Source organism: Apteryx mantelli, chromosome 5 (assembly GCF_036417845.1).
Source record: "Apteryx mantelli isolate bAptMan1 chromosome 5, bAptMan1.hap1, whole genome shotgun sequence".
Lineage (NCBI taxonomy): Eukaryota > Metazoa > Chordata > Aves > Apterygiformes > Apterygidae > Apteryx > Apteryx mantelli.
Genome location: NC_089982.1, coordinates 42,910,996 through 43,049,623, shown reverse-complemented (window position 1 = coordinate 43,049,623; position 138,628 = coordinate 42,910,996). Strand labels below are relative to the sequence as shown.

The 138,628-nt window shown below is 37.7% G+C and overlaps 1 protein-coding gene across 1 annotated transcript; it reads right to left on the bottom strand.

Annotated features, from left to right (window-relative positions):
• Positions 1–74,917: 74,917 nt before the first annotated feature.
• Positions 74,918–136,486, bottom strand: CPE (carboxypeptidase E). Its single transcript, XM_067297888.1, has 9 exons — positions 136,194–136,486; positions 94,445–94,641; positions 92,391–92,558; positions 91,341–91,458; positions 90,149–90,331; positions 84,013–84,152; positions 81,327–81,426; positions 78,804–78,922; positions 74,918–77,704 (listed from the first exon to the last, which is right to left on the bottom strand). The coding sequence occupies exons 1-9, from the start codon at positions 136,480–136,482 to the stop codon at positions 77,606–77,608; spliced, it is 1,413 nt and encodes a 470-aa protein (XP_067153989.1). The 5' UTR covers positions 136,483–136,486; the 3' UTR covers positions 74,918–77,605.
• Between the last annotated feature and the right edge of the window lie 2,142 nt (positions 136,487–138,628).

Here is a 138,628-nt window from a genome sequence, read left to right as displayed (position 1 = left end):
CCAACCATCTATAAGGATGGCAGCCAAACCCAGCAATAGCAATAGCCCTATATTTTCAGACAGAATGTTTTTCTAAACAAAAATGCCAGGTCCTTGAAAATGAACTGTTTCCCAGAATGTGTCAATTCCAACAAAATTCCTAAGAAAACCAGGCAGGTCCCATCAGAAATGTACCTGGTTTCTATCTAGCTTGCCAGATAAATTCCTCCACAATTCCTCTGGCAAATTGCTAGAGACTTGAAAGCCTGAAAACCAACTCCCAGCCTCGGGGCTTCAGAGCTGCTCAGCAAACGGACTTTCTAATGCTACAGCTGCTCGGAAGCCCCAGCTTCAGACCCTCCCTTTGCTGCTGCTGTTTTCCCAGAATTGTCAGGAGCCTGTAAAAGAACCAGAAAAAGTTACGATTTCTTTAGATGAAAATTTTGAAGCTTCTACGCCACATGAAATGCATCACTCTGTTTTAGAATGATTTTGTATATGTGGGGGTATAATTGTTAGTCTTCCAAAAAATTGGGATTCCCATTCTGATCTAACTTAGACTTCTAAAAAATTCTCAGAAGGATTGGAAATGCCTAAAATTTACCTCCATAAAGGGAAAAATCCCCAATTTCTACATTAAAAAATCTGAAATCTGTCAATTGCAGAAATCCTTGAGCCTGGAAGACTTCAGATGCAGGATCTCAGAGCACTAAAGGCCTCAGAGAGATATAAAAGTTGCATCCAAAATTTGGTCATGCTTCAATGCATTATAAATGTCTCTTGTTACTCAAAATAACAATGGAACAGAGTTTTTTGGCATAAATCCAGATTGAAGCTGCAATAAAAAGTCAATGTTTTTATAATACCCTGTCAATTCTTGATAAGCACATTACTCAGGGATTCTTGACAATGTGTAGGAACATAGAAATATGAGATTAATTCAATGCACATTTTATTTTTAATCACTGCCCAACTGTAAAGTTGTTTTATATATGCAGTATATCATAGCAGTTTTCTGTATAGACGATCCAGTCCCTTTTGCTTCAGGAAAGGTTACATAGTGCACTCTGTGGGATATAAATTGAATGTGCAGCAAGACAAAAATAAAAGGATCGATATTATCATTTCCCACAGATTTACGAGGATTTAAAAGTAACAGTTCTTTCAAAACTGGAACAGACTTTAATAGCTTAGAGCTAAATGCCTACAAGTTATTTGAAACCTTGCTGGTTTGTGAATATTGATCCAATATAATTTTTGCATGTGTTTTTATGAATAATGTATAAACGCCTTGAGCTGCAGTTAGGTGCTTCTGATCAAGACAAACAAATCTATGAAATACATTTAAAGCAGACAGGATGCTGAAGTACAAGGATAGCTCCAAGTGTGATCTAAGCTTGGGAATGTAATGCAAATGGAAAAAATTGACACAAAAACTGTTTGTTTTATATGTGATGTCTATAAAAAAGTGTTAGCAAAGCATCTAAAGATATTTAGATGAGCATTAGGGTTTTTGAATCCCATTACCTCTCTCTTTTGAGAGGTAAGGACAAAGCATTCAGATACTAGTGTTCTGAGAAACTCTCAGTGACACAGTCATGAGAACTCCATCCATGATGATGACCCCAATACCTGCCTTCAAAGAGTATGTTTATAAGAATTAAAATTTTCAATAAACCCCAGAAGACTTGTACCATTTTAAGCATTCCTGCACCTAGTCAAAATGCAGAATGACTAATCTACTAAGCATTAGAACTGGGAATGCCCTGCCCTGCCCTGAGTGTATCTGCACCACGCAATACAGTACTATGGGAGACCACCTGAGCCAGGTTGGTACCAGAAGTATATCTTGGTGTTCCTGTCTCACAGATGTTTCTTATGCAGGCTCATTACCTTTGGCTGCCCACCACATTAACATGGCTAGATTGTTGCATTATGTTGTGGGGCCAAATGCTTCGTGCCAAACTGGATGCTGTGGTATCTATTACATGTTTAAGACTAAATGGCAAGTGAAATTAAGTGAACTTAAATTTTCCCAGGCATGTGAAGCAAAAAAGGAACAAGGCAGAATCCCACAGCTGCTGTCCCAGAAACCATTGTTCGGCTGTTGCTTGGGCCTGTTGTTATCTAAATTCTGTAGTAGCTTTGGGGTACATATGCACTGTCCTATTAGTGTATCACATGCAATGGTCCTACTCCCACAGCCCGCCATACTACATATCAATTATTTGGCATCTGGACTCCACTTGAGGGCTCCCTCCCAACTGCATTCATTGTGTGCGCTGAGTGCCAGAGACCATAATTCTGCCCAACAGGTTTCCAGTGCTAGAACCAGTCCTGTACCTATAGGCTTGCTTGTAGGAGAATTTCTGAGCAGCAGATTGAGAAGATAGCAACAGAGTCGGCAGAGGCAAGCTAAATAATGCTGCATCAGGTCTAAAACTGAAAGCCATCTATTGGGGAATAGAGGGCAAGAGACCTATGCTACGAAGTGGTACATCTCAGTATTTCCAGGAAGTCCTTGTAGAGATGCAACTTCTGACTGTCCATGATCCTCTGTGCTGGGGCTAGAGCTCCACATGTCAATGCTAGAGCCCAAAAGCCAGGCCTCTCTCTGGGCATTTCACCCCTGAACCAGAGGAGATGTTTTTCCATGGGTAGAACTTCACGTCCCATCACCCTGCTCCCCCAAAACAGGTCCAAGGAAAACTGATGGCCAAGAGCATTGCCCCTCTCAAGTCTGGATCCTGTGGGTGTCTGGACATGAGGTAAGAGGGTGAGCAAGGAAAGGGAAGAGAGACAGAGACAGAGAACATGAGCATGCACATACGAATAAGAAATACTTACTGACCATAGAGTGAGTCAGGAGATGGACATAGTACCCCAGAGTGCAAAGAACCCCACCTTTAGAGAAAGGAAATTTCAGAAGCTCATAGGCAACAATTTTGTGCCATGTTTGTCTGCGATCAGCAGGCAGATGTAGCATAAAACTACGATAGGCTTGGCTGTGATGAGCAAATCATATAATGCACATTTGAAGCACTGAGCACTGTACACACACCTGAGCATGCAGGCTCACTCTTTTCACAATTTCCCCAGGATGGACAAGACGCCATGGCAACACTTTCAAAATACTGCCACACATGCTATGATTATGAACCCCTCTTCACACATTGTGTGAGCATCAGCAGTGTTGGTGAGGGGGTGACATGTCAGACATTTGGTTTTTTTTCCATTCGGTTAGACAGGCCTGCCCTTAGGACCACTTCTTTTCATTTGTTTCATTTTTAATATCAAAGTTGGCCCTTATTGCTTTTTAATAAATACAGATACAAGAAAGGAGAGATTTTGCTAGCTGAAGATTATTGGAGTCTGAAAATATGTACAGTGTCTTCAGGAAAATGAAACTTTGCTTATCCACTGGGAGAGGTCTCCTGCTCAACAAACCTAGCTGTAGGATCGGAAGATCAGCTTGTTGCCAGCCTAATCCTGGGGCAGGAGTCACTTCATGAGTGAAGTTTCCGTCATGAAATTTGGTCAATAGATTAAGCTGCCAACATTTTCTAGGGATAACGTTGCTAGCCCTCATGCTGTGTGGGTGCAGCTAACTTCCTAGGCTTGTCTTCCACCATGGAAGCCTGGCTCATGGCTGGCAAGGGATCCAGACAACACCACAGTTACCTGTAAGGCACCATCCTCCTCTGCTACTACCGATGTGGGGCTTTCAGGACTCCCTGGGCATGCCCACAGCCTTGCCCACCTCTGGAGGGCTCAGCAGGCCCTGGAGATACATACACCAAACACCTCCTTGAGCATTTGCTGTTCTGGTCAGCCAACTGAAGGGGAGGTCCAGCTGAGGTTCACCTAAGCACCCCAGTGGTTGCTGTAAGACTGTGGCATCAAGGGAAGAAAAGGATAGATTTCTTTCTTGCAATGAAAAAGGATACTGAATTTCACTGATGGCTGTGTCCTTTATGAGGGAAGAGACCTCAGCCAGAAACCTATTCCTCACGTACCTCTGCCATGATTTGACTAATATCCTTCTGTGACTGGTCTCCTCATACACTAATCCTTTGGAAACTGTATTTCTTGAGATTTCAAATTTCATTTTATTAGTTTTCATTCAGTTTGGGCAGATTCAACATTTGTGTGTTCCTTCAAAGGAAAAAAAAAAAAGCGGATGGGAAAATCATTGTCACTCTCTTTGCCAATTGAAGTGTTTTCAAATGAAATTTTAAATCAAAACTAAAACCTTTAGCTACAAGAGAATTCAGGTTATATAAATACAAATGCAACTTGAATCATGGAACATGCTATTTTAGGTCCTAAATCACAGGATTTTAATTACAAACAACACAAGACTCACATATGACAGATTTCACCCCAAAGGAACTACTAAAGACCAATTTTTAAACCTCTCTGAGAAAAATAATATGCAATAGCAATTCAGACAAGCCTCTAACTAGCCAATGAACTTTTTCTATATATTCTTTTGCAGCAGCACCCATTGGCCAGAATCACTATTGGCCACACTCTAACTGTCAAAATGATTATGTACTAGTGGAAGAATATGCCAATTATAATAGCTTGAGTAGGTCTAGAAACCATTAGTAAGCCCTATCTTATATCAAACACACACATGCTATTAAAAGAATGATCAAGTTAGGAAGTGGTAAATAACCATCTTCTGAAAGTGCAATACCACACACACCCAAGTGAACTTGAAATCTAGCTTTCGTTTCAGCAAGCTTTCCACTAAGGAGATGAAGTTTTGATGAGGTTAAGTTTTGTGAAAGTATATAGATAACCATATAGGCCTACCACATTTGTTTGTTTCTCCTAACGAGCTTATCTCTTCACACTGCAGAGACATCCTTTTCTGTGATTTATTGTTTGTTTTGTGTTCCAGAAAAATGCATCTACTCCCAACATGCTTGATTGCTAGCTTGTAAACTTCAGAACATTATATTTTATGAAATGTAGATATAGAGAAAAGAATTTTGAATTAACAACTGGGAAACCTACCAGGTATTTCTCATTAGCAGCTTTAGCAAAGAGGGAAATGGAAATATGGTTTCTGTTCCATATTTATTTCTTCATGAGAAACTTCTAATAAGAGTAGCCTCTACCATATATTTGCCCTGATACTCTTGCTAGAGAAAGAAGTATGTTTTAGGCTGTTTTGGTTTGAATGTATTGTTATATGATTTGTTGCATATTTTCAATTGATAAAGCAAGATAAAAGGATAGTGTTTCCACTTAAGACGTAAGATTAGACGGTTTGTGATTTTCTTCTTTCAGTTACAAGGAACTAACTGAAGAGTGATGTAGTGAAATATAGGCTGGCAGCTCACTGACTGGTCCATGTATTGACTGCATGTTTCACAACACAGATGATTGAAAAGGAATTATTTTTAGACTCACAGACAAGAGGTCTGGTGATGGAGGGGTCATGTTTTATCACCGTTCTTGTGTATGTCCCTCCAGAGAGATTTCCACCTGTCACCTGTACTGCTTGCTTGACCTCTGTGGACACAGTAGTGTCTTATCAACAGCAGCTGCTGCAGAGAAACCCTGGAGATGGAGAGTGGATTTTACTTACACCTTTTGCAAACCACTGTCTCCCTGTGAACTCTTTGCAGGCACTAGCATCCAGGTGGGACTGCTGCTCCAGCAGTGCTGATTTCACAGCTGTGCAGCAGCCAGTGAGGAAAGTAAGGCAGGACGCTCTAAATGTTGCCCTCTGCTTAGTGTTTGAGGTAGTTTTTTGCTGCCTTTGCTTTTCTCTACTGGAAATGTAGAGCACAACTTCAACAAGGCCTGAGGTGAGTGATTTTTTATTAGCCTACTTTTGTCCGCATTAAGAAAATTTTAAAAGCCATTTTGTGTTAAACCTAGGGAGGATGGTCTGTAATGGCAGGCTGACCAGTGCCGCTTGAATTTGGGGCTTTTAGCTTTAAAGACACTGTGCTTCAGGATTCGTGTTTTGAAGCATGACTATTTGCACAAGTGCTCCTAATAAAACTCTAGTTCCAAATTCATAATAGCAGCTAATAAATTCATAACATAACATTTACTTTATTTTTCGATGCTTTCTACAGAGCATTATTTCTATAAACCTACTTGTAAGCAGTTCTCACAGAGGCACATATGAGAAAGAAAACAGGCACATGTAATTATGGAGAAACACCTGAAAAAAATGCCAAATACTATCAATCACAGCCCAGCGGGCCTGTGTGTGGGTGAAGGTAGCAGAAAAAGAGGTGCTGCTGAAGCCATTTTGTTTCACTGAGACAGAACACACAGTTACTGGCTGCAAGACTGTGCAGATGGGATTCCTTAATGGGAAAACCTGCATTGACATCGTATTCAGGCACCAGAGTGCAGCAAATTTCTCAAAAAAAAAAAAAAAAAGTTTTAAAAAGGAGGTTCAATGCACCATTTTATTTAGATTTTAAAGTTTTGGGGTTTTAAGTAGAAGACAGGAAACTGTTGCACTTCCTATTATTTGCTTCTTCTAATCATGCACCATATCACTGTAGAAAAAGGATACAAAGATGCACTAAGGAATTTTTCACTTTTCTTTCCTTTTCTTTTTATTACGTCTCTAGTAAAATATGATATCAATCGTACAATAAGCTTCTCTCTCTCAGAAGTGCTATTAAATGTACTAGGGGTAGGAAACACACATCAGACACCCTCTGGTATTTCTACAGAAGTAAATGAATACTGAAGTAGTACCACAGAGCATTAGAAGGGATAAGCTAACAGTTTAAGCAAGCTTCTGAATGTTTTTTGGGTTTGGGTCTCTTTTCCTCACCTAATCTGTGTCAATGATACTAACTGAAAACAGATCCACAAATATTTACCATGTAAAGCAGAAACACATGCAAGATAGTTCAGAAAGCTCCATTCAGCAATCCAATATTTGTTTTATTCAGTTCAACACCGATACACTGGGATCAGTGCCAAGGTTCTGGAGGCTGTTGAATGAATCCCAAAGTGTCCTTTTCCGCTATGTTCTGAATCCCCATTAGTATAGTTCACTACAACAATAAACCTCACCTTCTTCTCACCCATCTTTCTCCCTGTGGAGCAATACACACTTTACTTAAGAACAGTCATCTACAGAGAAACATGTTGATAATACATTCCCAACAGAAAGCTATTATATTATAACAGGGACAAAATAATTAACCTTAGTCATCTGAGATGGAAACAACACTGCAAACATGTATAACAGACTGCAGATATATTTCAAAACAACAGCAAACCCATCGCTTCAGTAGGACTGTAGGACTGTTCCCAAGAGTAGAATTTCACACAATGACTATAATAGTAGAAAACCCAAGGCTGATGTGGTTTCCTGAGTTTCAGACAATATTTGTAAAACTGATGTCATTACTAGAACTGGACAGTTCTAGTAAAAATGGTTTTACAAGCAGATTTCATATGCACACAGAGGCTGATCTATTTTAGATAGGACAGAGGCAGATCTATTCTAGCTACTGGGCACAAAAGAAGCGATGAGCTGACAAGTAGCCTGCGGGCAGGGATTGCCCTCTCCCTGGTCTAGACATCCAGAAGGCATAAGGCTTCTCCGATGTTACCACTCCTGTAATAAGTTCAGAATTCCTGCTGAAATTTATATATTTGCATGCTACAAATAAGTACAGTTCATCCACCCCAGTATGTTATTTTGCTATCTTTACTCGTACTACTCAAACACTATTTGTAAAACTACTTGACCAGTAGATACAAACTGTCATAAATCAAACATTCCACAAAATCTGCATTCTTTATAATAAAGAGAAACTTCCCCCCACCCATTCCCCACTTTCATTTACAATTTTTTAGCTTCTTTCCTTTGAGAACATGTGAGCTCCGGTACTCTCATGCCCCTTGTGAGTTCACTATCCAATTACCTATCATCACCCAGCAGTGATTCACACCCTGAAGTTAGATTTAGTAGTTTGAAAATTGACTTCCAGCATAGTTCAAATGAAATAGGTCAAAGGGACACATCACTGGCAACTCTGAGAGCACAGATGTTTAACAGAGACAAGTTTAAATTTCATTCTGGCAGTAGTTTAGCCTTTGAACTCACAAAGAGCTTAGCATGTTTAGCAACAGAGTATCCACGACAAATTAATTTTCATCAGTTTGTTTGAGTCAGTAATACTTAAACCAAGAGCAGTGTTATTTTAAAGCAGCAAAAAATTACTTTAAAAAAGTAAAATAGGAAATTAGTATTTTAGTCTCTGTGGAATATTCCATAGAGCAAATCAAGTAAGGATGGAAGAAAGCACTTGTAGTGATTTCTATCTTTGGAATGCTTAATATTAAGATAATTCCATACCTCTCCTAGTACAGGATTTAAGTACCTGCTTACGTTTCTCAGATGAAGAAATTAGGCAGAAATATGCCTTTGTCAGGAAAGAAATTAATACAAAGTTGAAAATTAGAACATAGATCCAAACATAACTGTTAGCCACACTGAATATTTCTACTATGATAGTATCACAAATCCAAAGTATGGAAGATGCCACTAAATAAATACAGAAATTGCACTATGAGAACATAGAGCCTTCTACATCTTTTTGGATCCTAAAATTTTATAAACTCATTATAACACCTACCATCTTCCTTAATCTTATCCATTCCTTAATCTTGCGGCTAAGGAATAGGGCTGGAGTCTGAGAGACCTAGATCTTACTCCAGATGATCACACCAAGTTCTCTGGTGACTATGGCAGGTCACCTTGTACGTTTGTCACCCATAAATTGCTTATCTCATCAAACTGTTATAGAGCTAGATCAATTTATGTTTGTGAAGCATATTGAGTTTCTGTGTGGAAGCGTTATGAGCCAAAGCCTTCTAAGATGCAGTTTAGAGGACCAAGACAAGTTAATAAAAAAGGAGGGGAGCAAAAATGAGGGAAACAAAGTCTTCTCTCCAGAGGAGCTTTTAGCCTACTGTAACAGACTTCACAAATGTTGACCTCTTCAATAAACTCAAATAAAAAGCAAGGGATCTTTTTACACTTGTAAAAGTTCAAGGTAATATAAATTATTCTGTGTTTAAAAGGTCTGGTTTACATAATACAGGAAGGCTGCCATTACCTTACTTTCTCCAATTAAAAACATATTATAATGTAATTTACATGAGATCAAAAAGACTATAGCTTTGTTTGGAAAGATTTAAACAAAATTACAAAGGCTGTTGTTGTACATTATGGGAAAAGTAGAGGACTTACAGCTTGCTACATAGAAATTACTTTTGAATGGTTTTCATTTTGCTTTTAAACACCATTACATGAAAAATTATTATAGTTTCCAGTGGAAATCGCACATGTGTAAGAATATAAAAATAGGCTCTCAGCCTACTTATATTTTTTGCATAGTTCTTTTCTGAGGACAAAGAAAGGAAAATATTGAGTATATTTACTAAACATACCCAGACTTGGATGATCTATTTTAGATGATTATTATTTTGTGATGTACATACAGGAAAACACATTAATGTGATTAAAAGTGATTCACTTTCCGAAATTTTGGGGGGGAGGATGAAAGGCAAGAGAAAACTTCATTAGATAGCAACATCACCTGTACAATGTCCATCACTAATGCAAGTTTGAATTAAAGCTGTTGGAATAGTAATTTGGAAAGTAAGACACTTTCATAGAAAATACAGATCAAACTCTGACTCACTGAATAGTGGAGCAATTCTAATCGAAGAAACAGCAATGTTACATTAGTTTAAAATCCAAAAATTGTATTCAGATACCTACTCTGGCCTAACAAGCGGACAAGTTACAAGATACAAACATTTCTTATGCCTTATCTTGTGAAAGGCAAGTTCCCCTTTGATTGCAAGCAAAAAATTGAGGCATCAGCTTGACAAAAAGCAAAACTGTTTCAATATTTCCTATTTTGCTTTGATAGTCCTCCAAAACTCTCCTCCAAAAACTCACATATTTTCTAACATCCTGGAAGTGCATTATCTAGTTTGGGGGACTGGAGGAAGGGGAGGGGGAGGAGGAAGATTTGGCAAGTAAAGTTTGATCAGCTGTTGTGTAGGATGTACTATAAACATAAATATGTAGCCAGTAGCAAATACGCTAGTCAGTGAATTATGTGGCCTTGGAATAAAGTGTCCAAGCACAAACTAGACCCTGCTTCTCCATATGATGTCTCAATCTTCAGTTTCTTATCACCAGATACAGTGATACTGTATGAAGAAATCCGATGGGATGGACAGAAGGGTATTCGATTCAAAGTTTTCAAAGACGCAGTGTTTTTTGCTTTCACATGGAGCTTTTCAATGGGAGATTTTTTCATTCTGCTTTTAATTGCAATAAACAAAATATTCCTTTTCAATTTTTGTATTGAAATGGCACCAGATTTGCTGAAAGTGTTAAGCATTCTGTGTTCATAAGAAGAGGTGGAAGTTTGATATTTTCCTGAGTTTCTCCCCTTTTGTGGGTTAATTGCAATATGAAACACAGAGGCCTCGTGGTAGTAGTTAATTTCTGATCAGTATTAATTTAACATGTATCTTATTTCACAGGATGTTAATGTAAACCTCAGGGTGCAATTATATCATTTTAAACAGTTTTCTTAAAACCAGATACTATTTAAACAAAAGAATATTAAACATCAAAATTAAACTAAACAGAACAGTTAAAGAATATTAAGAAAAATTATATGGAGACCAACAGGGTTCTGATCCAGTTAAAACTAAATGCTGTGGCCTCCAACCAATAAAAACTCCTTGGACTGTATAATTTTAATGAGTACTCTGTATTCAGATTAACTCTGTTTTTTCCCTACAGCCCAAACTAATCATGGCACATCATTACCACTTTTCTTAACATGAGTGCTATGATGCCCCCAATATGAAAATCAAACTCTTGGAAGTAAAAACGCTCACAGAGTTCACATGTCATTGTCTCTTTAAGATGTGGTTTCAAATTCCATCATGCGAATGACAAAATTATAAATATTAAAATAAAACAATAAAGTATTTTCCTATCCCCCGTTATATACCTGGGAGGCAATGAAAAAGCTGAACTTCATCAGTGTCAAAGAAAATTTAGACCACACAGCACCACGTGTCCTTTGATTTCTACACACATAGTAGTCAAGTATACCATACCAAAAAGGCAACTGAAATAAGCTAAACATATCACAGTATCATTAAATATGTATAATGATAGACAAGAAGAAAAACAGTAAAACCAACCACTCTAAAGAAATACTTGTAGTCATGTGAATAAATTATCTACTCATTGACCTAGTTAGTTTCTAGTCAGGAAATTCACTCATATCCAAAGGGAAAAACACAAAAAATAGAACTTTGGAAATATACTCGGAACATTTTTCAGTCCCACAGCATCTTTCATCTCATGATCTTTTACTAACATTAATCATCCATGTAAATGCTATCATTCTCTTTTATATGGGAGAAAATAGGCACAAAGACACTACAGGCTAGGTTGTGAACAGTAAATACAGCCCCAAGTATCCAAACTCTGTGACTGAACTCTCTCAAACAGGAATAAAGCAAGAATTGTTTTCTCACAGTTAAAATGCGCTTGGGAGGGGGTCATTCTCTGAAGTTTCTACTGATACCTCTGTGGATAGTTGTCTCTTTTTAGTGAAGAATGGTTAGTGTAGCCACTTGCTACGCAACCAGTCCATTTTTGTGTTGTACTGGCTCAGTCCTAACTCCTCTCCCCAACTGGTTAGAGGGTGGCTTCTAACAGATATGCAGGTCCCTACACAAGTGCCACAGAAAACTGGGAGAGCAAATGTCCTTCTAGCAATTTAGAAGGGTTAAACTGCACAGATATGTGAGTAACTTGGGGGGTGGAGAGAGGATTCTTCTAACATGGTAAATATCTAAGGAGGCAGAAAGGGGGAAGCTAACATGTTTGACATCAAAATAAAACACATGAGAAGAAGAAACAGACAATAAGAATGAATATAGCTATTTGAAAATAGCTCTGTGTCACTTCAGTTGATGTACATTAGCTAAAAGTTTGACAAAGTGTAAATAATATCAGGTAAAATTACATTTAGAAACTTGAACTCCTCTGATTACTGTAAACTACATTTCTTTCCTTTTATAACATTGCCTCTCCCAAAATGATTGAATTAAGTGCTGTATTTCTGATTTTTGCAAACAAGATCAATGAGATAAGAAGGAGGACTTAAAATGTAAATATCTGAGTATAATATTTAATAATGTTGGCATGTTTATAAAATATCATTACTAGTTGAAAGCACTGATCAAAATGTAACTTGATTTTTCACAGAGATTTTGAGGAAAGAGAGAATTTGTTTGAAGTAGGCTACGGTTGGAAAACCTTGTAGCTTGAATCAAAAAATTATATAAAACAATTTGGGATCATTTAAAACTCCACTGTTGAAATATCCTTTGGAGGTAAGAAGCAGAGAGGGAAGTATGAGAAGAAAAGCAAAGTGTTAGAGAGGAGTTTGTTCAAGCTTAATCTATATGACAGACCCAAATCAGATGCCAACATAATAGATTAGAAAGAAAGCGGGCTGATTAGATAAATAGATCAGTAGATCATTTAAACTCAGAATGAGGTGAAATCTTCCCAATTTATGTTACTAAGAAAGAAAATCGTTTGCCTTGGCAAAAGCCTGACAGAAATTACTATAACAGCAATACAGATAAGCTAATATAACTCCACTTTCAAGAGAAAAGATAAGAGCAAATCTTGAGTCCTTTCAGTTGAAGGCAAAATTGTTATTAAATGGTATCACAGCTTCTCACCAAGGACATTAAATGAGAAGAAACACCAACATCTAGAGCAGATCTAATCTGGCATGCCGTTCACTTTCTGACTCATTTCACCTTTTTAAAACCCAGGCATTCAGAGCTGAGTAGGAGCTGGAGAAATTCTAGATGAGAGCTTCAATATCACTTGAGGATTTGTTTTTAATTTCCAGCTATTTGGCAGCCCTTGGAGTCCACAGCCCTTTGCCAGATGCCCAGGTTACTCATACAATGTTGGGGAGGAGTCAGATGTCTGAAAACGCTATAGGGCAATGCTCTGCTCAACCTGCTGTCTTGAAACTTGACAAAGTGCAAAGGAAAACAAAGTGTTTTAAATCTCGCTACCGACTTCGGGTTGGAAGAACGTGGAAGACATACTCCAAAAGAAAACTCCTTGATTACTATCATATTTGTGTGATTAAGTAGTAATTATCATGAATCAAGGGCTGAGCAAATGATAGGGTTTTATTAGTTCAGGCACTGAACTAGAAAATATCATGTGGCAAACGTGGTCACGTTGAAACCAAATCAATATTTTTGTTAAGCTCAACTTAAAAAATTAAGAAACAGAATTCATCTTCCATGAATTCAATACTACGTACAGACAGAAATATTTTTCAGATTTTAAATATCATTTTTCTTTGTTAGAATTTGAGTTCATTTCAAATAAAAAATGTCATTTCAAACCAAACATTTCAAAGACTGTAATCCAAAAAAGCGGAATTAAACATAAAGGCTTAACTAAAGGTTTTACAGAAACATAAAAGTTTACATAGTTACAAACACAAAAGTTTTACATAAACATAAAGGTTTTAGTGTCCTTATACATTATCTATGTTTTTTAATTTAGGGCTCACTGGCCTAAATTCACATATATTCTTGCATCTTGCAAGACATTCTCTCTTTTGCACAAATGGAGCACTTACCAAAACAAACAAAAATCATGCTACTCCAGTCAGGATATCAGCATCCCTCTATGGGACTCGCAATTTCAAGTTAGCTCTATTCAACATGTTATATTTGCATACATCAGGAGTTCAAGTCTAATTCTGACTCAACTTTCATCTACAACAAAATACCCATGGAATACCCATGGACTTCAGCAAGACCACAGCATCATCCTTTTACTTAGTGAATTATTTAAACATCTACATTTCCATCGTTTGTCTTGCTGTGTTGAGATAATGCAGCATTACACTGTAAAACCCTCTATCAATTTTAAATCCTTTGTAGCCTGAGTTCTCAAATGTACACATTGCTGCTAGTTTATGTTCAATAAACTAGCTCACAGAAAACATTAGCTACTATTTATACACAAATAATCAGAACAAAATTGCCATACTGTTTGGATAGCAGAAGTATATGAATTTTGACCAACCTTTTCTGGAACTATGCAAATGCAACACATCATTGATTATTTTTGAACACAATTTGTCCCTCAGTTCTGCGATTTATATCAGACCATGACCAGCAGTGTATCTCTTCACAATGCATTTGAAGTACTTGATTTGAATTAGAGCATTAAAATTGGGAGGGACTTTTATATTTAAAACCTGCTTAATTTATCAGTAATTACATTAAAAATTATGTCTGAAAATGACCCTGTATCACTGAAGGCAACTTCGGAAGCTCCCTGAATCCTTTACCTTACAGCCCCTGAAAAGCAATTTGAATATACAGTAACTAAACCTGAAAATAGTTTTATGGACCTATTCAGTTCTTTTTCAGGATGATTTTAGGTATCTAATACTTACGGTCTTTGTAACCAAAGTAACAAGAAGGTCCCTCAGGGACTTCCCAGTTGCAGTGCTATCTGGATAGGCTTTTACAAGGCGCTCGATTGATTGCTGAAAACACAGGTCCCCAGTACCATTTGAGATGCAATGGAGTATCCTGCCCAGCTCCTGGATGCTGGTTTGAAAGGGTCCCCTGGCCTCCCAGAGGTCCCGTGTCAATCTGCCAGTGCTGGTATGAATGTTTCAGATACATCAGAGCAGCCCAAATGGCACTAAACAGCTAAGTTTAGGCAAAATTGACTGAGCCCTAGGATTCTTGCAGACATGAAATAAGCATTTCAGCAGCCAGACAGCTGGAGAGCTTCCTAGATATTACAGCTAACAAGATGCTAGAAATAAGATACATGAATAGGGAATTTAGCTAGAAATTGAGAAAGATTTTACTGGAAATGCTAGCCAGATTTGTCAGTTTAAGACAGGCAGCTGTCTTTTAGAGTTGGGTTAGAGTGGAAATCGTAACCTCATTGAGATCAACAGCAAAACCCCTGTGACTTTAATAAGGCCAGAACATTACCTAGCTCCTTTAGCACAGGCTTCATTATACATGATTTCCTTTGACACTATCATTTCAATTTAATATCACTTTGGAAACGCTTTTCATAACAATTTATGGCAGAATACAAACTATAAATTAATGTAATCCAAGCCTTCACTATCTACAGTAAATTACTCAAGCCTTTCCCAAATCAGAGTTTTATCCCGAAAACAAATGTTAACTTCTGACCTTTATAATTTCAGTCTTTAAAACTCTGGTAGGACAAGGCATCCTTAAGAAAATATACTTCTTTCATCTCCATGTGGTGGTGTTACATAGCTTTTCCTGAACAAATTGGCAACTTCTGACTCACTCATATTTATGAGAAAGACTCTGAGGAGGCAACTTCTAACACTGGTTCTCAGCATTATATTTCCTTCGCTACTGAAAATAAGGAAGTATATTACGTAAGAAAACAACAAAAGATGAATAACTTATTGCCCTTTTGGGTAGTCTGGGATATTTACAAATCTGCATCCTTGCTGACGCAGTGAAAATACAAACTAGTAATCCCAGGAGACTTGCTGTCCCTAGGGCAGTATTGCTTTTAATTTTTTAATTATTATTATTTATCTAGTCATGGGAGAATTGCAGACTGGAAAAACTTGCTTTGGTTAATCTATCTTCCACCCAGACGGCAGCAGATAACATGTACAGTGAGACTTCTGAGATGTATGCCTCACTTTCTGGAGGCCTGTCAGCTGTTGTGTGTGCAGCAACATTAGTGAAAAGATTCAGACATCATTTTGTTTCCTGTGCCCTCCTCTGATATTACTCAGTATTTCTTTGCTAGGGGAGCATGTTCATTCCTGGCCATTGAAGGAGAGCTCCAGGCAGGGCTCTGGCACCAACTCCGGCTGCGAGCTGCTGAGTTTCCCTCCTTCTGCCGATGTTGCCTTCTCGTGATAGCGGTTAGTATTTTGCAGACAAACAAACAGAATTTGAGATTTTATTTAAAACAAAACAAAGCAAAAATAACTCATCCACTCCCTGCCAATCCTAGACTTCACAGTTAAAGAGAAAAATCCAAAAGTAATGAAATCCAGGGACAAAAAACAGGAGACAATAAAGAGACCAAAATATTTTTATAGTAAAGGTCGTCTGATTTTTAAGCAACTTAAATAGTTTTGGAATGAAACTGATGCATTGGGTTTAAACACTTGTGTTAACAATACAATCCTCTTTAATATTAGGCAGAACATTGTAGCCAACCCTTCTGCAGGAAAATCAGAAAAAAATCAGTTCATCTTCCTTATAAAGTGACAGGAAGAAACAAGTGGCACTGACTGCCCAAAATCATGTCTTTCTGTCCAGTTCTACCACAATTATCAAACAGTCTTTCTATATCTGAGTTTATTCACCTAAATAATGGTTATAATACCTGTGTGAGATGAAAAGGTTATTGAGAGTCATGCGTATGTTTTAAAGTGCTCTTAGAGTTTTATACACAATATTGTATAAATTTTTGCCTTATGATAGGTATTTCAGAAAGTCTGCAAAGGATAAAAAGCTGTGATAATGCTAGCAACAATAATTTCAGTTTTGTTCATTTCAATGACACAGTTTTCCGCTGAAGGACTGAATCTCCTGTGCATGTTTGCTTTTATAGACCTCAGATTAGAGTTTCATTTTAAACTTCACATCTGCAGGTTGCATAAATCGTTCATTTACTTTTCTACTAAGATAAAATTATAGTGAATCCTGGATAAAAGTACACAGGCCTTTTAGAACTGGCAGTTCCCAATTATTTTTTAACAAAATCAAATGCAGAGAAAAATGCCTGTCCAAATAACTGAATCTTACTGACTAGCTCTACGCCAAAGAAATTGCAATGACCTTTTCTATTTGGTACGCAGTAATAACCTGAAATTACCCAGAATAACTAGAATTGCTTATTATTCTTATCACATCACAGACAGGATTTTAATTTTTGTTACTTGTTTGCGTTCCACATATATGCAAGGCCTTTTTAACCAACAGCACAGCTCACTCCTATCCTGCTGTCTCAGAATTGATAAAGAAGCCTACCAAGCTATTTATTAAGCGCAAGGATTTTACTAAACCTTAAAGTGCTATTACGAAGAACTAGTGATAAGCCAAAACTTCAAATTCTGAGAATGGTTTTAATTTCCTTCAAAATTTGAAGTATTCAGGCCACTAAGGATATAATAGTTATTCACAAAGTTGGCTTTAGAGGAAAAGTAGAAACCATTAATATTGGAAATGTATTCAGATCTTCTGAAGAGTTATGTTTCAGAAACATCTCTGACAGCGCATCTTTTTTATAGAGTTACTGTGCATACTTCAAACAAGAGCTGATCCAGTCAGTGGAAAGAAAAAAAAAAAAGGAAAATAAAAGCCCTAAAATTGCTATTTCTGTCACTACCAAATGAACTGGGGATCCCATTTGACTGTGCTATATAGACTCTGTTCAAAACCTTCACTAAGCAAATTTCTCCTTAATAAAGGTACAATCTAAAAATAACAGATGACACACCTGAGAAATTCCATGCACCCAAATTAATCCATATTCCCAGTAATACCCACTAAGATATATTCAAACATATGCTGTAACCCACTTTTTATTCATATATTTAAAAGTAAATTTTAATATTTTCCTTATATTTCTCCTGTTTATGCAGCTACAATATTTTTGATGTCCAGCTTACAGGAGAAAGTGAACACTGCCAGAAGAAAAATCAAAAAGAACCTTAAATAATTTTGAAAAGTCAGGGTAGAAATATCATTTCTGAGCTTTTCTTTTCAAAATAGATGGAATATTAACATGTGGAACGATATTAACATGTAGAGTACACTGTTTGATATGAAATTTAATATTAATGAATGTTAATGATGTTTTTTCCACTGTCAAGAGACAAAAATACAGAAATAAAAAAATATTAATGCCTTTGGCTTTTATTTTCTTTCCCATTACTTTAACTGTTTCTTTCTAAAGTTGTTTCTATTCACACTTTACACAAATATTATTTGGATCTCATGCTCACTATTCTAGAATAAATAATGAACCTGCATATATCATCATTTTGATCAGACACAAACAGCATATGATCAAGGAGTACGGATCTATGAGATGGTTTCTATATACTACAGATTTTTCATAAGAATAAACCGAGGGTAGCCAAAAAGTTTTCTTATCTTCTTCAGAATGAGTGAGTATGAGGGAAGTCTTGGAAAGAATCAGATGATTAAATATTATAAATTAATGAATTCCTTGTAAAACCAGGCTCATAGAGAGGGATGGAAACTACCCTTACGACAAACCTGGCAACTTCTGACTACTGCAACTCACAGTGCTTCACTTTAGTACACATACAACAAAAAAAAAAGCATAGAAGAGTTTGGGATTTGGGGTCAGAACTTGTTATATCAAGTCAAAAATATGTTGAGCAATCAACACAAAAATGTGAATCAGGAAATGTTGACATGTAAATTGATCACAGTGAATAAATTGCCAAAATATGCAAAGTATGACAGATCAGTTCAGTTAATGCCCATCTAGTAGTTCCAACGATGTATGCAAAAGCCATCTCTAAAACTTCTAGTACTAGCATCAGACTGGTCAGAGGTCAACAATATTTCAGCACAAAATATAACTTCACTAGAAACTATAGTTACTAGCCCTCTGCTCAGTTGTTTTCAATTTCCTCATCGAAACAATGAAACTGAATACCTTAATGTTTCCATTGCTTCATTTTGGATGTCACTGCACAGTCTATTTCATTTATTCATTTACTATAACTTTTTAAAATATTACATTTCCCCTCAAATTTACTCACTGCTTTAAGTTACACTACTTTATTATTGCTAGAAAATATCACAATTCACTCATTTTGCAGAGGATTTGGGTTTCCCTTACACCTCGATGATTAGCACTTGTACAACATTACAGTATATAGTATTAATGTTTCTGCTATGGCATTCTTCTTGCAACTGTACTGATCTTACTTCCCTTATCTGCCATCTAGCCATGCCTTCAAATACCCTCATGTTTGACCATTCCTGTCACTTCTTAGGGCTTTTCTTTAGAGTTCTCCTGCTGTTTTGGTGTTCAGAACCAGATATATTCTCATACATATTATCACATCTAATTATACAGGAATGACTACCACCTTATTGTTGCAGCCAGATAAATCCTGTCTTTTCTCACCACATTAAAAGTTCAGATTTTATATGGACTTTAAGCTCTATGTTGTATCATGAGTTTTTCTTTGACCAGAAATATTTCCACCATTTTCATACTACCAACAAATTGTCAAATTTCCTAGATCTAATTGTATAACTTCCTAGTGCTCCAGGTTGTTTGCCAGTAAAATCATCTAATTCTCGTACTACCTCACTAAGAAAACTACTGCCCAGAACATTACTAATTTCACTGACTTCACAATAATAAACTTTCATTAGCATGATAGATTTATAAAGTGTGTTAGCCTGTAGATAGTGCCAATGAAGATCAACCACATGAGATTTCTAGTCTGTAAATCATTTCACTCTCTCTCTTGTTTCTGCTTTTTGTGATACTTGGAGAATTATGTGATGCTGTGCTGCATTGTTAGCATACTGACAATCAGTGATGCAATTACAAGTATTAAATTCGAATTAGCACAGTGAAAATATTTAGACTGCAAAATATACAGTCCCACTATCCAGCATACTGACTCCTACTATAACTAATGGGTTCCCCCCAGAAATGAAGGGAAACGCAAAGAAACTTTTTTGGAAAAGTTAGTGCTAGCTGGACAGGTGGCATTGAAATCAAACAATACCAAAAAATTCATTTCCAAAAAAAAAAAAAAAAAGTTTTGCTGCTACACGTATGAATCCATTTGGAGTAAGCTGGAAGGAGCTAGCTGGCGGGAGCGCAGCCACTGATGGGCTGAGCCCCTGTAAAGCCCATTCCCACTATGGAAGATTTAGAGGGAGGTGCCTGCTCCACTTTTGACAGAGTCACTTTGCTTTAGCAGAAACCTCTAGCAATCTAAAAAGATTTATTTAGTCTGGATGAAGGTGTATTTTGACATGGGCGTATTTTCTTTTTAGCTGACAGCCATAGGATTGTGGCTTGCAATGGAGCTTTCCGTATGGTGTGCTTATTTTAATCACATAAGAAACGTCAAGATTTATTTTGCAAAGTGTAGCTACTCTATCTTTCACCTTCATTGAATTTCACTCTGCTTCGGTATGATAACCGGGTGTCACCTTTCCAGTTGTATTTTCTGGTTGAAGCGTAGGTGGCCTCCTGGATTAGATAGCAGCTACTGATATCTCAGAGCACCAGCCCCTGCTGCATCAGGTGCACTTCACTCCCGAGGAGCACTGATGGGAGAGATAACACACAGCAATGCGCTCAACCAAATCAGCTCCGTGGGGCTTATTAGCCTGGTCCCCCTGGAAATGGCAAGGAGCCTGGCAGCGGGATAAAGTAGCAGCGGCAGAGGGAGGCCACCTCCACTGAGGGGACCACTAGCAAGTGGCCCTGAGGCCTGAGATATACTGGGGGAGCAACCAGTTGCTCATACAGGGTCCGTCTGGCTCCCAAATCTTCTGCCACCTTTTCTTCTGTTTTCTGCATTGCTGGTTCCAGAATCAAACAGGTAACATGATCTTAAAACTATTTTTGCAGGGTTAGACTTGATTGCCTGGAGAAAAATAAAACCAGCCCTCTCTTTCTCTGTTGGTTAAATTGCTACAAACCACTAAAACCAGTTTAAGCAAGCAGTTAGAAGTGACTAAAATCCCAATCTTGATCTTTTTCTTTGCCTCCCCCCTCCCCAAATATTCAGACCGTTCCTGTTTCTAATTTCCAGATGTGAACAACTGGATTAAATTCTATGGAGAGCTTTTAGAAAATCATAACAAGGCAGTAGGTCACGGTCTTCACAGCATAGAGGAAAAAATGCTACAGCCACGTTTCTGAGACCAAGCAACATGGCTGCAGCAGCTGCAAGGTCACAGAGCCTGAAACAGAACCATGAAAAGAAACCACGGCCACAAGAACAGCAGCAGCAATGACTCGTAATTTTTTTTTCCATCACAGCAACTGGAAAACAGCACTCCTTTCTGTAAGTAATGCTGTATTGTTATACCACCGCAACTGTTTGTTATACCACCAGTTTGGGAGTGAAAAGGCTTTCCCACCTCTTTAACAAATTTTTGGTCTTTGAACGAAAACCACTGAGGAGATTCAAGAGAGCAATTAATGCTGTCTGAAACTCATGAGGACTGTTTACTGTGATAGTCTGTTTTGCAAAAGAAAGTGTTGTGGCTGAATGAACAAAGTAAACAGAAAGTACTGGAAAAGTTACCAGAAACATCAAAACCTGTTTTCCCTCATCAGCTTAGATTCGTTCTGCCAGTTCCGCAAAAAGTAGTAAAATTGTAAGAGAAGAGTCAGCCTACACAATTGCTAGAGAAAGCCTGATCTTTCTCTCCCCACTTCTTTTCAAGAGGTTAGATAAAGCGTGACGGATGCAGAAAATTGTCTTTGGGCATCAGTAACCTTTTGAGGAAACATAGTTCTTCTCCAATTAAAGACAGAAAATAGCAGTTCACCTATTTAAGCTTTTTCCTTAGCGATTTTTCTTCCATTTAAAATGCTGGAGGTTTTCTTAGTATTTCTCTAGGAGTCAGAAATCCTCTGCTGAACTTTTAAATTCTTAAAATGTAATTCAAATGTAATGTTAGTTACCCACATTCCAGGTCAATACACAGATCACAAATCACCTCTGGCAGCCAGACTCACTAGTATCTTATGCCCCTATCATGATCTAAGGAGTCATTAATACTTTTTTAAAATTGGATTTCTAAAATATTTTATTCATTTTGCTATATGCTTAACCTCATTAGAACGCTCAGTGTTCAGAAATCTTAGATCATATAAAACTGACAAGAGTTTACTTGCTGAAAACCAATACCTCTGTTACTAAATGAAGATGATTCACTGTCCACAACATTTTCAGGAATGTTTGAACCTTGATTCACCAACTTGTTCCGACTGTGCATGACTCACGCTTCACCTTAAGATGATCAAGGTTTGCCAGGGTACAAGATCAGGAAAATTGTCATGTGGCAAAGTGATATGCTGAGCCTCAAGCAAGTGATGGAAATGAAGCAAAGCCTATGATTTATTTCCATTTTCATGGTAACAAATCAGAACTGCATGTATATGTTGGCAGGTAAATTAAATGGAAACCAATAGCTACGGGGCAAAACTGAGCATTCTGCTGCAAAGGGCTATGTACAGCTTTTCCAGCATTAGAGTTCAGTCTTTAACCTTTGCCTGATAAAGCTGGCTTATTTCTTAAATACTTAGGCAAGCAATATGACAATGAGATATAAAAGGAATCCCTTTTTAATTGTAAAAATTATTGTACAGTGTTACACTTTTCTGATTTACTACTCAAAATAAGAAGAAACCCTGAATATGATCTAAGGGCATCAATGCAAGAGCAGCAAGTTTAGTGCTTAGCTTAGTTCGCTGAAGCTGGAAGGGAAAGGCACCTATTAATTCTTTAGTTCTTAATGGAAATCAAACTGAGATTTAGGGAAATATAGCCCCATGCAGAGAAAATCTCAAGTGTCATCAAGAACATGAGAAAAAAGGAATACCTTTTTGGCAGAAAGCTCTCTTATAACACAAAGAATCACTACCCACAGAACCCTGTTTAGAGGTATTTAAACAATCAACATTGATTTAAAACTGTGTTTAAATGTGAATTATATACTAGATACATAGGTTATTGTTTTACCCTCTAGCAAAAATTTAAATTCTTGTAAGACTAGTGGTACCATTCAACCTGTAAATGTAATGGCTGCATTTATGTGTAAAGGTACCAGCCAGTCTTCTATCATCATCTTTGTCATTCTTTAACCTTTGGAAGGTGTATTCTGAGGATACAGCCATGATACTTCCCTGCCATTGTGATTTACTTCCTAAATTTGAGAAGTACTTTCCAAAGTATTTTCAGGAGTGCCTTTACAACCAGTATGACACTTGGGAGAGACTTCAGGGGTAGTAGTGGCATGCAGATACCACAGGCATCAGTTCAAGCTTAAGGTTAGTGTCAAATTTCTCTTTGATATGGATGTTAATCTTAAAATCAACCTCATGCAAAGCCACTAGGGGAGCATGAAAAAGTCTTTCAGTTGACCGCAAGATTAGTATCACTCTGGCCTTGCTTTCTTAGTAATGCACTGTTTCACTAACTGGTATGCTTTGATTCATACTAAGAAGCTTGTCCTCACACTTTTTCTTCTTGCATTAACTTTTCACCTGCTCTGCTTTCTGCACATGACAGTAGTTGAATAAGCAAAAATATTTTCTTCATTTTAGTATTTTTATTAGGCAAATGGAAGAATGTCATATGGAATTCTGAATGCTTGTGGTTAGGCTCTGGCAGATGTTTTGAGTTCTCAGACCAAAGAACTTATAGCAAGGTCATTAAAGGAACCGTAGATTTTAATGCAACTTGCTTCCACAGGTTTGATACATGGAAACTTTATAATAACATTAGAAAGTTAACCTTTCTTGGCTCTCTTTATTCTTAGAAAAAAAGTTTCAGCTGCAGATCAATGAAAATCAAACTTAAATGAAGCTGACCAGCAGCAAGGTATGCTTTGGATCAGTGACACAAAGAGAGGTTATTTTGATTTGCAGCTCTATGAAGAGTCAGCAGGAATCTTTCCTCTGACTCTCAATTGCTCTGTTTTATCAGGTATTGTTCTAATTCTCCAGCTGCAAAACTCCTTTAGAAATTTTCAGTGATAAGGAAGCCCTAATATATGTATCACACGCAAATTAATGAGACTCAAGCTAAATGTAAAACAAGTTGTTCTGTGCCCAGATTTCTATAATGTGGAACTGTCTGAAATTCAATAAGGTATAAATGTAAAAGCACTGTAATATTTGGTAGCTATATAGCTATGACAGTTATCAATTCTTGTGTGACTTGTATTTAATATTAGTGAAGCTATTTGCATATCTGAAGTACTAACTTGGAAGATTAGGACCTTACTTTCCATCCAAGTTTGTTTTATACTGGCAGACTTGGATGTTGTTAGCACTGCAGCCACAGTGCGCAGGCTACATCTGCATTAGCAGCCCTACAGGAGGTGCAGTCCAACAGGAGCACAGCTGTAGAGCAGAGTGGTTGGTGCTGAGGACCCTACGTTATATGTCTTTTGGGGTGGGGGACGGCACATCCATTTGCATTAGCTCTGTTCCAGTCTCCAGGTCTGAATACCCACTGGCAGTTTGAGCAGATTTCTAATTAGTTAGAGCAGTAGATTAGTTAGAGCAATAGATTTCTAATTTCTTTTCTCCGGAAGAGAATTCATTTTGTCTGTCCTGAGACCAATCTCCAATGCAAAACGGAGTACAGGAAGCGATGATGATCAGATTTGCCTCAATAGCACATGCATGCACTAAGCTAAATTACTAATGTGGATGCACCTTAGCTAAATCTCAAAGAACCTTTGTCATGAAAGTAGTCAATAAATGGTTTTAGTTTGAACCAACATTTCATTCTGTTTAAATCCACTCGACTTAGGCTGCACTTTTCAAGACATACATTAAAAAAAAAAATCTCCTGCATCAAATCTTTTTGTGTTCAATTACACCATTTTCAAAAACAGTAATGGAAAAAGTAACAATTACCCACCTAGAAAAGGAAAAATTAATCTTAACATTGATATATTACTGCATTGCTAGTGACAGGCCATTCAAAAACAGATAGTGAGAAATATCAGTTTCAGTTCAAACTGTTAAAAAATTTAGGAAAACAGGTTGTATTTTAGGTCCTGATTCCATGTATAGACTCAGCTCAAGCCACTTTAACATGATACCTTTGAGATCTGAAACATCTTCCCTTTTTCTCAGGCTAACTAAATAATGGAAAAGTACATGCTGCACAGATGCAGATCCTCATACTTTTTCTTTTTTTTTTTAATCACTTCCTGGATAGAAAACTACTAGGACCTACCAGCTACCTTGGAGCAAACCACAGTGTAATGTGAGCGAAAAAGAAAAAATAAAACTCTTAGCTACTGATACAACATTGGATATCAATATTAAATAGGAAGTTAAACAAATCTCATCACTTTATTCTTCCAGTTATCTACAGGATGGAAGCTGTGAGCACAAGTTGAATCAAGAAGATGATTAAACTGTATATTTTTGGCCATAAAAATAATTAACTTTGTATTTGCTCACCAGTTATTCTTTAATTTAAACCAATAAAAATGAGGATGATAATTAAACGCTACTTACCACTTTCCTGAAAAACTCTTCAAGACTAACAATACATTAAACCTTTAGGAAGTACTTAGCATACAGAAATTTACCAGCTGAAACAATATCAAGCCAGTATTTGGTCACCTCTTAATATTCTCTCCTAGATAAATTATTATTTTTACCTAGTATTTTTGTAGAATTTCTTACAGCTAAAACATAAGTGGCATTATCCTGATGTGCTGCAATCCAAGTTAGAGATCTGTAACTAATGAAAATACTGTGCTACTATTCAGTGCTTAAGCTGAAGCTGTGGTTCAAAGTCTGACCTCTAACAATAGGATCTTCAAGTTAAGCTTTCAGACTAGCTGATCAGAATCAAACATCAAATCTGCTTCAAGAGCATTAATCTTAAATTGTCTTTCTCCTTAGAATGAAACACCAGCATGTTTTAAGGGTGAAGAGATCTGATTGTAATCATCTTAACCCAAACCCTTCTTTCCTGGGGAAAGAAAAAAAAAAAAAAAACAGTGTCTAATAGCTGCTGTTACAGGCACACACATGCCTTAAAGCAGTGTCAAAAATGTCAGAAAAATGTTGAGTTTCCACTGGAGTGAATTTGTAAAAATAAATATACTGTCATGTTTACTTTGGATTTAGTCTCACACACTAACAATGTAACCACCACCAGTATACCCACGAATGCCAACTGGAATGAAAAGGCCTTTTAACAGCAGTGTTTTGGATAAGTCATTTTCTGCAGGAAGAGAGATTCTGCTCACTGTTAGCTTTCCAACAAGAGCAAAACGTCCTTCTTCCTTTAAACTTGGTCAGTCAGCTAGTCTCCCTGTACTCAGCAGACAGCTGGATTGCAATATTGAAGAAAGGTAGGAAAAGGATCCATTGGCAACTATTATTTATCAAAACAGTGAGACGAACGTGGATGAAATGGAACGTGGCCACCAGGTTAAAAAGTAAACCACCAACTAGATGTGCAGCTCCACTGCAGCACCAAGTACAGAGGGGATGGGTTTACCATTGAATTTCCTATCAGTGTTTAAACAAAAGAAATGAAGAAGGAAATAGGGTGGCAATCGTATCTCTAGCAAACACAATATGATCTCAGTCCTACAAAGTACCTGACTGAAAACATGAAACTGAGAGAATTTCACAGAAGTAAGAAAATTAGAGGTAAAGTTGCTTCTGTTCCAGTTTTTGCTGTATTTCTATTCCTTTCATCACTACCATTAAATGGCTTGATGGTCATGCAAGTATAGCTGGTCTTCCTCAGATGTCCATCTTTTTATTTTCATGCACCTTTACTAGAAACTACCAACACAAGAAAGTAATAAATGAATGTACTTGCCATCAGGGAGAATAAATAGAATTGTCTTGAATTGCAGAAATTACAAAGCAGAAGGGATATGTAAACAGCAAGCATTAAGTAAATATTTTGCGTACTTAATTTTTCATTGATGCTCTCTGTTCAGTTATGCTTGTGTAAATGAATTATATGAGAAGTTTCCTTCCTAGATATGCCTGTTAAAAAAAATAATTATTTTTACTTGTGGAAATTTTCAAACCAAACTAGAATTTCAGCTTGACCTTTTTTTTTTTTTGAAACTGACAAAAAAAAATCAAATTACATTTTTTTAATGTAGTTAAATTATTTTTTTAATTTTGTGATTTCTTTCAGATGTACGAAAGGCTTGATGTAATGATGTTTTTTCAGCAGGAATCCTTCTTACGCAAAAATATTTTGACCATTTCTAATAAGATGTTAAGCTTTATAAGCTATAAAAAATGAAATTAATGAATAATGCTGTGGGAGGCTACGGTATTATTTATTATTGAGCGCACTGGAACAGCTTTATATTCTTCATGTGAAAGTGTATACAAATACTCTTGGTGGGATTCATATATTCAAAGACTGGACAAAATTTAGATCCATACTTGAAAAATCTCAAATATGCTCATTTTAAACTTGATTCACTATAGAATTAAATTCTTCTGTTCTTGGGACCTCTATCCATCTACAACTCGTAATCTCCTGCCCCTGACACTTGGACACTTGCAGCTAACTCTCAGGAGGAGCCACCCCTTCCACGTGTGAGCAGGACCGAGCACCTTGGATTAGAGTCACTGCACTACGGACAGTAAATTCTGACACAGAGCCAGAGCTCTGGACTAATGTCCTGATTCTATTTATATGATAACAACATATAACAGCAAAGGAAATCATAGAAAAATATCTGACCATTTTCCATATTTCTTTTCTTCTTCCACCCCTAATATCATCCAGCCCAGTCATTTCTTCTTCATTCGATATCAATTACTTTCAGAGTTGGGTTTCAAAAGCGGGAAGGATTTTTTTGAACTAGATATATGCCAAAGCAATCAAAAACTCTCAAGACTATAGTGGGTGCCTTTTACCAAAGTACAAGAGAGACATGTTTTTCATACTTGACAGGAGGAAAATTATTAAACTTTCTCTCCGTCTGAGGTTTTAGATGTTCCAAATACTTGAAGTGTAGGAGGATAGCATATATTAGTACATAATATCATATAGGATAATATCTTTGAAATAAAATCAACTCATATGAGGTATTCAGCATTTCTGAAGCAGTTATAAAATTGGCGGTGCAACAAACCAGAATCTCACAAAACAGGGAGACACGCGCCTGGGATTTGCTGCAATTGAATGCTCTGATGTGGCTTCCCTTTTGATTAGCACACAAGAAACTTGTTCAGATTGGTTGTGAATCCAGAAACGGGCAGAGAACATCATCACCATAATACCAACATGCATACGGTAGCGCAGCCATCAAGACCATGCCCACATACTGAAATACATGACTTTACCATTACAGCTTGGACATCCTTGCAGCGAGGCAGGGGGAATACTCATACCACACAAAGGAAAAGGAAAGCAATATGTTTATCTACCGGGCTATATCCTGATTTCACTCTAAGGTTCATGTTGTTTCCCACCAATCTTTGGTACTAAACCACTGCCATTACCTATTTCTCCCATTCTCTCTCTTTCTTATTTCACTTTTAACCTTTTGCTAGAAGAAATTGGGTGTAATTACCCAGCTGAATTTTAATCTTGCCAGACATAGCTATGGTCAGATTGCAAAAAGAAAGCAATGGCAAATAACTGGAAATGAAATGTTTGCCACCAGTTAACTGATAAAGAATAATAGCTCATTGCCCATGAAAGTCAATCACCTGATTTACGGCCCATACAAATAATGTTGTTGGGGTTTTTTTCTTTTTTTTATATTTCCTTCTATTCTTTTACTCTCCCAATCTGTATGTCCATCTCTTGAGGACAAATGGTAAAATCTGGGAGCACAAAGCTTTAAGTAAAAAGACTTTTTTATGCCTATCCCGCCTGCCAAGAGCAATTAACAACATAAAACACAACATCTAGAAAAAATATTTTTCTTATTAAAAAGTATATTGAGTGGTCTCAGCTGAAAAATGACTAGAATAAACATTTGTTCCTTCAACTGTTTATGTCTCCTCTTCATAACATACAAGCAAAATAAAATTTTGAAAATACTTTCTTGGTTAATGGCATACAAATAATAAAATTAACCTCCTAATAAAAAAACCTGAAAAAAAATTGTAAATTTTGTTGGGAAAAGTTTCTGATTCTTAACAAGGAAAGATCCATTTTTATATTTTTGCAATAACTCCCTGGTGCATTTCACTCTGAAAGATCTTCTGAGGAGTTAGACTTTTTATGGAAGTTGCATCATAGTCAGCCTCAGCTTATTACCAAAAGCTCCAGGTGAATACTGCTATGCCCATTCAAATGGAGTCACTATACAATGAGGAAAAAATGGAAGAGAGAAAAATGAGACACAAGATCTCTTTTCCCTTTTTTGTGACAGGAACACATCACTTAGTACACGTATACATCATTCTAAGTCATAATAGCATCAATAGATGTACAAAATTAAAGTGAGACACATGCTTAAGAACCCTCTTGAAATAAACTCATAGTTAACACCTATGTTTAGAAACTGCAACATAATACTACACTCTTTTTTCTGAAAATACTTCCTAAGTAAATTATACAAGCATTTTCTGTTAAACGTTTTTATTTCTCAAAGAATCAATGCTTGATGCTGCTATATAAAAATTGCAATTCTTGCTTTAAGTGGGGCTTCTCTTAGAAAAGCGGGAGACAAAGCACGAATCAGAGTTTTTCAGTAATGAAGATAGATTCCTCCATTTTCTTTTTTCTGTGCTATAATGTATTATTAAACACTTCGAAGTATTGCTGATGGAACATACTATAATAATAGCGTGGTTGGAAAAGAGTTCTACTTCTTTTTCAGGATAATTTATTCCAGATTGGGCCAGCTGGAAAGCTTTTCAAAGACTGTCAGCACCATTAGCTCTTTTCTTTTGAGGCAAAAGCAAGGCTATTGGATGTGTATTGATTTGATGTCATTCCGAGACAGTACAACATTTGGAAGCTGGAGAGAATTGTATATGTGGGTGAACCAGAAAAAAAAAAAAAAAAAACAATACAGAAAATGTATCCAGGCTCTGAAAGCAATTTGGTCTGGGATTCCTTATCAGCACTTTTGATTTCATTCTTTTTTTCATTCAGGTCCACTGATACTCAACAAAACAAAATGAATGAGACCCTAATGTCATTTATATTATATTCATTTATTTTATTCATTTATTTGATATGTGGTCTCTTGTGTATTTAGAAGTATAAAATTTACATTACAGAAATAATCAGCTACAATTCACATGAAAAAAAATTATGCATTTATCTTCCAATCTAAATAAGAATTTACGTAAGGGCTCATTATGTTTTGGGGGTTTGGTTGTTGGTCACTACATACCCATTATCATCCTTAAGTGTGGAATTACTGATATGTCCAGGGTCAGCGAACAGCCTGTTGTGGCATGTCTGCATTAATCTCATCTAGATGTATATTGGTGGTATTTTTGATAGGCAATCAGTTACAAGTCTCAGAGGACTGAGACACATTGCACTGAAACATACACACTTTATAAAGAAAAATGTGGTTGAAAAATAATGCTTTGTGGGGTTTACTCTAGCTTGAATTATTTTGTGGATCCATTTTAAATCCCATCCACAAACAGCTGTAACCACAACTGAGATCCTTCTTTCCTTGAAGGAGAAGGTACCCTTACTCACTGACAGGAAGATGAAGCCTTTCATTAGGTCACAGAGTTGTTGGTAAGCTAGTCAAGTACGTAAGATGAAAACTGGTCTGCAAATTGACTTTTAAATCGCAAGGGCGGGGAGGTACTTTGTAATTTAAGTCACCTGTCCGAATAAAATATTGTTTAGGGATATCGCCCAGAATATGCCTTTTCTGCCACCACAGAAGCAGTACCATCCAGTTTGAGGCCAGGTTTTTCCAAGAGAGGAAATGGAGAAACACAACAAGTTGTAAGCTGTAAAGTTCTCTGTCATGGAAGAAGAGAGTGGCATGCCTAACTCCCCAAAATCTCAAGGGATTTCGTGACAAATCAGATCCCTGTTTAGAGAAATAAGTCTGATTCATGTGACCATTGATGCCATGTCAGGAAAGACAAATGGTTGTAATAAATATTCATCAGTGTTTCTATTATAATTTTGCCTTTAAAAAGTTACATCAGTGTCATCACAGGCATTTATTTGATCAGCAGAATGTGGCCTGTATGAGGAAGATGAACTCTCCTTATTCGCAGATGGATGAGCTGTCAGGACATTCTCAGTCCTATCATAAATGACAGCTTGATTTGTTCATCTTTAAAGTTAAGCAAGAAGTTCAGAGTTTTGGCAGATGAAAGACAGCATGATGGGCACTTTACATTAAGAATGCATGCAAAAGAGCCATATTAAAAATTCAGCCTGAAATAGGGACACAAATCTGACAAAAATACTCCTGGTACATTTTTCCCCAGAGGTTAGAGATATCAGATTTTGAAAACCAGTCAAAACTAGATGTTTATGATTGCTCTGACTGTTTATTTAACTTTCAAAAGTGCTTGCTAAATATACCCTAGAGTTGAATTTACTTCTTTACCTGCTTTCTTGGAGAGTCAGCTTTCTTATTTTAAATCAAATTTACCTTTCCTTTCCATTTTACAGTAAAAGGCCATGACTGCTGTCATGCATATCAATAAATTCATACACAGATTTTCAGATGGGCTTCAAAACTGGTACACAATATTGTGTGGCTTTAACTGATTTAAGCATTTTGCTGAACTTCTCAAAAAGGAAAGTTCTGCACCTTTTATGCCACTTCTGTGAAGGTTTTAGAAAGGTAAAGAAAGTTATCTTATGGCCTCTGTGGCTGAGAAATTCATAACTGGATAATAACCATGTAGGACCAAATTTTTCTGATCTGACTGCCCATTAGACCTACATATTCATCCATTTTGCATGTCTCAGCACCCATAGGCATGAAAAAGGGTGTGAGTCAAAGCCCATTGACCTCAATAGGTGTTTTCCATTGACTGAAATAGTTCAGGATAAGACTCAGAACAAGCACTTACTCATTCTTTTACCAATTTTGCAGGTGCAAAGGTAGAAAGCCAAATCAGATTGCCAGGTTCGAAAAGATGGTCCCTTAGGACTATAGTTTTAAGTTATGTTTTTTCATATACATATTTAATGAGCACCTATTTTGTACTTTAAGCTTACATTTCCATAGTTAGAGCACAGACCAATTTTTAAGCTTCAATAACACTTTATGAATTGTTTACTATTTATACAGTACCATACACCTCAAACAAATAGAAGGAAAATGGAGTATGACTTTATTGAAAAGCTGTGTCATTGATGTAAACAATTTCACTATGGTTTCTGCTCTTAATCTAAAGTTAGATCAGAAAGATAAGAATCAGAAAGTATGCCTTGGGAGGTAAGTGCTAAAGGAGAGAGAGACTATACTTTGGGCTGAAGGGTGGGCAATTTCCCAGAAAAACATCAAAGAAAGCCAGCAGCAGAAAATAATACTGGTTTAAATCACACTTAATATCACAGCAATTACAAAGTACAAATTAGCAAATATACAGCAATTTTTGCCATGAGTTATCTTAATCACTAAATTAACAGTTTACTCATTTTTCATATCCATGTAGTGAGATAGTATTACACTTTGGGATTGTAATCTTAAACAACCTGCTCTAATAACTATGATCTTTTGAAAATATAATCCATTTCTATTATTCATATAATTTTTAGTACTTAAACATGCTGAGGATTTTTTTTTTTAATCTATTGCCTCAGAATTTCAACTACACTCAATGGGAGCCATTTTATATATTAAATAATCTTTGATATGCTTTGACAGAGTCATACTGGATCATATATACCTTCTACCTCAATAAAAAAGAAGCATACTTAGATGAAGTCGATTATAGAAACTAGGTCAACATCAGCCAGTGGCATTGCAAAAACCAGAAACATGTGAGTACTTTGGTCTTCCAAATGGTTGTTCCCTAAAGCAAGCGGACTGAAATATAATTAATAAACTATTTGTTTCACCACACTGCCATTAATAATGTATTCCCATGAACAGAAATAAACTACTATAACTATGTTATAACATGTTCTGTCTTTTCATCCTAACTGGAGGATTATGCAAAAAATAAGAGAGAGAATGATTTAATAAAACAGCATTGCTTAAACTTTAGATAAATCCTCATGGGGAGTCAGGTAGATACTTGGCAGAGCTAAATATCAGTGAGGAAAAGAAAGAAAACTCCCTATGAGTGGGAAATTAGACAGACATCTATATTCATTCACGAGCTTGTAAGCTGTCTTGTACAACAAAACTAATTTCAAAAGTTCTCTTGGTAGTTCTGTAAATGATTAAACAGTAATTAGCTATTATTTTCTGGGAAAAAAAAACATAACATTTTTTAAAGTTAAAGATCACATGAATGAGCTAGTGCCCTTCTGACAGCAGATTATTAACCCTCAACAAAACCAGTTCCTGATATATGTTCAAAAGCAGTATCATCATATTTCTCTTGTAAACTTTGAAAAAAAATCCCAAACAAAGCAAAAAATAATTTTGTACTTGGGGAGGTGGGGGGGGAGGAGGAGTACTCACTTTTTCTGACCACTTATGGGCAAATGAGTTCATTATGCACATGTACAATCACATGTTTGGCACAAGAAATTACTAGAGTACAAATACTCATTTCATTAGCTTATCACATTGTGTAATTTGTTTTCCAATGCATGCTTCTGGTTATTATTAATACTAAATAAATCAAAAGTCCTGTTCTGTGAAAGTTTCACAGCTGGCCCTTCATAAATCTAAAACGTCAATAGCTATCAAGTATTGTAGATACGCCTTACAGAGAACATTCCAACTGTTTTGGTCATACTGTACTTTTTGTTTCAGAAATATGGTTTTAATAGGGTTCTGCTAGGGAAAACTTCAAGTGGTAAGGCTTTAATTTTAAACTCAGACCTTAAATTACAAAGCAAATGTGGGAAAATAGGTGGAATCTGTGCTGCTAAACACTCCCCATAAAATTCACACCCCTGAGAATATTTCTAGTACCACAAAAAACATTCTCACAAGCAAAATAATGTTTCTTTGTTCCACACTAATCAAAAGTCTCCAAGAGAGCAGATTTTATAGATGAAGGAAAAAAAAAAATCTTTGAAAGAGAAAAACATCAGCCAATCCATAAATCAAACAACACTGTGGCATTATGGATAGGAAGAGTCACCCTAATTGCTCACATACTACAAAAAAGGGGATAGAGGTCCTCTAAAGGTTACATGGGCCCAGCTTTAAACTTTGTTCTATCTTCTGTCAAACAAACTTCACATGTGCCTATTTTCAGAACATGGTTTTCAGCTTTTCGGAACACTCTTCATGTCCAAAATTTGAGTCAGTAGCAAGACTGCTATTTTTGCTCTGGAATCTTTTTTTTTTTTCCTGATCACAAAATTTTAAAAAACAAGGCTGGAAGGGAAATTAAAAGGTCGTTAAACCATCTGTCTTCACCAAGGCAAGATCAAACTGCATGTCTGTTCTTTCTGACAGATATTTCTGTAACTTCTCCATTCAAGCCCTTAGTAATGAAATATTTTCCTAATAATCTGTCCCAATGCTTATTTAACCTTGTATTTAGCAGACACATTTTGCTAAAATCTAACAGAAACCTTTCATGCTGCAGTTAAAGTTCACTTATTCTTGATTTATCCACAGTAGACAGCTTAAGGAGAAACATTTTACATATTTGAAAATTTAACCTGCTGCCTTCTTGTCTTCCCTAGACTAAACAAAGACTAAACTAGCCCAGTACTTTCCCAGTTTTCTGTGCTGGCTGCTTAGACCATCTCAAAAGAGCCTGTGCCTCCTGTAAATGCAGTGCCCCGAGGTTGACACAGCAAACCAGCTCTGAGGCTTTGGCACCTCTCGGCAGAAACTCTTACTTACCCTGTCACACCTACAGCATTCCCCTTGATAGGTTTCTATGCAATGCCGGTTGTTTTCACAAAATCATTGAACCAGGCTCCATTTGCGATCAATAAAAACCTAACTGAATTGCTGCCACGGACAGTGGTCCTCTGTCTCGTGTGTGATTTTTCCCACATAGGTGGAGAACTTTGTGCTTGTTGTAGAAGTGTGCCCTGGAGGAGAGAAGCAATCAAATGGTACCTCCAGCTCTAAAGCTTTTCCCAAATTCTAACCCACTCCTTGAAAGTGCTTGCAGGCTTTGCCTGGAGGATGTCGTCTACAAATATAAAAAGTGTGCTCTCTAACCTGTTATCCAACTTCCTAGTTAAAATAATTAATTGACAGTGGACCGTTGAAAGTTGCTGAGTATGGTCAATTCTGAATTCATCTTGCAATGGTTTCAGCTAGACTGTATTTCCTTTTTTAATGAAAATATCAATGGCTCTGCTAATGTCATAATATGGTATTTAATACCTTTTCTCTACTGACAATGGCCAGGCCTGAGTGGAAATTAAATAGACTTGATGTATTTTTTATAAATCAGTGTTGACTGAAACTTAGCTCCTTTTTTCTTTCTTTTGCAAGTACTTACAAATAGTTGGCTTGGTTTTTAGTTCCAGTATTTTTCCATGAATCAGAGCAAAGCTGACTCATCTAGAATAATGCCTTTTCAATTTCTTTAAAGATAGTCACCAGCTTCATCTTTTTGTACCCTTCTGGAGTAATATCCAATGTCCCTGTGTCAAAGAAACCTATTCAGTTTCTCTTCTGTAAGTACTAACAAACCCTCTGCTATGGAAATTAACCTAGCCCTGTTAGATCATGTCAAAAAAGAAATTATTATTTAACTTCTCACTTAAATCAAAATTAAATATATGGGTATGATTCTATACATTATAGATAGTTGCACATCCCATTAATAATTTATTTTAAAATCTGTAAGTAAGATAGAAGAAGAAAAAGGATAATAAGAAAAAAAGAACTAAAACTAAAAGAAGAAATCAAAGGGAAAATAAATGGATAGACTAAGAAATAAATTCTAAAATAACCCATTTAGACAACAGCCAACAAAAATAGCCTAAGTCACCTGATTGCAGAGGGGAAAAAAATCAGCATAACAAAAAAAAAAAAGAAAAGAAAAGACAGATGAGAGTAAGGAGAGCAAAAAGAGTAGGTATTATGAAATCTTGACTTAAAGTGGCTTTTAAGACATAACCATAATCAGGATTTATTCTTTAGGATAAAACTATTAATGCAAATGCTCAAAGTTGATTTAAAAATAATTTGAACAACTTCAAAAGTACTTAGTTTTTGGTATGTAGTTTAGGCTAGTATATTATTTCTCATTTGGATCAGAATAAGACAAATTCCTGAAATTCACGGAGTTTCATCAACACAGAGAAGAGAAAGAAAAAAACAGATTTAAGGATACCAAGGTCACTCTTCCTTATGTTCCTTGGCCACACACTGCTTCTGCATCCCTTACACCAGCATAGCTGGCAGAAATATTCTGCTTAGCTTCTCATTAAGCAAAAGACTACTATTGGTTTACAGATCCTTTTTCCGCTGGAGAAGCAAGCCCTATATTTGTTATTTGGGGGGGGGGGAGGTCCCCCTCTTTACTGCAGCCATATTTAAAAGAGAGGGAATTTTTACCTGGAATGAAGGAGTTTGTCTGATTTACACTTTTGTTTAACACATCATATGCAATAGAAAGTTGACACATGCATGTATATATAATTATGCATAGATATCCCTGACTTTTATGTATGTCAGGCACTGTATATGCCTTGTAGTGTCATCTTATGTTCTTCCACTCAAATGTTCTGTGTTCCCTATAGATCCACAAATCATTGCCATAACATTTGTCTTACAATCTGCTATTTTTCAGTGTTTTTTTCCACATGCCTCCCAGTGTTTCATGGAAATTTCCAGTAGTCCTGAAACAGTCTTTAGTATAGTCCCCTAATCATTGTACTTTGCAGACCTTTAATGACTTTGCTGCTGGTACTTTGAAGATGATCCAGTGACTTTTGCAGAGTATCTGAACAGTGGGATACAGGAACCCTTGGAGCGGTGGTAATAACCTTTGTGAAGATAGGACTGTACCATCCTCATTTCCTAATATAGCAGCACCAATCAGAGCATCAAACCCTCCCAGGTTTGTTTTATTTTCTCTGACAAATAAAAAAGAACAGATAGAATACAAAGGGTGTGGAAAGGGAACTCGTAAAGATCTGTTAAGGAAATAAAACAAAAAATTGGAAAATAGAGATCATAAGGACAAACTGAAGTTCTCAGCTTGTTAATACTACATGGTTCTATCTCTGACACCAACAAATATAAAAGTACTGTTTGCAGAGTACAATTAGTCTTCTATGGTGAGCAACCTGATCAGCAAGCACCCAGTAAAACTAACAAAAGTCAGGTTTTCAAGAAAGAAGTAAATAAGGCAATAGGGAGGATATGAACTTGCTGACACTGACATTCTGTGTCCAGCACTCCTTTTGGTTCAGCCAAAAGGCTATTTGAAGACAAATAGTAAATGCATAAAGCCAAGCAGTAAGTGTCATGTCACAGTGCTGTTATGTTGTTTTTTGTGTGAAACAAAATCCTTTGCAAATGCTCGTGACACTTCAGAAATCCTTTATGAAGAATTTGTTTTTAAACAACACTTAGAGATGGAGGAATTAAATCACACTGAACTGAAACAATATAAGGTCACAGAGCAAGTCAGTGAAGTGAGAAGTCAGCCAGTCAGCTCCCCGGCTCCTGTTTTATGCAATGGTTATCTAAGATACTTCAGAGTGATATGAATAAGAGTATCACATAGGAGTAAAGATTAAAAGGACACTTTCAATCCTCGCGTAATGCTCATTTCCCAGGTTCTTACATATTCACATTTGCCTTTTTCCAACTGTACTAGCTTCACTGTTTAGATCCAATACTGACAACCCAAGGTGCAGGAAGAAAGGGGGAGGGGGCGGAAAAAGGGCTTCAGGGCTATCTGTGGAAGCTTTTTAGGTGGGTGTTAACATACTCAATACTTGGGAAATTATTTGCAAAACTGAATGTAATGCAGATAAACCAAAAACCAAACAGTGAAATTACATTAATTCAACTCTGAAAAAGAAGCAATTACCTTTAAAAAGAGAAGCTGAATATAGCAACTTTCTTTTATCTTCCTACTCATTAAAAAAATGTATAATTTGACATGCTGAAAATGCTGGCTTTCTGATAAAATAGGAGAAGTATGACACTGGTCATTGCGGAAGCAGTTTCCATAGCAACAGTTACCATGCCAGTTGAACAACAAAGCACCAGCACAATTCGGGAAGAACGCACCATGTGCAATACAGGACGGTATCCCTCAAAGTTTGCAGTCTAATTAGTCCTCACTTGCAAAAATGAAGATGCTTGAAGTCAATTACATGTGCATCAGCCTACAAGGCTAAAACTCAAGTAATTTGAAGTGTAGAAAATTGCTCTAAGTTGCACGTTCAGTTATGTGGATACGTGATTCAATGTACATACAGGATAGGTAGATGCTGGCAAGGGGTGCAGAAGACCCATTTATGCTACACATGTTTCAGTCTCTTCACACTGGACTAGCAGCGGAGTCTGCCTCTTTGGATGGTACCCCCATGAGCAGTTTGAGAGCAGCTGGTGCACTCCAGAAGCAAACTTCTTCCTTTATTTTCACCCAAAAAGAATCTAATTCATGTGCCCCAGAAACTGAACCAAAGCACAGTGAAAGAAGCTGACCATCAGGAGATTCACTTTGGCAGGATTCCTTTGACCCAGACAGAAAGGGTAACGTAGACACACCACTAAAATCCTGTCGAGATGAAGATCAAACTGGAGTAAGGTCACCCGAAAGCCCCTTTAATAGAGTATTGGAAACACTGTGACAAAAATCTCAAAACTCTGTAGTGGCGACCCACAATCGATTTAAGGTGATAAAAACAGTGATGAATTTATGTGGTAAGCATACTGAAGCCAACAAATGCTAGAGGGCTGCCTGATGCACCTTCTACTCTATTTCTCCAATTTCAGACTCTCTTGAGCATTCAGCTTGGTGCCTAAGGGAGACAACTCATTTTGCTGCTATAAACTTTTGATGAAAGTTGGTTCCTGTACTCAGAATAAACTAACAGAATACAGAGACTGTGATTACAAGTCTTCTTAAGGGAATTATTCAGACCGCAATTTCTCAAAACTTATTAGCCCCGCAGTCTGTGTCAAAGAGTTGGATGAAAGCAAAACTTCTTTTCTGTGTTCCTTTAAACATAATTGCTTGTTTTTTTAAGGATCAGTGTAAACTCGGGTGTGTCTGAAAATTTAATTCTGAAGAATGGGGTCAAGACAGGAAGATAAGAATCAGATTTGCCTGTACACATTTTCTGCACTATACAATCTATGTCAGCTCCCCCATCAGAATAATTTCACTGCAGACAGACACTGTACAGCATTAGAAAACATCTAATTATGCCAGTTATGGAAAATCACTAGAAGCTAACCATCTTTTGGAGTAGGTGGGGCCTCCTACATCTGAACCACATTAAGTAGGATGAGACGGACTTTAGCAATCTGCTCTCCAAGTCTAGTCTTTGGAACTATCATCTATCCCCTTTTATGGGAGCTAAAAAATTGATGGGCCAATTTCCTCAGGGAGATAAGTGGGAAAATAGTTCTCTGCTTCCATCAAGCTTTAACAAAATGAACGTCTTTCCCACTTTAAAGGGGGAAAAAGAAACAACTAATCATCACATTTAGATTATAAAGCATTGTAATGAATGTTTATAGTTTATTAAACTGTTGTGAGGAAATAGCATGCTATTTATAAAGCACAAGATTTTTATAAATACAGAGATCTGGCAGTCATCATAAGCAATCATTTCCCTTTTCTTCCCATTTCTGGCCCTGACACTTCGAGGTGCCAAATGCTCTGGCATCTTGTGGAAAACTTGCACAACTTTCACAATTAGATCTTCAAGGATCAGACTGAATGGTAATTGGCAAGTAATCCTCCTCCTAAGCTACTGGGAAGCTGCAATGTTGTTCCACAGAGCCTATTTCATCTCAGCAGCAGCACACCAGATACTCCCTACCATCACTTACAGTGTACCTTCTGGCTTTGCCAGTGTCTCATGCGCTCCTGCACTCTTCACCCTGCTAATCTGAGAGTCTGGGGAACTGGGAAGCCACCTTGACGACCACAGACCTGGTGTTCTCTCCTTCCTCTCTGTACAGGAAAAAGAAAAAGGGTTTATTGCTCCAATGGATACCTCAGTAACTGCTGAGACAGGGCTCCAGATTCCTCTCCTTGGAGATAGGAGAGAAGATATTTAAACAGACATTTAAAACAACAACACCAACAACAACATTATCTGCTCTCTAATGCAATACAGAAGGCCTGCTAGTTCCTCTGGTTTCCTCAAAGCTTACATTTTAGTTCAAGAGAGGGAAGGGATTCCAGGCTTTGTTTTTCCCTGCGCCAGAAGCACAGGTGTGTGGAAATCAACTTTCCTGTTAGAAAAGAAGCAATCTGTGGGACAAAGCAGGCAAAGGAAAAAATATACTACACACAAAATATTTAATGTTTCTAGGAAACTGAAAGTGACAGTATCAATTCAGATAGCAACTTCTCTTTGTAAAGTAACACCCTTTAATAGCAAAGGAATAGGAGTATTGGCTTTACAATGCAGGGGAGGAAAGAAAAAAAGGCTTTACATATTCTGTTGTCCAAGGGAAAAATGTCATCTTGGTTTCTTCAAAGGTCATCCTTACAGAGCTTGTTATCAACAGACAGCTTTCTAAAAATAATGCAGCAAGGAGGATCACTATCAGAGACAGGTAGAAAATAACCCCGACATTAGTCTATCCTGCTCAGAAAGTCTAAGTGTGCTAAATTTATTGTGCCATTGGAAGTGGTGAGGGTTTTGTTTTTTTTAATTAAGCAATACCATATTGAGAATGTGATAAACCTGAATCTAAAAGGGGCTTGTATTTGCCAGTTTTCATTCTGTATGAATAATTGCTTCTATCTGCATAAGAGTCAAAATCTGTAATGATTAACTTGCTTGGCTTCACTATTAAGAATCCTTCTCTCCCTCTCACTGAGATTTTAAATAAAATCAAGTCCAGAAAACAAGGGAAAAAATATGAAGGGACTAGTAGTGCCCTTGCCTCTCAGGTGCTGATATTTTGATAACTACAATATGTTTACTGTTGACTGAAAATTTTCTATTGAAAAGTCTGATCTTTTGTAAGAAGCTACATACCTTCAGCTCCTGCCAATTTCGGTTGAATTTTATGATATGTGTACTAACAAATCCATAGTAGGCAAACAACAGCTACACAGACACAATTGTGAGAATGGTTGAAGAAGCCAGGCAGATAAGCTACTGAAACACAGATTAACTCCTGTTTATCTGGGCTATAGCTGATTCCAACAGCTGCTAGTCACAGACCTCTCATATACTGCCTTCACTGAAGTTATGTTTCTCAGCCTGCTTTCCATTAAAAACAAAAACAAACCAAAAAAAACCCACTTATTTAGTTGTAAATGGAAACCATTGTGACAACACACTATGGATTAATCCTAGGATTAATTTCAGAAGGTAAAAATCAATCTTTCAATTAAAAGGATTGAGAACTGCAAGGGTATTTTACCTGTTATACACAAAGGCAGCAAGTTAAAATCCAAATGCTAGGTAGCCTGACAGCTAAGAAAAGACTGTTGTAAAACTTCACATTTGTTGTTGCTCCAAGGCAAAAGATATCTGATTTTCAAATAAAAGAACTGTATTAAAAATGACATAGTCAATATAGTCTATAACCTCTGCAGGGATAATAACACTGTGTTCGAACTCACAGTGGAGGGAAAGACCCTTCTAGGTGTCACAAGCAAGCTTCTTCACACATAAAGCATATAGTTCATCTATCTAGAATGCAAAATTTTACACTTCTATTTTATCACCTCCTAAATACCATTCAGGCAGGCTCCTATTATGAATTCCAGTAAGTACAAAGCTGCTATCTTCTTAAAGAAGTATGTGTTGTATATACATAGGAATTGCATGCACAAAGGTACATTTTTAATATACGTAAGTCACTTCCTTGGTTTGTGTATTTTTGTGAAGTTAAGATTTTGTATGCCTTGTCTGGCGTTAAGTAAATAAAGCTCGTGGATAAATATTCTAGCAATGATACCATCTTTTTTTACAATATCAGTTACCAAGACGTGGATTACCTAGTCCACCTTTACACAAATACAGCTGAAAAAAATATCGGGCTTATTGTGCAAGTTTCCACTTCTACAAATTGTAGATCTGAATTAGATGGTAGCTTCCATACCTTTCTTGACAGAAAATTTTGAAATCTGAGTATTTTCATGTCAGTTTTGAGCAGTCTGTGTGATTAAAGATCTTTTCTAACTCCCAGTGAGATAGTGCAGTTTCTCAAACTTGATAGCTAGGTTGAATCTAAAGGGGAAGAAGCTCATAGGATGTTTCTAAGCATACTAATGAAATAATTTTTTGATGCAACTCCTGTTAGATTTTTGCTGCTTTTGTATCTTTTCTAGATCTTCAGATTCAGGGTTTGGGTGCTTTGGGGGGGAGGGGGGGATTTTCTTCCTCAAATTATTTCCTAGCAACCATCCTTTCTTTTGGAGATGTATCATAGCTTCTGGAGAAATATTTAACTGCAGCATTACTAACTTGCACCATTATTATCTGTGAGAATATCACAGACCACCAATATGCCCTAGGCTAAAACATGATTTGTTTTCCAGCATCAGGTTATAGTTGTCACAAACACAGCTTTAAAGGGTTCCCCTGAACACTTGCAGAATCTATGAGATTCTACTGAAAAAAAAAATCAAAGGAAATCTTCATTGTAATATCCAGTTCCTGCTGTGAAAGATCTGCAAAACATGCTGTGCAGAACTGACATAGATGAAATCTCTCTGAAGAAGCATTTACTAGTTCAGCCTTTGAGCCCTTCATGTCCCATGAGCTTCAAATAAATTAACTACAGCATTTTCCTTCACTATTTTTGATCTTTGGAGAGCTTTATCTCAGGAGCAGGCTGTGTCAAAGGAGCCAACTCTTGAAAATAGCCTATTTTGTATCAGCTCTTAGAGGATTAAGAGTTTGTTTGTTAACAAGATTTTTTTTAAAAACACACATGCACACTCAGAAATAACATTTGATTGGAAAAATAATTCAAATGCTGAAAGGCAAATTGCCCATAAATTCAAGTAGAAAAATAAACGAGGTCCTGAAGGTAGTTTCCATGGAATCAGTGAAAGATACTGATGTAGGAAATAAAACTCTGTTCTAAAAAGTAAAGTCATTTTACCCAAGGGCATTGTAGACTTAGCTGGTGCCAAAGAGTGTCAGGAGGTGATGACCACACCGTTCTAGGAAGTCCTGAGTAAGGACAAGGTATCAAGTGGTAAGACTCTTGGTGTGACAGAAATGTTTAAGACTGTATTGGCTCTTTATTCCCGTGAATCACAGAGTTGATTTGTTATCAGCATTAACAGCCTTTCTCCCTAAGAGAGGGGGAAGATACAGGAAGCATATGCTCCAGGCTATTTATGAAGATGTTGCCAGAAACGGGTGTAACATTCTGAACATGGTGACCTGCACCTTTAGATTATAATTGTACATGAAGTCATAACTAGACAGAAAGGACCTATAAGAGGTGCACTGAATGGAAACTCTTATTCCATCAGGAAGAGAATAACCCAGCATATTGCTGCTCTTGTACTCCACCTTTTAGTTCCTTTTGTCAGGAACAACTATACTCTGCTCAAACTTCTGTTTTATCTATTGTAATGACAAACATCTCATCTAGCAACACAGTTAATATTTACTCTAGAGATAGCTGCATATCTCTGAGAATGACGGATTTAAGAACTGCACTGCTAGTTTCTGTGTCAATGGCAGCTGCCCATACTTATTTTCAGACATTTATGGACTATTTACCCATTTATGACATGATTCAGAATAAACTATCAGCAAATTTGTACCAATTTCTTCATAACTTATTCTAGCTGAAATAAGCAAGCTGAGGTGAGGCTGCTGAAATGCAATAACATTTAAGATCCAGTTCACATTCTTCTGAGCTATATCAGACACACAAAACTCTTTCAATATAATATTCACTACCAGTTGCTTTTTTCTTTGCTCTTGATCTCCTCAGATCTGCTTCCTCCCTTCCCCCTAAGGTCACTAGAGCTGCAAGTATTTCATGCCTATGATTATGTTTTCTCTGGGTTTATTTTCTATATTATAGATATATATATATCTTCTATCTGTATCCTGTTCAGATAATAGAACTGACTATTTTACTAAATCAGGTTAATCTAGTGATGTTGATGCAGATTCATCTAATTATGAACTATGAATGGCTTTCAACAACCAAATGCTAACATTTAGGTTCTTATAAACATCCTCATTTTTTTCCTTAGCTTTCAGAACAAGACAAGAAAAAAGAGTGGATAGAAAACCTTAAAGGGTATAAAAGACTTACTAGAAACTAGAACTAGAAACATTTTAATAAATCTATAACAAATCTTTGATAAAACTACAAACATTTCTGGATGAATTTGTCACAATTTATATGCTTATTATACAGCTCTGGAATTCTCATTCATTTGATTTTCCATAGAAAACTCTTATCCTACAAAAATTATCTTGAGGTACCAGTCAAAATCCATGAGCTGTTACACATCAGAAGTGGCTGAGGTTTTTTGCCAGATTGGATGATCAGCTGGCACTGCTGTCTCATCATATGGACTTCTGCATAGGAAAGCAGTTTTTCTTTGCACAAAGACATTAAACAAGAGTTTCAGACATAAAACCACAAATAGCACTGATGTGCCATTTAGCAAGAAGGAGCTCTATGTTAAGTCCTTCATTCCAGTTACTTATTATGGAAGAAACAGATGGGATTTAATTTTTGCCTAACTGTTATGAACCATGAATAACTCCTTAGTAAATGCTGAGGGAGTACAAAGATATAACAAAACAGTCTGGAGACCAAAATATAAAATATGATTCAATGTGCAGAATAAATGGAACTGTCACCTGATTTATTGATTCCACCATCACTTCCTCACACATAATAGGCCACCAGATTGCAAAAATCTGGAACTTAGCTGCTTTACGTTTTCTGGCATGAACATTTCAATCCAATTAAAAGTCCTGATTCAAAGCCACTGAAATCAATCAGTACATCTCCTTTGATGTCAAAGGCTTCACTGGCCCTAAGAAATCTGATCTTCAGATCTTTGTATCTGAAAGACTATTCTTTCAGACAGTGCTTGCCTTTAACTTGGGTTTTCTTTCTTGCTTTTCATACTGTTCTGCCACATCTACCATTTCTTTCAAGGCTCTCCTCTAATTTAACATACGAACTTTCTGGTTTACTTCTAGTTGCTGAAACCCATCCTCCACAGTAACCATATTTTCTTTTGGGGATGTATCATAGCTTCTGGAGAAATATTTAATTGCAGCGTTATTGCATGCTTTCCATATTACCTGTGAGAACTAGTTGCATTAAATGTGGTTTATATTTTCAGTCATATAAAAGGGGGGTCGGGGGAATCCTAAGCTAAAAAATATGTTCATAGTCTGTTTTCTCCATGCTCAGCCCTTCTCTCTCTGAAGCCAGCTGGAGGTTTGCCACTGATTTAAACAGGAGATTGATAGGGCTTGAAATCAACTCTTTCGAGACATGCCCCCATTTTTTTTAAACAGTATCCTGATTATTTTCCATCATTTTCTTCTACCATTCTAGAGTACAATATAAATCAGAGAAATTTCTCTTTGTTGTTTGTCACATGTTTTCCTGGAAAATTCATAGTGGGGATTTAATGGAAGAACATCAGCAACACGTGTATACACGTTTTTCTTTTGAACTCACGTCTAAGGTGGTCTTCAGTACTCTATGATTTTTCCTGTTGTATGCAAAGTGACTCATTCGGGCTTTGGCACTGTTCACTATTTTCCTGCTGTTTGGAGAAAGAAAAAAAAAAAGCGAGTGTGAAGAGGCCTCTGCAGACTGGCTCCATCTGCACTTCCTCACCGACTCCTGAGCTGCCAGAATATCAAGGACAGCCAGCGCTCCCCGCTCTCCAGCATCGCTCCCGCATCAGGGGCCATTGTCTCCCTCCACACTATTCTTATTTCAGGTTGTCACTCAATGGAGACATTGCTTGTATGGTTGCTTCACGAGTGCTAGGTCGTTCTGCCCTCAGAAGCAGTGTTTATAGCTTCACCCCAACCTTTTGCAAAGGGTGGCTGGCTGACACTGCTGTTGGCTTCAGTTAAAGGATAATTTTTTTTTACAAGCTCTCCTTTTACGTAGTTACTGCTAGTTGTGGGGGGGGGGTTGGGGTTTTTTTTATTTTTTAATATCCCCTCATCACTCCGTGCTATGCTGTGAGGCTAACATAGCCACCTCCACCACTATAAAGGAGATCAGTTCCTTTATAAATTAAAAGATACATAACAGCTGAGGACTGAAGGAGCCAGGAGCGGAAGTTTCTGTTAAGCTACAAAAGGGCTTCTGTGGGTAGTAGGCAATCAGAGCAAAGGAGCTTGTAGCATTGCTGTATGGATCATTAGCTAATTATAGGTCTTAATCATTTGCATATTGCAGAAAATAGCCACGCTGCAAATCAGATCCACTTAGCCCTTTTACAGACTGGTACAAAACTGAGAAGTAATTGTAAGGGTGGTTTATAATTGTAATTGTCTCTTTAATCTTGTGGTACCACTGCATGTGATGATATTCTAAAAATAAATTTCATACTTGTGACAACTTTAATATTATGAGGGAAGACAAAATGCAGATGTTCCTGAAGTTAAGGAATTTATAAACAAATGTACAGAATATTAAAAAGAGAGATTAAAAAGAATTTAACCATCAGCAATAACCTACAAGAATAATAACCCTGACAACCTAAGCTGAATGTTTGAAATGCATTGGTACAATTTCAGAACTGCTATTACAAAAATAAATAAATAAATCTTTCTCAAACTATGCTACATCCATCAACCTCTCTCAGTATAAAAGGCTCACACTTGGCTCACAGGTGCCAGGCCATCGCACAGGCCAGCAGTTGGAGTCCTTCACCCAAGGACTTTCAGCTGCTGTGGAGCACTCATTATGCCTGATTTAGTTCCGACACTTACACATACTCATACAGTATATACTCATACACATGCACAAAGAAAAAAAATACACAAATTCATATGACATTAAATATAAAAAATAATCATAAAGAATGTAATTCAATTCCTATACCGAGAGATTCTCAGGAGACTCAGTTATGATGCTCTAAATGGGTTTTGGAGATCTGTCCATGAATGCCCTCATCCAACACCTAGCCGAGTCAGTGGGAATTCTTCCACTCATCTGAGAGGATTTTTGGAATGGGGATCAGATTAAGTCACTTGTGTGAAAATCTCACTCAGATCATTCTGAATTGCCTTCTCTTGATGTAATTTTTCCCCCTTTATTTTTGTTAAAGAAGTCATTTCTGCTCAGTAGAGTTTTGTACCTTATTCTCTATTTACCATGGAGACACGAGACGACTATTAAAATAATGCTAAAAATAGTTTGATCCCTACCACAGGGGTCTTTGTCACTACCGAGTATAAGAAAGGCAAGATAAAGCAGCAAGTATCCATGGATCAGTCAGAAAATCCTGCTGTGAACACCCACCTGACAGCAGGTCTGTATGACAGCAATTGTCTTCATGGTCACTAAGATGACGCCACATGTCCTTACAGCAATCAGAGCCTGCAGTGAACCCCCCCCACACACTTTTTTATGCAAAAGAACCATTGTGCAAAATAAAGTATGCTCCAGAGCTAAGGAATAAAAAAAAGGAAAAAAAAAGCATGGACACATTCAGTAGGTGCCTTTCCTTGAACCATGCGTCACAAATGCAAAGAGATGGGCGTGTGGTTCTGCAATATTTAAGACCACTTTGTTGAACACAAGTCCTATAAACAGAGGAAAGCGTACAGAATAATACAAAGGAGACAGACTGCTGATTTTCCAGAAGTGGGAAGTATTTTGCACTTAAAGCAACGTCCAGGACCCTGTAGTGTAAAGGGCCTGTGCCCAAAACCCCTCTGCTCTATGCTGCATGTATCAAGCTGAGCCAGATGATGTTTCCGTCTTTATAAAAGCTGTCAATTTGCTTTACTGAACCGTCCACTTCCATCTTCCCCCACTTTTACTGCAGCTAAAGAGGTAATCAAGGCATGCATTGGTTTGCATATACAAACCACCTAGGCTGTGCACTCAGTGCCTCTTGTATAGAGATTCTTTGCATTTCCTGACTGCCATATCCACTCATTTTTCATCATGTATTTACATGTTTAGTGTTTTGTGGCAGGAACCATCTGTTTGCTCTGTAGAATAGCTAATGAAATGGGTATCCCTTCCCTTACTGAGGCATCTGGTTGCTGCTTCACTATTAATAACAACAACAAAGGAGAAGAAATCTTACTTTTCATTTTTAAATAGAAAATAAATGGTTTTTGGGGGTTTTTTTGAAAAGATTCTAAGGAAAAAAATAACAAACCTTTGCAGAATGGTAATAGAAAGCTCACTGCAAAAAAAAAGCATTTTTACCTCCTCTATAAGCGTGTTTACATGCTCACATGATTGGACACTGCATATATAATATCCAGCAGGTGGCAAGGATCCAAGCTGAAGAATACCAAAAATTAAACTCTATATGGCCCCTTCCTTTCACATGAATATCTTTGTAACACGTGTCTTATGAATAATTTTCAGTAATAAAGAGGCACTGCATTCCTGAGGAAGACACGATTTTTTTTATGTTTAAAGTGACTAGTGGTCTGTAATAGGACAGATATTTGAATAGTATAACGTAGTTAGAGGACTGGGGAGTGGGGAGGAAAATGTGTTTATAAAAATAAGGAGTCTAGAGGCAACATTTCTGGTCCAAATAACTTGTCCCAGTGTATTTACAAAGTCTAGCTGATGCACTAGAATTAGATTAACACAACATTGCTCATTTCCAAGTGCAAAGGCTGCGTGCAGAAAATGCTTGATGACAATGCTAAGAGGGAACTTGCTGAAGCAGTAAGACACAGATGGCCAGAATTCAGGTCTGAAACACCACAGGAGTCGAGCTGTACTGGGGCTGAGATGAGATTTCCCTGCATGCTGATCTGCTCTGCAAAGGACAAAGAGTGATTGTGTCTACTCTGGAGAAAAAAGGAAATGTTAGAACAGCTATGTGCAGCAGATTTAGGGATGGAGATGTGCCAGAAGAAGGTTCAAAACTTGTTTCTCTTGCCAATAATGAGCAAGCAGATTGAACATTTTAACATATAGATATCATTCTAAATGTAGTTAAAAATAAATTAAAAAAAAATCTTGGAATACAATCAATAAATCATTTGGTGCTGCTGGAATTATACTATTAGAGCTTTGGGTATTCTTCCCAAAGTAATAGTATGTCTATATGAAGGTTAAAAAAAAAAAAAAGTTTTGCTCTCACTCGATATGAACAAGATTTGCAGATTGTTTTAAAATAGAGGAAATTGTGAAGCAAGGGTGCGGTTAAACACTAGGGAAATAGAAATTGTCTCGTTGGTTTTATTATTAAAAAATTGTATTATATTGAGGCAAGTCATTCAATTTTCTGTGGATTGGTTCTCTATCTACTTCATACTGAGATTAGAATATTATTTCCTCTCTTCTGCTTTTGGGATCATAATTCTAACAAGAGGCATGCTTATAAGCCTGTCATTGCTAGTAGATGAATTGGGTGGCAGGGGAGGGGGGTGGGGGGAGGAAAAAGTACTTTAGACAGAAAGAAGCGAGCCTAGCAATATATTGGGACTCGTTTTAACACATTGATACAAACAGTTATTACCATATGGACCCATCTATGGTATCTCTAAATATTGTACTGGATGTAGCTGTAACATGTTTATTCTCACAGTAGGTGGAATTGCTCAGCTGGCATGAGGCATTGTAGGTAATATAAAGCAAAAATAATTCTGGATTACAGATATTTATACTGAAGATCTAAAAGATCTCCTGAAATCAAAGTTGATGAGCAAGTTTGCCCAGTCATAAATCTTGAATGCAAGGATCTATTTAAGTACAATTGCTGCCACTTCAGAGCTGCAGGTATTGCCCTTTGATGTCATTCTATGGTATTGTACTCTGTTTTTCAACTACGATCAGCAAAATAAGGTCTGAGGCATGCAAAGGAGAAACCATGTGTTTACTTTGAAACAGAGAAGTAGAGACAACACAAAGTGTTTGAACAGCACTTTCTAAGTAGTGGTCTGTTACACCTGTCATCAGCACATTTCAGATGTGTTCCTGAGCAGGGAAAGATGGTGCACAAGTCCCAAGTTATTCACACACAAGATATCAGAAGCACCTTCATCAAGTAATTTTTAAATGAGTGACGTATCAATGTTTAATCTTTCAACCTGCTTTGGAGAGAGGAAACTGTTTTTGTTCCATAAGCAGACATCCAAGAGGCATTTTAAAAAAAGTTTTGAATGACACAAGTTTTCTGTAAGTTTATCATCAGTTTTTGTCTAGAAGCTATTCAAAAAGCAATGAAATAGTTTATAAAAAGCACTACTCAAAATTACCTGAAACTCACTACTGTACTATAGTCAAAAAACTTCTATCACTAAACTGAAGTCTGTGTTCAGATAGCTATTCTGGGTGCTGCCGATTATTGGCATTTCATGACAGAAACTTACATAAATTAAGTTCTTGGCTTTATGGAATTAGATTGAAGACAGCCATAATGAAATACGAAATCAGCTTTATAATCCGTATTAGATTGCAGAATCTTGCAATTATCTTGTTCAACATGCTGAGCTTTCCAATACTAGACCATAGAATACATTGGGGACAGTCAGCATTATAATCAGATATCCAGGCACGTAATTCCAGATGTTAACAGTACCTATGGGCCTTTGATGATCTGGGCTTTAGAAGTCCTTTAAAGCCCAGCAAGACTTATAACTTTGAATCAGTGTCTTATCAGTAGCAGCACATGCTCAGCTACCTGAAGTCTCTGCTTGAGCCCTAGTTAACAAACATAAGCATAGAAAAGTAATATAAATGAGATTTAATTACCTATATATCTATCTATCTCAGCTATAGTCCTAGTAGTTATTATTCAGTTGGCAATGTAGAAAAACTCTGTGAAAGGAACAAAATAAATAATTACACACCTAATATGGTTAAAAACACCTAAAGCTTTTGTTAGTGTAAAAAAATAACTGTCTGGGTTCACAGGGTTGCCCTGCGAGATGTTACTCTGGTCCAGTACTTGCTCTGTCTGTCTGTCTCCCTCTCACACACACACAAACTCAGTGCTGTGCTTGGCTACCAGAAGGTCCTCCTGTCCCTAGGGCTGTCCATCTCAATGTCCTTGGCAAATACAGCTCCAGCAAGCTCCGTGTTCAGACTATTGTGTGCACTGACTCCCTGCTTTGCTTTTTATTGCTTCTAGGTTAGGTATGTACTGTGATCTCCCTCTAAGAAAATAGCCATCAAAATCTGTATCTAGTATTAAGCACTTTTGTCAAAATGAAGAATATATGTGGATAGGCAAGTAGAAGCCAGTCATAAAACACGAAAGAAGTATATGTAATAACACAGTGTTAATAAGATGCTGACTGGGCACTTTGATTTTTTTCAAATAATACCTCAGTCAAAAAGCACAAGTTCTTCAGGTGGGGAGAAGTAACTATGTTATTGTATGGATTGTAGTTATGATAGTTAGACAAGTGTATCTAATCACTGATCCTAAAAGCAGTAATGCAAAATATGTGTATTTTTGCTGTGGTTAATTGTGCAGTGTCCTTGGTGCTCAAACTGGCTAAAACAATTGCACAAAACTGCAAGTGCTATGACAGCTAAGAATTAAATTATAGTTAACACGAAATAATCCAATGCTACTCTAAAGCCAGGGTTGCTAAAATAGCAACCTTTAAATCCTTTTTATGTGGTTTATATGGGGCGGGTTTAGTTGTGGCAAACCTCAGCAGAGCCAGCTGCTTGCCTCTGCTGTGGCAGACCCCGAGTCCCCCCCAGATATGCCGGGAATGAGAAGCCTCACCACGGTTTGTCCCAGGGGTGCCACATCACAGCTGTCAGGAGGAGTAGGGCGAGTCTCTTTTTCAGAGGATAGAGAGGAGACACAACCCAAAAACAGCTAGCCTGCCCTGATACACAACCCAACAACAGAGGAGAGAGGCAAAGTCAAGCTGCTGGGTGGCTGCTACCGAGCAGGGAGGCCAGGGCCTCTGATGCCATTCTGGCAGCATTTGCCCATGACACCAATGCAACTGGGACTGGAAAGCGCTTCCCGTGCAGGATTCAGGGTTCATGGAGCAGCCCGGCACCCATCGGCTTCACTCCTGAAAAGCGAAACCAGGTGCCAGAGACAGAAACTTATTTTGCCTCTAATTACTGTTAGAAAAGTCAGCTGCATTAGTCCCTCTCATAAGTCTTTCAGTAGGGGTGCTGAATTCTCCCTGGCTGTAAGCTCGCATGCACCAAGTGCATCCTGTTACCAATATTGAGCTTAAAAGGTACTGTGGTGCAGATTACTTTTGTTATGAGACCCTAAACCTAAGTCCAGGTGTTAGGCATGCTTCACAAAAATAATTCTGGGAGTTGCTGCCCTCAGAAATAGAAGTTCAGCCAGTAAAAAATTCTTGTTTTCTATCTCCAACCGCTTCACAAAAAATAATTATAAACAGTTCATAGTGACATGACTATGGACAATTGAATTTTAGGAGTATAAGGATCCAGAACAGAATCCAAGATTCCATCTGATCATAGATCACTACTTCCAGAATGATGCAATCTAATGAAGAAAAGGATATACACCACTGAATGTGGCTATACTATTGAAAGCGTGACAAGACAAGGATAATACCACTTTTTCCACTATTCTTAAAGCCTTCCTTTAAACAGTTCCAGCTCTGAAGATTCTAAACACTTTGTTCCAAAAGCACTTAACCATAATATTTTTATTTCCACCTTTTTCTGAGATTCAAATTTTTTCTACAGAAAACCATACAGTGGTGGTGTATGTACAAACCAAGCTTCTATATCTAGTCTCCAGATTTCCTTACTGCTTCACAATGTGTGTGGATTACTTATAGTCTGCAGCTTTCAAGTATTCGCAGACATGGCTCAGGGGCTAAAAATATCTTGAAGACATATTCATCAGTACATGGTAAAACCGACAGTTTAGGACAAGCTGCCTGATGATAGAATTTGAACAGACTGAGAGAGCAGTGTTTTCAGCAGGAAGACTGAAGTCATTCTGTTACTGAAGTTAGAGTATTGAATTTGAAATATCTGTGTTGTAGTGAACCCAGTCAGTCCTTTTCAGCTGTCCTTCCGTCACCTTTAAAGGAACATTTAGGTAATGAAAGAAATTGACCAAAATAAAAAACATACCAACAGGCTAAGCATATAAAATTGAGTGTGTTTCTGGCTGACAAGCTATTCTTCCTTAAGCAAGGATGAAGGAACATTGTCTTGTTTTCACCCTTGCCAAAAGACCCTATTCAGAATAATACACAATCTTTCTAGAACATCACAGTCCATCAACAAATAATAGACATACTGCTCCGAGCCATGCTAATTCACGAGTTGACATTTGGATCTTTATTTATAAACATGCAATTGACAGTATAGGATTTTTTCTTAACCAGTTCTGCCTCTTGTTTGAAGTTTTGCCCTAGCTCATTGACCAAGTGAGTAAAATTATTATTAATAAACCACCACATTCTGTTGGCTAGCCCCTGGCAAGCTTGTATTTTTCAGTGTTACTGTTCTCCAAGTTCCCATCTTTCCATGATTATTTTGCTCCCCTGCAATCTTTCTTACTTTCTTCTGGATACCCTGGGAAATGTCTGGATTCTGCATGATTAAAGTTAATGGGAGCTTTGCCATCAACTTCAGTGAACACGGGATCAAGCTCTGTGCCAAATTCCATAAGCCTTCTATGTAAGCCACAACACCTGTTTTCTTTCTCCTCCTATGCCCCATTTCTCTTCATTGCACATTCTTCTCTGCTCTGACACCTATTAATCTATGCATTCCATCCAATCCATCATATTCATCTTTCTTCACTAGTTACGTACATTGTTGTGGTTCTATGCCTGGAATTAGCAGGAGAGTGTGAACTCACTTATAAAAGTGCTGCTTTTTGTACTGCCAAAGTAATGTCAGTACATCACAGAGCACAGGTCCAAAATGGTATGCAATATCTTTTCATGCATCTTGATCTGATTTTAAATTTTACTGCCACTCCCACTTGGAAAATCATCACCCTATGTATTTATTTCTAAAATTTTCTTATACCCAAGTGTTAAATCTTTGCCATTGTTCAGTTTGTTGAATTCTGGCCTTCTCCTTACTAGCAAATATAATGAATGTACTTTATTATTTCTGCCAAAATGTTTCAATAATCAAAAGCAAGCAATTCTCCATTCCCTGTGCTAAAGCCCTCCCTGGGTTTTTTGGTTTCAGTCCTCCCAAGTTTAATTAAAAAAAAAAAAAAAGTGCCTTTCAAAAACACCTATTGAGACAAGCAGAGCAAGTGAAATTATCTTAGGAAAGTGTAGAACTTCAGCTTTAGATTAATAGTCACTATGGAGTCTGAAAGCAAAGGCGATCATTTGGGAACGATCACTTGGGTCAGCAATCTCAAATACAGATTAATCATGGGGGGCGAGGGGGAAGTTTGGGAATGGCTGGTTCCTTATTGAATCAAGACCTACTGCTCTGTCTCTTTAGCATATCCTGTCATTTGTTAAGACCTTTCATTAGTTGTGTGAATGTAATCCACTACTTCATCTCCAATAAGCGTGACAGCCCAAGCAGCAGGTGAAGAACATCCTTTATTCATCTCCTTCCGACTTTGACTTTATTAGAGTGATACATCATTCAGGATTCAAATTAACGTCTATCCTAAGAGACATATTGTATGGCTTGATGTTTACTCTAAAGTGTTCTTTGAGTTTGCTGTCTACAGAAACAAAGTATACTGCCATTATTAGAAAATTTATCTTCCCCTACTGGAGACTGTTCTGTGAAACCCAAACTTCTACTCCTGGTAGTTTATAAGACATAATTTTTTTCCCTACTTTTTTCTTGGGAAAAATAAAGCCTGAGCAGCTGTAGTACTAAGTAATAGTATAATATTGTATGTTCATTCAAAACGTAGCTGAACACACAATCCAGAGTGTAAGTGCTAAATGCTCACTGCTTACTGACTGCTTTTATTAGAAGTTATGACATTATCTAAGAGAGACAATGACATGAAATATTTCATAATAATATCATAGCAGTTGACCTTTATGTCTTTATTACTAGCCCCTAAATACAAAATTAAGCAGCTTAATCAAATCCAACATCAGCACCAGACTGCTGAGATCCCTTGGTAAAGTAACCTGAACTGGTGTGTCAAAGAGAAATCATATGGCAGTCTTGTTATCACTGCTGTATTACACTTCATTTTTAATTAGCTGACCAATGACCTTTCTCATTAAATTATTGTTTCTTCTTCTGAGCAAAATCAGACTCAAGACTTACAGAAGCAAAGTAGTTCTGAAGCACTTGAACCAGGGGTAAAGGTTAAAAAAAAAAAAGAGAGCGAGAGAGAGAGAGAGAGAGAAAGATGGATTCTTTTAAATTGTCACCTGGTAGACAGAAGAGCGAAGTACTAAAGCAGACCCCTCAAAATGTGGAAAATGGAATACTTTAGTCAGCAGCACAAGCGGACTGGAGGAGTGCAAGTGACAACAGCGCCGCTTGTAACGATTCCTGTTGCCTTTCACAAACTATCAGAACTCCTATACCTCATTATTCAGATCTCAGAAGCATTCACTATAGGTGCCTTGATTTGGGTACGCATATTATTCTGACTGTACTGTTTTTATTTCCTTATCCTTACTTCTCCTATTATACATTATGTATCATATATTAGGCACCTGATTCTTTTCCTTTAAAAATATCCTTAAAATTAAGTATATGTTTAAGCACTCAGGGGAATTTAAGTGTGTATTGTGTAGCATTGAAGTTATTTTACAGGTACTGAGATTAGGGTACCTATATTTTTCGATTCTGATATTTTATCCAAATAAATCCTTTACAGTCAATGATTAAACTTGGGGCGGGGGAGTCCTACCTATAAGTAGGAAAAAAATAACCCAATACTCCAAACATTTACTTTCTTATTACTCAGTCTTGAAATAGACTGAAAGATTCAGTTTTAGATATTGTTAAACAATGGACAGAAAGATCAACCTCAGGGTATGCTTTATTCCCCTGTCATTGTGCTGTAAAATAGTACTTCTTGAAATATTTCTCATGCAAGTTTCTTTCTATTTTGAGGGCCTGTTCTGTACAGATATCAATATCAGTGTAATTGATACTCTGTCAGACCCCTACCCCACATACACGCACACGCTATGAACTGGAAAGTTTACAGCAGCAAAATTTACTTCAGCATCAACCGAACTGTACAAAACCCACTTGCACATCAATGGAACTACCCACTGTGCATTGGTTTTGTGTAGACAGGGAGTGCATCAGCTGATAATCTAATGAGGATGGATTGCATAAATAGTTCCACAAAGAGCAAATGTGCATAGATAGGGCAATAAATTGGAATGATTGATGGGACAAGCACCATGGTAAGATCAAAAGCAGGAGGCTGCAGCAAGCTTTTTTAATCACCAGACCTCACACTGCCATTAACCACTTCCCGTAAATGCTCCCTCAGCATTCTGGATGGGAGATTTTCCACGTCTTTTTGCTGTAGACCATTCAAGTTCAGTAGGATACAACCTCCTGCAGCACAGGAACCCACCAAGTGAAGTGCAAACAGGAGCGCTCTCAAGATGCCATCCACTCGAGTGAGGCACCTTTGCACGCTGCTGCACAAGGGTTTGGCCACCCTGGCTTCCCCCAGCTTGTCTGCTGCACACAGCCTTGCCTTTCACAGTACAGATCATGAGCCAAGACTTGGATTGCACCTTTGTGGGGAGCTGGGTGACATGAGCTGACCCCCCCCCCCAACCCTGCAGTGCTGTAGCATCCTTGACTGTTTCATAAAACACCACAGTGACTTTGCCAGATGAGTTCAGTATCTGGAAGGAGCACAGACTACCTGCATGCCTCCCCTCACCATCCTGTTATTATGCTTACAATGCCTGCCACTATATCTTGGTTTTGTTGTGTTGTTTTTTTTTTTTTTTATGTTTCCAGTTTCTCCCTTTGCCTTGAAAAGCTACTCATTCTCCTTTTGATCCCCTCACTTATCACCTGTTCCACCCCAAAACTCACCATCCCTGTTATTTCCTTCATCCCCCAAATTTCTCCAAACCTTTATCCTTTCCACACTAATACACCTTTACCAATTTATCCCCTTACTTTCTTCTCTGCATCTGCTCAAGTTTGCAGCATCACTGCATCTTATCACCCCTCAGAAACTTCCTCCTAAACCTGAGCTCCTCTTCCCAGGTCCCCTCCATCACTTCATCTTCCCCAGTGTTTGATTCTTTAGCAGCAGTTGGCTGCTGCAGCAGCTGCCTTTTTCTTGCCTATCTAATTATTGCAATAAATCTGTAAGAGATGTCAAAAGAGAGTGCTGAAATGCAATAAGTAGCAAGTTCAAAAGTACTCGCTCCTTTTCCTCCACAAGATAGAAAGGTGGACAGTTGAATTACACTGAGCTTTGCAGATGCTCCAGTGATCAAATGATCTCCTCCAGTTCTAAAAACTTCCATAATCCTAATGATTATGCCACCAAAGTCACAAACTAGAGCTTCTCAGGGAAAAAAAAAAAATTCCTTTCACCTAATTTATTCACACTATGTCATAATTTTATCAGCATTAACACTTTATTGTTTATTTTTACCATCTCTAATCCTTTTCTTTGCATTTTTATGTCTTTCCATTGAAAGAATTAACAAGCATGATGAATGTGCCACTTCAAAGGCCATCTTAGCTTTACTTCTTCAGTGTTTTCACAGCCAAAAGAGACCTTTTTTTGTTTGTTTGCTTTGTCCCAGAGAGATAACCTATCAAGCAACCATTCATTAGGGGGAGGATGAGGAAATCAAACACGCAACATAAACATGATGCATTTTTCAACATCTTACAACTATTTTTTTTAAAAAAGAATAAACACACATATATTAAAGGAATTTTACACTGAAGAACAAGAGACATTTTGGGAGTAGGTTTTTTTTTTTTTTGTAGTCTTAGGGCATAAAGATTAAAATAGATTCTCAGTGAGATTAAGATAAACTTGCGTGCCTGGTTCACTTTGAAAACATAGCCATTTTTGTCAGGTCAGGTCAAACTTTAAAAAAAAAAAAAAATCCTTTTGAAGCAAATTTTCAAGAAAGTGTTCATCATAGCCCACATCGCATCTGACCATTAGAATGCTGTTACTAGTACCTGAGGATCTGATAATTCTTAAAGAACATATTCACAAGGTAGTCTCATTGAACAAGCTGAGATGTGAAGGCAAACATAAATGCTTGAAGAAATAATCGTTCAGAAAAGGGTTGCAGGATTTTCTGAGACGTGCAGATCAAATAACTGGAAATGAGGGGAAGAAAATTACTACTACTTTTTTGAATTTATATTGTTTTTAAGATAGTAACCATATCTCTTTTCTCTTTGAGGATTTCAATGAGAAAAGTCTAGAAGACAAAGTAGCTTAAGAGCTTTGCGGGTCACCTTAGGCACTATGGGCATTTCTTACCAACTTGGCCAAGATTTGCTTTAACCCCATAGTTAACCCAGAAAACAGAAAAAAAGATAGGAAAGTCGCCCACTCTGAACAGTCTAACTAGCCAGATGCAAAAGATTTGCAATGGGATTTATTTGTACAACTGGTTTCCCTTTCTGAAATTGAATCCCATAATTAACAAAAATCCTTATGGGGAAGGCTTTGAACCTAGAGGAAGGGAGCTGCATCACCAACTCAAAGACTTCATCAGCCAGTGTAAATCCAACCTAAACACAAAACAAATTCATGCTACTGGAATCATTGCCACAGCTTGACTATATGACTAAATTGCAACAAAGTACAGAAAAAGAAAATTCACATCAGATATACTACAATGCTTCACATAACAAGGTGTGAACAGGAACATAATGACAACAAAATCTCAGCTGGAAATTGCAAAACAGTAATGGGCTGAGGTTCTGAAAATGCAGCAGAGCCTGAACTGACTTCCGCTCTACTGCAAGACAGATATTTAAACATTTCAGTCATCCATAACTTAAGAGATGCTTTTTAATTTTGATTTGTGTTTGGGAATTTGTGATCAAAGAGGGACACATGAAAGTAGTTTTTGGTTTTATCTCAGAAGTCAGTCATTCTGGAAACAAGACTGCTCACCAGCAAAGCATGTTTTCATTCTTTATTTTCCCCTTGCTTGAGCAGGCTGCTCTGCAGAATTCACCAGTAAGAATTGTGAAAATTACTTCTATGGAAGACTTGTACCTTGAGGCTAAATCAAATACACTGAGCTTTCACTCCTTACCTAATATGCATTCTTTATGTGTTAAAATAAAATAACATATGGAATGGCTCCTGCTTTTTTCAACACCTGGAACTGTGTGGTGCCTTATAAAGCACAGAAGTTATCTGATATATATAATATTCTGACTACATAAAACTGTATTCCCAGAATCAGAGTAAAACACTAGATCTGCACAGGTTGCCTTGCTTTTCTACACTCAAATGAAGACTGCTCCTCATTTGTGAAAGAAAATTAGTTTCATTAAATCAATCTCTTTAATAGGTTAATCTCCTGTTCTATATGCAGGTGTGAATTTGTTAGTCTGAGATAGACATCTTTCACCCAAGGCTGCTAACCTTATGCCTCAAAGGGATCACTCACTCAGAAACCAAAAGGACAAACACCTTTTTGTCAAAGTGTCAAATCAAAGCATAAATCAAACAACAGATGTTCAAAATACCTCTTCTAACCATCTGTGGTTAAAGTACAAAGAAATATATTTAATAAGCTTCAAAAATGCATGTTTGTGACTTGCTGATAATATCGCATAATAAAATGTCTCGAGTGCAAGATGCCCCATGGTATGTGCAGCACTAGGAATGGAGGAATTTATCCTGGGATCCCTTCGGCAATCAAAGGCTCCAGAACGATTTCATGGAGAATTTTCAACTGACTTTTATCTAAGGCCATACTGCCTGGTTAGGGGAGGCATTTTCCATAAATTAATGACTTAATTCAGTTTTCACTTTTGCTTTCTGTTTCACTTGAAAAGAAAACCCTGAGGCCAGCAATACTGAGGTACAGTGCTAACCAATAGTGGACTGCTTTCAGGGGTAGCTCCACTGCTGACCTTGACTGCAAGTGCAGCTTCTTGTTAAAAAAGAGGATATGCAAGGAAACCTGTCTCTGGAGCTTTCATCACATTAGGAAACAAGAATGAGGAGATGCAGTCAGCATAAGTGCATGACAATAATTAGTTGCTGGAATTCAGGATTAAGCATTCCTGTAGTTTTTATTGTGTACACTTATGTTCAGATACTCTGTTGAGAAAACAAATAATCAGTTGAACTTCTGATAGGAACATGGATGTAAAGAAATAGCAATAACAATCAACCCTTACAGGAGAAAACAAGTTTAAGTAAGTGTCTTAGTTTCCTGCAAGCCAATATATAAGTTCTGGATCCCTGCAGCTAGGATCCATACAGAAGCAATGAGGGAGGAAGGAAAAGGTAGCTAAAAAAAGCAGATGGGTGGACAGAACGGAAATAATAAACAGTGAGAGAGAGAGACTGCTATAAAGGGGAAAACACTAGAAGAATTAATGGGGAGATAGAAAATGAAGACCTGAGAAATAAAGCTGAGCAATTACGCAGCATGTAGAAAGATACTTGACAGGGTACATTCTTGAGGGACATGTGGGATTACTGGTTGCCTCAGGTAGAGCAGCTCCTCATACCTAGACACCAGAACCATGGAAGAACACCATCTGGAGCGCCTCTCTACTCCTTCATTGACTGAAAATTCAAAACAGAATTTCACTAACTAAGGAGCATTTCATACTGAAGATGCAGTAAAGAAAGCTTCAAAGAGTATGAATTAAAATAAAACTTAGATTAAAAGTTCAGCATGTTATGACTGAGCTATTAACTTTCTTTCTGGCTTATAATCCAAGAACTGCAATACAGTGATTTCCCTCTCTGATTCGTCATGCTAGGAAAACATTTTCCCAGTACAGAATTAATTAGAAGTTCTGCTATGAGCTCAAGACAGCAGATCTCCCCTAAATTTTGTTTTAGTTGTATGTGAAAATAAGGAAAACAGTAGATGAAGAACTTCTCAGTATATTATACAGCATTACTGAACATTCAGATATGTTAAACCTTTTTATACTAGCTACACTTGAATAAGACAATCACCTGAACAGACAAATATGCGAAATCCAGTGCACGCTAAGTCAAATATTATTACAGGCTTTTCTAGCTCTGGGCTAAATCCAGAAAACCACAAAAAAGCCTGAAGAAAAGGTGGATCTGGAATATACATGCAGCAAAGCTTCCTTGTGTCCTGTGCTATTACACAGGCTTTGCTCATCGGAAAAAGAGGAAGTGCAAATGGAACATCTGCAATGTCTAAAGTATTCTAAAGGGAATATACGGGAAGGATGTTACAAAGCTATTTGAGCTAGTGTCAAACATGGATAAGAGATGCAAAACCAGATGAAGGACAGTAAACCACATGCTAACAGAGTTCAACATATGAAAAATTATAAAGCAATATAACAAATATATATGCAACTCTGAAAGTTATTAAACAAGTAGGAACAAGCAAGAATCAAACTCAGTGGACCTCTGTTAATCTAAACTTGTCCTATAGTTTTCCCCAGTATTAGAAGATTTGTTCACAACAAGAGTAGAACAGTTAAGGTAAAAGTTATCACTTTGAAAGAGTTGCAGCACCTACCTGAAAGAATTTTTTGTTGAAATCTGTAATAGTCTCTTTATGCAGGTATTATACTGCCATCTCGTGTGTGCTGTGTATATTGCAAAAAAACAAGGAAACAGGCTCGCAGAAGTACATCGTGCAGCTGAAGTCTCCCTCACCTGTCGATCTCAATGCATTTTATTTTGCAAAAAAAAAAGATTTCCTCCAGGTTGCTCAATCCCAAGAAACACACGATTTGTATTATAAAGAAATTCAGTACCGTAAAGAAAGTATTATTTTAAAAGCAGATATTCAACTGAGTCCCATTCTGTGGTATTCACTGGGTATATCTACCAAAAATTTTAGGAATTTCAACTGTTTTCATGCACTGAGGGGTGTCCTGGATTCCATGTTCCTCATCCAGAGGGGACGTGAGCCCTCACCCCAAACGAACATCATCACCACCAGGCTCTGCAGCAAAACCGGGTTGATGAGAAGGGAACAATCCCAGACTTTCTCATCCCACTTTGTATAACTAATTAAACAGTTGCTGAGCAAAAGGACCAGAGCTCAGCTGCACCACATCCCACCCCCATGAAGAGACACAATCTTTCATGAACACTCTGGCAGAAGACCGACTGTCCCACACATCAGCTGCAGTGGCACAGTCCCACTCTGCTCTGTGAGCCGCTCCTCAGGCAGCCGAACCAGAGCCTCCCAGGTCACCTCCAAGAGGGAATCAGGGTTTCCCACAAGCAGGGCAGCCTTAGCGCAGCAGTGCCATGTGGCTCAGGGAGCTCCCATGTGTGATCACTGTCTTTCCCTGCTTTCCTGTGTAAGAGGTACAGCTGGACCTAATTAACAGCTGTGACTACTCCTGGACCCAAGGCATGCAGAAGTTAAATATATAAATATATATATAAATATATACATGATATATACTACTTGCAAGACCGTGTGCTGAGCAATGCCCCCACCATGCGTTTGAATATGTATGTGGGCCTCAACCCAGTTTAAAAAATTGGGCTTTTAAACCAAGACCTCTGAAGCATTTATTTCTCAAACTTTTCTGGTAAGAGTTATCTTTTTTTGAAAGAGTTCTTTCAAAGTACGAAGTGGCCAAAATCCATAACACAAATGTTAACTTACGATATACTCCTGATTACAGAGGAACAAGTATATGCCCCAGCATTGTATTCAAGGGCTTCCAGCTGGCCACTCCAGCACTGAGTGATCCCACCTTCCCATCAAGCCCTTCTTTGCAGTGAAAGCTGAAGAGGAAAAGAGAGAAAATGGTTTCACACTTACCCTATCTGTCAGTTTGCCAGAGGGAGGAACAGGCTTTCCACTGGAAAGAAAGAATAGGAAAGAATCCTTAATATGATCAAAAAGGGAAGTAATATCTGTAAAATATGCCTTTGCTTTCAAAGTCAGCCTTCCCAGCTATGGAACTGAAGAAGCTACTTTAAGCCCCAACATCAGTTACAAATACCAGATTTTATGAGAACTCACTACAGCTGCTCTTTTTAGTGCCACACCATTTTAACAACATATCAAGGGCCTGATGTTATGCATAGTCAGTGGATTTTATCTTCTTTTTGGCGGCTCTTAGGGTTTGAATTACTAGTTCTTATTAACACATTTGCTTTATTTGTTTGTTTTAATGCATTTATCATTTGATACTGCAGGGGGTGCAGTATCAATAAATGTATTTAATAGCCTGTAGCCTTTTGTTTAGCTGTTACATTATACATTTGTATTTGTTATTACTGAAGTTAATATTCAAAATACATCCTTTTTCTTCCAAAATCAGTATTGGCTTGTTATTGACCCACACATATTATTCACACTGCACTTCAGGATGCAAACACACATGTAGTCCATAAACAGCTGAGCTAGAGGAGGAGGGTAGCAAGCTCCCTCATTCATTTCAGTCTAAAAGAGCCAAGTTAGCAAAGACCAAATTTTCAAGCTAACCAATATCATTTTAAGTGAAACTCTACAGTGGCTTTATCAAGAGATCAGAGAGATAAGTAACTTATAGTAAGGAGGGTGATGATGAACAATTAGTGCTGATAACTCCTCTCTTTAGTACAGCTGATTTAGGCATCATGCCAAAGGAAAGGTAGCAAGTGTGAACTGAGTTCCAGGCTAATTATAATTCTTTTACTCCAGATATGTTGATCACTAATTCAGCAAGATACTGATGCCTGTATGTACCACTAATCATGTAAATACTCCCATTCACTTTAATAAGGCTGCTCAAGAACAGAAGTGAGACAAGTACTTCAGTATCTTGCTGAATTAAATCTTTAATAAATGTAGAGATACAAAACTAGTGAGAGATTTTAGTGTACCCCTTCTATCCCACTCTTGTGCACTGCCTCCCTCATTCTGTCAGCATCCTTAACCTTCTTCCAGCCCTAAAATCACAAATCTCCATAGGCATCTGTAGCATCATCTAAGTTAGGTCAGGCATACCTGTAGCCATTCAGCTTTTGGTCAGAAAAAGCTGCCATTGCTATAGCTAGGGCTAGGTAATTTTCCCATTTGTTGAAATAAAAACATTTGCAAATGATTAGCTGATTGTTGACTTACTACCTGATTAGCTAGTAGAATAAATTGATGTTTTCTTTAGATGCATGAAGATACGTAAAGAATGTAATTCTTTCTATGATAATAAGTATCTGCCTTATTTTTGCTAAAAGAAAAAATATTTTTTAATTAAAAAAAACTGTTCCAAACAGAGGATATTATATATAAATTGATCTTTTTCTAATGATTTCTAGTGATTTTTTTGATCCAAAGAGGAAATAACAAGATGCTTTCATTAAAATTCAAGAGAGAAAGAATTCCTATGGTTAGATGGCTGATAATGTAGAGATTTCAACAGCATCCTAATGACAGGCCTCAATTTATTTATTTGGCAATACAGGAAGATATTGCAAGACTATTCGGTCTTTAACTTATAAAACAGCTTTCCATTTGAACTGTACGAGCATGGGAAAGATGTTAATCTAAGGAGCTATAGAAGGGTCAAGGGACTTCTAAAGAGACTACCGATTTCTGAGTTAGAGCGTAAGATGAAACCCATACCAAGTGCATGTATGTGTGCTGGTCTTGAAAGTTTGCTTTTAAGTACGAATCACCAGCTGAAGTCAAGCAAGATGATTCTCAGGCTGTTCAAACTATAACTTAACAAGAAAGACTTTGATGATCATATGCTCGCACAAAAAATTTTACAGCAAGAGTATACTGACAAACATGATTTCTTGTCATTCATCTCACAGAACTGTTTCCCAAAGGCCGTTGTCAGTTACTGAGCTACATCTGCCACAGTGGATGGCAAAGTTTCCACTGAATTTAGCTGTGAGGGATGTAAGTCCTTAACTGGAAGAATAGGATTTTACATTCTTGTCCTAAAAATGACATCTTCCATTTAAGTTGCTGCAGTGTTTTGCATGTTTTCTATTTCTCTTTTAATAAAGAAAGCAGTAAAATAATGGAGGCAAAATGATAATATAGAGAGGAAAAACTGAATGGAATTTCCTATGGGAGAGCTAGGCTTTTTTTACCAAAAAGTGCAGCTATCTGTTCAGAGTCAATCTAATATCCAGATGTACCCAGAACTCAGCACTTCCAAATATTTCAGGTATGTGAATTTTCAGAACATGACACATTATGCCAAAAATGCACACAGGAGAGGAAACAGGTAATTGTGAGGGAAATGTGCAGTAGCAGCCAATGCCAAACTGCCATTGCTCAGTGTGTAAAAGCTGGGAAAGAGGATCTTTGTGGTGGAAAGAAAAGGGACACAAGGTCATTTTCTGCTCCCAAGGATGGCATTTAAATCCAGAATAATTCCACTGAAGTCAATGGTTTTAAATACAGAGTGGAAAATAAAATCTGGCTGTTATTCCTTGTTACAATGCTCTTAAGCACAAAGGGAGGGGGAGAGTCAGTTCAGCACATCTTTGCTTTAGGGCTCTCCTGTCTAGGGGCAGTTGGGATCAGGTCTGAATAGGTACTTAAATATTTGAGTTTGTGGACTCACAAACAGTGTTGGATTAAGGGAAGATTTGGAGGATGGTCACCTCCTAAACCAAAATTTGTCTGTCCCATTTCTCTAACAGAGGATGCCACCCGGCAGGAGTGGTTTGACCCACAAGGTGTTTCCTACTTCACAGAATTCCCAGGTGAAAACACATTAATACTGTGATCTTGGCAACAACAGGTAGCACAGATGTCTGGAGCCTGTTTAAAATTTTGGTCATCAACTACTAATTAAAGGGCATTTAGCACATTTAAATAGTTCTCTGTTTTATGTTTAGATTCCCCAGATGCTAAGCATCCAATTTTGTAGGGTTGGGGTTTTTTTTCAGCTTTTCAGTTCAAGTCTTCCAAATACTAAAAGCTTTGACTGGAAAAAAGTCATTGTGAGGAAGGGCTTGCACAATTAGATTTTTATCTTTTGTTTTTTCTGATCTGCAATTTTCTAAAAGAAAAATATTGGAAAACATTCACTGGAAAAATATGAGGTTTTTTATTATTTTAGGTTTCTGAGTGTATTTCAGACCAAAGAAAAAAGTGAGTTCATATTTAAGTATCTGTTGATTCCTCAAATAAATAATAATGTTGTATCTTTCTTATGGTTTGTAGCCCCATATTACTGTTTTTTTCATTTCCCAACCCTAGGTAGAAAGCCAAAATATTTGACTAGCTAAAGAAAGGCACATTTTAGTCTAGGACGATAAATTTCTCTTTGTCAATCCTCCATGGTCATGCAGGAATCTAATTCAAGCTGAATCTTCTCTGTTTATACACTTCTCTGATTCTGCAAGCAGAAAGTAATTGAGGTACTTTCCTTGGACTTGCAACACAGATGAGAGTTGCAAGATTATAAGAGATGGGCCTTTCATCTCCACAACACTAGTTTCCATCTTGTCTCTTCTCTTTGTATCCCCTCTTTGTAACCTCATGGTAAACAAATGATATACATTACAAAGAGACGGGGAAAACATTATAGAAATAAGCAAAATGAATGTGAGCTATTGCCTCAATGTATTTCAGCAAGTTACTGCTTGGCCACACAGCACAGATTCACAGCTGGTATACACTGATATGCCTCCGCTAGCTCCCCTACAGCAATGCCAGTTACTGCTGCTGTGGACCTTCAGCCTAACCTCAGCATCCTAAGGTTTCATAGCACATTTCCAACATACTAACTTGAAGAAATATCTTGGAGACATCAAAGGAAAGTACATGCTTGTGTTGACAGGATCTCAGTAACAGTAATTGTGACCCTGACATTAGAAGTACAGCTTAGAAGTATTAGTTATTTAACTGAGCACAGGGAAAAGTTGGGAGGAAGAACATATTGAACAGAATCCCTTTCTAAACTTTTTCTCCCCTAATAATCTACTCAGCTGTGAAAATCTGTAATATAATTATCTGATGTCCTCGGAGAAGAAGTTGTTTAAGATTAAAAGTGTGGTGCAGCTTGGTTATCTTCCTTGACTGTATGTTCAGAGTTGCCATAAGCATGCATATTTCAAGCTCTCAACCTCTGCCGTGGTCAAGAAAGAGCTGCTTTGGGTGTGCCTCAGTACAGTCAGGTGCTTAGCTGTTTGCCTGCGGTCTATGAAGCTTATCCTAATATTGCCTCTCATAACGGAGTATGATTCTGATTCTAAGATTAAGACTCTTCAGGTCTTTATCCAAGACTATCATACAAGAAAGCAGTAACTTAAACTATCTGAACTGATGAGTTAATCAAGTGTTCAAGTTAATGGGGTAGGGATTAGGATAGGTCAAACAAAGCCATTTCATGAGACCATCCTCTCTTTTAGAAAAAATATGCCTTGCAAGGGAAAATGAGAAATGGAATATGAATAAAAACATGAGGTCCCCAGTCCTGAAGTCTGAGTCACCTACAGTTGACAGTAATATGCTAAGAAAAATGGCAGATCTTGTGCTTCCCACTGGTTAAGTGAGAGAAAAGGTTGTTAATTTATTACTGGTCAACAAATACAAAGATCTGAGATAACCCCTACTGCTGCTGTTTGTTAAAAGGATATGCAAAGAAAACACTTAGAGTGAAGTACTGAAATTCAGGGATGATGAAATACATATGTGTACATATTGTATGTATATTGTACATATATTAATAAAAAAATATATTCATGACCTTAATTTTTGTTTCCATTTTTTACTGCTTTTTTATGGTTTAATCAGTATCCACCAAAGTATACATTTGTCCAGTAATGTATAAGTTATCATGCAGTTGTTTGCACTAATAGAATTAATAGTATGAGGACCTGTGAATAAATGGAAGCAGAAAAGGAACTGAACTGCAGTTTTTGATTACACCTTTTTAACCCCATCTGTGCTCTTTCACTCTGAAGAAGTCCTTTACCTCACTCATCCCTCTCCCCAAGAAAAAAAGATCAACTATGTATCAATGAAACATATTCTTTGTCAGAGTGTCCTTCTGCTAGAAGCCAGCAGCAAAATGAAACATTTTCAAAAGGTCAATCCACTTCGGTAATTTATTTTATTGCGATAACTCCTTAAAATGTCCCAAGATAATTTCCCTTAAAAGGTTATTTAAGAAAAACCCACTGCACATGCATCTTCACAATGCAGCAATTCAAATTAAATATTAGGGTGTATATCTTCAAAATTTGGATGAATATTGGACACAACTGCTCGTTATTCTGTTATATTCCAACTGTGAGAAGCAGTTTTAGCAAAACTGAATGCTTGAAAAGGAGAAAAGCAACACTTGAAAAATATCGTGCTGGAAGAATTTCACTTCTCTGTAAATAAAAAAGATTTGTTAGCACTGGAACAGTTTCTTAGAAATTCAAGGAGAAGAATTGCTCAGTGAAGGTCTGCCTGGACATACAAAATAAAGACTATTCTTTGCCTTCAGCAATTTCTGTCCGAAGGCCCAGAATAATGAGGCTGTTTATTCAAAAGGAAAAAACAGTGCATGTTTTGTGACCATATTACCCTCTATTATCAACACCATCTTAGCTTCATCTCTTAGATAACAAATTTAGCAGTACCACAATCTATTTGATATGTACTGACCTGGAATCCTGTGTCTTCAACAGCACATAGATCTTCAAGGATTTTAGCAGGCATCTCATAGTCAGGAATACTGGAATGAAAAAAGGAGACTGTGCAGAAAGAACAACTAAAAACTTCTGAAGAGGGGGAGGAATTATGCCTGGCTTTGACTTCACATCCCTCCCAATGAAAGTAGCTGGATTTGAGAGTAATGGAGACTTGCGATACAAGCAATTTTCCTGAATGTTATGGGAGCCAAAGTTGCTGACATTGTAAACGTTCTACAAGTAAGCCAGGCTGTAGTTAGTAAATTCTAGGAATACTGTAATTCTGGGAAAAATGAAACCCCTATAAGACTGAAGGAGGAGAGAAAGTCCTCTTAAGTGTTTTCATTGATGTTAATGTCAAACACATTATTACAGCATTTCAGCAGGTTCTGTTATATGACATCTGATAGGCATGTTTTAAAATACAGTTTAAAGTCAAGGCTAAAATCTAACTTGTTTTTTGTTCAGAGTGTAGATGGTAAGGGAACCCAAAAGCAGACATACATAGAAAATCAATACCCACACGTTTTTAATGGCATAGAGATACTGCCCACAGAAGCCGAGACTGAATTCTCAAAATCTAGTAATTAATGCATCCAAAATTGTTTTTAGAATGATGACACAAAAGCTCCAGGGGAGTGTGATCTTCTAATACCTCAGGAAATAATTAATCCAAATAAGACAATCACCTTAGAGGGTGTATCCATGAAGAACAGAGGACTGGTTCAGCCAAACATCATAAATGTGTCTTTTAGAAAGACGTTGGTCTTATTTAAAAAATCTATGATGTGATGAAAAAATCTACTATACAGTTACAAGAACTATTGAAAAAGTGAATAAACCTCACTGAGAAAATATTAAACATTACTTCTTCTGAATTTGCCTAGCTTCATCTGCCAACCTTTTGATCTTGTTATGGTTCTCTTTGCTAGATTGTGGGTCCAGTTATGTGGATACATTAATGAAAACTATCAAACCAGAAAAATGTTTTAAATATAACATTATACCCTAAAATCTCAATTTTTTTAATGGACATGTTTAAAAATGAAAGACTCAAGTGGAAGCAGAATTGTTTGTTTTCAAAATGTTACCATTTACCTATTAATAACCCTTTTTATGATTTTTCATTCTATAATTTTTAAAGGCATCTAAGACGGGCAAAAAGTTTTATCTAAAGTCAACAGTGTTGTTAAACAAATAGTTACTGCAATTTTTTTACAATCATTTTATTTGTAATTATTGTATTTCTGTTTTGGAATTCACAGTATTTTCTATTTTTATCTTGGTTTCAATTTTCTCAAATTTAAAATAAGGTCTGTGAGATAAATTCATTTTGAAACTGTCTGTGACTACATCTACAAATTTAACTGCTGTGCTGAAACAAAGTTCCACTGGGTAAAAAATTCATTCTTCTGTGACATTTGTTCAACTGTCTTATATGTGGGGTTTTTTTGTTTTTTTTTGCACTTTATTTTCCAGGCAACTATTTATCTAAGAATTTTTAATTTAATATGCCAGCAACTTATGTAATCCTATAACTAATAGTACTGAATAGTTTTCACATTAATTTGAATTTATCTTGGCGTTTTGTAATGCCTCCAGTACACTGGCCAACAGATATTCACTGACTTAATTTAGAATGTCCTCCGAATCTTGTTTCTTTTCAGTGGAAATCCCCTGCAAGCTATGTCTAACTTTTGAGACATTACAAGAATGATCAGAAGATTCTGCAAATGTTTAACATCTTGCATATTACCATATACACAGAGAGGCATCTGATGTTGAAACTTGTCAATTGGAAATGTGCAACTGGAAAGCAAAAGACAGGATCTGGTTTTATTTGGATGAGAATGTATCATGCGTCATATAATGAAGTTCAGAATGAGTTTCTTCTCATTTAGTCTTCCAGTTTCCTGAAGAAGGCACAAGAAAAGACTCCCTTCAGAAGTCTCTTTTGCAGAATTCCTACTACAATAGCTAATAGGATTTTTAGGGCAAAATGCAGTAAAAGATTCAAGTCTACAGGCTTCAACACAATGCATGAAGGGAATCTGGTGCATCAGGCAGGGGGCAGAAGAGCCAGCACGCTGAGCCAGGAGCCCCCTTGGTCATTTCCACATAGCCACCGACTACATTAGAATTATGTTACCTACTTTAAAATATTCCTGGGAGCAGTGGCTTCCCATGCTTTCCCTGCCTCTTTGGTAAGCTGGCTGCCAGGTCTCCCCTCTGAGGGGCACCTGCTTTGCCCTCTGCCCTCCAGAGCTACCTGGCCACATAACCCAAGGGGCCACTTGGGACTCACATGTCTAATTCATAAAGCCATGTTCCCTTCATGGTCAATGTAATAGCTCCCCACAAGGGTGTCTGAGCAATTAGGTGCCCAAAATAGTCTAGAAAGGACACTGTAGATTCTTGCCCTGTCCCTTACCTCCGCATGCATTTAGGTATATTCACACAATGCATCCAAAAGCTAAACTTTGCAACATTTAAATCTTTTCTTTGCAGATAAGACCTTTCTGGGACCTATGTTTTTATAATCTAAACATATGCAGGCGCTGTTGTTCTTCAGACTGCCTCCCAACAACTTTCATCACAGTCATTAAGACCTAATACCACCAGGATCTGAGTGATTGCCTCTCACCTGCCACACAACAACAACCAGTGCTGTGCAGCACAGTCCCATTTCAGTGCAGTCCTGCTCCCAGGGCTGCTGCAGTGTTTTATCCAATGCTTCTTGAAACTGAAAAGCATTCCAGCCCCTTGAATAAGGAACACAAAGCTGATTTGCTTATATGTGTGTATATAAGGATAAATATCACAGTCAGAATACACCTTAAAATAAATTATTGGGATCTGAATGGGAGAGAAGGAGTTAAGTAACCTAAGTTTACTGCAATTCCTTTTCAGATTGAGTTTCTGAAACCAAGTCTAACCTTTGGGATCCAGAAGCACTTCCCAGCCTCCAAGTCTGGATGCCTGCCATGATCTGACGCGAAGTCGGGGCATAGGCCAGATCCTTCCTCCTACACCATCGGGGAGATGCAGCAGTTGTCTACCTCCATGGGAAGATACCACAGCACACCAGGCAAAAGTGAGCTATTGTATTGCTCTGGTTAAGTTCCCATTCTGGAGAACTGAGGGTTCGGGACGTCAGGACACACCATAGGGCACCTGCTGCATGGTGCAAATGTAAACTTAGGGCCTTTAGACACAAGAGTGCCCTGTAAGCTGGTCCTGATGGGTCTTGGCACAAGCCTTGAGCTGCTCAGGCTGCGTTAGTTTTTGACACTCCCAGCAAGAGAACTGCAGGCAGCCAAGGAAAGTCCCATGAGCAGATATTTAGTGAGCTGAAGGGAGGCAAAACAAACCGTAATATTGTACTGCTCTTGGCAGCCAAGTCCCTTCTTGAATCTTGTCCATAGTTTCTGAAACGTGTTTAATTTACCTTTTGAGCTAGAGGTGTTGGAATGTGGAAGAGGGATGTTGACTCTGCACACTTGGATACCAGAGTATGCGCCTCAGAGGACTGGAGAACAGAAATCTCAAATTATTGGATTGTATTGCAATGGTGTTATCTCCTTTATTGTTACAGTGTTATCATCAGGTCAGAAGTTCATCTAGCACAGTATTTTGTCTCTGATTATGGCCCTGATCACATCCTTCGTGGTGGATGTAACAAAAATGTCCCCCTGATTTATCCTCCTATCTTCTAGCGACCAGTGGTTCAGAGGCTTATTGAGCTGTAATGTGCCACTAGTCATGTTAATCTCCATTATTTCTACTTTTGCTCTTGCAGTAACCCTTAAACAAGGGTTATTTCACTTTGTGAAAATTTACTTAATTTCTTCTTTATTATTTTGCATTTTTCTTCTGGAAAAAGTAAGGAACAAGTACTGCTAAGCCAAAATGAGCAGCCTTGGCAACAGATAGCTTCAATTAATCAGATCCCAGACTGAGGGTCTGACAAAAACCCCAGTGATGCTAATGGGAATCTTTCCAGAGTAGCTTTAGCTGAAGCCTTAAAGCTACGGACATACTGCACTCCTAGGATCCCTTAGGCCCATAATCTTATTCAGAACTTTACTGAAGAAAAATTAGCATAAAAATCTAGAAACTTTACTTATTTCACAATACTAAACGGCTTCCAGCACATTCCCAGATGCCAAATTCCCTCAACATTCCCAATGCAGGAGCCAAACTCTTCAGCTTCTATCTTTGACAATTTCCACTGTTGCACAGAGGGCTGTGTGATTACAAAAATCTGTGGTGGCTTAACTTAATACAAAGTAGGGCAAAGCTAAAATAACATACAAGTCTTAACCGTTAATTCAGGGAAAATCTAGCACTGTGATAAATGGTATCTAATTAAAGACATGTTTAAGTCATTGCTGAAATACGATACCTAGGACTCAGAGAGGCAAAACAAAAGAGAAGAGTAGAAGAAAGATCAACACTGCAAGACCATTTAACTTAATTATTATAGCTCCCATTATTGCTGTTAGTAAAAGTAAACAGCAGTTGTATCTAGAGCTTTCATTTTTTATAGTGCCTATTCCAATGCCTGCTATATTGCTTAAAACCTTAGCTCCTGGAGGTGCAGGATTACATCAGCTTCTCGGTTGTCGCTTTCTTCTCCTCCAAAAGCAGACTTTAAAAGTGGAAACTTAACACAAGCTCACTCAAAACCCTCAGAAGCCAAGAGACAAAGAATCCCACTGGGCTTTTATACCATGACTTTCAGAAAAAGTCTTGGGTGTGTTTGTTTTCTGGGTTTAATTATAGAAATCAGAAATACTGGAATAGAGACAGTGTCGATGGCCAACCTTCTGAGCCACGCTAGCAAGCAGTAAGTTATTCCCAGCTACATAGCAGGTAATACCTGCAAGAAGATATTCAGAATTGGCCCTTTGCAAGATCCAAGGAGTCAGAAAGCAAGGGTGGGAGTGATGTTTCTGGGTCTTGCATTTCCGGTGCCTTCAAGCTACAAGTAGGAAACATGTCACCCTCTGCTGGAGTAGGTTTATTGGGAAGTTTTAGGAGACAGCTCTGACTCTTAGAGACCAGCTCCTAAAAACAAACTGCTGCTGCTCTACGAGCTTCACTGTCCTGAGTCAAACAAAGCTCAGATATGGGAGAGAATCAGGTTCATGGTAACTACACTGTCTGACCTTACATTTCTCCTCTAAACTTAAACTCTTCTGTCGTCCTTCACTGAATCCTCTTTCCTGTAATGGACTATTTATCAAATGCTAGAACTGATAAAATACCACAGAATAAGAAATCTGTAGCAATTCTACTTTCCTCCCCTTCTTATGCACCACCTTTAGTTGTAATTTACATTTTAATTGATGTCATTGTCAGCTCAGAAATAGCCACGATTATGTTTCAACTCAGACATATCAAGGAGAACACCACCACCTAGGAAAAAGGAAACATAGTCTAGATGCAGTGCTTTTATTTCATGCACTTCATTATTATAATCCTGGCCACTGGAGTTATAATTACAGGAATGTGTAGGACCACCCAGTTTTGCTATGAACTGTGTTTACTAATCCTAAGGATTAATGTGGAAAAAGAATAGAATTGTAAATACTATGAAAGGGAAAGACTCATGAAAGTATACACTGTCCCCACTGATGCTGTACGAATGTAGAGCATCTCAATCCCATCCATGTAGACTTGAAAATCTGCATGGGAAAAATGTAAAACATATAATCCAAAAGAAGGCTGTTCCGGCACAAAGTTAAGGGGCTACAGATTGCTCTCAGTGGGATAAAGGCACTAATCCCAGTGTTGATTCTCTGTTCATGTAACAAATCAATTGGCACACACATCTCACTGAGGAGGTTTATGGCATACTTTACAGACCTGCACATCCAAAAAGTGTTTTGAACCTGTAAATTATTCACACGTTTTACGTTTTAAATAAACCTGTAGATTTATTGTACAATAGTACATCACGTGCCTTTTTAACAAAAAGCTCAGCATCACACAACACTTTAATCTTCCATTTAAACATACACAGTCCTACAACACAGTTCAAGTCAGCTAGAAAAGCTACATAATGAATTATTTATTGAGAGTTCTGGCTATGCTGTTCTTAAAAATGTTTACCTACAGCGAGAACAGTGACAGTGGTTCTGGTGTTGTAACATTTAATTACTGTAACCTGTCTCATCACAATAAGAGCAAGCTAATAGTGTTTTCCAAAGAAAAAAAGAGATCATTTATGGGACGCTACATGTAATCACTAATGCATGAAATAGTAAGCTAGAGAATCTTATATATGTAATATAAGTAAAGATTAGAAATCTGTTATGAGATCAGTTTGATGTAATGTCTGCACTAACTATGCCAGAGAATCTACCACCAAGGTGGTGGATGCATGACAAGATTTGCACAATGTAATAACATTGTTTGGACTGAAATTGTAAGGTTTGGAAGTTTGCAGAGCAGGGTGATCTGTACAAATATACACTTGCCTTATTACACCAATTTACAGGTCAGAAACTCTCCTGTAGCCATTTACCCACATGCCAGCAGTCTCTTTTTTTGGTTAATTTTTATACTATTTGTTTTGATTTCATCTGGTTCAGTTGAAAATAGTATCATTACTTCCAGGCATACAGACTGTGTTTTGTTCTTACTCTTTCAAGTTGCCATGTAGCAAACAACTGAGTGGGTATAATCAGGCATCCTTTATCTGTGCACGTTCTTTTCCATAGCCAGGCACAAGTTATTATCAAGACATACATATAGATATGATTCTTTGTTTGCCATGGGTGTTCTTCATCAGGATGGAGATTCAAAGGTCAACATTGTACAATGATTCACAGCAAGCAAAGTTCCCCTAAAGTTTGGAAATCAATACCTACTGCTTAGATACTCATCTACACGTTGAATAGTAAATTCTTAATCTGCCAAGAGAAAGGTTATTCCATCTTATTGTTGTTCAATTTACCAACGCGCATTAAACCTTGAGCCTTTTACTTTAAAAGGTCAAGTTCTATTTTTATTAAAGAATTCCAAATTCTCAAAAAACAGTATTATCAGTAGATTTTTAAATACCCAAAGGAGGTAAACTTGGATCCTACTCCTAAACATGTGATTTTTCACTTAAGGAGGGAGTGTGATGGTGCATTGTCGGTTGGTTCTGAACGGTACTAAACTCCTACAACATTAACTAAAATCATATGTCAATTAAAACACAGATTTCCTTCATCTGTTTCTTTAGTATCACTGTCAATATCAAACACCTGATCTCGAATTAAAATAGACCAGCAATAATGTCTAAGCTTTCAAACATACGCATAGCTGCTATAAAGTAGTATACCTGCAGTGATTTCAACAGAATTATATCAAACTTGCACCGGCTAAAGATTTGACAGCTCATGTGTATTCTCTGACTCCTGCAAGTTTCACTTGTGTTAGACAAAATATTAAAGAAAGTTAATTCAAAAATACTAAAAAAGGGAGGCTGAAAGATCTTTTTGAATCAAAATTGCTTATCTTTTTAGCTTCAAATACTTTGGTAAAATTTCACCACACTGATGAAATTTCCATGTATCTATCTTCTAGTTTTAGATATGACTAACCAGAAGAAGAAACAGAGTTGAAACAAAACCATTCTTGCCTTGTGAGGCTAATTGCCTGTCCTCAGCATGTTTCCTGTTCATTTTCTAAACTGTGAAGTTTTGGTAGCTTTCAGTGAACATATGAACTTTCAGCTGCTTATCTAGACAACACTAACACATTTAAAGATTGCTGAAAAAGTAGTTAGATAATTAGAACAGACCACCTGAAACGATTATTTTTTTCTTGCTGTAAAACATGAACAAAAGCAGCATATTAACAAAATGTACAAGCTTTTCTTCTTCATCCATTCAGAATTTTTAATTTGGTTGATAAGTAATGAAAAATAACTAAAATGTAGCCTTGAAGTATCATTAGCAGATTAAGGAATAAAGGTCTGTTATTCCCTGGATTCATTTCATGCCATCTTTAATGAAAGCACTTATGCAGATTCTTTCCACTTACTAACATGAAGTCAGAAGCTTATGTTTCTTACATATTTAAATAGCCTCAACACCAGAGACGTACAAAATGTTGTACTGAATTTTAATCCTTGTAAAACATTATTACACCACCACACTGTTATTATAAATCTTTTCAATAACATTCATTACATAATTCAGTAAGGAGCACTGTCTACTACTATGTACTGTCAAATATTTCTGGCAGTACTGGGAACTGACTACAGCGTATTTCTTTTTTAAAATCAAGAGTTAACCTACATATTCTGAACTTGTAAATGATACAGAAGGGATTGTACTTCCGTATAGGTTGCAGAGACATTCACTCATTTTTTCTGCTCATTTTATATATAAGAGTAAATTTTCTATAACAATATGAAAGAAAATTAATAACTTATTTATCTAGCTCAGAGTCTAATAGTTATTTTTAATCATATTAATCAAAAGATGTCTGAAAAAAAATCAAAGTTAATTACTGTGAAGTGCACAATATCTAAAATATAGGGACTTTCCACAGTACATTATACTAAGTCAACATATAATAGATTAAAAGCTGTAAAGCCAAAATCTTCAATTAAAAATTTAGTGTTTCTGACATCATCTTCCACCATTCCATCAACTCTTCTTTCTCCTCTTCTTTTCTTTCAGACAATGACTCCAGTTCAAAATCAACCTGAGTAACAGAAAGAATCAAAAACATTGGTAAGCATATGCAGAGAGAGAAGTGTAGGTTTTTAGAGTCACTTACTGAAAGAAGGTATTTCACATACGCATGGGGCTAGGGAAAGTACCTTCCATTTTAGGCTAGTGTTTTTCCAAAGATTGTTTTAATGTGCAATATTTGTATACCAGTACAATAAACGTATCTAAAAACGCAGATAGCTATTGTAGTAAAATTTCCAAAGGAAGCCAGACATCTGTCCAGTCCTTAGCTTGTATAAACACTTTAAAATATATGGGCCTAGATAATTAGGAATTGAATAATAGGCTAAATCTTTTAGCATATATTAAAATGTATTATCAGTGTGTTGCTAACACCTAGCAATGCAGACCTCCAGCATATCAAAATATGCTTTCTATTTTATGCCATTAGAAAAATCCAGGGAGCTTTTCTAACAGATGGCTCATTAGTATGGACATGATGTGCTAGTATAATTCATCCTAGTGTATGATATACACTAGAGAAAGGAACATCTATTTTAATTTTTAAGTGTGGAATCCACACCTGTGTGGAGGATGAACTGAGAATGCTTCTGAACTCTTAAATACAGCCTAAGTCTTATTCATCAAATATACTGAGTATCCACACAGTACAGAGCTCCCTCACTATCCACCTGCACAGAGCTAAACACAGTTTTTAACCTATGCAGGTAGTCACTTGACAATTTAGATTAAAAACATCAAGTCTCAACGAAAACCTCAACATCTCTTAATTTTATGTCATACTATGTAGAGAGATTCTGTAATCTTCTATCTGATTTGCTATTAATACATAAATAAAAACAAGTACAATTATCTCAATATTATCTTTCTCTGTGTCATCACCAGACCAATAGCAGATGAAACAAGTGTAAAATGGGAGTATTCTTAGTGGTTTACGCAACAAGTACTAGAAGAGTAGGTTTCCAGTCTGTTTTCTAAATTAGCATATACTGGCATTTACCATGAGTAGCAGTGTACTTTCAGAATATACATATACCATAAAGGAAAAAAATATGAGACTTTTATTTTTTTATAAGAGAAGATCAACCAACACACATGTGAGCACTTACCACAACCGCAGGGCTAAAGGGAACAGCTACCTTCTTAGTTATTGCTAGGTAACCCGGTGCTGAAGCTGTAAGTTTGTAATTTCCAGGCACGAGCAGCCTCCAGTAATCGCCATCCTTGGCTGTAGAGAAGCAGAAAAAAATCAATTAAAAGAAGTATGCATAAAACTAATTATGCAAATAAGGAAAAGGGACTGTATGCCTTGTTCAGCATCTTTCTTATTCCTGTCAGCCCTTTTCTTTTGTCTGTCTGAAAGGATTCTTCTGTAAGTGCTATAAAAATATAACATCACAGATTTTCTTCTCTTCAGGTAACCAAAAGTTAGATTTAAACTCTGAACTTGTGCTGTACCCCCTCCATGAAAGATTCTGCCTTTTCAGGTTGAAGGCTCTCTAGCACATGGAAGAAAAGGACAGTCTGGGACATTATTCTACTTTAGAAGCACTCCACTAGCCAAGGTACTAGCTAGCTCCTTTTAAGTGTTTGAATTTCAGTTTGCCATGCAACATCTTTTATGTCCCTCAGTATTCTGAAAATCCAAATGTAAATAAACTTTGCTGTAATCAAGTTTAAATAAACAGCACCATCCTTCTCAGGTTACTTTGCAGAGAAAGGCTTAAATAATTATTTCATGAGATATTTCACATATTTCACCTGTGAACTATCAATATCTGCAAATTCCAGTATCCTGGCAATGTCTGAGGCTTTTTTTTCCATTTAGCTACAGGAATAAATGAAAGCTTGATCCACTGAGGTCAAAGAAAGGTTCCTAGTTACTGAGTGTTACTGCAGAGAATCTTTTCCTGTCGCAGAATAAAAACGCATGACCCTATACTCTAGAAATGGCCCTTTACCATTTTCACAGAGAATCAGATCCTCTGTGTGCTATAAGTTGCCAACTGTCTAATACAAACAGGCTAATATTGTGAAGTTCTCTATCTCCTCCTTATACACAGAATTTCAGAAGATTTTACAAGATCTATTCTAAAGATCAGTCAGCAGTGCCATTTAAAACTCTTGGCCATGCTATTACTGCTAGTTCCCTAAATGTTTTTCAGCACTTCTGCAGCTATGCAGGGACATTAGAAGCGTCCAAGCACAGAGGGAAGTATTATTTAAATGTCTGCAATTCACATGGTCAGCAAATATCAATAGTCAGTCCATTTCAGAAATCTCTGATTTAAAGAATTTTGGCTTCAAACTAAGTTGTTCCCCGACCTTTTTCTTTGTAAAAGACAAAATAAAAATACTGCTGTAGAGCTATGATAATGACTGTTCTACTACCCGGCACTAAAACAAAGCTGAATTTGAAGTCATGAACAAAGAGGCAGGAAAAAAAGCCAAAACACATTTATCCTTCTTTCTGAACGTGCTAAAATTTGAGTGCTTATCTTCTCAGTGTTTTGACAATACATGACTTCCAGGCTGATATGCACACAGTGATGTGAGAGGATTCATGACTAGATGCTTTTCTGTACCATAAGAGCATGAAGTGTAATATCATCTGTATCAATCTCCAGTACCTCAAAGTATCTCTTTTCACCACTTATTCCCTCTTCATAAACCCTGTCTATTTATTCCCAGCCTTTATGCTTTGTTCCCTTTTTACATACAGTGAAAGAAGATGGCTCATGTTATTATGGGCTATTCTCCTGGTTGGTAGAAATGCTGCCCTCTTTGCAGGTGATGTGAGAATAAATACAAGTGGAAGCTAACTGGCGGGCCGATCAGTCCTGTATCACAGTATTCTCTGCCTCTGTAACACTATAGAGAGACATATTGGTGGGAAAATGACCATAATGTAAGGTCATGCACAAAGCATTGGCATTTTATTATTGTTTTTCTAACCAGTATCTTGTACAAATACAAAATTGCCATTCAAAATGAGAACGCATACGTCTATAGTGAGGACTTCAAGCTGGCACTGTGCAAACTACCTTTAAATTTACCTCTAGAACAAGGTGCAACAACAGTGAAGAGGTGACACACAACTTTCTATAAACACCAACACAATATTTTTAGAAGGGCAGTTCTGAAAGAAAAAGTATGTCACATAATTGTAAACAGCAGATAGAATTTATCTTCACAGAATGAAATTACGTAAACTGAAAATCTGTCAAGAATTTACATACCAAAGGTATGATTGCATCATAAGTAATATAAGAGATTTGGACTGCAATTTCGCTTTTATACTCAAAATGGCACTGCAAACAGGACATTAAATCCTGCCAGAGCTGTGAAACACTACCTGCACCCCAAATCAGAAGGCAAGCTAAGCATGAGTCACCAACAGCCATAAGAAATGATTCACAACACAGACCCGTCACATCCCAACAACCAGTCTTTAGCTCCTTTGAAAGCAAAATAGAATAGGAAGATTCATGAAATCCCGCAGGTAACAATCTTCCTGAGACACCACATGTTTTCCTAGCTTCAAAATTTGCTCACCGAAGTAAGCTTCAGCTAACAAGATCTGCAATGGTCTGACTCTAGCACTTCTTGTTTTCTTGAAGTACAACACTCACCTGATGTAATATCATGGCTTATTCCCTCAACAGAGATTGTAGCATTTGCTATTGGATTGCCCTGAAGATCTTTAACAAACCCCTTCACTCCTCGATGAATCTAAAAAGTAAATGAATAAAGTTAGCAACACATGGGAAATGATTGAACAATTCTTAAGAAAAGGTGGATGTTTCAGCCAGCGAAGTATCTATGGATGTATCTAATGATGTATGTTATAGATCCCACAGTTCACATGCTGACAACTATCAAGGATAATTATTAAACATCTTAATGGAAAGAGCAGTGACTGAGTCAAAAGAATTCAGCCGTTAGTTATACTAATTTCTTCACACTATGCAAACATTTCTCAGAAATATGCAGCAAACCAGGACAGAAATGAACGCTCACTTGAAACTCTCTGTTACTGAGAATTAATGAATGTTTTGAAAAGTTTTGAAAGGCAGCCTGAAAAACAACTTTTTTAGTTTCTTCAACTAATTGAAGAATTTAGGGCTAATAAAGGACATAATTGCTTAGAAGTCAAACATGAACAAGGTTAAATTTAAGCACTTGGACTTCCATAGGCAATCGAGAACTCGGTGTGAGATGCCTAAGCTCTCTGTGTTGTGGACCTCAACCCAGGTCTTTGAGCTGGGTCATTTAGTCACAGCGCTCCCCACACGGCCTGCGAGAGAAAGGCTATGATGGGTCATGTCCTAATTCCTTCTTGTCTCTCAGCAACACACTCCAGGCTACAGAAGGACATGCATTGGCCTCTTGGGATCGCTTAAAACTCTCTCCGTTCAGTTTTAAAGTGAACAGGACTCCCTGCTTTCTTTAGGTTTGAAGGAGGAATAGCAATTGGTCTAACATTTAACGTGAACTATCAAAACACTTGGGGAGCAGGGACCAAATTCAGAATCACTTCCTGTTTTGTCCCCAGTAAGCACCAGCATTACCTAATCCTTCTCTGCCTAGCATATATAAAATTAAAGCCCTGATCTGACTGCAGTGTGTGGGGGGACCAGTCCTGCTGGTGTTTCTTTTGCATGCTCTGAAAGCAGACTGATCTCCTCAGAGGAGATTGCCTGAGGAAGAGCTACCTTCCGACAGAGGTAGGTATCGACCTCTCAGCACTGGGGAGAACTGAGAAGTTTTGAACCTGCGCAAACACACATCTTATTCGGGGTTGGAAATTAAGCAGGGAAGTGTTGTGGAGTTAAGGCACCTCCCTGACTCTATGGCCTTTGAAAAGAAGACTTCAGGATCACAAATCTTATTCTGAGATTCCTGAGTTCATATACGTTCACTTTTAAGAACCTATATGATGTATTCAGCTGCTATAATTGAGTTCACTGGATTCCTCTAATTTACACCGTGGGACATGCCTGGCAGACATCAGCTTAGAAAAGCAGAAAATCCATATTTGCACTGTCCTCAACAAACACAGCAGAGCTGGACCATAGAACTGGACCTCTTATTCTGTAAGATGGTAAAAAGCAATGCCAGATAAACCATCTGAACTTAGAGGATAAAGCTGGCAGCTCCACAGGAACAAAGGAAGTTGGCAAATTAAGCTCTCACACATTAACAGCTATGAAAATACAGTGACACCATAGTTTTCAGTGAGTTAGAGAAAATTAACCCCTGTGCAAAGGAGCTAAACAAGTGCTGGATAGCAGAGAGAGGAAGCCCATAATAAATGGGTAAAAACCTACAGTGCAGATAACACCTTTTCCTCAGCCCACATATAACTTACTAACCAAACTGTGTAACTTACACATTTCAAATATTCTATGTGGCCAACTAAAGCATTCCTGCATAAATAAATCCTTTAAGAAATGCATTTATTACTTGACCAGCTTTTCTAACAATGTATGTTTCTGATTTCACAGTCCCAGGTGTGCACCTGTTAATGATATCAGATCTATTCATAATCTTTCACTACAACATACAGGTTTCATAAATCCCAAACTCCCACACTGTTTGGAAACATGTTTTCAGTTCTGTCTGTTACATGGCATTAAATGCTTAAAAAATCAGATCTATTTCAGGAGTCTTAACTTCTAACAACCCATTAGAACAAGGTTAACTAAACCCATGACTGTGCTTCAGACTTCTAACCTGATTCCGTATTATTTTTAATGGAATCTTTCACTTTAATCACATTAGATGGCTCCATACTTAATTTCAGCGGCTGATGCAATCACAGAGCAGGGGAGTATCTACAAAACCAGGATTAGAGTTCTCCCCTGGTGTTAAAATGAACTGCCAGGCAGCTGTAATCTAAACTAGTCATCTAGGCTCCCTGTACATCCAGAGTGATTCATTCCACGTTTTGTAAACATACTTTCCTATCTGTAGAGGGCAATCCATCTCCTCTTAGCATACGTATCAGTGCTGGTGGAATGAATTCTACTCTGGAGATGTGCATTTCTTTTCATTGAGGGAGCTGATATAAATCATTTAAATTAAATATCTATAACAGCTTAAGTAAAGTGAGATTAATCCATCTTCTCCTTTATTTTCCTCTCTTTTTCCATATCTTTAAAAGATCACCCAAGATTTATCACCTCAGAGATGTATAAGGATTATAAAGCAGCAACTGGATTAATAAGAGATTTTGAACTAGATGTTTATACAACACAATGTTTAGAACTTTCACATACAACAACATGATGTTTTGCCATCCTCTTTTTTTGTTACCTGCTCAATGTAATTGATAAGGGAGTTCTTGTTGTCTTCCCAGTAGCCCTTCAGAGTTTCTTCAGGTGGGAATTTTTCACAGCTAAGCTCCACTGTGATTTCAAAGCAATTGCTGCTGAGGTAATTGAAATCCTGCATTCCTGCAATTCCAGAAAAGAGTTGGTGATGTATTTAATATTGTTCTGAAGTACATGGAGCAAACAGGGACATGTGAGATGCTGGTCATATTAAGAAAAATGTACCTATAAATACAATTGGTGCAGTTCTATTTCATCAGCTTAGGTCTGAACACAGCGGTGTTAAATCAGAGCTACCAACAAGACAATTAATCCCAAAAAACACTTTCACCCCAGAGACAATTTAGAAAGGACTTCATTGTAATATTGCACCTGGCCTATATATTCACATCTAACATATGTTTTTGGATACCTGACATAGAAATTTTTTTTTTTCTCTTGAGAAACTGAACATTATTTCCAATTATGACTCAATTATTTCCAGATGAAAGTAAAAAGTGATCACTTTGTAAGGCATGGTATATGACAATATGAAACACGATAAAGTGAAATATGATAAATAAGTACTGGACAGCCTTCCATGCATTAACTGTCATTATTAACGCAACTTTAATCATAGGAATTTAAAAATATATATAGTATAATCACCACTAGGAATAAAAACTTCATGGGAAAGATGTACTCTTCTGCACTGCTGAGCCCCTTCTCTGACTACATGGAAATATTGCCTATGTTCTCAAATGAGTCAGCTGATGTCCAAAATGGTTTCCGGTTTTGTGAGTGGACCAACCAGCTAAAGGGGGATGGGGCTGTCCCCATGAGGGTTTTAAATATATTCTTCAGAAAAGCTGGTCTAGAATTACCTCTTCCCTTCCCAGTTGACCCACCTAGCAGAGTCAGTGGAATCTCAGATGGAGGGCTGAAAAGAAAAAGGCTATCAAGCATTTTGAGCAACCCAATGGAAGTCACTGAAGGATTTAAAAGTGCTCCAAATTCATTTAACCCTATGTCCCCCCATGCAAGCTACACATGAGACCTAATGCAATCACTTTACCCAAGCACTGGCCTTGTGCATAGCAACATCCAGGGAGCTGATGTCATATTCAAAAAAGAATGCAGAGGGCAGTGAACAGATTGAGTCAAGTGGGATTTTGCCAACACATTAGGGTGAATAGTCCATTTCCTGCCAACCAGGCAACTAGACTCCTAATTACTGATAGAAACCAGGACTTTTCATATTCCCAAAGGATTGTTTTCATTTTTAAGCCTTTTTAGATGCCTGAAAAATCACGACGTAGAAGGCAAAGGTGCTCCTGGGAGGGAAGGGTTTGATGTCCCACCAGGCAGAAAGCAAGATGGACCATTTGCCACAGCAAGAGAGCAGCAAAGTCATGAATAAAATCTTGACAGCAGTGCTGACTGTCAGGCATCTGTTCCAGACACTAGATAATGTTGTTTTTCTTGATTCTTGTCTTTCTTCTAAAACAAAGAAAGAATCCATGAAGAGGAGAACTGGGAGCTGAAGGATGATGTAATTTTACTGTGATGCCAGCAACTCTGCTGCCCCAGTTCTCAGGAAGACTGTTTGGTGTTTTCCTCCCCACTATCTCCCCTGCCTCCCAAAGCAAGGTGATAGCAGGGACGCCCAAGTTTCTCAAGGACAGAATAAAGAAGGAATATAGTTTTCTGTTTTGTGCACAATGGCCATATCTTAGAGTTTGCTTCCCAGCTCTTGCTTTGGTCCAGGGTTCATATGCATTGCTCCCGAAAAAGATTCAGTCTGCATCACTGACCTGCAGGTCTGCATCTCTGGAATGGTGAAGGGGGTGAAGATAGCCTAGTTCTAAACTGTGGCCTACCCATGTCTGTAATTTGGAAAGCATCTGGCTGGCTACAATTTGCATTCTTTAACTACCTGTTAAGCATGGTGATAAGCTGGAATATGCAAGAACTCAATACATTTCAAAAGATGTATTCAAAATCACAAGCGCCCTGTTGCCTTGGCCAAGCCCTCGAACTGAGCTATTCCCTCTTTCTTGTTACGCACATGGGATCTATCACATGCATGCACACCCCTACACTCCCAAAACCTCTCCTTTTAACAAAAGATAGTGCAAAAGTTATTTTCTATACTTCAGCAGGGATCACCCTCTGAAGATCAGAAAGGTTTAGTACACTTCAGATATAAGTGAAATTCTGAGTGCCTTTCACTGCTGATTATGAGTAGGATTTTTTTTCAGAACTGAGCAACACAATTGCACTGTTCCGTAATTCTGAAGGACTACAGTTTCTCCGTGTTGATACTTACAAAAATAAGCTCAGAATTTGGGAGAAAAAAGATATCTTCAACTTAAAAAAAGGAACTCCAACCTTCACAAAGCAAGTGAAGCCCAAAGGAGTCCCCCAGCATCTAAATTACTTAGATTTTGAATTACAAGTTACAACATTAAGCTCATTCAACTTCTACGTATATAGAGACAATAATCTCTAGCAGGACAGGATGAACTCGAGCCCTGTGAGTAATGAGGAGAGCACGTGCCTCCTACATGACTTGTATTAAATCCTAAAAAAAGTCCTTAACAATGATTCTAAAACTGGTAACTTCAAATGTAACAATTCAAGCTAGGAATGAACTAATTGAGTGCCAAGAGCGATTCACAGTCTGGATCTACAGGATCTGAAACTAAAAAAACACTTAAACAATAGCCTAGTTACACAGCAATGTAAGCTGCTCTTAAATGCTATTTTTGTAATGACATATGAGTCTGATTAGACTCAGGTGACTCTGTAATGACAGGACAAGGAGAACAGGCATGTAGCTAGTTAGTAATTAATTACTATCTGCTGTTCTCATTTATATTTCCAAACAGATATTCCACATAAAAGGTACATTAAAAGAACATTATTAGTACTGAAAAGTCATGCACTCAACTGCTAAGGAAATACCAGAATTAAAGTTGTCTGTGCAAATTCAATTTGGCTTTCTTGTGCATAAGCGAAATCATTAATTACATGCTGATTGGGAGAAGACCTGTGTTAAAAATAGCACTGAGTCAGTATACAGGCTCATTTGTTCCCAGGCTCTGGTGGCTGAAAGGGCCTTTCCTGAACAGAGAAGAACCTCTTCACCTTTGCTTGCTCCTCTCTGAAAAACCTGCAAGTATCAACTAATTACAGATGACAGCTGATACAAAACAAGTGTAACAGGCATCACAGCCACGGATTTAGCACAAAGATCCCATAGGAGAGCTGAATGCCCCTCTCTGTGCCCCTGTTCCACAGAAGAAAGGAACTATTTAGCAGATAATGGTGAGAAAATCTCCTCCCAGAAAGGTGAATTAACAAACAGAAGCAGGTGGCAAATGTTCCTTATATATTGTCTGCTCTCTCTATCCCAAAACCCCAAAGCATGAATGGAGAATTGCTACCTTGACTAGGGCTAGAGATGTTTGATGAGGAAATCTTGAGACTTTACAAGGAGGGAAAGGACAGAACATGAATTCAATGGAAAGTACATCCTTAATTCTAGTTTGAGACAAGAGTTGCTACCAGGCATTTCTGCTGCCAAACATTCAGTCTTCCTACTGTAAACATCAGGCACTTCAGAAAACCACATGCAGGAGCAACCTATATTCATATGAGAGAGCTACCCTGCATACTAACTTCATCAATATCCCTCCATACTGATGAAGACTGCTACCACCCCACCATGTACTGCTGTCTCTAACAGAAGGTAGAAGTCCCTGTGGGAAAATGATGGGGACAAAGAAATTTGTAGGATGCAGCACAACTGGGAGCACCATAAGCTCGGGAGAGTGACAGCAACTCTAATAATTTATTAGAAAGAAAAGCTGACCCCTCATAGGTCACAGCACTGGGTCTGATGAGGCACTGTCAAAGAGGGAGTCCAGGAGACCTCCCTTAGCTCAGCTGTCCCTCACTCCTTCCTTTTCCTTTCCCTCGCCTCTGCTCTGCCCAAGCACTGCACTCCTTTCTACACCAAATACAGTTTCATTACGCACTCTACCTATTTCCTATCTCTATGCCCTATCACAAACCTCCAGTTTTTCTCATCTCTATAAAGTTGAGGCAAGTCCCCTTCTATTTTGCCTCCACCCAGTCCAGGGAGCTCACACAGGGAGACAAGTCTAACCTGTAGACCACATCCCATACTAGGACCCAGAATAGCCTACAGCATCCCAAAGGTGCAAAGGCAGAGAAGATCCACCTTAGCTCAGAACCAGATCAGACACTGTGTAGACGAGGTCTTCAGAGAGTTTTCCTTGTAAACTCTGATACAATGAAATACTTTTCCAAAATCAATACAAATTGCATTTCAACAGCTTATACCACTAACTTTGAGTGCATTGTCATATAGATAGCAGAAGGTCACCAGTACAAAAGGTTACTTAATTGCCACATCTCAGTTTCCTGATGCAAAGCACAGGGCAAAAAGATTTTTTGAGAAAAAAGCTTACAAGAAAACTTTAACTGGAACTAAATAATGTGTAGTTACTTTCCTTAGCACTAGACATGGAAACAACAGAACTATTTTGGCTGAATTATTTTTGGTTTTTTAAGTCATACCATGGCAAATACTACCATGGAGGTTTTGTTCAACAGTTACAGCCTGCCAGCTGATTTTTACATTTGAAAGAATAGAATCATGCTGTATGGCCCTAAGTCTACTGTTATCTCACTATTTTTTATTAGGTGCAGGATCCTAGTATACTAGGACCATAGATCCTAGCTAGAACAAGGATTCTTTTCCCCTAACCTACTTCCGTTCTAATTGGCACATTGTACAAATACATGGGAAAAAGAAAAGTCTCACTTGGGGTATTCATTGTCTAACTTAAAATAAGATGCAAAAAGCAGGAAATAATTCACTCTTTCTAACAAATTTTTCCAATCAAAAAAGTGCCATTGGCATGTGCAGTCTAGTCAGAATCAAAAGATGTCATCAGAACAATGGAAATACTGATTTTGATAGCATTTTCCTGAGGAAAAAAACTGAAAAAATTATACCCATGTTTTTGCAGTTAAAATTTAACATTTTATTAAGATAATTTTTGGACTGAAATGAAACTAATTTTAACTATTAAAGCTTTCAATATTTTATTTATATTCAGATTTTTTTTCAAATCATGCAAACTCAGTTTTTCAAGGTTTTTTTAATGGATCCAAACTGAAGTCCGTTGAAAGCTTCACACAAAGGGAAATTTTTGCTTTTCAGTCATATTCAGAAATGTTGAAATTTTGCCTTACACCCAGCTCAGTAGTACCACCATAGAGGAAATACACTGCCTCTGTGAAGCCTGGGGATAACAACTATAAAAATAAGCAGATAATTGCTGCCTGTGTGAGCACTACCATTAGTTGTTCTGTTCCTAAGCTCTTAGCACTGGCTTCATTATGCTCCTTTTAAAGGCGGTAGTAAAACCCCCTTTACTGTAACAGAGCAGAGTTAGGCTATCACTTAGGCTAAGACTTTGGGAGATTCCTACTCATTAAGTGCACAGATAAAAATGTAAAATTCATTCAGAGACTGCTATTTGAGTATTAAGATGAAAGCAAACAACGGTATTGGTATGCATCAAGCACTAATTAAGTAAGGAAGTGTAAAGATGCAAGTATCTTCATGGCTCAATTTTGTTCCCATTGAAATCAAAGCTCCCATTGTCTACAGCCTTGCCGAACCAGGCCCCTCATCATCTTTCAAGGTCGGAGGCTTTCATTATTGAGGTTATAATGAACAGTTAGTAGCCTGCTATCTCTTATCAGGTTTTGTTATGAGATTTTTTATTTTTTACTTAAGCTCTCATCACGTTAACATAGCAATCACTGGCCCGCCATTAAACACATTTGTAATAACCTGAACCCTGAATGGAGAAACATTATAGAAAAAGCAGTAAAAGAGGAATATTTTAAACTGGCATCATGATCATCTTTATGGAATTTTATTCATGTACTGCGGTGAGTCATCAGCCTTTGATCTAGCCTTAAACACAACAAAAATTGTGGATAAGCTTGTGACATACCAGTCTGTAATTAAACGGGTGAAAACTCAAGCTTAAAGCAATCAGCAGAGACGGTGAATGCCCTGCAGTGGGACTCACCTCCTGGGACACTGTACCACGCACCACCATTGGTTGTTCCATCCACAAAGCTGCTGTCATCATCATTTTTACGGCACGGTGGTCTGTTCGCATCAGACATAGCAGGGTTAAAAGAAGAATAACTGCGAGCCAGGCTTTGAAAAATAGCATCGTCAGGGCAGGAGCTGTATTCGTGAGCGCTGCCTAGGGAAAACAACAAATCCAGAAGGCAGGATTGTTAGAAGGGCAGTCAAACAGACTGGCGTCACATCCTAGACTACGAATGCCGTGTCACAGCAGCTCTGTGATTGGAAATTCTCTACACAGAAGTAAGTGTATTACAGCACCACAAATTAATATAGCATTATTTTAATAACAGTAATATTGCCCTAATATTTAATCAATTGCCTGTACCAGTCTGCCCCATCATCAATGTGACTATTGATATCAGCCTTAATATGTATGATAACAATTTCAAAATATACCAAAATAACCGAATTATTCTAGGCTTTGGATATTTTATAAGAGAACATACAGTACATATAAAACAGTCGCTGCTAAAAGGGTCTTATATTAAAATAATTTGCAATTAAATTGTGTGAAAGTAGACTGAAGAAAGACAATCACAAACAACACCATCATATCATGATAATTTCAGTCATGTGCACATCTTCTCATGGCAGAAAAAACAAATTTTAATATTACCATGTGCTAAAGGATAACATTGTCTCTGCCACAGTACGAACTTTTTTATAAATGAGCAATACTGAGAAAGTAGAAACAATGATAATTGTTTCTATTAGCATATTATCACTTTCAGAAATTCGCTATTTAAAGATACCGGTAGAGAAACCTTAGATCATAAAGACAGGCCTAGATACAAGTCTCTTGCTTCAGTTAAGAGGGTAAAAACAGCCCTAATTTTAGATCTAAGTTGCCTTAATTACATATATGAGGGACCACAATTCCCTCAGATATTACATCAGTTTTGTGATGTAACGCTACTGAAAAAAGCTATCTATCTTCAAAACTAGAAAACATGGTCGTACAGTGACGAGCTTTAAAAATGTAAGTTATTAATGAGTAACGTGCTAGAATAATTCATTATAATGCAGTGACATAACATTTACAAAATGGATCTTAGGTAGCAGTGAAATAATTATAGAATATAATTTAGATCTCCTACTATTTCACGTTAACTCATACTACATACCACTCCGAGTCTCATCGTAAGGATAGTTTGCAACAAGGTCTCCTCCATGCAGATTGGCAGAGAGCACAAAGGGAATATCCATAATCCAGTGAATCACACCTTTTGTTTCAGGAGCAAGCTACGACAAAACAGTATTTGCAGCATTCAGTGTAGAAGCTTATATAATTATGGATTTTGGACTTAATTCTGATCACAAATATTGTGCGAGCCATTTAAATGAAGAGCAATCATATTTTGGCTTCAGAGAGAACTAGATGAGGCCTCTATGACAGAACCAGTCTAAGCAGTTTCATAGCTGTCTAAAACTGGTGTAAATTAGTTCTGAATGATACCATGGAAAAAGAAATCCCAATGCTGGACTTTTTTTCATTTAAGTTAAAAAAAAAAAACAGTATGGCAAATTTAAATTTGGAAAATAAATATAAAATAATTGCTGGTATGATGTACTCTATTCTCTGCACTGGAAGTAAAAATATTTCATTTAATAATTAGAATTTGAGGCCAGAATATGGCTGTTAAAGCTACAACCCTATGAAACTGCAGTCACAACAATCTCTAGATCCTCCTGCTGTGGAAATCACAAGAAGGTAAAAATCCCTCCAGATGTGGACAACTTGCATATTGAAGGCTTAGGCTTAACAAAAATACATGTGTTATATGTAAGAATAGGTATTTGGCCAGCAGTGTAATTAAGCACAACACACAAGTGAAGTTCTGGCAGTGGTAAAATGCAGAATATCTGCAAGAATATTTTTAAACCAAGGGAGATGGCAAGACAACCCTTAAAATTAAACATGTTTTGAATGAGGAATTTTCTAAGGATTAACCAATATGGATCAAAAGGGTTTACTACAGAAAGAAATTTTGAGAAGAACAGTAAGAAACATCAAATGGATAAATTTAAAGTAACAAAACGAACAAAATATTTACAAGAACATGAATCATGTAAAGACCATGCATACAGCTCCTAGAACTGGCTATGTGTCTGCTTGCAAAAAATAGAAGAGATAGATAGGCTTTTAAGTGACTTGATACGCAGTCCCTACTTACCTTAGGATTCTGGTCTACAGCTTTTTTCATGTTTTTCAGCAGGTGATTGTTTGGGCCACCTTCTTTCTCATTAACATAGACTATTCTATCGAGATCAGGAAAATTTCGGTTTAGATCTATTCCTTGGGCATTACTCCGACCAACAAACCAGTCTTTAAGTTCACCAGGCTGAAAGAGGAAAGAAACAGAAAGGGAAGGGAACGGAAATCAGCAGATTCAGGAACTTATGCATCAAGCTTTATGAGATACCCATCTAAATTCAAATCATGATTTTACTTCTCATGTTCTTGAGAAGAAGAAGAAGGGATCACATGGCAGTAAAAACTTCTGAAGCACTGACAGCTAAGTCACCCATATTTCTTTCTAGAGCTCTGCAGGAACAAAACCAGCCTCTACGTCACTGTCAGTCTTGGAGCAGAGGATCATTCTTGTAGCAGCAGATCTGGACTGAGGGTGGGCAAAATTACCAGAAACATCAGATTTTCCAGTGCCTGCCCAGTTTATTCCTGCTGAGTCTTCCCCCAGGACTTGGCCAGGACTCTTTGCCTGCAATCATGATTTATAGACCACATTTTAGTGAGCCTGAGTGCAGCTGTAGATTTATTAACCAGCTGCAAAGAACATTTGCACTTACGTCAAAGTTCTTCTAAGTGGTTTCAGGGTAAAGAAGGATCTTAATCTTTCTTTTCCTGAGCTTTTCATTTTTATGGTGTCTGACAGCTTCGTTCAGTGAAATGATGGTGTTGGATAAAGATGCAATGAGAATTTTTGCATAATCTTTTCTTTAAGCTAGTTCTCTAAAGGAGGTTTTGTTTTGAATCAAGGAAACACCTTCAGTTCCACTAACTGCATAGCTTTCTCTAGACTGTCTCTATAAGCTTTCAGTACTCTGTAAAGTACGTTTGGTTTGATTTTTGGTTTTAATACTGTCAAACACTGTGTATAAGATCAATATATCACTAAATTAGAACAGGAGTGGCATGAAAGTAAAATTGTATTATAAATTATATGCAATTTTATAAGGCAGTTCTGTAAAAGCAAGTATACTTTGACTCAAGAGCAAAAGTTTCTCTCAAATTCTAAATTAGAATCACTATAGACAAGAGATTTCAAACAAGTAAAATGCTTCACCAATTTAAGGACAGCTTTTGCTTTACTGCCACTAGAGGGAGACATAATATTGAATATGTTTTAAAACAGCTCTGTTTTTTTAAAAAAAAAAAGATTTCATGAGAATCAGTTTAATAAGCAGCTTAACAAAATGTGAATTATTTAATCATAAATAGAAAGCTGCATAGAAAGATTCAATATTTTTACCTTAATAAAAAGAATCCATATAAAACAAGAAAATTCTCATTTTTATTTACAACATAATACATATTAAAAACCCTACATAACAAAGTCCTATTTGGCCTCTGTTTTCTAACTGTGCAGTAACATATCACACTTTTCTTGATTGGCTCTTCATCCTAAATAACGTGTTAAATTTTTCTGAATAATACCTGGATTAAAAGTACCTCATGCCTAAAACTTAAAATCAATTTTTTATTTATTTTTTTTTAATGGCTCACAAAGTTTGCTTGTTTTAGGCTGAACCTCTGATGGATGTGAAGGAAATGCATAAATGCATTTACATGAGAATACTTTTAATGGAAACATTCCTTTCTGCCATGTTTGAAATATGATGTATAAATAATATGATTAGTAATACAACACTTGTTTCGAAGCATTTTGGTCAGTGAATTTAGATGAAAGAGTGTGTGTGGAAAAAAAACATTATAATGTTTTAAAATACAGTGAATTCATTTAAAATAGAAATGGCTATTTGTTGAAAACCATTTGTAGTACTAGCCTAAGTACATAACCCGCGTTGTTAAACAGAACAAGGCTACATTCCTATCAGAAAATACTGCAGTTACGTTGTTCCATTTGACAATCACCATAACACTGGTGAAAGTTCAAGTATTTGTAAAATTGTTAGTTCAAGTTCTATTATGATCCTAAGGCTGATATAGACATTGATAACTATCCTTATTATCAGTAGCCTTACAAACCTGGGATGCTGCCTTCTCAAAGCCATCTGGATTCAAAGATGGCATGATATGGATACGTGTGCTGTGGATCAAGTTGATAATAGTTTCATTTCCTTTCTGGTATTCATTACACAGGTACTGAGCCAAGAAGACGAGCAATTCCCTTCCAACAGCTTCATTCCCATGCATATTCCCAACATATTTAAATTCTGGCTCCCCTGCAACAAAAAAGGAAGAACACATCTTAGAATAACACACAACAGCAATGCAAGGGCTGCATCACACCACGCACCAGAGACGTGGCCAGTACTATTACTGTGACTGGTCACAGTCTCCCAAGGAAGCTGCAAGCCTCTTTCGGAGAAGCAGATTTAGATTTTTTCTAAACTCCATTTTTATTCAGCTATTCGCCAAAGGCAGAGAAAAGATACCACATGAAAACAGAGTATATCAAAATAAATGCTAAGCAGTGCTATTAACATTAATACTGTTGATTTCTAATGAAACTGTTGCCTCAATATTATAAGAGGACGTCTTGTTTAGGAAGCTTGTAAATATATAAACTGATGCTCATTTTTAATGTTCTCTCCAAGGTTAGGTTAAGCTTATCCCACTACAGATGCATTAGGCTGCAACTGCCACAACATTCTCAACAAACAGCTGTTGCTCCCAGCGCTCTGAAAGATCTTATGCAGCAGTTGCTTTGGATATTCAGTTCAGAGTTTATGAAGCAAGTGCAGTAACCTGACTCGTAAAAGGGGCAGTTCATCCTTAACTGGAAATAAATATTCCAATACTCCCAATTGCTCGTTAGTCACATTATCATGTCCCTAGATATAAAGAACACACAAGAGAAGCCTTACAGAGGTGTGCGGGATATATCTTTTAAAAAGTCAATGTTCTGGGCCCCAATTCCGGAGATGTGGTAGTATAAGTGTAAATATCTGAATGAAATTAACAGGATTGTTGTATAACTAAAATGAAGAACACAGCTGTTTTCTGGGTTGTAGCCCTTCTTTCTTAACTGCTTCCTTTTTAGATGTAATTTTTCTTTTAGAAAAGCTTTAATCAAACATGATGCTAATGATATGCTTTGCATAGCTTGAAGCATGCTTTGGGATAGTCTTTGAGACTATCACGGGGCAAATCCAAGCCAGGAAGAGTGCAACACGAATGAGGCCTAAATAATTGTTAAGCAAGCACATAGCCATATCTACTTACAACTCTTCAGTCTGTGCTTGTTAACCTTAATCTAGTGATAACACGCTGGCAGACAGTGCTATTTATACCATGACTATTTTCCTTCCAGCTAAGATGTTTTTGTACATGTGAATTAGTCTCTGATATTTTTGACAGGTAAGTTAAAAGATTTTTGGTTTCAGTCATTTGTTTTATCCAACATAAACAGTTCCATCATTGTGACTAAAATCCTCCAATTCCTTATTTCTTCCTATCTGTTAATATCAGGGTACACTAGAGGTCTAATCATCACATGTAATCAGACCATGCAGTCAACCCAATCCCACTAAAAAGGATGGATACTATTTATTAGAATACACAGCACTGAACATTATGCATATACTCATAATTACAATACTCATGCATATATACATTGATATGTTACTCGTGAGAAAAGGGTTTCATAAGCTAACAGCCAAATTTGTTGCTGTGGTAAATATGAACATGATTAAATTTCGCTTTTTGTGGTTTTCCGTAGGACATGACCAGCAAGCCCTGGAGGATAAATCATTTCTCCTGATTCCCAGCCCTGTACATTAATCACCTTTCCTTCCCACTTGAATTTTACAGGAAGGAATTTACAGGAATTTATATTTTACAAGTGAAGGAATAGAAATATATGTTTCCCGTTAGGTACTACTTACCCCCTGCCCCGAAGACACATTAGCAGTGTTTAAAAGGGTTTGTGAAAATAAGCACAAAGTCTATAGCAAACCAAGAGTACAGCCTCATCTATAGCATAACTGCAGTACTATTGGCCCATCTCAAAAAGGGTATTGAGAGCTAAAAGGAGTTCAGGAAGAGGTAAAGAGAGTCACTGGCAACATGGAAAAAATCTCCTATGAAAAGAGACTAAGTAGATCAGCCCTATTTTCCTTAGAAAGAAGAATTATAAAAGAGAACATTTACATATTCCATACATTGTGGCATGGAAGAATCTGTCTGGAATGTAATATTTCTCTATACCACAAAATAAGGTAACATTCAGTGAAAAGAAACAATGATAACTTTTGGACAAATAAAGAAAAAAAATTTACACATAACATGAACTGTGAAATCAGTGGTCAAAGAATTCTGTTTGTCAGCAGAACTCCAAGTTTTGTTAACGATAAAAGTTGAAAAACTAAACCAAAAGTGAATGGGAAAGAAATAAAAAGGAAAGATAACAGTGCTGAATAACAAAGCTGCTTAAAAGCTTAACTTCGTATTCATATTTTAGCTTCCATGGGCATTTTCTTATACATTTCTCTGAAGTATCTGCTTCTGCTTGCTGAAAACAAGGCGAGGTGGAACCTGATGTAGGAACCTGTCCTCTACCAATTCCCCAGTGCTTCCTATTTTCTTACCTCTAGCCACAGCAACCAGAGAAATATAGGGTTCCTTGTTCCTTCTCAATGTATAGCAGACTGTATGCTATCATTACAGGAAAACTCTTCCTCATCTCAGCACTATACTATACCTCTGAAAGAACAATGGAGAAAAAGAGCCTTCTCACATCTAAGCTTGGCAGCTGCTCCAAGGGAAACAAACTGCATTTGTACTGTTTATTTCAGCAGAAACAAATTCATGCTACAAGCAGTCTGCAGGGGACTTAGCAACTCGCTCATTTTTAGTTGTCCTTGCCCATCGTGGGCCAGGTCAGGGAGTCTGTTCTGGAAAAGGAGACAATGCTGCTAAAATCATTAGTTATCACCACAGTACTGAAAAAGCTGAGGGAGCATCCACAGGCATCCACTGATACGATTTTGCAGTTAATGAAGCCTTTAATTTGCATTTGCATTTCTGTCTTTTATGCTAGAGTAAAATCTGCAACTCAGGATGTACCTTCTGGAAATCCTTTTGTGAGCTGTTTTTACCTAAATCCTCTCCAATTATCTTTTTCTCCAGGACAATAATGTCTAACCTGGAGGACAGACTAACTGAGGCCAACAGAAAACACCCATTGCACTGTTAGGCTGAGTTAAGCAAGACCAACTGCCTGCGTTTTAGTGACTGAATCTGTCATGCAGTTGTTATGCAGTCAGCATCCCAGGCCCACCAATGCTTCTGAAGGAATTGATTCCTTGTCCTCCACTGCATGGACTAACACGGATATCTCAAGTGCTGAGGATGCCCATCGTCTGGTCCTTAAGTCCGCTTTGGTCAACCTGAGAGCATGACAACTGAAAGACTACTTCCCATCTTATGGGTTTCAGGATTTAGTCATTCAACAGCTCCTGCTAGACCTCTTTGAAAAGCTTCAGGCTTCTCTGGAAAACAGCCCATCCCATGGGGAATATAGCCTTTTGTCCCTTGCTGCTAGCATGCTACTCAGCAAGAGGAATAGCTGCTCCTCCCATTAATCCTTCATGAGTCATTTAATACAGACCTCCCTCACAGGATTCTCTAATTATAATTTGCTCACAGGATTTATTTTTTACGAAAAGACTCTGTAAATTTCAATTGGATGCAAATGTAATTTTTTTAATAGTTCCTCCAAACCAGTAAAAGTGCTCCTGTTTCACTGCAGAGAATTGAAGGGGGCTTTAAGGGAGAAGCATGAAGATAAACTGTTTTTTTCTTGTTTATTTGACCCACACACACATACAAAAAAAGAAAAGTTTTAATGGATTCCCAAGGTCCAAGATATGATAAAAAGAAAGGAACTTTCTGTTGCTTTAATATTTAAAATTCTTATTTAAGTACCATTATCAATTTTCTAATACTACCTTTCTAAAAGATAATCTCTCATTCACAATAGCAAAAGTAATTGTTTTGTGTAACAATGAAGATGACATTTATAAATGTTTACATATAATTTCAACCCAGATACTGAGGGATCAACAAAATCCATTTCTTTCACACAACACAGCTTAACAGTAGATTGACCCACAGGGATCTTCAGATTGCTGCGGATGAGTCTCCAGTGTAGCTACTCTGTTGGTTGTAAGTCAGGAGCTGTGTAGATGAATTCGTTGCTTCCCTGTCACTGCTGGCCAATCTCCCAAGCCCCTGGAAGCCCCCCAAAGCAGGGGATCCTAATTGAGGGGAAAAAGGCAATACAGAAAAAAGATGGGAATAATCAGGCAATAATACTTTGTAACGGGTTCAGAACAAAATGGCATCTTTTCCCAGGTCTACACAAAGCCCCACAATTTGTGTGGCTTTTTCCTCTTGAACACAGATTTTCAAGTATGGGATGTGACTGTCAGTGTTCTGAGTTTAAACGCCCGGTCGCAACCCCCTACGCATTCAATCTAAGTTGGGTATACCTAAAGATTGGCATCACTCCGAGTGAAAGCCTACTGCTGAAGAGAGGAGTTTGAAGTCTTTGTGACTCATTCTCCTCATCTGTAAAGAAAATATAGTATCACCTATCATTAGAAATGCTGTGAGAGTTATTCAAGAAAACCCTATATGCCATGTAAATCCATCATTATATACATACAATACAGTAATATTATCATCAACTAAAAGGAAAACTGAGGCAGCTCATCTCAAATTCTGATTCCCCTTTCCTATCAAAATAGCTCATTGCTAGAAATGGTCTGGGATAACAAATGAATGGGTGGATACTAACATCTTTTGGGGCAAGTCGCAAGAAATTAAACGCAGCAATCAAGTCTTTAAATATCTTAATTCCTCTGGTGAAGTATAAGCCATTGCATCATTATCACTTTTAAAAGGCTTTTACATCCTCCTAGATTGACTCCATGGTACATTAGAAGCTGATAAATGATTGAGGAAAAAGTATTTTAAAATATCACTTTTCTGGTGACAAACTGGCAAACATAGTGAAATGTTACTATTCACTTCTGCAGCTACTGTCAGCCAAGGTCTTTTGTAGTTTCCTAGAAACAGAATGAACACGATTAATATTAGACAGATTGTTCAATTAAAGGTAACTAACCGCTGCCATTTTCAGGTCAGACTGTATCTCTCCTGTTAAATTCAAAAGCATGTTAAAACACATTTGATTTGTAAAGACAGTAATTTTCTAAAATATAGGTACAAAAAGTTTAGCAGCTACTAATTATATACTATGAGTCTAAGTAATGTCATAGTCTAGGTCTATGAGTCAAGAAAATGTCATTCCACTAGGCATGCTCTAACATTAAGTAGTTAACCTTAAAATGCATAATAGTTCAGTTATGGAAGTCATACCCATATGGAAGAAAAAACAACCGCTGGAAAGTTTAAGTGCTTAATGAACTGTTTTGCAAACAAGCCTGAAATACCCTTAAAAAATAGAGCCCTCCTTCTGTTTTCCTGTATTTCTTATGGAAAAGCAAGCAATGTTTCTGTAATAGACTTCGTGCTTTTGATTACTTACAGTTGCTTGTCATTTTTAAATATGGAAACCAGTAAAATGTTCTTGTAGATACACAGTATTGAAAATCCCAGAACTCCTGCTGCCAAGAAATTCATTAATCTAAATGTGTTTGGGGACTTTCATATGCTCTACAATTTTGTCAGTAGTTCAAAGAGAAAGAAATTCTCCAGAGACTACATGGCAGTCCAAGGATTATAAAATGGATTTCTCCTTTGAATACGAAAAAAATGAGAGAGGGAAAAAAGGAATAAATGAGGAGGTGAGATAAGAAAGAGTAAGAGAGTTAGAAAATTTAGATTTCTATCACCCTGGAAACTAAATGTAGGCAACCTGCCTTAACAATATTTCAATGGAAATGTTGATCTCTATGGCTTGTGTGAATGCAGTGTTGAAAGATAGATCTGCAAAGCAGTATTAGTGTCTAAACCTTATAAAGGCTTTACATAAGTTTAGGATGGAATTTACAAATATATAGTGTTGGTCTAACTCTGCTGAAAGAGAAGCTAATAGAAGTTTCACAGTTGGCTTAAATGGAAGCAGAAATTGGTCAACACTGAAGGCTTTTAAAAAAACCTGTCTTCCCATTCTTGCCATTAACTGCTAGAAAACACCTGGAGAAGAAAACAAGAGGAACAGAAATTCAAGGAACTTTTAGCAAGCTGCTGCTTTAAAACAAAGTAGTACATATATTTTTTTCATGGCCATTATTCAAGACTGGTCCCAAACTGTTTCTGGAAAATTTCATAATTATTTGAACAGTACTGCTTAAAATTAAAGTTAATAACAGACTCTGTGCAGTGTATTAAACCAGGAGTGAAACCTCACAAAGAACAGCTATGTTTCTGCTGACCTTGGCATTTATAAATTCGGATGTGATCTCCATTCTACTGAGTACAAAGACTGTCAGGTGGGCTTCAAAATGGGATCTTATGCCCTTGGCTTGGAAAGTAAATACTCCAGAAAGATTACTTCATATTCAAGACTGTCATTTCCACCATAAAGGTTCTGTGTGGCTTGATGCTTTCTTCGGATTTCGAACAACCCACTCTCAACCCAGTAGTTACAGGACTTGGTACAGCCTCCCACAAGAAGCAGGCAAAGCATCTGCTCTGTTTCATGAATCTCCATGCACAGCTCTTTCCTGGCACGTTCCAGTACTGACCTTCCCACAACATCTTGTGCCCACACTGAAGGGTGCATTAGTTACACTGAATTAGGTATTTTGGGTAAAGCCCACTTACTTTAGTAGATGATAGAATACAGCTTTCTGTCTACTAGATTTTTGTTATTGCACATGAACCGATCGTGCTATGAATCTGAATTAATGATGACTCTTTAAATTACAACAAATAATTTGTAAAGCAAATCAAATTTACTTATTTAATCAAAACCCTCAACTTAATAAGCAACACCAAAATGTGAAGTCAGTATGAAGTCCTGACTTTTAGAAAAATGAGAAATTATGTAAATGTATTAAAAAGTAGTCTTTGAAGTTCCAAACAGAATAAAAAAATCAAAATTTTAGACGTAACAAATGCCTGTTTATACAACCAGATTAATCAGATTGGTTTTACCTTGCATTTTTCATGCTCTAGGAAAAATCAGTCGGACTTTTCATTTATCAAATTTCATTATATTTTTACAATGGCAGGTATTGTTAGCTCAGCACTGAAGATGAGGTTACTAAGAAAACAAAATAGTAAATGACGTGTCCTGAACCACCCGTACCAGTCAGTGGCAGCGTATGGAACATGCACAGTCTTTTCATCTCCCAGGTTTTCGCTGTCACTGGTAGGGAAAAAAATGAACCAGAACACACCCTGGGATCCTTTGTGAAGGATACTGCAAGTTCAGAGACGACACAAGCAACTCTCCACATATCCCCTGGGACACTGGCTGCGGAGTACAGCGGATTCTATTCATCTTTCCCACTGCGCTCAGTAAAATAGTGAATGTTTCTATTTATAACTGTGTGTGACCAAGTGAATTTTCATTTCAAAGACACTCACTGTACCCCTCCAGTTTTGGCTGGCACATAGAGCAAAGACACTTCTTTAATCAGTGAATTTATCATCAAAATAAGCCTTCTGATGAAGAGAAAATTTATATATAATTTAGATGTGTATTTATGATAGTTCCTTCTCGAGTTCATTTGACGAGCTTTATCTCTTCAGCTTTTTAACTTCACCGAGAGAAGAATCTGCCAGCCATCACAGCAGTTTAAAAAGACTGAGTTTGTCTATTTCACTCCTTTTGCATTAAATAAATACATGGGGAATTTCATAGCCAAATCAGTTCAAATGCCAGTTACCAGCAGGAGACACATTTGGGACTTGGGGGTCTCCTTTGTTCTCATCCTGATTTTGTGAAGGGAAGAAACAGAAGTGCGGAATAGCCCATTCTTATCCAGAGCCCAGACTCTAAAGTGAAAGAGGTAGGCAGAAATGCTGGACAAAGACAGCAAAGAAACAGAAGTAGCTCTCCCTTTTTACTGGAAGCAAACAAAAAATAAAGGAAAAGACAAAGATGATTCTTTTGCTGTATACAGCAGTTTTTGCAGTATACAGGCCCAACGCAACTTTGCCATGCAGCTTCTCTGAGCCAAGCGGGTGGCCAGGAGAACCGAAGCGCAGGAAGCAGCCTCTCCTGGGCGATTTCCAGGCCAGAGCGCATGGGGACTGTTGCTGCAGCAGTGCCCAGGGCAGAAAACAAATGCGAAGAAGGAGGAGAGAGTAAAGTCAGGCCATGATTCCTCCCCCATGGTGTCATGTCCCGGTACTCGCTGGCAGGCCACATTCTGGGAAGAAAGCAAGCTGGAGCAGCTTTCAGGGCTGAGTTACCTTGGGCCCAGAGCCACATGGCTGTGTGATGCATGTGCAAAGGAAGTGCCTTCACAGCACTCATTTTCATCGACCACAACTCCTCATGTTTTCTCTCCTTGGAGGAGAGTTATTTATGACATAAAAAGGTTGTAATTTCCATCAGGAGGACCTTTTGGGTCCTGGGGAAATACATTCTTTGTGTTTAAGGATAAAGGAGTAGCTATAGTAAAATCCCATTTACTGTCCTCAGACTTCTTCCCTTGATTTCCAGGAGTCTTTCCTAGGCATCGCAATGGCACTTGTTACCCCACTGAGGCTGCATATACCGGACCCTCCTTCTTTTTTGGCACTGGAACATTATTTTATTCCACTATTGTTCTGTCACAAAGGTGTGACAAAATCTGTGGGCGTTGCAGACTTGTGATTCACTTAGATGACACTCAAGTGCATTGGCCATTGCTAACAGATGGAGAGGGATAAATCTCCTCATAAATATACGTGTGTAACAAGCCCCCCCATGTAGACAACATGTTACAGAATAAGAGTGGCTTTTGCTTTGACATATTTGTTTAGCTTTCCTTGCTTAGATGAGCCCTGATCTTTGCTTCTGTGATAATTGGCCAGGAAGTTTACAGAAAAATTTATAATGTGCCCTTTTGAAATGAATTACAGGAAGAAAGGAGTGGGCAAACTGCAAAAGCTTGCTATGCTGTTAGATTGCTCCTTTCTGGAAAAAATACGAAAGGCTGACTTGTGATGACTAAGAGAGGCCATCATTTATGTCAGAACATAAATGACCTGATTTATGTCAGTATCCTCAGGAATTAGGAAATACCCAGCTAGCTTCTTTTATTCCTAATATTATTTTAGTATCACCCTTTTGATATGAAGGAAAAGAATTAAAAAAACTCAGAACTCCCTCCTTTTAGAAGTCAACTATTTTTTTTCTGGAAACAAACAGCAGCAGCATTGTGGGCTTAAAAACCTGGTAAACTATGTGAAGCCCAGATTAAAAAGTAGTTTACTGTGATCTCTTCTCTTGCTCCACTTCAACTCCAGCCTGATTTTAGCAGCTAATATTCTCTTAGGTTTCTGCATTTAAGGTATGAATGCTATATGATAACCAGCACTAAAACTTGATTGCCTTTGTTCTTGAGGGAGAACCAGGTAACTGTTGGCCATATGATCTACAGTCAAGGACAACAGAAATCACAGTCCTGTTCCTGAATGGCAGCTAAAAGTGCAGCAAGTGAACTAGCAGCTGAGCAACTAGAAATTTTATAATAAGCTCTATATATGGCAATAGAGCTTTCTGCAATTTGATATAAAATAAACCTTCCTAGGATTTATTCTTCTAAGTGCCGGCAAGCAGAAAAGTTATTTAAAAATAACAAGGCATGTTCTTTACAAAAGGTTGGATAATAGTTATTTCCTCCAATCAAACCACCCATGCCTCCATTACACCAAGTACATCAAAGTGCAACCACAAGCAGGATCAGAAACTGAGCAGCTCCTCCCAGTACTGTCTAATTCTTTTTCTTCCTCAGAGCAATACGAAAAGCTACAGCAAATCCATTTTTGTGTGGTCTCTTTCATCCCACTTGAAACTTTCTTTCTCTTTCATGTTAGTAGCAGTACATGAGAGGCCCTTTCTTGCCAATGCAGGAGGAAACATCATGTTAGTGAAATTATACATTTTCTTGTCCGTTATCTAAGGGCAAGTTCCTTCATTAATAAGAGCAGAAGGACTTTTGTTACTGATATCAGTGGTACCAAGCTTCAGTCTGAGCATGTTCCCCATGTCGCCTGTATAGCCATTTATATTTAAAGAAAAGGTAATATGACACTAGCAACTGAAATATTTTGTCATACTTCAGTAATTCAGACCAATACTGAAGCAGTGAAAGTAAAAGGAAAACTGTGACCTACCTTCCAGATTTGTAGCATGTTATATAAATTTTATGCAGTTGTAAAAGGCTAGGGAGATATAACAAAGAAGAAAATAAGGTCTAGCACTTTTTAAAAAGCCAATTTCATGCATTTTGTGCCTCTGTTTATCAACAAATATTAAATATTCTAAGATGGTTGAAATTATGTATGAATTTCTCATACCTAGTGTATCACTCTTAATGGCTAAAGACTCCATGAAGTAGCTAACTAGCCAGCCCACAGAGGAGAGCATAACACAGCCAAAAGGCATCTCCTGCAAAGCACTACGGCAATATTTTTTTTTTGAAGTTTCAGGCATTTGGGGCTTTTTGAGCTGAAGAAAATAAATCCCATGGAAAGCAGACCCCTTCATTGAAACTATGAATTTAAATGAAAACTGAAGCCTTTACTGAAAAGCCATTTTGAAGGAAAATTTCTCTTTGTCCTGTCATTATAATTAAGTAATATCTCTAGGAGACTACTATTAAGAAATAGCTCTAGGACACAAAAATATTTTGTATGTGTGGAAGAGAGGTAGTATGAATTATAAGACTTTGAACCATCTCTGTTTAACATCAGTCTTTTTCTCACATTTTTGAACATCATCACCAATTGCCTCTTCGCATAGAAGAGCAAAGAGAATAAATAGGACACATCTCAGAAACCTGAGCGGAAAATGCTAGACAGAACCAGAACACAAGGAGAATCATTTACTAATTTTAAACCTGAACCTTCACTTGAACGCTTAGATAAACTAATCTGGCAGGTGGCTAAATAACCCTTGAAAGCAAAATAGAAATGAACCAAAGCTGCCCAAACAATTCCTTTACAAAAAAAAGTAGGAGAATGGTGCAAAAATCCTATCTGGAAATGAGAATTTAAAGACAAAGTAAATTTGCCATGGTACCCATAAAGTCCCAGAAATGCACATGTCTGTAAAATACACAGCGGCACACACGGTTAACTATTTACAACATCTGATCAACATAAAATTATGGAAATGAGCTCAAGGTTCCCACTTGGCTCTTTTACCACCGTCCTTGCAGATGTTGACCACAAAACATTACTGGGCTCATGTCAGAACCAGGCTTCCCCATTCATTGCTGGAAAGCTGCAATTTTACCTACCGTCTAGATCAAACTCACATTACAAAGAGACACAAGATAATGATGAATCATTCTTGATAAATTGATGAATCATTCTTATCTTTGCTTTTTCTCAAAGTATTCCCCTTTTTTTCTTCTTTAATCCTTGGACTACCCCTCTGCTTACCCATGCAGCCTTTCTCTCAGAGGTCTAGGTTACTATGGACACATTTGTGAGAGAAGCATTCAAGGACATTGCACTTCCTAATGAAGGGAAAAGCAAGTCTAGGAAATAATTACTCCAATCAAGGAGGGGGAAAGATGTGGTGCCTGATCCTTCTCAGTGGTGCCGAGTGATAGGACGCGAGGCAACGGGCACAAACTGAAACACAGACAGTTCCATCTGAACATGAGGAAAAACTTCTTCACTGTGAGGGTGACAGAGCACTGGAAGAGGTTGCCCAGAGAGGTGGTGGAGTCTCCTTCTCTGGAGATATTCAAAACCTGCCTGGATGCAATCCTGTGCAATGTGCTCTAGGTGACCCTGCTTGAGCAGGGGGGTTGGACTAGATGATCTCCAGAGGTCCCTTCCAACCTCAACCATTCTGTGATTCTGTGATCCAATACGCATTTGACTATCTCTTAAGACAAGGTCAGTAATTCGTCAAACAGTACTGAGTAGTGTGGATGGAAAATCCTTTCCTGGCTCTGCTTGCAAGCACTGTGTGTGTGAGAGATGTATATGCCCACAAACACACACGATGTCCCTCACTGAGAGACTCGGGCCCTACGGAGGTCATCGCCAGGTCACAAAAATATTTTTCTTGGTTCTGTTCACTAAATTCTTAGATCTAAAACACACTTCTGCGCCTAACTAAAGGAATAGCATTTGCAGATATTCAAAAATGTATGAAAAAGGACCAGTCTGGCACAGTTCACAAACAAAATCAAGACCACATGACTCCAAGGGAGAAATAAACTGAACCCTTTAGGAAGCAACCCAATATTCCCTGTTTTTATTAAAATCCTTACACCTTATGATCCAGTGATTCATTCTCATTTAATCACACAATATGAAAGAAAATCCTTTTCTAGCAAATGAATATATTTTTGCATTAAAAGACAATCTTAAGGCTGCTTGGATTGTTTTACAAAATATTAGCAATCCAGCCTTTGCCATGTTTTCTGTTTCTCTTTCTTTTTATCTGCATTTTACTTAACCTTCTCTTTCATCCTGAATTTAGTTTTTATGATCACAGCCGTGATGACTGCCAAAAGCATGTTTCAGTATATATTTTCCAGCTGTCTGCTAAGCAATAAAGAAAAAGAGAAGTATAGTTGCAAAACATTAAAATAATCTAAAAAATGTGTTCAGATTATAGAAACATAGAAAGGTGAAGGCAAGGGGACAGAAGACTACCACATTATCCCTTAAAAATTGCACTTAATGAAAGGCAAAAAACTCTGGGAAGAGGAGCATATAAAACTCACAGGCTACTAGCCCAGCAGGTAGGGATGATACTTATCAGTTTTACTCTTCTCCCAAAAATATCCCAGCGATATTGGACCTGACATAGCTCTTTTTCTAACCATAAAGGCTTCTATACCTGTACAATACAGACATTCTCTCTTATTTTAACTTTACTAGTAGCAGAAACTATCATTGAAATTACACTGAGAGTTTAGCTTTTTCCTCTTATCCATTTATTTAGATCTCGAACAAGTAAAGTATATTAAACATATGCTTAACTTTAGCATAGTAGCTTCGGAGGGATTACTCTGGAAATTAATGTCAAGCACATGCCCAGGATTTTGCCAGAATGAGGCTTCATGGTCTCGTGCAAAAGCAACAAAGCCAAGAAGAGATTTTCCACTGACTCCTCTAAGTTCTGGCTCAAGTCCTTATTTCTGAAAATTTCTTTCCGAATGGATTTTTTCCATATTTTGTTTCTGTCCAAATTTAATTTCACCTTTTTTTTTAATCAAGATCTTTCTGCCTATTTATAAATACAGTTCCTATCAAGACAACAATTTTTAAAGACATTTTCTTTGTACATGTGTAGCTCAGAAAGCAAATGAATTTTTCATGATGAAATTCTCCAGGTGGCTTGTTTTCACTGAGGACTTCTCTTCAAACCAGTTATAAAGCAACAGATTTATAAAAGCTTGAAAACTCCATTTTGCAATAGGCAATATGAAATTTAGAATAATGATACTATTTTGCAAAGCTACTGAAACAGGTGCATACAAAATATAAGTGTTAGGCATATGGGTGTAGAGAGGTGTTGTTTCACTGTCAACTCTGCAGACAGGGTAATTAATTATAGAAAAGAACAGTGAGCTCAGTACACAGAAATTAGAACATTAAATCTTGGGGTTTTTCTTCTTTTGCTTAAAAAGGAGAGGGCAAATAAAATTACATGTATAATATTATAATATTGCTATGCTAAGACAACTATTTCAAACCCTCCAATGTTAGAGAATTACACTTTTTTACAGAGAGCAGACAAAGTTCCCCTTAGCAATAGGGCTATACCAGGAATAAACGTGTGCTAGGCTCTCAGAGTAACCTTCATTTCCCCGCACTGGATGTATTAGTCTACCAGCACAATCTCATGAAATCAACTAACTCAAAACCAAGCCTTGCTCACAAAATATTTCACATTATGAACTGCACTGTTTTCACATTTCAGACTATTCAGAAGGCCCCGCTGGATCCAAATAATCAACTCACAGTGTTAACAGAAGCAGGATATGGGGCAAAGTGCTCTTTTAGGCAAGGAAAAGCAAAACAAGCAAAAACTTCATGCACCATAAGAGTTTCTTGATTAGAAGCTGACCCCAGACTTTCATCAAGATGTTGTTCTATCAAGACCGCATAACCAGACTAAAACATAACACTGTATAATGTAGGAAACTGGAATTTACCAGGCTTTCCAAGTTATGTATTATTCATGCCTGTTACAAGCAGTTCATGCTTTGGTTCACAGCTCTTTCCAGGCAAAAATACAGTAATTTAACAGACTGACCAGATGTTTTTCCTACAAAGAAAAAACTTCTGTTTTAGATTACTTGTCTACTAGTGGTCTATACAAATATGAAAAGATCCATATAGTTTATTTTATTGATCGCTAAGTAGCAGGCACTTTTAAAAACATCTGTCTGAGCACAACAGCACCTCTTTACCTGTGTGTGCACAAGCATGATTACACAGGATAGTCCAAGTGGAGAAAGCTAGGAAAGGAATCTTAATCATGTTTTATTCAAGGATGCCATTTTAATAGTGTGATACTTTATACAAGTATTAATACTATTAACACAAGTCCTTAATAGCCCCCATAACAGGACAGACACCACTGTGTTGTCACTGAACAAACACAACGAAAAGATTGTACCTGCTCTCACAGAATTTGCTATCTAAGTATAAGAAAGAAGATAAGAGCAGCATATGGCAAGCACAGGACACATGACGATCTCAGCATGGATCTCACTGACCCCTTTTCTTCTCTTACCGTTTGTAACTGCCACGACAAAAATAAATATATTGATGGAAAGATGACATTAAATCATGTGATCTGTGACTGTCGTGGGGAAATTCCTTGCTACCACAGAAGTCACCACAGGAGCAAGTACAAGGAAATTGGTTTGCAGATTTGCTCAGTGGACAATAAAAGTGATCAGTAGTGTCCCGGAGGTACAAATTAATATTTTAATGTTTACTAATATTTTGGCAGTTACTTTCTCAACAGCAACAAAATCAAGTACCAATCCAAAATGATGCTCCAAGCCTTTGGAAGGGGACTCAAACAAACCTCCAAAATAAGCAGAATGGGCAACATTTAGCTGAAATAGACAACTGAATATGAATACATTTTTCTTAAGGAACAGTTTACATGGCCATCTAATGAAAAAACTGAAGAAACAAAGATGTTTGCTCAAGAAAAGTAAGTGTATCCAACATGAAGTTTAGTTCACTGTGTAACTAGTATGAAATTAAGCAAGTACTGGCAGGGGAACAAATACATAGCAGTCACTACTCATCACACAGTATTTTTTTCCTATATATAATGTTTCCACTAACTAAAACTTATAGGCATTATTATAATATTTTCTGAAAGTTTAGGCAGCTGTGTGTAATTCTTTCTTCATGGATTTCCACTACAGAAATATGCTAACAGATGTCATTTTGATAGCACATTGATGTGCATGAGAGAAAGCAGGATGATATGTGATGTTCAGCTGGTGTTTACTTTCATTGGGCTTTGTAGCTAATATGTTTCTATTTAAAGGAAGGAAGGAAATGTGCTATCTTACGGGTTTATTTTAGGATTTCTGACTTGTGATTACACCCACATAAATCCACCTACACAGGAAAATGCAGGTGGTGGAAAAGCAAAGTCATACCAAGTGAATATAACATCTTTCCAGGTAAATCAGATAAAACTAGAGAAGACTCTGTGTTTTCATTATGCCCTTCATGAACAGTTTCATTTAAATCCCATGAATTATCCAAATCTCAACACACAAGTAAAGAGTAAGAGACGAGTAGTTTTTTTTCTAAGTGAAGAAACCAAAGAAGCTGGCAAGGTCTACGTTGATATTGTATATATCCCTTCTGCTAGAGGAAGAGTCTGCTCTAAAGCATCTTTCTGTGTTTATTCATTCATTTAACCCTCGAGCCCTTCTGACGCCCTTTGTAGACTATTCTCTGGTCTGATGGTCCTTCCAGGATCTTTTTATCACTTTGACCACCATAAGCAATTCTCTCCACTCAGCTACTTGATGCTTGTGTCAGTTGATACAGTTTTCTCCTTTCCATTTTCTTTCACTTCTCCTTTAATTTATACTTTGTGGAACATCCACCTGTTTTACACGACACCCCTCCTTGAGGAAACAAGAAGGACGTAAGAGCACAGCAGCTGGGTTTGCACTGCTTTTCACAGCTCTGCTCTAGCTCTGAATCAAGGTTTCAGGGTGAAGCCATTTGAGGCAGGTACAGTTGCAGTGCTTGAAGGGGCGCAACTCAAGAGCAACAACGCAGACATGGCCTGAATTAGCTAGCATGCCCCAGAGAAGTCTCAAAAGGGCAACAGTCACAAATGGGTGAAATTCTGGAGGTTGACAGCATACCATTATCACCAGAAAAAAGTGGACATGCTGCTCACCATCTCCCACAGCAGCTTATATGGTTTGAACCCCCCTTCCCATGCAAAGCTTTTAGGACTTTTTCCTCAATTCCATTTCTCTTGCACATTGGAAATCCTAGCTAAGGTTGGACGAAGTTCCTATTAGTGAACAACTGAAGAGATTGTAATCATCCTGGAGAGTCAGTATCCAAACACCTGTCAAAGGAAAAGGGGTACACTGCAGTGTCCTAATTTTTAAACCGGATCTGCCTGTTAAACTCATCGGTAAATGATGATATTCAAATTCATCATGAGAGTTCAGAGACATACCTTTCTTTGGATGGAAATCAGAGTCTGTTAGGGTTATTATTTGAGCCTGCAAACTCAAAAAGTAGTCTAGCTTCTTGAAAGGCTGGGATCATTAATTCTTTAACACTTTTAACATTCTACAGAATATGGAAATGTCTTAGCACATCTGAGATTTGTCCAAACAGTGTCAAACCAGCTCACTTCAGGTCATGCACCAAATTGTCTATGAATTAAATGAGAAAGATTATTGCCTGAAGCAATCAGATTCCAGTTTAAGACTGCACTTAAACCTATTTCTGATAGCAAGCACAAAAGCAGTCTGAACTTACTGTACAAAAGAGTTTGCACAGGAATCACCCTACTGGTTCAGAACAGTAATTGTTGTTGTTGTTTTTTGTTTGTTTGTTTTTTAACTTCAGTATCCAGTTTTTAATAGAAGGAATGACCAGATGTTGGAAAGGTGCAAATATTCCACACATCAAATGCATAAACACATATGTAAAGAAGCATGTGGATAAAGAAGTGTGGGAAGAGAAACACTTCTTTTTTTTTTAACGAGTTCTTCATTACCTATTTTCCTAGCAGTATTATGCAACTACATATCAGTTCTAAAGGAAAAATAAACATAACAATGATGGACATAGCTTATTTTGCATGGCAGCAAACCACAGAACTAGCACACTATTGTTCTAATCAGCAAGCATATAACACAGATGTGTCTTCCATAAATAAATCATTCCAAAAACAAAGAATGTATCTTCAGTGATTTTATAAATTTCAGAACCTTAAAGAGGTAAGACAGATTCCCCTCAGAGCATGTTTTCTATATTAAATGTATTTTTCTTCTGTTAAATATATGAAATTTAGTTTTCACTTTGGCATCTATATTTTATGCCTGGGGATACTGAACCCTGAACCTGCCCAGTTTTGCTGGCACAAGTTCACAATACTATTTTTTTTTTACACAAACCCTGAGGTAGGTAGTTTCACAAAGATCATCGTGATCTACACAATCATTCTGGAAGCAGAATACTTGGTTGTGGACCAAGCTGAACCTCATTTCTTCTTAGGAGAGCCTGTTCAATGCAAGCTGCTGCACTGTCATACTAGAAACAGTCATCTAAGGATCCTGGGAATTTTGTCCCCCTGATACGTAGGGAAGGCTAGGTATGGGATTTGGGGTCTATTCTGTCCTCCATTACACAATGCACTTCAATTGCCTTCAAAGAGAATTGTACTGTACCTTTGTTTTTACAACAGTGAACACTGACATATAGCAGACAGAAGAGGGGATTTAATCAGGTATGTCTTATACCATATATGGTTGCCACCTGAAAATCAAAGATTTAGACAACAGGAAGGGACTCTATGAGTTGTTATCACCATGCCTAATGTATTATGCCTAATTTGTCAACAAATCTGTCCACTGGATCTATACATTACAGAAACTATCCATGAAGCAATGAAGCAAGTACGGAACAATTCAGCAGAAGCATGCTACCGAGGTTCCCATTATATCTGTAAGTCCTGCTTTACATTCCAGTGCGCACAACTTCATTTCAGATCATAAAGGTCTTCAAGAGGGTATTGAAAACTACACTCTTTCTCCCTTAAAATTTTAAGGCTATGGGATTGTAATTATCTTCATTAACCTTTACATATATACATGTTGTTGTGTTAAACACAAAAGATGTTTCTTCCAAGAGCCTCCGAGCACTCCTCATCTTCCTTTACAGTCAGTTGTGCTTTTTGAATTTATCCTATGCTTTTACAGAATGTTAGTAAATGGAAAAGAGAGACACACATATTTAAACTACTAACCTAGAGGAGAAGCAAAGCATCCACTTTAAAAGAATTCTTAAAATAAAGAAAAGGTTTAATACATGCTAAGATTTTCCTCTGGAAAACACTGTGGAAAGAGAGAGGCTGCAGTGCTCCTGTAGCATCTTCATTTCCTTCAGTTTGGGGAATTCAAGGCCAGGATTCCCTGAGGTTAAAATACAATGCAGAAGGTGATTACACTGGCCTCTGGAAAAGCTTACCCCTTCCACCAAGTCACAATGTTTCTGAGGATTTTGTGGACTTCAGAGACAGTTACACTAAGTGCCATAAAAGGCTGACTAATAAGAGAGAAGAATACACAAACAGGATAAGCAAACACAGGCAGAGAGTAAATCAAAAGAAGTAACTTACCACATCAGCCTCCCAAAGGCGCGAGTTTAATTCTGCCGTAAGGCTTATAAGTGCACAAAGGGAGCAGTCTCGTGCAACCACGGCTGGAAAACAGCACTTTGGAAATCATCGTTTACCCAGAGGGCTATTCCACCACCCGAGACGGGGTTTTTCAGAACAGCAGAGGAGTACTGTGAAGAAACAATCTCTGTGGTAAAGCGGGAGCAGAGAGGGAAGCTGCGCTGAATGGAACCCAAAAGTCAGGACAAAAGGCAGAAGATGCAAATCTGCTCTGTCCTGATGCCTGTGCTCTGTTCTGGAGCAAGAGAAATAGAGGTGCCACATGCTAAGTGACCCGGATGCCTGGGCCCCAAATCAGCGGTGCCTCAGTGTTACACATTGCTGGAGGCAGGACACTACCGGATCCAGCAGAAGGGCTATGCTTAGATTTAGCAACACACAGCACAGGGCCACAAAGTTAGTGTTTCCATAACCTCGTTACAGCCTCATGGCCATGACATCAGCTTTCATTCATCAATCAAGGGATGTCATACCAGCCAAAGCATTCCACTATTTTCACGTGATCTAAAATTGCAAAGAATTGTTATGCTGGTGATCAGCAAAAAAATCTTGATGGGCTTTTGGTGCCACAGACCTAACAAGACTGACAGCCACTGGCTTACGAACAAAGGGGGAGTGCATGCTTCCTCAGAGAATTTACCCATATTTAGCTTCTTAATGTAAATTCCTAATTTCAAGCTATAATCCACTGTTTAGAATAAATATTTTCTTATGAGGGACTCAAACCCTTTGAGTATTACTAAAAGTTTTTCTATCATTTTCCTACATGCAGATTATCCCAGTTCACATTTTCACCTTTTTCTCATAAACCATCCCCTAACTATTAAATTTAGACAGTTGGTTACTTTCTCTCTGATTAGGTATTCCAAATTGATAGTTTCCATGTGTGATCTCACCACTGCTTAATCCAAATCTTTAGCCTTTCATTTCTGTTTATCCATCTTGAAAAGTACACCATTTGGCACTGTAATCAGCATCTATCCAACAGAGACCTGCTGGACACCCATGACTGCAGCAGCTAAGTCTCCTAAGTCACTGGCAAATATATTTATTTTCATTTATTTGCTGTCAGGCCTCAGCAAATGGTAAAGTGTAACTAGTGGTTAGCCTCCCAGATGCTCATAATCATTGATTTCAAGCACTAGGAACTGGTGGAACATCACATGCATTTGTGTTGCATTGTCCCTGTTTATGTGTCAAAAGATGAAATTATTCTGACAGACCTATCTGCTTATATTTATGCTTTAAAATTAAGCTGTGCTCTTTCTGAACCACACTTAACTTTCCTCTCTTACATGTTTACATTATATCCATCATCACAGTATTTTCACACTTGAAGAAAATCTTTCAATCAGCTTCTGCTCCCACTTAAGTAGCTGTACTATGCATGCATATTTGTACAAAAGTCAGCTCATTCCTCCACTATTCTGCTGACTTCACTACCCAGAAACAATGCATCCTTCCTTGTTATAAGTAGATCCAATCTGAATCAAGCACAAGGTATCCTCAGTAGTGACATTTTGGTCCATGATATGGACCAAAACTAAATTTCAATTACTGGTGATTTTCAAAAGTCAAATTAATCAAAAAATCATATACACTGTAATTTTCATTCTTATTAGAATTATGAAGAGTTTTTTTCCCAGTTCTTTCTCTTCTAATCATGCCAAAAATGATAATGCTTAGCAATTAACTATAAACGCTTCTTAATTCATTGTTTACCTATTACTACTTAATCCATTGTTCACTTATCAGTGAAATGTAATTCCACAGAGTATATCTACAAGTACTGCTTAAGATTCCTGGTTCCTGAGGAAATCCCACAAAGATATAGGTTTGAAATTACAGTCATGACATTATGACAACATTATGAGTTGACTTGTCAAATGCAGCTCAGCACTTACATGGGAAAATCAAAAGGTCAGGACTTTCCTTCCAGAATTGTGATTAAAAAAAACAGCGAAAAAAAAAAGAAAAACATAATAGCAATATAAAGGAGGAAGCGGTAGAGAAAAATCTTTAATATATAGATAAGCTCTATATTAATTTCCAAAATTTTCCTTGAAGAAGGAAAACATGTAGTAAATCCTAATCATTTTAATTACATTTACTTTGACTACTATAATAAATTGTGTTTATTTTAATTATGATGAAAATGTGGAAAAATCCATTTTAGGAAGTTTACTAATGTACAAGACAATGACAGCATTCAACATCATCTTTGTGATATCAGCTAAGAATAATATTTCAGACAAAAATATCAAGGAAAACCTCATAATAGCCTCCCAGACAATGATGTCATCAGCACTGAAAAAGGTAGTAGTTTAGGACAAAGGATTTCTTTGCTTGCCTCGTTCCAGAGAATACCTGAATATTACAGTACATCCTCCAATCCAATTTTGAATAAATGCCTTCTTACATTGTTAAAGGCCCTTTACACTTACACTCACTCTTTCTGAGGGTGCCAACCTCCAGATGATTAGGAAACCTAATAATGTTGCCCCTGTCCTCATTAAAAATTCTATGACAATTCCTTCAAAAATGAGGTTTTTATCCTGGCCCTCTCTCCAGATTTCACTTTCAGCAACCATATTGCACTAGGAGATCCTGTATTTGGAGGTATGACAGCAGCATGGCTAAGTTTAATCTAGCTAAGTGGACACCAACAGTGATGAAGATGCAGGTCTAAGCACAGGCTAGTAATGCAAACACAGACCCAACAATCCCAGTCAGCTCCTAAGACCCTCAGGAGAAGCTCTATTAACACATTTTCATCAATACTGTTAGTTTCAGCCGCCTGACGAAACCAAGCGTAAGTACACCATCTGGTCCAACTGCACTTCTACTTATTTAGTAGACACCCTACAAAGGGAGGGGTTTGTGTTTCTCTTTTCTGAATAAATTTGTCCCTCACATATATGTTTCACCCACATATCAACATTCAACAATAATGAAATTGTACTCTAATGTATTCCAGTCTCTTCACCCATTTTGAAAGTGTGGTCTGATCTTGGTAAACAGACTTGCCATGGTTCCTTCAGAGGAAACACTATTGAACAAATTTCACAACATGGACCAATCTTTTCAACTGGCATCAGAGCACTTTTCCCTCTCTTTTGATATATCCTAAATAAAACCTTTCTCAGAAGAGTGGGTACTTAGTAAACACTTTCTGCTACTGCGTTATAATTGTTTGCATAGCAACACACTAACACTCTTGGGAGAATTTTTTGGTTTCTTTTTAAGCTAAACAGTTTTCACAGACTTTAAGATTAGGTAGGATTCTTTTATTTCTTTTCTCTAGTTGCAGAGGAATAAATAAAACACTTATTCAATACGCACCATATGCCTCTAACCTATCTACTTTTACCCCTTCAATATATGGGAAAGTTTTAGAAAGTTACCTTTGATACTTTTGTTCCCATTCCCTAAGACCACTTCCTTTTAAAGTTATTTACGTTTTTTTCCCTTTGGAATTACTGAACTGCAAAGCAAGCAAGCTCTTGACTTGAACACAATTTAGGCTTAGTATATCTTAAAGAGTTTTAAGCCTAATCGAAACATTTGAAATTCCGTTTCCTAGGGGTATCTTTCATTCTGCCATCTACCAATGGTATTCCTGTTTGCCTTGATAAACCATCCTCCAACTTTTTGTTCTTAGGTAGCTCATCTGAGGTCTGGAAAGAGAATCTGCTCACGTCACTATTCCCAGCATGTCTCCAGGCCCTACGTGACTCTTTCATTATATTCCTGCACTAGCTTCCTTATTCTAACTTGCAATTTATAAATAATGTTTACTGTATACTGGTTCTGTGCAGCTATTCCTCTTACCATAAAGATCTGAAAGTTTTAATTTTCTTTTAGAATAAATAATCTGAAAATTTAACATGAACTTTGAAGTACAAAATATACAATGTCATGTGCAGTACAGTAGCTCTCAATAAACCTTTTTCATGACATGATAACTGAGTAATGCTTAAGAAACATACCACGTAGAAAAAAAACCTATACCCCGGCCATCCATAGTCATTCCATTTTTTCAGTTTTCCACAAACCTAAAGATATCAAAGTCTTCAAGAAAAATTCAGATTGTGATTTAAATGGAAGATTTGTTAAAACAGCAGAAGTTGTGCACCTATATGCAATTCCTATTCCGCCTGGGGAATCCTCCTGCGGAGAGCAAAGCTGTCACTGCTATGAAGAGTGCCACAAGCATCTAAGTGTACCAGACAGAAAAGCCACAATCAACAGCACTAGCCACAACACGAGAGAAAACAGTTACTATCACAACCAAAGGAAATGGGAAATTCTAAGTTTGTTCTACACTATTTAGCATTGGGAAACCTTTGGTTTCGCTCTAAAGATTCTGAAAAGTAAATTTATTCCAGGATTAGGCAAGACTGATGTTCAAAATGCTTTCCTAAACATTTAACTCCTTAGCGACTACTGTCTGCAACATTATAGATACTGGCCTCAATCCTGCAAGCTGAACAAGCAAGCTGGTCTTAGGAATCCCTACTTCAAACCAGAATAACAGAAAAGAAACTTCAACAGTTTTGGTATAATTTGGTATAATCACATGCTGAAGACACTAAAGCTTTGCCAATAACATCAGGAAAGGCAGAACGTCACACATTAGTTATGTTACTGACTATTTTGAAAGCAAGGGAAGGACATGGGCTTCATACATTGTTCATCTATTGTTAAACCTTAGACTGTGCAAAATGTTAACAATATAAAATAACTTACAACACAAGCTCAAGTATAATTGTGTGTTAATTTGTACCTGTCTCTTTTATAGCTAAAAAAAAAAAAAAAAAAAAAAAAAAATTATGCTCAGGAGCTCATTCCCTTGTAGAACAGAAGAATTAACAAAATCTGAAAACCGTTGGCTGTGTCTTGGCCTTCCCTGTCCACAAAATTTCAGAGGTCTCTGTAACGCCTCACTGATATGGCAAAAAATACCATCACTGCTACTTTAATAATGTTAAAATAAAACATTTACTATGTTTCTTTTCACATTTTCACATCATGCCTTTACAAAAACATAATTTCAGTATGAATACGAAGGGCTGGAAAGTTAATTTAACCAAATATCTAGTTTTTACGGTGGAATATCATCTAAGGTAAGGACTAGCATTAGGATTTCTAATCTTTGTATTTGCTTTCTGCTCTTGAGTACTCAATAAGCTTGAAAGATCAGCTCATCACTTAGCCCCTTGGTCAGTACACCTCCACTTCCAGGTTGACAAGATTCTGCTACACTGTCTTCATTTTACTGTTAGACTTACTTCTTATTATTTCTTTGGCTTTTAGAATAAAAATATTTCTATTACCAACTTTTAAAAGCTTTTAATTTAAAAAAAATGAGATTGGTCGTGCAAATCTTTACTCTCCTAAAAAGGCCTCACAGACATGAGCAAAGCTATCATTTTCCATCAGTAAAGACTACCTCCCCTATGAAGCTCTGTGGAGAACTTTGGATTATTTTGCATTGAGAAAGCCCAAGAAACAGGTTTTCTATACAGCCAATGGTTTAGAGATTTTATTTTTTTCATTCTACAAGGACCTTCTGGAAATTTTTTTGATATAAAATGTACAGGTACACATGAATATACACATACAGTCATGTTTGATTTTAGCTTATTATAAGTTATTTCATGTTATTAATGCCATAGGTGTGGAAAGGCACATATGTAATCCACCCTCTTGTCTCTCTTCCATAATACTTAACAATATAGCCAACATGTTAAATTCTGGATCCTTTGTTGCCTCTAGCAAAGCTTCAGTGGACTTTGTGGTGTGCAGAGCTGAAATTCATATAGACTTTCATAACATTTAATTTTGACTGCATTACTGGATGATACATTCATCACCACAAAATAGTTCACGGGAAGACTGGAAGAAATAACTCTTGGCATACTTTTCTTAAAATGTACTTAGTGCACTTCTGATAAACTGTTTCAAAAATTAAGCATGTGTTAACCAATTTGCCAAGTAAACACAAAGAGAATTTATGCTGCATCAATTTCAATGCTTTGTACTGAAAGAGAGTAACACAAGGGCAGCCAAAGGGGAATGACAGAATGACAGCAGTGAAGCCAACCTATTTCTCAGCTAGAGCAACAAAGCAAACAGTTTGTTCCACATTCTAGTTTAGCCATGAAAATCTCAATAAGCAAATAATCAGCATTTTTCTGTAAAAACTGTAATAGTGAAATCTATCACAATTTTTTGTGTGCTCACTTCCACACCTATAAATTAGGTCAGACTCTGTATGCTTACTGCCCCTTGTACTCCCATGCTCTTATTCTGAGAGGTTTATGTTCAGATGCCAACTGCAATGACAGATCCCAGGATATTATAGACTGCACCAAACATCTGATCGTCAGCTGAACAACTGATGTCATTATTCGTCTATTCCCTTTATGTATCTATTTATAAATGTGATTCCCATCTCTGTTCAGAGCTTTGAAAGGAACATTAAATGACAGAGCTATAACCAACATAGGAGGATTCTTGTGTGTGGTTGCTCCCTGGCATTTTAAATGTACATTTCCTTTTACAGTTGCAACTGCTTTGATTTTTCTGAGATTCTGCTAGAGATTCTCTTACGGAAAGGGCAAGTTCTGCTCTAAACTACAATGTCAGAAACTGATTGCTTATTAACGTGCCATTTTCTTGTTGTAAATTTTAGCTACAGCTTTCTGCTGGATATTCTAAATCTTGATACATCCTATAATGCAGCCTTAAGGCTAGTGAAAACCAAAAGTCTACAGAATATGCACCAAAACCACATTTTATTTAGTCTCTTCAGTCTCAGCTTGCTATATTTTGAAAGGCTCTTTTTAAAGAGTAATTGCAGTGATAAAAAAGGAACAGTGAAAAGAAAGGAGGAGAAAGAAAGGAAAGAGAAAAATGTATTTTAAGTAACCTCATACCAAAAAAATATGCACCATCCAGGGGCTTCCAGGATGCAATGAGTTTAAAGTAGAACTGGGAGCTCATAAAGGTTTCAGCCGCCATTTGCTATATCAGCAATAGGTTAAGGTGTCAAACTCAATGTCCCTGCAATTAATTTTAACACAAATAGTCTGGAAAGTGCTCCCAGGTGACAGGCACCGGCAACAAGCTCATTATAAGTTGTTCAGTTCTGGATACTCATCTATGCTTTTGCAAAATAAAGCTCTATTTCTTACTATGGTAATAATAGCAGAATGATACTCAAGGTCCTGTCTCACAATAATCTATTTTATGCTCAAAAAATGTGAGATTTGTGATATACACTCAAAGTGACCGAAAGTAAATTTTGCTACAAAGCAAATAAGGGATTTACAGAGGTACTATGCTCTGTGCTCGGTGATAGTGATATAGTGGATGAATCAGAACAGAAGACACCACCACTAACCATTAGAGAGGACATTAAAGGACTCTTGAACAGGGTCTCTGAAGAGAAGACCCCATCTCCTCTGTTCATGTCAAATTCATTTTTGGTTTGGACTATTCTAATCCTCCTTTCAGTCCCCAAGAAGGAGAAAATGAAAAATGGTTTGCACTGCACTAATCAACGTCTCCAACATCTGTGGCGTTTGGGCAACTCATAGACCTTAACGGTTTCCCCTTCAGATTCCTGTGAATTGTGCTGTACTATTGTTCCCGTTTCTCAGAGTACAGACATACCGAATAACTTGCTCAAGGTTATGGAAGTCAGAGTCACAGATGGGCACTAAATCTTTGTCAAGGTTTAGATCTGAGCACTCCAATGTGAGGTCAATATATACAGATTTCACTGGGATTATTCAGTGAACACTATCCAAAGGTGCAATTCACCCAGTACAAAGTTTAAGAAGCATAAATCTAGTAACTGCTCTGTTTACATTTAAACTGAGTATTGCTGGCACCTTTTATTGATTCTTTGTTAAAGGAGACATTTCACCTACTGGCAATTCAGTTGTGGTTGTAAGTACAGGTTTCTGAAATTATTCCCATAATATGGAATAATGCCTACTAGAGTAATCCACTGAACATAGACAATGTATTGTTAAAATGTTAAAATAGACCTATTGGATCTATAGATCTGTTATGAGAACTTGTCATTAGCCACTTATGGTTGGTTATGTCAACAGCAAATTTCCGTCTCATTAATTTTCACAGAATCACAGAATGGTTGAGGTCAGAAGGGACCTCTGGAGATCATCTAGTCCAACCCCCCCTGCTCAAGCAGGGTCACCTAGAGCACATCGCACAGGATCACGTCCAGGCGGGTTTTGAATATCTCCAGAGAAGGAGACTCCACAACCTCTCTGGGCAACCTCTTCCAGTGCTCTGTCACCCTCACAGTAAAGAGGTTTTTCCTCATATTCAGATGGAACTTCCTGTGTTTCAGTTTGTGCCCGTTGCCTTGCATCCTGTCACTGGGCACCACTGAAAAGAGTCTGGCCCCATCCTCTTGACACTCTCCCTTAAGATATTTGCATACATTGATAAGATCCCCTCTCAGTCCTCTCTTCTCCAGGCTGAACAGGCCCAGTTCTCTCAGCCTTTCCTCATAAGAGAGATGCTCCAGTCCCCTAATCATCTTAGCAACCCTGCACTGCACTTGCTCCAGTAGCTCCACGTCTCTCTTGTATTGGAGAGCCCAGAACTGGACACAGTACTCCAGATGGGGCCTCCCCAGGGCTGAGTAGAGGGGGAGAATCACCTCCCTCGACCTGCTGGCAACACTCTTCCTGATGCACCCCAGGATACCATTGGCCTTCTTGGCCACAAGGGCACACTGCTGTCTCATAGTCAATCCGTCATCCACCAGGACTCCCAGGACCTTCTCCATAGACCTACTTTCCAGCAGGTCAGCCTCCAGCCCATACTAGCGCATGGGGTTATTCCTCCCTAGAAGGCAACTAGTAAAGTAGGTCAGAAAATAAAATACTAATAAAAAATAAAACACATAAAATATTAAATAATTCCATCTATGTTGATTCCAACTCATATTAGCAAAAAACTTAAAGAAATTTGCTGGATGCTTCAGACAGGGCAGCCTGGTTGCATCTATTTTTACTTCAGATAGTCCAAATCATTGAACTTGGCAAGTTAGTATCATGTTAAGCTCTTTCTGTGGAGTTTTTCTGTAAAGAGCAGAGAGTGTGTCCTAGATCCACTATTCCAGATCTGTATTGTTTCTAAATTCTATCATCTTTCCTCACATTGAATTAAATCTGTGAATAGTTTTATCAACTGCAGTAGGCTCATTTAAGTGGTATGTAATTCAGCAAGAATGGAAGTGGCAAAACTAAGCCATTTGTTTATATAAAAAAAAAAAAGTCCATCAGTTCATTCCCAGACTATAAATATTAATATATCAAACTTCAGTATTTGGAGAACAGAAACAAACCAAATACTGAGAAGGAATGATGTAGCATCTGGCCAAAATAGGCTATTTAAGCTTTTAAGTACAAATAATTTTCAAAGACAAACTATAACTTCTGATTGTAAAACTAGAAATGAACAATCATGGCCATGCCTGCATTGCTAAGAGCACCCAGAAGAGTCCTCAGGCCAAGTGGCATAGGTGGCTTATTCCCATGTTGCTTAGGCCTAGTTCCTTCTGATCATCTGTACATTTGGCCAAGGCTACTCGGGCCCCTACCTGGTGGTTTTTCTTTTCTTTTCTTTTTTTTTTTTTTTAAGGTCAAAGTGCCTGCAATCATATGAGGGCTGCGCCACAGCCTGTCAGGCTGATTTTAATAGCACAACACTGAGATTATGTGTGGTATGCCTGGGTATGTGTGGTATGTCCTGTGAATGTATCTAGATATACGTGATTCTGTGAAACCCAACCAGGTAATACTAAAAGGCTGAATTTGGGGTGAATTACTCCCCAAATCCCCAACCCAACTTTGTCTCAGAGAGACCTGGTTGACTGACTCCAATAAAAGCCAGGGAGCAAACTCGCTTACAGACAAGGAACTGGGGCTTAGGAGTGGGCTGGGGAGAGAAGGTATTTGGCAGTCTTCATGTGTCCTATATTCACTCTGACAGAGTTAAAACAGGACTAAGGCTGTAAAAACATTAAGCATCAAAGATAATAATTTTAAAGCTATTTAAAGGAGTTAGAACATCTAGAGTTATGTATTTCTTGGGTCTCACATTTAAAGTGCAATTTATAACAAGAATTTATTTTGGCATCAAAGTCAAAGCTCCAGAATAAAAGCTTAAAACCTAAAGATTTGTGAAGTAGATCCCAAGTCCTTCATTTCATTTGATTATTGTACTACACACTAAACCACCACTATCTAATGAAAATCATATCAATATCTGTGGATAAGTGTTGCATACCTGCAAAACACCACAAGTTCAGAATGTAAAAATGCTCCCATTCATACTCTATAAATGCTTTGACAGTGTTCATTATCAAGATTTAACTTCAAATTCAGGTTAGTTTGAAGTCAGTACAGGAGAACAAAGCCCCAAGCCAAATTTTCTCCCAAGCCACTTTCTTATGATGCTTGGCCTGCAGACAGATCTCCACACTGGAATTCACAAGCTCTGACAGAAACATTTTTCAGTAAGAAGCTGGTCACTCCTAAATCACCCATCTCCATCTGGCAAAAAAACTCTTAAGCATCATAATAAAAAATATTAAGGAAAAAATAATGAAAATTTGCAAGCATCTGATGAATGTCAACACTGTCATATAAGCTCTTTTGGAAGGTAACTCCCACACTGGAGTCCAGTGGTATTAAGGGAAGGAGATGAAGACTCACAGCTATAAATAAAATCAAAAGATAGGATTTATCTTATGCTCTACAAAAATGTCTCTTATCAAATACTTTGTCAAAAAATGTTTTGAATAGTATATAGCCAAATTAAAATAAAATTGAAATGGATTCCTTCTTGAAAACATGGACTGCAAAGTAACTTAGAGGAGTTCCACTGTTTGCTTAGGCTTTATTTTATTTATTTAATTCTATGGCATACTTTTCTTTAACACACAATAAGATGAACAATATTATCTTGCATTTGTACAAGGTGTTTGATCTGTTGCTCCCAAGCTGCTTCACAGTGCATAGTGACAAGTTCCTCTTTTCAAAATGAATAACATGGCTGCACACACGTACGGACCTAAAGAATATGCAAAAGTTCAAGTTTGTGCAGTAAATATTTTAAATGTACATTGACTGAATATAAAACAAACTTCTGAAATTCCCTGTGTGGCTTCCCAAAACCCTCACTTCATCTCCGTACATGCTGTGACTTTTTAGAATATTTTTAGTGCATAAGCCTGCTTTTCAAAGACCCCTTACAACTGGTCTTACAAACATAAATCACATCGTGTTGGCCAACGCTTTCCTAACAGAACTGCACCTTTAAATACCACTAATGCCAGATGGTCTCAGCATATAAAGCAGCATGAGACAACATATTAATGCTACTCAAACAAGCAACTTGTGCTAGTAGCAGACCAATGAAATCAGTCTCAGACTGCTAATCCTCTCTGTCACTATGGCAACATCTATTTCAGACAATTCTTCAATTTTCAAGTCAAATGAGCTTGTTGGCTCTTAAACTTCTCTATTCAGGGATCTTAGGTTATCAGGCACATTTTCATTTTGCATTAGTTACTATTATAATACAGAATTTATTTTTCTCAGCTCTTTCACGTACATTGAGTATCAAGGAACAGATGCTCCCCTGTCTCTGTTTATTTATAGATTTTTCCATGGCACCCCTAATGTAATACATAGAAACCTTGCAGATATAGATGTGACTCTGCCTGCCAGCACTGGAGGAAAAGGGGAATTGATACCTTCCTTAAACATCTCTGCTAACAAGGCAGAGTATTTTAAAAAAAAACAACATACATGTATATATATAGCATGCCCACAGCAGGTCAACAAGGAGGGACAAACTCATAGCTCCTGCTCACATTATGTCCATTAGCATAGCTGAACAAGCACAAATTTGGGGGTTGTTTCCTACTAGGATATATCAGACAGAAAGCAGGCAGGAGCTGTGCCTCAAAGGCAGAGGAAATACTGAACAACATGCCATATATCAGGTCTGTATATTGGGTACATAGCATAGCCTTCCAAAGCACGGACATACAATCTTCCCTAGCATGTAGATAAGAAACTGAGGCACTGAGCAAGTGTTCTCATCCAGAAAGATGAGAAATACATGGCAGAGCCAGGAAAGAAGTCAGGCATCCTGTATCACAAGACCCCCTTTTCTTTCTGTGAAACAACTTACTAAGAAAATGACCTTGTTTAAAGCTGAAACATAAAATAGCCCAGGCCCTAACTCCACAGCTTTTTTTTCCTCCCTCCATCCTCTTATATACTGAATTCACCAAAAATAGTAAGAAAGAAAGAAAGAAAGAAAGAAAGAAAGAAAGAAGAACTTTTATTCAGAAAGGAGTAAACTTTTCATTTCTCATTCCTTAATTGCAAGCTATTACAGCACTGAAGTCCCATTAAGCCTTCCTTTTTAAGGGTATTCACACAAGCAGGCTCAAGCATTAGGATTTATAGCCTTCTGTTTATAATGGAGATACAGACATACAGTTCCCATTGACTTGTTTGATTTGTGCATGCTCAGCAGCTGGGTGAGAGGAGGAATTAAACCACTGTGTAGTTTATATCAAGTGAAGATCTGACATGGAGAGTCACCTTACCGTATCCATAAAGCTCCCTTTGAAGTAAGAGGGTTTTTTACCTATGTAAAGAGTGTTAGGTCTTATTTAGTCTAAGTTAGCATATTTAGGTCTTGGACACATCCCATCTTTGCTTACAGTTCCAAAACCACTCTTTTGTCCAATAAGCCAAAACACAGAGCTAGCCAAAAGCACAAAACCCTCAGTTTGCCATGGGGGAAAAAAAAGTTACACTATTCATTTTGAAAGATAAGTGTGCAAGAAATATAGTTTCATACATTCACTACATTGCAGTACTGAAGGACTTCCATGTCTAACTCAAAGTTAATCATGCTGTGGGCATGATTTATTTTTGAGGGATGACACTCAAATGAAATGTCTTACAGTTAGAAATCTCAGAGGGAAAAATACACAATAATTCACATATTTGTTACCTAGTAATCCCTTACTGTGATATAGCAAACATGACTATGCAAAAAGTTTTGAGCTTTAAAATGTCACCAAACTTTTGCTTTTTTGTTGTTTCTTTCAAACTTTAATTGTATTTCTTGCAGCAAAGTACTGCATGATTTCTTTTTGTTTGGAGAGCTCATACAACAAAGGCCAGACTTTCTAGATACTGAAAAATCTACTGGATCATTAAATTGGTATGTCAGCAAGGATGCCTCCACCAAGAAACCATCTCGCTAAATCTTGGCCAAGCAGCCACATATGCCACCTGACCAAACAACTTCTCTTCAATAGCCTTAAGGCAGATCCACATTTTAGGATAAGGATCTAGGCATAGGATGGCTGTTCTCATTGTAGGCAGACTCTGCAGCCAGAGCATTTCCTTTCTCCTATTGTGAATCAGGCAGCTCATGTTCCACAATAATGAACAGTTCCACATAAAGAATGATTATCTCAGCTGGCTCCACAGGACTTAATTTGTGAGTAAACAAGAATGGCGGTTTTGCACATGATTCAGTATGAACAACTACTAGGAAACAATTACTAGCTTATGCAGTTACAAATGTCTCATTTTGGAAAACAATTAATTAAAAACAAACATTTACTGTCTTAGAATAGCCACCATAGGTTTATGATTTAAGACCCTCTGTTACTTGGCCTTGTGCACATTTCTGAAGTATGGCTTTATAATGAACTGAATCCCACAGTCTTCTGATAATCACGCTATTATTTACTGCTGTCATGGGAAGATTTGGCTGGTCATGATTCAGCTAGCACAAAGTTAGCATGCTGCAGGAAACCTCTGCTGGAAAGAGAAGGTTGGTATGGACCAAGACCAAACTTTGAGAGTCTAGTGTCCTCATCAGTAACAGTAAATCTGAAAGCAATGGGCAAGGTGATGACCTCAATGCCCTAGGCCAGCTATAGCATCACAGCACATATAGTTGGTTTTCCATACTGTGGCAGAGGTCTGATTCCAAAATCCCAGTGAATCAGCTGGCTTATTCTAGCATTTTTGTTCATACAGAGCCCCTAACCCATTCCCAATGCAGCATCAACTTTCACATTAAATCTGAGATAATACATAGAGGTTTATGGCAGTCAAATGAGCTCAGATTCATGTCATACTGCAAATAAAACCCAACTGTGCTACCGTTTCACTTAGAAGGGTTTTCTTCAACCTTTTAACTCCAAAGGCCTTTAGTGTCTTCATTTAGCCTCAGCATACCAGAAACTAAGCTTCCAATGTGACATCCTGATCCCTCTGAATTCAGCGAATCCTGGCTCTTGATTTCAAAACGTCACTCGGCAACTTACTCCAAAATGAACACAGCTTGTACCTCAGTGCTCATACCTACTACTCATCCTTTTAATTAACTGACTCAGAAGCCTTAAAGTATACACTGCAATTTTCACTTTTTGTTTGATTCCATAGAGGTTTAAAGAATTCACCTACAAACCTTCTTTCCAGTTTACTTCCCACCTCAGTGGAACAACTAACCAAGCATCTAAGGCAATACAGATTTGAGAATTATAGAATTTGTAGGCCAGAAAAAATGTGACCTATGACTTTTTTTAAAAGGAACATGAATTAAACAGGAATGAAGAATTAATGATATAAATTAATCCACTGAGAAAAGACCAAATGCAGTTCACAAATAGTACGTGTCACAAAGTAAGCATATAAAACAAAACAAGGTATATTACATGATGAAACACGATGGCTGGGATTCATCATGTCTAACCACAAGCTCTTGCACAAATGCCTGTGTTAGAAGTCTGCCTAAAGTGGGCTCCTTTTATAGTCAGTGGAGAAAACAGACATTTTCAGAGGCCATTGCAGCCCACCTAAGAGCTCTATCTGCTAAACTAGCAAAGAGAGATTATAGCATGAATAGGCATGTATAGTATGTAGGCTTCTAAATCACATACACCAATTAAAAGTCAAAAATTAGGTGGAATGAACACACAACTAATTCTAAATGAGTTCTAATGATAAATTACTGACTGAACATAGTAGTGACTCCATTTTTATGGACAAAAATTTGTGCCTACTATGAAATAAGAGGGTCAGTCTTACATTTTTCATCTTCTGCATAATTTAAAGGCTTGAGATATTGATCACAAGATTATAGAAATATAAATAACTTTTCCTGGATGAAGTGAATGAAGATTTATTTATATGATGGCAAGGTCACTTTTTGATAAATCACATGATTATATTTTACTGCCTTCAACAAAATGCCTCACAAAACATTAAAAAATCATTGTGTTTTATACAATTCTTACTAATGCTCTGGAGTTCACATTAACCTCACCATAATAAAACATCCATTTAGTCCAAACAAACAATAAAACAGTTCACTGTTTTCATTAGAAACTGTTAAGGAATTCTGCAGACGTGGAAGGTGATGATAACTGTTCTCTTTAAAAGAAATTAAGTTGAAGTAATCAACTCTTTCAAAAGGAGCAGGATTATCAAAATCAGTTTGAATCAGATCAAGGAATTCTGCATAGTCAGGCTAACATTCATAAACAGTCTAATTTTAATTAAGCCTGAAAAATAAAACAACAACTGCCTTCAGTGGAGTCATATTATACCTCATGAAGACTGGAGCCCTTTTTGCTACAGCTTGTGTATCCTTTTCCTTATTCCATCAAGTAAAAGAGAATATCAACTTCTTAGATACAGTAGATGGACCTACAGTATTTTCCCAGGTAGCACAAACCTTCTCTTAATCCTTTTTTAAAAGATCTAATTAAAATGGAAGTGATTAAATACCTCAGCCAGCAAAGCAATTTGGAGTATTATATCTCTAGGAAACACTGCAGAGACTGCTTAACACAGCTGCCTAACCGTACTCACTGTGAATTTCCATTGACTTCAGTGGGAACATGAATGTCATTAATAACTAGCTGCAAACGTGATCTATAAATGCGCCTACCACATCTCCTTGATTTTCACCAGTTTTCCAAGCACTACATTTGACTCGTGGTATTCCATACCTCTATCTTAAATTGAACTTTAAGATGACATAGGAAGAAAAGATGAATTTACAAATATTAGGAAAATATTTTTTACTTAAGAAAGAAAATATTAAAGAAGCAAAATCTTTTATTTTCAAAAAATTTAGTGCTACTAAGGAAATTATAAAGAATACAAAGTTATTCAAGGCTCTTAAAAATAAAATAAATGCCTTTTTAAAACTTGCTTAGCATGTACAGACACCCATCTTATTGCCTGCAAATCTTATAGCACTCCTGAGATCTGCGCAACCTAGAAGAGCTCATAAGGACACTGGACATCCCACACTGGCCCTAGGTAGCATTAAAATCCTGCTGCAAGAGACTACCCAGGCCAAACCGTGCCTCTGAGACTCCAGAGGAACTGGCATATGTGGCCCTACAGCACAAAAGGGTTTCACTGGAAAGTTAGCTGTTGCCACTCTGTCTCCTACAGTATGATCAAGGCACAAGTAGCCTCAGATTTGCCCTCTATTTTCAGCACTCTCAGAAGGCAAGTCTGCACCTACCCCCAGAAAAGCTTTAGGGGAAAGGCAGAACTTCCTTAAACGTTCTGAAAAGAAATCTGTTCCCTGACACACAAAGAAAGAAAATCCAAATGCAGAAGGCTACCTAAAAGGTAGGTAGGCTTGTTAGTAGGGTTTAACCATTTTTTATTCTGCATTTTATTTTATACATCCATATGCAGACACCAAGAGCTGCTTGTTGTCTTCCTGCCTGAAGAGTGGCACATGTTTAAAGAGGGCTGCAAACATAAGCCATGAGAGGAGAGAAGCTGAACAGCAAAGGACAGAAAAAGGACAGCATAGTGTGGTCAGACTAGCCTCTCTTGTACTCCTGATACAAAGCAGTCTGCTTATATCCATACCTTTATAGCATTTGCAGTACCCTGTAATGCAGCTGAATATGAACTCACTGCACTCATTTACCAGAGGCTAGTCCCAGATTTGACATCTCCTTCAGAAAAAAAATGCTAAGCAAGCAGCCATTGATAAAAACTGATGCTTGCTTAAACCTTAAACATGCAAAAATTAGATTTGCTCTCTAATATCCAGCTTTAATAACAAGCTCTTGCCATAGTCAATTTGTATTAATGTTTTTGTCAAATTAGGAGATATTAATAGAGCCCATCAAATAGCTCACAGGATTTCCACTTCTAAACTGCAAGAAGGAGAAAAAGAAGCTTTATAAAATTAAGTGCAACTAACTGTAAATGATAAAATTAGAGCAGCAGCATCTGATGACATCACTGTAACCAAGAGAACAGTTACGTGCTTTCTAACATCACCGTTGCTAAAATGTTTTATTGCCTGCATGAGTTTAGTGTTCTCCTGTATGGAGCGCAGCAGCCCCACAAGGCCCTAAGGTGATATCGAATTGTCTCCCCCCTCTCCTGTGCCGCAGCTCTGAGGAGCACAGCACAGATGCCTGCCCACACCGTGCTGAAATCACTGCATCTTCCTACACATTTGCTTCTTCTTGTTGCTGTTGTTTTTCAGAAAGCAGCACTTGCTCACAGTTCTCTAGAATGGCTGCAGAGTCCCTTAAATTTACAAAATCATTAAAAAAAAAAAAACTTAAAAAATGGGCTTTTGTGCAACAACGAAATACAAACATCACGTGTAACCATTTTTTTGCCATGAACTTGTCGGTTTGCCATCTTATCACAGAAAGCATGAGATCACATGGCTTGTGCCACACCTGAAAGAGGGAGCACTTCAGTGACAGTGATGACAATGACTTCTGCATTAGACAGACCTTGGTTCTCCCCATCCATTAATATAAAGGAGATGCACGATTTTCACTTTTGTTTTGACTGTCCTTTAATTGTGTTTTTGCAGGATCAAACAGCTGCAGGGCTTACAGCGATCTTGTGAGGCAGGGCTGGAGTGTCCGAAACGGAGAGCCTAACACCAGGCTACTTTGGGGAAGGCAGTACAGAAGCAATTTGGCAAGTCAAGCAGCTTGCTTAGGCTTAGCATCACCAGTGATCCACCCAACCCATTTCCTCATGGTGTCGAGGAGGGTCTTTTATAAAGTGACAGTACCCAAGATGAATGTAGCTGAGTGTCACCTCAGAAAATTCACAGAAGTCTGGCACTGCAGGGTCATGCAGCTGAGCAAACGCTCCTAGCCAGACCCGTTTTGCACACTTCATATGCAGCGTGCTCACTCCTCGTCCCTGAGACCTACCTCACTGGCTTACAATGTTTTGTCATTGAAAACTGAAAAGTCCAAAGATACCATTTTCTAGAGAATGAGATATAACACTCAACTACAAGTAAAGCTTTTTCTTCAAGTGTTTTTAAAGATGCCTTTTGAAGGAAGGGTGAAAAAAAATTATTAAAACTGAAAAACCTTTCTAAATGAAATGCTGTTCTGAAAAAAAAAGAAAAATATTTTGTTTCCAAAATGCCAACATTCTGATATTTTTCAGGATTCCTTTTTGCTTTTCTGTAGCATGAACAATTTGATGAAAGTGGCACAAATTTGCAGAGCATTTTGTTGTCACAGAATCCACATTTTCAGCTGTCCTCTCTCCCCTCCATTTGATGCAAAAGTAGTTTCCAGAGCCTGTATCTGTAACAATGTAACCAGTTGATTAATAATCCTTACTATAGGATTTCTTGACAAAACTATAGCACTGAAAAATAACAACTATAAAATCTTAGTATTTTTAAACAAAAGTAAGACTTGAGAGAAATTTTTGGCTACAACTTTTTCATGTAAAGAATAAAACCCCTAAGAATCTTGAAAGTGTCAGAATGTTTCGTTTTCACATGTTGGAATTGGAGTATGAACAGAAAGGACTGATCTCGCGCCACCAAAATCAATGGTACAAAGGAGTCAGAAGTAGCAGCATATCTAAACAAATGGCTGAACATTAATGGTGCAAAAGCTGCTTTCTGCATTAATCAGTTCTGAATATATTTCACTGCTATTAAAGGATACAAACTTATGCCAAAAATGAGCTTTTTTATGGTAATTAAAAAAAAAAGCCTCAAGAGATCAGCATCTATCAGGTGTTTGTTCAAAAGAACATCAGATACCCAAAGCAAGAGGCGTTTTGCTACTCTCAAAAGTAGTCAGTATTCTCCTGCACCTGAATTAAGGCAAAAAATTGCTTTCTTTGTCTCAGAAATAATCTGTGCTTTAGTATCAACTGTTCTCTTGTTTTCCTTTGGTGCATCATCAACTTGCCATAATCTTCTCTTCGCCTTGTTGTCTGCTATCTTCTGTCAACTTTGCTAATTCTTTGGCAAGCACAGGGACAAAATCATACTTTCTTACTTGATCAAAGCCACTCTAAAATTTTTGATCACTTCCAGTCTAGGTTCAGAAAATGCCTTTAACACATAATCACTGACATCATCTCATTAAAATCTTCCTCTGCCTTAACCTCTAGTCTTCACTGATTAAAACTGAGGTTATCAGCATGGAACAGCTTCCTCAGTACGAAATTATTTGTTAAAGGTCAAACATCTTCATCTTCTGGTTTTCCTTCTCTTTATTCAACAATTTCTTTTCCATCAGTGATTCCCAGGCTCTGTTTTCCCATTTGAGTGCACTTTCGGCCTAAAGAAACTGCTGCCACAAAAAAAGAAAAAAATTGCAAAGTACCAGAACAGTTTGGCATGAATCAAAAGGGAGACACAGGTATTCAAGTTTGCACAGAAGACAGCACACTTCCCTAGTATTTAATGTATGATCAGGAACTTTCGGCATTCTCACACTTTTGATATTTAGCACATCTCTGGGAATACCTTCATGAAGGCCATTCTGGTCTTCCAGGTGACTAATGTGTGTTTTAAAGATTTGCCACGAAACTTCATATGCTCATGCAAGAAATCAGACTTACTCATATGGAACTATTCTTGTTTCTAAAGTACTATCAGGGCTTTAAAAAAAAATCCTCTTAACATATATTTATCCCAGCAAAAGATGAGGCCTTAAGGATTCATCCCCGTTGCTTTGGTAATCTAAAGCATATTTCTGCAATTTTCCTTTACATTTCTCATATTTTTTTTAAATATTTCCCACAAATTTATTTTCACAAAGAACAAATCTTTCAAAATACAAGTCAATTTATATGTCTATGCATGATCAAATACATTCACACATTGCTGCATGGGCATGCAACATGCATGATTATGTAATGTATGCACGTATGTGCAGCATTTGCTTACAATCAAACTTCCAGTTCAGCTTCATGCAAAACCATAAACAGAATAGCAGAAAATGTATTTTTATACTCCTTTATGTCTTCAAAAACATCATTTAATCATCAACTTCCCCACTAAGAGGACAGATTTTTTTTGTTGTTTTTTCACAGCAGCTCACTAAATAATTCAGGTATCATCCCTGCATACCCACCAAGCTTCTAGAAGCATGAGCTGTCTACAGTTCATACATCCATGAGCCACATTATAAATTTCATTTATACATACACATATTTAAAAATAAACCATATGACTTGGGAGATCTTGTAGGAACAGGATACATTCAGGAGTAATGACTCCTTAGCCTGTCATGAAGAAAGGAGGAAAAAAAAAAGTGTGTGTGTATATATGTGGATGTATATATACACATACATATATATGTGTATGTATGCATACATTTATGCACGTGTCTGTGCATCTCTCTATCATTCTTTAATAATAGATGAAGATAAACCAGATCCTGCAAGCTTTAATTGCACAAAATATCCATATTTATATTCTTGCCCTGAGACTCAAGGGTGGATTCTCAGAGTGAGCAAGAATTTCACCCCTCAGGTAAGAGCTGAAAAATCAGCCTCATATTTCCTGCCAAGGTTGTTATAAGGCTCCACTTCTTTTACTACACACCTTAAAAAAACTCACATATAAAAATAAATAGTGCTAAATTTTACTACGCAGTAGAAGAAAAGGTATGTTATTAAGAAGAAAACATCTCTACTACAATCTTTAGCATAATATTTGGGTGTTTACAAAGACACGTATATTATCAGTGTTTTTACAGTGATTTCAAAGGACATTGAGCATAGCTAGGCATGAGGTCTGACTCGCTGCCCTTCCTAAGAGATCCTCAGTGCCTCTCATGTGCCATTGCAGATAACAAAAGCTGCAGAAGCTCCCCACTTTTCAAGAAATACTCGGTACCTTGCAGAATGAGACTGAAGATTTAAATAAAACAATTAGTTTGCTCTGGTTCAAACCCTGGTTGATCATCTAAGAAAAAAATAGGATTTTCAGCATTTGTCACTACAGATTGCCAGCACTCATCTTATTCCCCAGTATATGATTTGGACACTAACAGATGTGGCATTTTTGTCTTGATGTGGCTCCTTTTGTGAGGGATTGAGCATGTTCCAGGAAACGTGGAACGTCCGTGACATTCACTGCAGCCATATGTGGAATGAATCCAAAGGAAATTTTTCTGCTGTTTGTTATCACTCATTGATGTAAAGTTGGATTTCTCTCTTTTGCCAGGGCTCAATGGCAAATCCCTTCTCTGTCACTGACATCAGCGGGAGAAGGAGCACGTCTCCAGTGAGAATCACGCTCTCCATCTCAGACTGCACAGAGTGCTCTTTCTCTCACTGTTCCAGCCAGCTTGAAAGAAGGGCCAAATAAATAAGCTGTAATAACTGTCCACTGACACTAACACTCACAAAGTCACAATAATAACTGTGCATCATTCCAGTGTGTAAATTACATAAGGGTGATAGATTAATTCTTAGCTTCTGTATCACCCTTCCTGTCAAGATGGCAACACACCACAAAGAAATTTTTCAAATTCCACTGCTATTTCTATGATTATTTTTCATTTCAAGACAATGCTTTGTTACCCTGCCTTCCTCTTCAGTCCTCCTTATGACCTACGATCCCACGATCTCTAATTTTTAACACTATTATCAATAACCCTAATGCAGTCAGTAAAAACGTAAGTCCCCTAAAGATGCAAAGTGAGGTTGGATTTGGTTCAAACAACTAAAGATAAAGCCGTAGCTGTACAGATCCACTCCCAAAGCTCTGCAGAACCCGCATCTCCAGCTAAAAATCAGACTTCCAGGCCTGTTCCATAACCTGCTGATGGGAACGCCAAGACCTAACCGCAGGCGGCTTACCTACAGTCAGGCCTCGGGGACCCAACACCTGTCAGGATTAAGCCTTTTCAGGTACAGACATAAATGACAGTGCCAGTTCTGAAATCTGAACTGATGAAAAATGCACACTCGTGGGTGTAAAAGGAATGCACAGAAACTGCATCTCCCTTTACAACAACTGTCTCAAAAAAAAAAAAAGAAAGAAAGAAAAAAGAAAGAAACATACATAAAAGCATATCCTGAGCTACTCCACCCGAAGAACCACCTGTGCAAACGCTGGTAACTGCCTCTAACGCGACGGGGAAACGCGGTTTGCACAGGCAGCGCGGCCCCGGTACGCAGCTCCCGCAGAGCCGCGGCCCCGCGCGGGCACGTTCGCGGCAGCGTTTTCCCGCAGCGCTGGCGTCTGCGGCCGGCAGCAGGGAGGAAGCGGCTCCGCCGCCGCTGCACCGGGCGGCGGAGCCCCGCGGCGCTGCCTTACCGGGCTCATGCTCGCCGGGGCGGTCGGAGACCTCGATGACGAGCAGCTCGCGGCCCTCGGCGCTGCGCCCCACGGTGTAGATCCGGCTGATGGCGGGGCACTGCAGCCACACGGCCACCAGCGCCTCCCGCAGCTCCGCGTAGCGGTGGTACTCGAAGGAGATGCCCTCCTCGGCGCTCACCCGCCGCCGCCGGCTGGCGCCGCCCGCCGGCTCCGCCGCCGCCGCCCGGCAGGCAGCGAGCACGCCGCAGAGCGCCAGCAGCGCCGGCACCCGCCGCCCGCCCGCCATGCCCGCGCCGCTGCCGACCCGCCGCCGCTGCCGACCCGCCGCCGCCGCCGCCGCTGCCCGCGCCGCCGCCGCCGCTGCTGCCGCCGCCGCCGCCGCTGCCGCCGCCGCCGGGAGGGGGCGGCGCCGGGGCGGGCGGAGGCGGCGGGGCGGCGCCGGCGGCGCCACCGCCCTGCGCGGGCCGCGGCGGGGGAGCCCCGCGGGGGTCCGGCACAACCCGGTCACACGATTTCTGCACTGCTGGGTTTCTTTTTCTCCTCAATTCCTCGGGCTTTTCTTTTTTCTTCTCTCTCTTTTTTTCCCCTCTTTTTTTCCCTCTTTTTTTCTTTTTTTTTTCTTTTTAACGCTGCACGGCGTTCATGCGGTCCCGCCGGGTTAAACCCACTGGCCATCTCGCCCCGCTGAAGTGCCAATATCCCCCTAGGCTCAAACAGCACTATTGCAGAATAATGCAAATGTATTTGACTGAGGTCACAGGGCAAAATATAAACAAAATGGCTAATGATCTTTAAATTAAAGTAGCTTTGCTGCATCATAGAAACCAAAGGACAGAACACAACTGCTACTGAAGAACACTTTCTGATACTGAAGAATACTCAGAGAGCAAATCCCAGTATGTTCAATGCACCTACTGTTGTGAGAAGCCATTCACAATATATTAATAAATCACAATCTATTCTAGACCACAGATATTAAAGAACTTCTGAAGTCATCTAGTTTTTCAACACATGTTCACAGGAGTTTAGACTATGTCAGAATAGCCCATAAAAGATGACTGATAAAAGCACACATGCTGAAAAGCAGCTTGCATATGGCTTTTTTTTAAGGACGCAAAGCCTCACTTGAAAATTTTCAGCTGTTCAAATCTTTCTACAAATGGAACCTTGTTCCCTATAATTTCATATCTGTTTACCTAGCTTTTTAACAAATAACCTAAAAGGCAAGCCTGTAAGACATCTTCCTCCATCACCAAATAACAACATAATGAATCAATTTTCAGAAAGTTTCTTTAATAACTCTTTGCAGCCCAATGGCTATTTTCCTAAATTACAGGTTATTTAGCTACAAGCAGGAAGATAATAGAGAGAACATGTTCTAGGAGAACATCCTCAATATTCCTGGCATTTGGTGACACCAGCCCTGAAAATCATACTTACAATATAGTGCGAGACACATCCAAAGTCCCACAACATGCATATGTGCCCAAGATTAGAGCCTTCCAAATGATCTGGATATATCACCTGCAAAGAAATTAAAAGTACTTTCTGGCTGTGAGTCTACCTTGAACACTACTCCAGCTCTCAGTGGGTACAAGCACTATGCTAGCAAAGCAAAGCTCTTCTTCACAGACTTGAAAACACACTTATCATATATTTATATGTGTATACACACCTATACTTGGTATCCTTCTGTGTCCTGACTGTCAGTCCTGGACCGTTTAATATGTTTTTTCCACAGAAATACCCACAGGTCAGCTTGCTGACCTTACTGTCTTTCAAAGCCAACTGGATCCAGAAGCTTCCTCACCCCAGTTTAATTCCAGGGCTATGACAATGCAACTATGTGCAAAGGCACCTTCACAGCAGTTCCCCAAAGCCCTCAGCTCTCCTTTCTTACTGCTAGAAAACTTTGGAAGATGCCTATCGTACTGTGCCATATCAGCTCTGGCTTTGCAACAATGCAAATGCAAACTTGTTCTAAGCATTTTGCAGGGCTGGGATGTACAGAGACTCTCCGATATGCTGTTTCTCATAGCATGCTCGCTGTACATATCTAGGATCACTGAATCACTATCCCTCTGATTTCTCCCCTCCCAGCATGAATTATATAATGAATTTGTTTATGGCTTCACATCACTTAAAAATTACATGTTATATAGGTAACACACTCAGAGCTCCAAGACAAACTGCAAATAAAGGTAGTTTACCCAGCATTCAGAAGATTCAGAAGTTTTCTTCTTCTTTATCAGATTTGTTGGTTAAGTTCATCACAAGCTAAATTTTCTTTTTTTCTCCATTACTCTCCCTTACTCTTTATACAAAAGTAAACAAACCTGCCAGACCTGTGATTTTAGAGTTCAGTATCATTATCTGGGAGAACTTTCTGATCAGTCATAAAGAACTTTATGCTGTGTAGCAACTCTCATTGG

Bases quoted from the DNA above. Each gene is read 5' to 3' on its own strand.
- CPE (XM_067297888.1), bottom strand. From the start codon at position 136,482: ATGGCGGGCGGGCGGCGGGTGCCGGCGCTGCTGGCGCTCTGCGGCGTG. The intron at 90,332-91,340 runs GTATGTAGTATG...TGTTTTCCCTAG, and splicing joins TTACGATGAGACTCGGAGTG to GCAGCGCTCACGAATACAGC. The intron at 77,705-78,803 runs GTAAGTGCTCAC...TCTGTTACTCAG, and splicing joins CCTTTAGCCCTGCGGTTGTG to GTTGATTTTGAACTGGAGTC.